The sequence below is a fragment of the Coenobita brevimanus genome, chromosome 12 (assembly GCF_032717465.1).
Source record: "Coenobita brevimanus isolate Jiangsu-jjx chromosome 12, ASM3271746v2, whole genome shotgun sequence".
NCBI lineage: Eukaryota > Metazoa > Arthropoda > Malacostraca > Decapoda > Coenobitidae > Coenobita > Coenobita brevimanus.
In genome coordinates this window covers 4,674,367-4,818,545 of record NC_136965.1, presented here as the reverse complement: position 1 = coordinate 4,818,545, position 144,179 = coordinate 4,674,367, and the positions used below count along the sequence as shown (strand labels likewise).

General features: G+C 39.9%; 3 protein-coding genes across 4 annotated transcripts in view; 1 reads left to right on the top strand and 2 right to left on the bottom strand.

Annotated features, from left to right (window-relative positions):
• Positions 1-16,779: 16,779 nt before the first annotated feature.
• Positions 16,780-28,797, bottom strand: LOC145413302 (bleomycin hydrolase). Of its 2 annotated transcripts, none has more exons than XM_080283032.1 (9): positions 28,771-28,797; positions 25,756-25,910; positions 24,912-25,064; positions 23,551-23,696; positions 22,650-22,734; positions 21,110-21,358; positions 20,147-20,373; positions 19,540-19,660; positions 16,780-18,299 (listed from the first exon to the last, which is right to left on the bottom strand). In XM_080283032.1, exons 2-9 carry the CDS (start codon positions 25,840-25,842, stop codon positions 18,078-18,080), a joined length of 1,290 nt encoding a protein of 429 aa, XP_080139158.1. In that variant the 5' UTR covers positions 25,843-25,910; positions 28,771-28,797; the 3' UTR covers positions 16,780-18,077. The 2 variants fall into 2 exon arrangements, with proteins under 2 accessions (XP_080139158.1, XP_080139156.1); XM_080283030.1 differs by lacking the exon at positions 28,771-28,797 and adding an exon at positions 26,487-26,520.
• Positions 28,798-55,048: 26,251 nt separating this feature from the next.
• On the bottom strand, positions 55,049-121,578 carry spg (dedicator of cytokinesis spg). Its single transcript, XM_080283034.1, has 41 exons — positions 121,506-121,578; positions 119,011-119,097; positions 115,227-115,323; positions 113,763-113,859; positions 113,318-113,481; positions 110,896-110,980; positions 109,939-109,977; positions 109,543-109,691; positions 108,675-108,756; positions 108,017-108,193; positions 107,611-107,728; positions 99,557-99,689; positions 96,106-96,220; positions 95,609-95,768; positions 94,426-94,698; positions 92,749-92,939; positions 91,871-91,971; positions 90,498-90,741; positions 89,410-89,596; positions 87,187-87,332; positions 84,243-84,344; positions 81,346-81,480; positions 76,043-76,321; positions 75,474-75,633; positions 72,830-72,978; positions 72,326-72,411; positions 71,894-71,911; positions 70,838-71,000; positions 69,800-70,042; positions 69,334-69,528; positions 68,700-68,849; positions 67,946-68,104; positions 66,454-66,636; positions 64,751-64,915; positions 63,053-63,136; positions 62,311-62,471; positions 60,835-60,991; positions 58,877-59,016; positions 57,193-57,338; positions 55,920-56,005; positions 55,049-55,393 (listed from the first exon to the last, which is right to left on the bottom strand). Exons 1-41 carry the CDS (start codon positions 121,540-121,542, stop codon positions 55,049-55,051), a joined length of 5,988 nt encoding a protein of 1,995 aa, XP_080139160.1. The 5' UTR covers positions 121,543-121,578.
• A 12,935-nt stretch (positions 121,579-134,513) lies between these two features.
• The window catches only part of sta (stubarista 40S ribosomal protein SA), a 9,961-nt gene continuing 295 nt past the window's right edge, over positions 134,514-144,179 (top strand). The window contains exons 1-6 of the mRNA XM_080283024.1: positions 134,514-134,561; positions 136,381-136,516; positions 140,591-140,796; positions 142,252-142,410; positions 142,991-143,112; positions 143,361-143,601. Of these exons, the coding sequence (XP_080139150.1) occupies positions 136,384-136,516; positions 140,591-140,796; positions 142,252-142,410; positions 142,991-143,112; positions 143,361-143,601 (861 nt within the window). The 5' untranslated portion in view covers positions 134,514-134,561; positions 136,381-136,383. The remainder of the gene's footprint in view (positions 134,562-136,380; positions 136,517-140,590; positions 140,797-142,251; positions 142,411-142,990; positions 143,113-143,360; positions 143,602-144,179) is intronic.

Genomic DNA, 144,179 nt, shown 5'->3' with positions numbered 1-144,179 from the left:
TCGTCACGTTAATATTTTTCTGTGTGGCAGTTACTACACTCTCACACTAAAAAGCTGCAAGTAACACACAAGAAGGGACACTAAGTCTACTTATTTGAATCTGCCCTGTGCCTTCGACCGAATTTTCTCAGATTGAATTCCTTCATTCTTGCATGACCCTTAAACCTTCAATTTCGTCCAAATCGGATCAAGGATCATTTTCTCAATGGTCAAGGAGACTTCTTTGCATCTGTTCATTACCAGTTTGTTTCTGCATAGGGAACATTATTACTGCCTTGTATGTTATATATCTAAACTATTTCGATATTGTAAGTCTATAAATGCGATACTGAGAACGAAGTATAATATGGAAAATAATTAAGTAAAGTACTACGAAGCCTCCTCTACCACCTACAATGCAACCTCAAAACTGTGCTGACTTTGACTTGTGAGCTATCGTACTCAAAATCATATCCCTTCATCCTTAGCTGGCCTGTCCTTCCCCCAAACTTACTCCAAATCACATCAAAACTGTATGAACTATAGAAATTTGCCCCTGCCCTATTTGCCTCAAAAATCGACCTCCTTAATTCGTGCCTCACACCCAAACGTTTCCACAAAATTTGGTCTAAATCGGATAAAAATTAAGTTGACCTTTGCTATACGACCCTGACCTTTGACCTCTTGCTCTAGAGAAATAATAGGTCAGTTCCCTGGCTGACCCTCCATACGTGCATCAAGTTTGGTTCAAATGATTTCAAAGCAGCGGTACTTGTTTTGTTCACACACACACACACACACACACACACACACACACACACACACACACACACACACACACACACACACACACACACACACACACACACACACACACAGCAAATTCCCTAGCAACACCAAAAGTCGTTAAAATCCTATCAAAACTTTTTCTCTGCTGCACACTGATAACACACACACACACACACACACACACACACACACACGAACGCGCGCGCCTAACCAAACCGTACCTCTCAGAGCTTCCATCCCACGCGGGTGTATTGTGTATTTCCATGTATGTATGTATGTATGTATGTATGTACTGTATGCATGTATGAATGAATGTATGTATGTAGGTAGGTAGGTATCGTATGTATGTATGTATGTAGGTAGGTAGGTAGGTAAGTAGGTACATCCCCAGCCCCTCAAAGGTGGTTCACTATGGCGATGCCCCACATGATGCCTTATTTTAGCGAAGGCCCGTATGATCCCGCATCTATCCTGTCTTTCTGTACGATGGAATACTCTTAAAGTTCGTATTTTCAGTGATTCTGATAATTCGTAACACCTCTTCCTTAACGATTTATTCAGCATATTACACACCAACAACCTTCTGTATATTATTTATGGAAACTCGATATTAAGACGATATAAATTACAAGGAAGAGAATATTGAGGTATACAAAATAAACCGTTAAAAAAATGGTGCTACGAAGTGTCTCCGCCAGCAAAAATACAGTCCTTTAGTATCAGTAATATCGAGTGAGATATACCCAGTGATATATCTTAGAAGAGGAGGGGGAAGATGAGGATGATGACCCTCCCCCTTCCCTCACTTGAGTTGTGGACTCTTACGTGCAGTGTCGCAGTTATGCAGTTTGTGATTGCTAGCAGAGGATTTCATTAAATTTAAGACAGCCCAGGAAGAGAGAAGTTAATGTAATTCCTCTTTTCTACCAGACGAAAACTTTTATGGTCTCATAACCAGTCACTTCTATGGTCTTAGTCTCCCCTGTTACGTAGTCTTATAGAGACAGCTTACCTCAGTCAGTGTCAATAAGATTTATTATTTATTCCTGCATCCGAATCCGGATCCATCTCAAATTCGAATAAACTGTACACTGACCCACTGCCCACCTCTCCACCAATTTTCACTGAAACCTGCTAACAGCCTTTTGAGATGTCTTGTACACAAACAGACAAACGGACAAACACGAGTGAATACATAAACGTGCAACTTCACTGACGGGGGTAAATATGCGTCATCAACTTGAAGGGGTTAAGAGCATTACATCACCACACAACTTTCTAAACACAACCATGAAATGTGAATTATTCTTTTGACGGCAGAAGAGTACTGTTTAAGCCCACGATGATGATGGCAGATTATGCACTTTTTCATAAATCAGTGGTCTCTCTCTCTCTCTCTCTCTCTCTCTCTCTGGAGTCGAGGGACAGCAGTTTCCGCTCAGTTCTGAAGGCTCAGGGCACACCTGCCTGTTTCTATGCTCCTGTAGCGCTCCCTCGAGAGGTCCCCTAACCCTCACCCAAGGAAGGACTGGGCACGCACCACTTCCAACATAATTCACCACCTCAATATTGCTGACGCCTTTCAGGGAGGCCCTGACCTCCCTGACCCTGATTACACGCCCTCACCACCATGGCTGCCCCCTGCGATCCAGAGTGTTGTCCCCTCCGACGCCTGCCCTAGAGCATCTCAGCCTGCCCTCCTACGACAGGATGGCATAAGGAGAATTGCATCACTCTGGACCACAGGGACAGCCGAATACTTCACCAACGGGTCAGTCACTGCTGAGGGGTCAGCAGGTGTCGCATTCTTCAGTGCAGGCCGTGTCGAGTCCTGGCTCCGTAGCCTCTGCGTACGAGACGGGGCTTCTCGCTATCCTAGGCACCGTCCAACACACCAGTCAACACCACAACCTAAGGATAGTTATACACACTGACTCGCTCTCGTCTCTGCGTGGCCTACGAGTACGACACTTCACTGACAATGTGAATCTGCTGACTTCAGTCATAGCTGTGGCTGACTCCATCTCACAGAATGGAGAGGAGATTTACCTCCGCTGGCTGCCAGGCCACGTGGGGATCTCAGGTAATAAGCGAACAGACGCAGGTGCTCGCTCAGCAACCACCCTACCTGACATCACTCCCCATCAAGTCCAGCCTCTCTCCCATCAAGCGGAAAGCATGGGACAGCATCTTCAGGCTCAGTCGAACGGAGCATGAGGAGCGAGTTGCAGAGAGTTCACGCTCTGCAACATGGTATGCAACAGCTACCAACGATGAGCCCCTCTCCGCCCCACCTTGCACACCCAACTTGCTCATCGTGCTCCTACGTCTCCTGAGGATGGGTTACCCCTGCTTCTTCTCAAACAGCAGGGAGGAATCCCGAACCCTGCCCCCACTGTCACCAACTCGAGGAGTGGCCTCTAAACTACTATTTGCTGGACTGCCCCGCCACAGTAGCCCTCCATAAGAAGAACGCCCGCCGCCGAGATTGTTGCCCTATCCCCCACCTCAGCCCACTTTGATGCTGTATCCTCTTATCCTCCCCCTCGATAGCCATTCCCCCCCCCCCTTTCTCCTTACTCAGGTTGCATTTCACCCTGACGGGCTATATTCTGCCCGAGTCCATGCTGCTGAACACAGATGGACGAATCTTAACTCTCTCTCTCTCTCTCTCTCTCTCTCTCTCTCTCTCTCTCTCTCTCTCTCTCTCACACACACACACACACACTCTTTAAAAATTTTCGAATGCTGAAGGATACAAAATATTAACTCCACATTCCCTCTTCCCTTTGACGAAATTCAAGCAAGTACTCATAAAAGCCTTTCTATACCGATGACCATGTGAACAGAATGGAGAACGAGAGACTGACTAGAAGAGTGTATGTGAGTGAGGAGGAGGGCGACAGGAGGAGGGGGACGGCAAGGATGATATGGAGAGGTGAAATGCAGAGATATATGAGGGGGAGAGCAAGGATGAGATGGAGGGGTGAAATGGAGAGATATATGAGGGAGGGGTGTGTGGGCTGGAGGAAGGGCAGCTATATGACAGAGGACAGAGTGACGTGGAGGCGATTTGTTTGCTCCCCCCCCTTACAGGATTAATCTGTCTGCTAATAGATAAAATTAGAGACAGTAAGGTGATTTTTTTCTTCTTCTTCTCGCTACCTCCAAACGATTTCATTCAGCTTGGGATGGATGAAGACTTTGGCCTGTATTCTCGCTGGTTAAGGAGGCTCCCTAACACCAAGTCCTTAGCGACTTATTTTTGGATAAGGCTGGTGAATATCCTTTTGTACGTTACGTTTGCTGAGTATGGAGATACTGGAAGGATTTATGTAACACGGAGGAGGTGTAAGAAACAAAATAAATAACTTATGAAGAGGTGTTAGGGAGCTACAAAAAAGGCCTTCATTTACCCTCCCCAGTTCGGAATGTCTATCTTAAACAAAGTAAAACTGGCTGAACATAACAAGGAAAAAGATATATAATCGGACTGATAAGCTCAACACAAAATAAATCGCTGAGGAACATGCACTGCGCAGTTTCCATTGCCCTCAAACTCACCTCCAAACTTCTCGGTCTAACTGCGCGCCGGAAATTCTCAGATAAGCGGGTCATTTTGGTGACGCAGCGACCGCGTGAGAGAGACCCACATAGATTAACCCCAAACTTTTATCTGCTGGTACAAGGAAATGATTAACTCTGTCCTGTTATCAAGATCTTTTTTACAATATCGTCAGCGTTTTTTTTCCTTTTTTTTTTATCGTAGTTTTTCCTTAATCGCGCTGATATGAAAGGCGGAAAATCTAGTCTCGCTTGGACCTTGACCTTCAGTGGCTTATTCTCTCTCTCTCTCTCTCTCTCTCTCTCTCTCTCTCTCTCCTTTTTCACCATCTTTATCCTCTTCTTCTCTCCTTTCCATTTATCAGCTTCTGTGTGTGTGTGTGTGTGTGTGTGTGTGTGTGTGTGTGCGCGCGCGAACAAATAACTCACTCTTCAAATATATCCAAACTTGTGGGATGGTTGAGCGTCAGTCAAGGGAATGACCTATTGCTTCTGGGGACAGCAGGTCAAAGGTCAAGGTCACAAAGCAACGTAAAAGTTTGACACCAAAGTCAGCTTGAGCAGTTTTTGTCCGATTTAGACCAAACTTGGTGGAAGGGTTGAAAGTTCTGTAAGAGAAGAATGAAAAAAATATGTATATTTTTCAAAACAATACCGTAGTCAAAGTTCAAGGTAAAAGATCAAGGTAAAAGTTCGACACTTGTGTCTGTATATGAATGAAATAATTTTCCTCTGATTTTAACCAAACATGGTGGAAGTGTTAAGGATCATCCAAGGTGTTGACTGTTTTAGAACAACAGGTCAAAGGTCATGGCCACACAGAACGGTTAACTTAAAGTTTTATCTGATTTAAACCATACTTTGTGGAAAGGTTCAGAATAAGACAAGGATAATTTTGACAACAATCAGTGAATGGTCAAGGTCACTAGGAAAGGTCAAACGTCAGTCACGTAGCAACGTCAAATCAAACAGTTATGATCCGATTTTTTGGAAACGTAATGAAATGGCTAAGTGTCCACTTGAATGAAGAGATTCGCTCTTGATAGCAATCAGTTGCAAAGGTCAAAGTCACAGCGCAAAGTCAAGTGTTCTGCACTCAGGCCATTTGGTGGGGCATCAATGCTCCTTCCTGTTTATTCTAGTAAACCTCTAGACTTTATTCAGCTTAGGAGAGAACACTTCAACTTGAAGGTGTTAATGAAAATATAATCTAACTCTTCCAGTTCGAAAAGCGTCTTTCATGTTGAATAAAAGGGTGGAGATGGAAACACTACACTCAACATGTAATAATTTCTAGACAGGGAATCAGCCTTCAACATTATCCCGGTTTGCCCCTAAGCGCGCTATCTACACAGGTATAGCCGACAGCTAAAACACACAACATTTACCTTACTAAGGCAAGCTTTATACGACCGGTGCTCTATGACCATGGCCTTATTTTCGTCGGTAAATCATTCTTTTAATATGCATGGTGTGGTGTGGGAGGGTAATCTGTATGGTGCGGTGTGGTGTGGTGTGGGAGGGTGATTTTGTGTGGTGTAGTGTAGAGCAGGAGGAAGATTTTATGTGGTGTGGTATGGTGTGGGAGGGTGATTTTGTGTGGCGTGGTGTGGGAGAGTGATTTTGTGTGTTGTAGGAGGGTGATTTTGCATGGTGTGGTGTGGTGTGGTGTGGGAGGGCGATTTCGTGTGGTGTGATGTGGTGTGAGAGGGTGATTTTGTGTGGTATGGAGTGGGCGGGTGATTTTGTGTGGCGTGGTGTGGTGTGACGTGGAAGAGTGATTAAGTATGGCGTGGATGCACTAAAATCGCCAAAGTCTGAAGAAGTGAAGCATCTCTCGCCCGCAAATTATGGAGAGACATTGACAAAGCCACTCTACAGTAGCTCGTTTCTAAAAATGTATTCTAAGGTGAATGAAATCGTCTGCAAATGGCAAGGAAAAAAAAAAAGTCGATAAAAAGTTAATACTCCTTTTCATATAGCTTGTTAGGGTTTATGATTATGTAAACAAATACACGGAGGTCCATACAGAACGACTCTCCTCCACTCTGGCTATTTCTGGTGTGTTGAGGGGACGGCTCAATCAACTTTATATACCCTGTAATATTTATTCATTTCCTGCTCCCACTGCCACACCCATGCCCACACCAGCAGACACAGCCATCCCCGCAACACAGAAGATTCTCTCCACGTGTTTCTAGAAAAGCGTTGTCTCTGGACCACCCTGCATTTCACGACACTGACATAAGATAAACAGCAACACCAGGCTATCGTTTATCGTCACTCACCTCATTAATTCCAAGAGCATTAGTCATCCAAATATAATTTAGTAACTAACCTTCCTGCTTTGTATTAACACTGAATTCCCACCACAGTGTCCAGATTATCACCTCTCGGAAATTACCATCCCGTCTGGCCTTCCACAATGGCGCGCTTTCCTGTCGGGTATAATCTCGAGTTCCGTACCCATATCATGACAGAAATTTACGCTCTTTATTGAGGAAATGGAAGTGGTTTCATTAGACAAAAATAATGTTTTGCCCGGAAATGTGTGAGGGGGGGGGGGCAGAACCTTTAACCCTTTCAGCCCGAGTACACTGAGGAGTGTATGTGAGTGAGTTGGAGGGAGGAGACACGAGGATGAAGAGGGATGAGGTGAAGGGACACACTGTATGAATGAAGGTGCAAAGGAGTACAATGGAAAGCAAACAGCAACAGACCTGTTGGACTTTTCGTGGCTGTTTGGGGCAAAGAAGTTTGTAACTAACGAAACTATTGTATCAGTTTAGGACAAGGATAGAAAAGCAGGAAGGGTGTGTGTGTGTGTGAGCTGGAGAGAAGGTAGCCTGATGAAGGACAGGGTGAAATAAAGGCGATTCATTTGTAGCCTCTCCTTCCAGGATTACGGTGTATGGCTATAGACATACTATACTGAGACTCTGGAAGTAGATATTGACGAAAACAATAATCAGTATCCCCCAGGAGACAAAGGTAAGGACTACACTCTTTCTGCCTGACCCAAATTTTTGTCCCTTTTCACCTTATTTCGAGTAGCTCAATCGCAGAATAAGACACTACTACAGTTCTATACCCTTTCCATAGCACTACTTCGTGACTAGCATCATATTCTAGTATTAGTCTATTGCTACAACTCAGCAATGAAGATTGAGAAAATTTTAGGCCAAGTTAGAATGAAAGTGGTATGGTTATATTTGTCACTTCCACTGGTCCCATCATATCACCGTGAACTCACCCTTACTCTCTCTCTCTCTCTCTCTCTGCGCCTTCGAGTGAAATGGCGGTTCGTATTGACTTTCTTGTGTATGTTTTACCGATTACTGTTTCGAGTGTACAGTACATCCATCTTATTTAAGCTTATGATTTTGATGCATTTTGTAAACAGATGATGTTTTTTTTAATTATTTACTTGCGATATGGGAAACTTGCTGCCCTTATGTCCCACGTAATTGATGGTGAGAAGGAGACGGGATGATGATGATTATGATGATGATGATGATGACGACGACGACAACGACGACGATAATGATGATGATGATAATGACGACGACAACGACGATGATGATTATGATGATGTCGATGATGATGATGATGACACTGATGATGATACCGTATATTTGCTTCCAAAATAACGCAAACCTGATTAATTTTAACCTATGGCACGTTTTCCGTATACCATATAACTTAACTAACATTAAAACAAAGCATATCTGCGGAATTTCCAACAGGCCCGCACATATACAGTATAAAATCATGGATCAAACGAGGTAGAAAAATGGAGAGAGAGAGAGAGAGAGAGAGAGAGAGAGAGAGAGAGAGAGAGAGATCCGTATTGCAAGCAGGTTGACAGGATCCCGACCTGGATTGATAACTAAGCAAACAGTTCACAGTTTTACTTTTTGCTTATCTGAGTCCCGCCCACCACATTTATCACTGAGAATTAGGGTTAAAACAATAGTGATGATATGATTTTTTTGCATTACACTAATATTTTAAGTAGGCTGCCTTTACGGAAAGCTGATTTATTTGTGTAGCTAGAGTCGTTTTATCTTAACCTGGCAAAGATTTTCGACCTTTTGTAGCTCGTTTGACGTCGCTTAGTGACATTACAATACTAAGGCTCTGCATCCTTTCCACAGCATCCTCTTCGTGATTGGCACCAAATTCTATTATCAATTTGTTGACACAACTAGGTATTTTAGGTGGAGAGATGGCAATTTTAGGCAAAGTTTAAGCAAAAAAGGTTTATTATGAAAGGGCTCATGCTTCACTTGGACATGTTTAAAATATCGCTGTTTATATGAAATATTTTTCCCTTATACACTTGTGTTAATTAATACCACTGGTTGACGAGCCATATGGGCATTATAAGGCAATTCTGTGCTCCAGTTCTTCAGTGGAATGATACCTGGTCGTGTGCAGCCTACCTGCACCTCTTCATTATTATTATTATTATTATTATTATTCATTTGCTGCAGAATAACTTGGTGTGGACTTTTAAAGGTCTCCAGGCAATCTTTTTTTTCACACACCTCAGTGACATTTTTTTTTTTTTTTTTTTTTTTTTTACTAGAGCCAACTGCAAAATTAATCTTAACAGAGTGGAGGTATAAAGAATGGAGCTAAAGTGGAGGTAGAATGAGTGGAGCTACAGTGGAGGTAGAACAAGTAGAGTCAGAGTGGAGGTAGAATGAGTGGAGCTAGAGTGGATGCAGAATGAGTGGAGCTAGAGTGGAGGTGGAATGAGTGGAGCTAGAGTGGAAGTAGAATGAGTGGAGCTAGAGTGGAAGTAGAATGAGTGGAGCTAGAGTGGGAGTAGAATGAGTGGAGCTATAGTAGAAGAGGAATGAGTGGAGCTAGAGTGGAAGTAGAATGAGTGGAGCTAGAATGGAAGTAGAATGAGTGGTGCTAGAGTGGAGTACCGTCGAGATGATACATAGAAGGACGAAAAGACGATAATTCATAAATGGCAACAGATAACTGACTCTCGAAAGATACCAAAATAAATTCAAGGTGCAAAAATCAAACGAGATACGAAACTTGACTATTCATAATCCCCACAGATAATGGAATTCTGAGATAAATAAATTCAGGATGCAGAAACCACCCATGATGATAAAACTGACCAAAGAACACTGAGAAAGCTACGTCCAGATGATAAACCGTCCAATACCGAAAAACAAACCGAATCGAGTTCAAAGAGAGGGTAGGGAGTGCTACTATGGTGTGCGGTCTGGCCGCGGGTCCACCGGGACATTTTCACTACAGCGTGCCGTTAAGATAGGACAGGATAAGTTAGGTTAGGTTAGGTTAGGTTAGGTTAAGCATATGGACTTCGAGCTTAGGTTAGGTTACGATAGTTTAGTTTAGGATAGGATAGGTTAAGTTAGGTTAGGTTAGGTTAGGACAGAACTGGATAGGAAAGGGTAAGAGAGGCTGGGTTTGGTTAAGGTGTCCTGTCCTGTCCTGTCCTATCCTAACCTAACCTATCATATCCTACCCTAACCGCAAGCTATAGTGTAAATGTCCCGGCAGACCGCACACTAAAGTTGCACCGGGGAGAATCAAGCCTGTAGCAACAGGGGGAGCTATGGGGGGGCTTAGCCCCCCAAAAAAATATTAGCCCTCCCCCAGAAGTTTTTCACTTAGAAGCGTATATGATTTGCTTACACACAAACCGGGAAAGTATATGAAAATTCAAGCCAGATATACTACTTATTCATGACACATGATTTAATTCAATAAAGCTACATGTTTAATGACGGTTATCATAATTATTTTCATGATGTAATTCATAATTGCAAAATAAGCTGGTACAGGTTATTGTGTTGAACCTGGTCGTGGTTGAATGAACCGTATCAGCGTAGTGGTTTGCATGTTTATATGGCATGTGCCGCTAGGAAAACGGCGTACAACACAATTTCAAATTCAGACTTATACCTACGAAAACACAGTGAAGCCTACCAACTTGGTAGTCTGGGCCCTGGTATACTATAGTCTGACAGATCGAAACGTAGGGTTTTGGTGGAGTCACCCCCTCCCTGCATTGTTGCCACGTTTCCGAGCTGACCTCTCCATCAGCGATGACCTTGACACTGTTTCCCTCTTGTGATCTCCGTTTTTCTAATACCCCCTATACCCCTGCCACCAACACCCCCTATACCCCTACCCCCAACAACACCCCCATCAACAACACCCGCTATACCTCCACCACCAACACCTCCTATAAATATAGACCCCCACCATCAACACCTGTATAATAATTAGCCGTTGATAATTGCTATACTTTTATTGAGAGCATACATTCTACCCTATTGCTCAAACTCCCTAATCTTACAATCCCATCTGTCTTAATCCTTCCCACTGCCTTCGTTCCTAAATCCCTTAATTGATCTATTTTTAACCTAAGTGTCCCCACACCTTTTAAACCATTTACCTCTCTGTCACTATACTCCACCATATGTATCAACTTGTATTATATTGTGTATAGAACTTTCATACTGTATGCTGTACTACTGTATAATGTATAAGAATACCCACTGTTTAGTGGAAATAAAGTTTTATTATTATTATTATTATTATTATTATTTCTCTCTCTCTCTCTCTCTCTCTCTCTCTCTCTCTCTCTCTCGCTAGATTTTGTTATGTGTCATCCATGGTTTTTTACTTCCATTTTTATGTATGGATTATAATTTTGACTTTATTTCCGCACCACCCTTGAGGTAAAAGTCACGGCGCGTTTTTTTTTATAGAGGTTTCCCCAATAGGCCTAAATCCTGTAGGGGTTGGTGACCTCCCACAGCGTACACACAAACACGTGTCGCGTGAGTGCTGCCACCCCAGAGCTGTTTGATATATTTATTTTAATTATGAAAGGATCGCCTCTTCCCACTTTTATCCCTTCAAATTTTCTTGCAATTATACTTGCTAAATTAATTAGCAATGTTAGAAGTGTTGGGGAAGTAAATAATAATTAGAATATTTTTAGAGCAACACTGCCAAATTTTTATGCCACGTTTCTCTATTATCGTATAATATAGTATGCAGAATAGTTTTATTCTTCCTTGATACATGTCAGCACTTTCATTACAGTTATATTAGTATGAGTTATGTTTATGTATCATTCCTACTACACAAACCACAGGCGTTATACATCGTAGGGTTAGGAAACATGGCAATAGTGTAGGGAGGGGGTGACTCCACCCAAACCCTATGTTACGAGGAGGAACACTATAGATAGTGGGTGCAGCGTAGAGTGTCACTCAACTAACAGTGCGAAACAGTATTTAGTGGGACGAGTGATAAGGTAAGCACGTCTTCTCGAAACCTTGTTAGCAATACCAGTGCCGCTTTGCAAATTGCAAATACTGCCAGAGTTATAATTAGCTTTGAAAAAGGTACGAGTTGAAACTCATGAAAGTTGAAAAAGCTATGAAGCTATGGAAAATATCTTGAAAGCTATGAAATATATTTATCATTAAAATATTTTAACCTGCAGTTTTTTTAACGTTTATTTTGGTACAAAAAAAAACTGGTTTCGGCTGGTTTTAGTGCTTACACTGGTATAATGCAGCATATATTTAGTTCATTACATGTTCATACAATACGTTCTAGAAGAAATATACGTGGAAGGAGGAGTATAAAAAAATGAAGTCCCCCCTACGATGGAGATCCCTTCCCACCCCACATTTCAAGTCCTGGCTACGGGCCTAGGGAGAATATGACAGGTGGGTATTGCTCTTGCAAGCCACATCTCTCCCTCTCGATATTCGTTCCTCTTCTCCTTCACCTCTCCCAGTTTTCCTCCCCCCGACCTCCCCGCCTCTCTTTCTCCCCTCCCCCAATCCCCACATCATTTCCCCTTCTTCCTCCGGCCTCTCTCCCCTACCCTTTCCCCTACCCCACTGCTACTCTCCACCACCACCCTATCCCCCACTCCCTTTCCTTTATCTTGTATTCCTCCAGTTCCTCTCACTGCTTCTCACTTACCCTCACCTCATCTCACTCTTACTCATGTCATTCGTATGTTTCCTTTCTGTCAGTTCTCCTCCTACCTCATGTGGCCCATCATCCGGTACATTTCTTCCCTCAAATTCTTACTCCCTCACTCCTTTCATGGTTCTCTCTCTCTCTCTCTTTCTCTTAGCATTATAATTTTCCATGCGAATTTATCCCCACTCTTTCCCTCCCCTCTCATTTTACTCCCTCCCTCCATCCGCTCATTCTTTCCACATCGCTCGGTCCCCACGTCTCCACTTCTCCACATCACTATGTGTATCCACTTCTACCCTCACTCCCACTCAGTCTGTCTCTACACATTCAATCCCCAAGTACGTGACTCTTCTCTTCCCTTCCCACAGATTTCACTCTCACTCGCTCGTTTCCCATTCACTCACTCATTCTCCACACACACATACACTCTTATCATTTAATAATTCACCTAATTACTGACTCATTCACTCCCCAATCCGTTCATCACTCTATTATTCACTCACTTCCCTCTCATTCATTTCCTGCTCATTCGTTAACTCGCTCCCCACTCACTCACTCATTCCCCAAATACTCATTAATGCACTGACTCATTCTTCACCCATTCACTCACTCCCTACACAGTCAGTAAGTCATTCACTCACTCACTCCCCACTCCCTTACTCACTCATTCACTCACCCACTCATTCATTCACTCACTCCCTAAACACTCATTCACTCTCATTCCCCTATCATCCATTCACTCTCACTGCCCTCTAACTCACCCCTTCTCTCTCACTCACTCTCACTGACCACTCACTCCCAGTCTCACACCATCTGAAAATGTGAGCCAACCTGATCAAAACTGCCTTGGACAGTTTAACAACCCAATCCGCTACTGGTCAATACCATAATCTAAGTAACGTTATCATTAATACTATGATATATGAACATCTTAAGGATGACGTGTTTGCTCTCTACAACTGCCTACTTGCATCAGGCATACACAGCATAAACCAGGCCCTGTCTGCAGTTTCTCGTACCAGTGTGTTGCCTCAGTTTAAGCATTAGGAGAGTTACCTCAACATACAATGATTTTTCATGGGAACACTTTATAGAAGCCTCTCTAATACAGTGTACTGTGCTTCTGGTAATACTCAGGTATTTTGCCAAGTTTTTTCTTGTTCTGGGGCAGTCATAGATCATTTAGGATTGTGTCATGCTCTGGTTACAAGAGCTGAGCCAAAATAAGTTCAAATCTCTCTATGGGCAGGGACTTTTCAGTAAGTGTCTCCCACAGCCTCACCTAGACTGCCCTCTGCCACTTCCTGCAATCTTTCATTTCAGCTCCCAGCAAGTCATGAGCATTAAAAAAAAAAAAAAAAAAAAAAAAGTTCTTTGTCATCAATAATGCAATTACTCTGAGTACTAGGCTAGTACTGAATGGTAAATAAAGCATTTAAATTAAAAATACATATATTTTACCCCTTCAGTACAATGATGTCCCATACTTTTTGATACAACCAGACACTTTATTCAACTTATGGAGACCTCTTATTTTAAAGGGATTATACACAACCTGCATTAACCCTTCCAGTACATTGATATTGCTTATTCTGTTCTTGCTACGCCATATGTTTATTTTTCTTCCGCTAAAAGGAATATTTTTTGTAGTGATGAGGTGAACTGTTCACCTTGAGATACAGAGTCAGTCATCTCACCTATAACAAGGCACTTCTGCTTCTGCCTAAAAATAAATCAGCTATTCTTATTTCTCTCTCTCTCCATTTTTTCTTTGGTTCTCATCATTCCTCTTACTCTCCTTAAGCCATACCTGCATTCACTCCTCCCTCCATCCTTCTCACTTTCAATTTCTGTGTCCCTTTCACACACCTGCTGACTCATATATTTAAAGACCATGGATCATGCTAGAATGTACAGGACTTTTCATCTGATGGCAGCTCTCCATCCACCACAATTATGAGCCATATCCCTTCTCAAATCCCTTTTCTACCTGTACAGGACCTCATCCTAATTCCTTCTTGGTGTACCTCTTGACAATTTTCCCTCCACATTCATAATTGTAATCCCCCTCAGACAGTCATCCTTCCCCTTCCTCCCTAACATGTCCAAATCACCTTAACCTACCAATTCACATCACCTCTCTACTATCTCTTATGCCAAATCTCTCTCGTAACACACTGTTCTCAGTTCTGTCATTTCAGCTACACCCTATTCACTCATCCATCTCAAAACGCTTATTTTAATGTACTCCAATTTGCATGCATCCTTTGCTTTCACCGATCAAGTTTCACTGCCATGCAGTGCAACACTTCTCACACATTTCGTTGAGGGTGTCCCCTCCATGAGCCATTTCACAGCCAGGAGGGGCAGCAGTTCCACAAACTTCTTCCATCTACTTCTCATTTAAGCAATGACACTAGGATTTGGTCCTGATTCAGCATATTTCCCAGACAGCAGAAGTCCTCTGCTCATTCCAAGTAGCTGTCACCTTAAGCAATGTTTTCTGTTCTGTTGTCAACAGCCCAAAACTGTACATACCATAAACTGAAAATTTCAAATTATTTAAACTGAGTCCCCATTTATCATAGTCAGTTTTCAGTAACAGGAAGTAGTCAGGCTGTATCCCCCTATAAAAGCAATAAGCAATGAGATGTAAAGGTAAGTTCTATCATGTTTTGAAAATTAAACATTTTTAGTTGTCTTCAGCTTCACAAAGTCAGGATTGACAATTTGACCCAAAATTTCTCCCTCTTACTCACCTCATTTCACCATACAAACCTGCATCCTCTATCTACGTAGTTCTTCCTCTGCTGCTCATTGTCTTATAGTTGTGTATGCTATACATAATTCATGTATATTCTAATATCTGCTGTTTGATATTTTGTTAATGCTCTATCCCTACAGATATTACTAAACCTGTGCATTTCTTACCGCTCACGAACCTGTGGTTGTGTATGCATCAGTGTGGTGTAGTGTACCTGGGTTGTGTGCTAGGGTCCATCAGATGCCAGCTAGGCACCTTCCTGTATGCCTGGGTAATGGTGTAACTGCTATCATGGAGCACTAGCAGACACTTCTTCATCACACAGGCAGGTGCTGACACACATACACACAACCCTGGGAGTGCAAGGCCTAAGTTTATATGGAACCCTGGCAGCTGAAATTGTTTGAGGAGTCCACCTGATGCTCCGGGCAACAGCTTTCCCTTAATCTTAAGCTATAGATTAATTTCTTAGTTACCTCTTGGGCATATGTGCTGCTTTGGCACACTTATCCTATCTTACATTATTGCTTTGCCAAAAATGGATACTGTATTATCTCATCACCACCATCAAAGGAAGATCTGTGTAATGTTGATGACATCCTTAATTCAACCCACACCACAATGGCTTTAATACTGTACTTTCTCAATATGAGCCAGTGTTCCTGGAAAGATGTGGCTTCAAGGTATGTGAGGGATGCACACTGTACATTTCTTGTTCCAAGTGATGGCAACTGTACTATCTTAGTGACCTAAGTGTACAGGATTCAGTGTCAGCCAATTAACACATGACATTAATTCCCAGAAACATAAATTACATTACTAAATGAGTAACCATTATTTCTAATAACATTAACTGCTGAATCTCTGCTCTTTGTCTGGAAAATTTAGGGAAGAGGGGGTAAAGTGGAGTGGCAAAGATTAATTTTCTTACAGATCGTCAGAACAAAGGAACAAAAAGTGGTGACAAGGGTGAGCCTGCCATAAGTTACCAGTATGTGTTCAGTCCATCTATCCATTTATTGCCCCTTTTTAATGAGAGTAAAGAGACCTGGGGCTTAATCTATTCAGTCCTGACATTTAAGGTATGGTTGACAGTCTCTTGCCACTTAGCAGCATTATGTGAGTAGTTAACTCCAATCGTCTCTCAAATTTAGCCCATAAGGGCCACATCCAGTCAGAGAACCTTAACCCACAAGACCACCAAGCATCCATTTGTTGGTTACAGGAATATGGGTACCGATCAACCTACTAAATGGCATATATGGAACGGACTGACCACAGAAAATGAATTTTAAGACTGACAAGCTTGCTCTTCTTACATGGAATATCTTACATCCATTAATATTCATCCATCCATCCATCAGTCATCCATCTATCTACAGCAAGAAGGATTAATCTCAGAGTGGACAGCCACAAACAAAACAATGTACTTCTCTGTTGCCCTATTCTCTGCCAGTAAGTTCCACTCCCTCCATCTCATACCACTTTCGTTCATATGCCTCTCCAGCCCCATCCCTCAATCTAATCCTCGGCCTCCCCCTCCCTTGAACCCTCCCTCTATCTCACTCACATGCACTGTCCTAAGCAGTATGGAAGGAATGATTACCTAACTATATACAAAGAAACATTTTATTATGAAATTAATTCCATTAGAAATCATTAATATTCACCACTGTTTTCACCTAAAAAAAAAAAAATGGTTTAGTAAAAAAAATAGCCTAATGCAGAACTGTAATATGAAAGCATAGTAGTTATTCAGTTATTAAAAAAATATACCTGTAGATACAGACCTCAAAGCAAGGAAATGCATCTGATTTTGCCGAAACACTCATTAAAGACTGAAGGAAAATACATACACAATATAAAAGTGTTTAAATCCTTAAAAAGAGAAAATATGAGAGTAAAAGAAATATAATTTTTTTATAATCTAACTAATATTATGCTGCATCAATTTAATTTCTTAATACTATATATGCGAAGGAATAAGAATGAATGTGAATAAAAGTTATCTATTGTACTATTGTACTATACAGTACAGTAGTTACATTCATGAAATGTATTACTGTACAAGTAATTTACATTACCATACAGTACAGTATTAGGTTACTTAATGTTAATCTGTAGAAATTATACAATTAACATGTCAGTCTAAATATTGTTGTTATATTTCTGTCATCATCATCAATCACTATACAATGGAATGACTTGCAGTACCGTACATGTTTCTTGCATCATCATCTACGCTGAGCTGGCAGTAATAGATAAAATGCACACTTCCCTTCATTTTCATGCTAGGGTTAATCAAAAGCATATCAAAAACACTTATTTGTCCTTCTGGGAACTCGTACTTAAATCTTTAATACAAGTCCAAACAACACAGTATACAGGTAGTTCTCGTTATAAGTCAGGATGAGTTCAAAGATTCCCATACAACTGGGAATCTAAACTGGAGGAAGATGGGAAATCAGATCTATAGTTTGCAAACAGAAATTTACCAGGCCACTTTTGTGAAATTTATGGTGGACAATTAGGGAAGATTTTGAGGAGTGGATGGATTAATGAAGTGCATAGCTCATAATTATGATGAGCTTATAAAAATCACTCCTGACCTACACAAAATAATTTGGCGGTTGCAAGACTAAAACTCATACACTAATGCATCATCACAGCAGGGGTTAATCCAACAAGGCTGAGGGTGTCTTCTTTTTATTTTTATTTTTTGCCATCTCCTGATATTATTCTGCTTAAGATACATTTTTCATATTAGAGGGGTCAACTATTCTTTTAATAAGCCCTTTCAGTACAAGAGGCCTGTCTGAGGTTGAAAAAAGCTGTCTGGTTGCAAGAATATACCAGAGTAGGACATCCTCACAGCAAAGGAGTAAAAAATATAAATACATAAAGTAAATCAAAATAAAAACAATTGCCTTATAACGAGCACTTACTGTATCAACAACTATTGGTGGTGACATTAAGACTCATGTGCCAGGGCTCCCATGGGGTCCCAGGCCGGAAGAGTGATGGGCTCCTTACTGTACACTGCCATCACATCCTCTGACACGTACTTTTTGTCAACAACGATCTCAAACACAAACTCCTGGAACCATTTTGATGTCATCACCAAGTACCCTTTCTCTCCTCGGTCTTCTCCCCAACTATTCTCCACTCGCCACTTCTCAGCTGTCCCCGAGTCCTGAGGAAGTAATACCAGTAATGAGCATTATCAATGTCATCAACGTTTAATATTATCTCCTCTATCATCATCACCATCAACATTAACATCATCACCTTTATCTCTATCATCATGAACATCCCTGCAATTACCAAATTTCCATCCAACATCTGATCAATTGCTCCATCAGGACTGTAAGGGCTATAGGCTAGGCTACTTAGTCCTGAGTAGCAAGGGTAAGCATTTACTCACCCCTGTGAGCATAAATAACCCATGGACTTACACCTGTAATAGCCACATCTGGCTGAAGTGCCTCAACTCACTAGACTGTCTGTATTAGACATTACTGGTTATATAGTTAACCCCCATGAACCTGGTGATACCCATTTTAGTTTATTTTGATTTCTTCTAGACAAATTGTTTTAACTTAGGAAAGGCCTCTAACTGTGGAGATAAATAAAGGCTACATCCAACTTTTCCCAATGAAAAAAGTCTCCCCATATGTGAATAAAAGTGTCTGAAAGCAACAAGAATTATAGTCACTGGTAAAGACTTTATCATAGTGAAATACACTGGTAATATTACAGGATCAAAGTTATCAAACTAGGTACTGTATCAAATTTCATGTTTGGTTACAATGCTCAAACAGCAGGTGATAGCACAAAATAAAGCATATTAAATCTATCACCATCCTCATCCTCATCCAGACCACCTTTCCCACTCTAGGGCTGGGTGAGGAGTAGCAGTGTCCTGACAGCCAAAGTTTGCCAAAATTAATGGGCCATGCTTCCATTCACTCATCATTTATGCCCACAGTAATCATCATCATCATCATCATTCTGACCTTTTTCTATGTAGGCATGAGGTGAGGATGGACCCAGAAACAAGGAAAGAGTAAGTAGGTACTGTACAAAAGTGCTTGAGTTATCAACAGCATGACCAAGGATATAGGCCACACACTCATTCACACACCATTCAAGCCCCCCAAAATCCTGGTTCTACTTCATAGGCCTAACCATCAGCACATACCAAGGGGGTGGAGGATATTTTTTTTTTTTAATTTCACATTACTTGCCAAAAAGTCAATCTGTTGTTCCCCAATACAAAATTCATCCATCCATCTAGGTTCCCTGTCAAGTCATTAGTGTCATCAACTTTCATACCATCCATTCTTGTCAATTCCCTTGCTTCATGAACTTCCATACCCTCCTTTCTCACACAATCATTTACCATATCCATCCAGAATAACAAGGATACTTACATCAACAGTGACAGCAGTGAAGACCATAGCATGGGTCATAAGAGATTCACCGTAAATGAGTCGGTCAGCCTTACTCAGCCCTACATTCACGTCAACACCAAATGCTGACTTATAATCATGTCTGCAGATAAAAGTAAACACATGATAAAATACAAACTAAAAGACATCTTTCTCTCCAGTAAAATAAAACAGGGTGCTCTCTCTCTCTCTCAAATACATCAATAAATTAATTAATAAATATATGAATAACTTAGATAAATATAAAAACTGAGTAGAGTGCTTTAAGAGTCTTTTCCTATCTGACTATGAAGTATTTGCAGCTGAGTTTCCTCCCTAGGTATAAATAACATGCAACCCACTTTGCAGTGCTTCTCACAGTAAGTGATAGCTAGTCACCTAACACTGCAACTAGCTATCCTAAACTTCCATAAAATATGAACAATGTTCTCACTCTTTTGACTACAGATCACTGCCATCTTCAAATCCTTATGTAGACTGTATGTGATCAACTCCAGCAGTCAGTGATACAAATTAACAACAAAATTAAGTACTGTTAAGCAAATTAGTTATAATAACTCAAAGAACAAATATAATCAGCACAACTTACACATCAATATCCTGGATGCCTAGTTTCCCTGCAAATCTCTTGCCTACTTCACAGCCAAACCACACAGCCTCTCCATTCTTGATGCTCTCAGTGACCAAAGTCATCAATGTTTCCACAGGCTGATTGTTGTAGATGGTTTGCCGGCCACCAACCATGTTCCCTAAACAGTCTACCATGTAGCATTGCCAATAGGTATTGTTTGGCCTAGGGTCATTTACTAAACATACCTGGAATATGAAATGAACAATTAAGTTGTAAATTAGAATAATAATCAATGCTCTTCATAAGGTATAATGAAACATCATCATCATCACCATAACTATTTTTTCCCACCAATGAATGGGGTGAGGTAGGGTCCAGACATGGAAAGAGAAAATATGGAAAAGGGAGAACTACCAAGAGTATACATGCCTAGTGAAATGACCCAAATGTGTATTCACACACCCTTCAAACCAAATCAAATAAACAATGCAATGCTTTCTCTTGAGGAATCCTCATACAGGTACTGAGACGGACCATGATAAAACTTATATTTTCTATGGACTGGAAGTTAAACCGAGTACCAAACACCATCTAAGTACTTCCTAACAACTACTGGAATCTGATGTAGAAGAAAATAAAACTGAGATGTGAAGATTTGTAACACAACATTCAAGCTTCCTGAATCTTGGGTCCAACTCACAGGTCTTTTTTTTTTTTTTTTTTTTTTTAAGGGAACTTTCACTCTCATCTTAAATGTCGGGACCAACTGCTTAGCCCCGGGCTCCTACGCTCCTCATGGGGCAATGTAGGATTGGATGATGGATGGACGGATGGGGGGGAACTTCCTTTTTTTAAAGACACTTCAAATACAGCTGCCAGACATCAATCCATCAACTATCATGTGCATCAAACCCTTGTCATGTGTTCCTCTGTACATAATTCATTCAACTCAATCCCCATTGATATCCACATCTTTCTTACCTTGTCTTCAACATTAAAATAAGGCTTGACATATTCTGAGTAAAATTCTTGTGGTGTAAGAGGTCCAACTTTGTGGTAGGCCTTTGACTTGTCGTAGTACTCCCAGGTGAAGGTCTGAGGAGGGATGCCCAGGCAGATGGCCACAATACGGTATATTTCGCTCATTTGGCGGGAAAGTGTGTCTGCTATGACCGATTCATCCCCATCCTTGTCAATCACCAGGCGAAGCTCACGGGTAAATTCTCGCAGCTGTCAGGGAAAGGGTGGTAATAAATCATCATCATTATTCTGAACTTTTTTCCTATCTAAAGATGGTACTCAGCAAGTTTTCATCATCAGGCACCTTTTCTGTCATTCTTTTTTGTTACTAAATCCACAGAAAGTTATCTAAGATTATGTACTAAATTTTCACTGCCAGCTATAAATCTAATTTGCCAGTCTCCACTAAATTACTGCATCAGCTGTATGACAAATCTTGTGATTACGGGGCGCATCATGAGTGTACACCATGGACTTAACTCATCAAACATGAAAACTTAATAGCTTTATTAATACAGTCAGTCACCCTTTAGTTTTAGATGATTGAAAATACATATACTGTATATATATATATATATAGGAGCCTCAGTGGTACAGTGGCAGAATGTGCATTTCACACACTGGTGAGAGCGGGTTCGCCTCCCGCCAGAGTTGTAAAAGCTTTGGGAAGCGTTCACCAAGACACTTGCTACTTTGGTGGACATAAGGGGTGCTGTGGTTGAACAAGTGTCACATACTAGTATGCTTGCACCCAATCGGCTTAAGGCAGGCCGATTACACTTGGCTCACAGACTACACACGCATCCAAAGCCACTACAACACTACAATCACACTCACAAGCGCTTCTCACCCTACATACAGTTTCTACCAGACAGCCTAAGCCACTGGGTAGAGATACCGTACATTGGCTGTATCGTCCCTGCTTCGGTAGGGATAGGCCGGTCCTGCAGTGGACCTCAACGGGTGATGATGATGATGGTGATTTTATATATATATATATATACTTTTTTTTTTTTTTCCAGTGAATAAGAGGCATGATTCTGGTTCTAGACTGAAAAATTGAAAGCACAAGACTGAAAATTTAAAAGCACAAAACACTCATTTCTCATTTTAAACCAACTTTATAATAATACATTATGAGTAAATGTTGGTGAACAATGTGCATTCACTCACTTGCAACTTAATAATGAAACAACTTTACGAAGAATGGGCTAACTGCATGAAAACTAAGAAAGTTAAGAGATATTTCCCATCTCTATAAAAACAAATAAAATGGAGTATAGTACCTTTCAACCAACAACCAGACAGTACTACCTTAGTTAAATAGAACACATAACAAAATACTGTGTTATGCTGCATTTTTTCTTTCCAGTTATCTGAATATATATATTCTTCCAAGCTATCTCAATTAAAAACCTGTAATTCAGTTCTTTTATTTCTAGGGACAAATATATTCATACTGCAATAAAGTCCAGTTGTACAGAAACAGATTATGTCTTACCTTACTCTGTAAAATTCTATTCATCCTCATACTGTTCTCAGCACTATAGGATTCAGGAAAGCATTTCTTTGGCATCAGACCATACCTAGAAATACAGTAAATTGATCATCATCAGTTTCTAAAACATAAATTAAAAGATAATCATTCTAATAATGTTTCATATGTTTACATGGAGGGAAGAATGATATATACTTTTTTTATCTTATCTGAAACACAGACCATAAAAAGTTTCAGCATCAGCTCCCCCCTCTCTTATCTGAAAACAAGAACTATTAAAAATCCCAGCATCAGCTCTCCCTCTTGTTTCATGAACTGCGAAACCACCTTTCGACAATGCATAATGAGTATTTGCCAATACTAAGACAGGCAAGTTTCAAGGTATCCTTCGACTGAAGGGGTTAAACACACATCTTCATCAACAATACTGACTTGGCAGAAATTATACCCACATCTGATACGAAGCTACTTTCAGGTACTTCTACGCTGCGTAACAAGCCATATGGTTTCTCATAACCCAGGAAAACTTACTACATTCGACGGTAACCAGAGCTAAAAACATTGATGCCTGGTTGTCTTGTGGGCTAAGACATTCCAACCAGATGTGGCCCAATGGGTTTAAACGTTAGGGATAGTTGGGGTTTATTGTTCACATAATGCAAACAATGCCACTCAGGGAAGTGACTGGTCACTCATTCGTTTATATGTCTAGACTGACTAGCCTAGCCCCAGGCCCCTATGCACTTGATGGGGCAGTAAAAGCTTGGACGATTGTTGGATGGGATCCTGCAGAAAGTGCAAAACAAGCCAATCTTGTACATTCAAAATAAACAATATCAACACGCCTCATAATTTCTACCATTAAAGCAACTGACAGCAATGTGAATCTATCCTCACTACTGACCTGGTGACGAGGTTGACAAGCATATCCCACTGTCCACCATCAGGGATTGGGTCATGCAGAAGGAAGGACACTAATCTTCCCTCAACTGCCTCACCCCGTCCCACACACTCAACCATCTTGTTCAGGAAGTAGTTACACCGCTCTATCTGCACAAAAATAAATTACAGTAGTAATACTGCTGGTCAATACTATTACCAGTGCTGTACTTTCATACTCATTAATACTCACTTACTCTAACACACTCTTATGCAGTCTCATATTCTCACTTAATATTTCACTCACACACTACCATTTTTGCTCAGTCACGCTATCACTGTCACTTTCACTCACTCTCTCACCTTCTCACTCAATCTCAAATTCAGCCATTCCTTCAGAATCTCACTCAATTATTTTCTCACATTCATGCATTTCCTCAGTCTTTCAAACTCTCACACTCACTTTCTCCATTTCATTCACTCTCAGTTCTCTCACACTGCAGTATTGATGCTCTCACACTGCCACTCTTTCACACTCTTTCCAACTCTTCCAATCAGTCACTCACTCTGCCCCACTCAGTCCCAAACTATCATTCACACACTCTCCATCACTCTAACCTCAGTTTCTCTCTCTCCTGTGGTCTCATGCTTGAATGCACATTGTTTATATTTCCAGTACAGTATAGAACAAATATGCATGTAAGAGAAGGCATGCTTTATATAATTATATACTGCATAAGTTATCAGCTTTATATATCCACTGCATAAGTTACCAATACATCCAATCCTCAAGGAAGTTTCAATATATTTCAGTTTATATTTACAAATGGTAATATAAACTGTGGAAACTAGCAAATTAGCTTTATAAGTAATAAGAGAATTCTGTAAGGTTCTTTCTAATTTACCATGAGCTTAACTTATTCAGTATGATAACATATTTTATACTGTATTTCATTACTGTTGCTTCCAGACTATTTTATTATATGTATATATTTTTTTTAATGCAAGAAAGAAGGAACCAAAGGCCAGGGGCCTGCAATTACCGTTCCTTCCAAGAAAAAAACAAAAACAATATAAAAGAGAGCCAAATTCAAGATTCGTTCATTTTCAGATGCTTGGACACACTGTGTTTGAAAGACTGGAGATCATAGGAAGCAGGAAATACAGACAGAGGAAGTGAAAAGATTATACAAACTCCACCAGTCCTTTTTGATACAAGTCTCCTGTGAGCTGAATAAAAAAGTTTGCAGATAGTAAGTGCACAAGAGAAAATATACTGTATTATCAATTACAATAGTTAACATTAAAAAGGAGAGTACAGGTACTTTATAACAAAGATATACAATACATGAAGGCTCTTTACATTTATTACACTTGTATCCTTACCTTGTCCCAGAAGAAGAGATATGACTGGGAAAACTCAAACTCCTCAATATTGTACTGCTTGACAAAGGGTAACCGAATAACATTAAGACACGCAAAGATCCAACAACGTCCTGATGATTTCTGATTTGTTACCGGCCGACCTTCACTCTCAACCTAAACAGGAAAATGAATAAATAAAATTAAAAATGAAAGCTCAGAAGCAAAAACATATTCCTAAGGCTCTATGCTTTTTCCATAGCTACTTCTTTGTGACTACGTGTATGGTAATCTTCTAGTGTCAACTCAGCATTCAAATCAAAGAGATGGCAATTTTAGGCCATGCTGGAGTAAAAAATACACTGACATTGCAAGGCGCTGCCAGTGACTACCTTTAGCATCATCTAAATAATACCTGGGTAGTATTCATTCCTGCACATCCCAAGGAATTTTATACAGAAGCTTAACAGCAACACCTCTCCATGAACTAAGTTTATAAAGTCTATCTATCTATCTATAACCTGATGCCCTAATCCCGCAAAGGGTGGCCGCAGACAAAACGCCTTCTAGTCACTCTGTCACCCATCATTTGACTACCCTCCCCCCAGGTCACTCCCCCCTCCCTCATATACCTCTCAACTCCATTCCTCCACCTCATCCTTGGTCTTCCCCTCCCTCTCCCTCCCTCCACCTCACCTACATACACCCTCTTAGTCAGTCTTTCATTCTCCATTCTCTCCACATGTCCAAACCACCTCAGTGTATTTCTATAAAGTACGATCAATTATTATATATAGCAAAATACCTCAAGGAGGATATATTAAGTATTAAAAATACTAGACAACCCACTACATTTTCCATACCGTACCTTATGATTGAATACATGATTTGTTGCTACAACTTTATTCCGACGTACACACATCTCTAGAGGGTCCGTTTTAAAGCAGGCATTCATGGCCAACAATGAGCTGGCTTCATTTTCTACTTGCTTCCTGTATTCATCGATTAGCTCAGGAGTCAGACCTGAAAAAAACCGCAAGAAAAATATGATATATATATACGTACAGTAAGTTGGCATTTTGAACACTCACATAACCTAAAGGAATGGTACAGTCAGGGAGAAAAGTTTCCCTACTACTTCACTGCATCTACTTCATATATGAGGAATCTTCATCTCTTTCTTCCTTGATGTACCATATCAATGGCAATCATCTATGGTCAGAAAAACATACCAAGCTTCATTCACCTCAAGAATATTAGCCAGCAGAAGAAAATACCAAACAGATGAGGTGAAATACATGTACAGTATTAGGGAAACTTTAGTTCCTTGTCATACCTAATACATGAGCAATAATGACTACGGTAGGTATCTTTCATTCAAGTTGATTACTGTCTTTTCAAATATTAACATTTGATACTGCATGTAGTTATGCAAACTATCCACAGAATTAATACATACAAAAAATAATATGTTATGGAGTCTCAAGAACAACTGGTGATGCAAGGACAGGTAGAAAACTGACATTATTCTACACACACACACACACACACACACACACACATACACACACACACACTACTATACTTTTGCATACTTACTCAAACTCATTTTGTAAAAGAAGGCTCAGCAACTGTAAAGAGAAATTCTAATTTAAGTGGATGGTGAATATTTGGTTACATAAAACAAATACCTGTAACATTCTGAAGAACTATGCAATACAGTATCAAACTATTAATCCATTCTGCTTGGGAATGTGTTATATATTCTAGCTACTGCCAGACAATTTTACTCAGCTCGACATAAACTCTTCAAACTACAGATGATGGCTGGGAGAAGTTCAAGGAGTTGCTGCCTCTCCTGCCACTGAGTGGGCTCTCCTTTGTGCTATGGGGTCCTTGTATGCAAAATGTGTTAGGAATGTAATGCTGTACTGTAGTGAGATCTGGGTAGCAAAGGAGGAGGCTATTCATAAGCTCAAACATACAGAGATAAAAATGAACAGATGGATGTGTCGTGCATCCTTGAATGACAGGCCTGGGAATGTTTGGACCGTGAATGAAGAGTTTAGAGGAAAGATGGGGCTTGAATAAATTTGTTATGTGACGAGATGGGGTAGATTGAGACAGAGATAGTTTGGGCATGTGGAGAGGATGAAGGATGACAAATGGCAAATGATGAGAGGACTGACTAGCAACTGCTGAGGGTGGAGGTGCAAGAGGCAGACCAAAACAGACTTAGGATGAATTCATTCAGTGTGACCTCAGGGATACGGAGCTGAACAGAGAGGCTGCTACAGATCGAGCAGAGTGGAGAGCTGCCATTAGGTGACCAACGTCGATGTATGCAAGGATGTTGGAGCCATTACAAACAAAGTGAAATGACTGATCATATTTTTGCCTCTCTTCGTCACTGTCAAAAGGAAATTGGCTATCATTAACTAGAGTAGGGTGTGACAAAATTACCCTGTTAAAGCTTAATACCTCTGCAAAACAGGAACATTGCTATGTGCAGGATGTCTGTACGGTAATTTCAAACCACATATAACTAGTAATGCTGTATACAAAACTCGACTTTTTCACTCAAATGAGTAATGTGATATAGTACATTCTCCATAAAAGTCTCTGCCAAGAGCATATCCAGGGGGGTTTAGTCGTCTGAAAATCTCCCTTGGCAGATTAAATGGATAGCAAGACTAAAACAAGAAGAACATATTCATGTTCAATGGTTAAATAGTCCTGGATACACACTCTTCTACATTATAAGTTTATTACAATATTCCAGTATATGGTGAACACATCTGGTAGGACGTGAAAATAACAGAAATGTTATTATAAAAAAAAGGGGGGGGGGGAGAGGATACAAGTGATAGGCCAATTACATTAAAAACTGACTTACACTTTCAATCAACTTTATCCCATGGGACGATAGCTTCCTTGGTTAATATTTACTTTACCAGTTCCTTTCTTTCAGCATTTTGTTTTACCATCCTGTTTTTATCTTTTGTGGGTTAATTTGACATGGCAGGTTGTCAGAAACATGTGTTTTAATATTAAACTAACCTCATCTAACTAAACCAAAAGGGATTACTGAGTATTCTGGTCGCATTACCGTACTCTACCATGTGCAACAGCAACTGATGCCCATCCCTCACCAAAACACCCCATCCCCTTCAATGCTGGGATTGATGACATTATAGTAATTTAATGATTAAAAACAGGTTTCCAACAACTTGCAACTTCAAATCAAGCCACACAAGACAAAAACATGCTAGTTAAAAGGAGAAAACTGCCAAAAAAAAGAGGCCCATGAAGTAAATACAGTACCGACTTCAACCTTGTCTTTTAAAATCAGTGAAACCTACCAGAGAATCTGGTATTACAGGGTAGGGATAAAATTTAGCAGAAGCCAGACCTTGACATACGAATTCTGAAGTGCTGTATGCTGTATTTATATTGCAATATTTGGAAACATCTTTCTTCTATATATAACACTTCTGTCACAAATGAATACCAGTTATAAAGGTCTATCTATCTATCTATTGCCAGATGCCTTTATCCCACAAGGGGTGGCCACAAACAAATCGCCTCCAAGTCGTCCTGTCCCCCACCATTTCACTGCCCTCCCCCTAGCTCACACACCCCTCTCTCATATACCTCTCCACTCCATCCCTTCAACACATCCTCAGTCTCCCCCTCCCTCTTCCCCCCTCCACCTCACTCTCATACACTCTCCACATTAATCTCTCACTCTCCATCCTCTCCACTGGCCAAACTACCTAAATGTATTTCTCCTAACACTATATCACATCAACATCCACACAACAACGCTCCTTCACTTCCTGTCTCTCCATGTATCTCCACATGCTACTCTCAAATAACTCACTTCCACTGCTCTCGCTCTCGACTTGTGTCCCCCCAACAAGGTCCAAGCTTCCTCTCCATACGTTAGAGTTGGTATCACAATATTGTCATGCAGTAACTTTTTCACTTCACAGTACACGAGTATATATGTATACAGACTATATATGTATACATATATACATACATATATATATATATATATATATATATATATATATATATATATATATATATATACACAGTACCAAGAAATGTTAAGTGATCATGTGTGGCCGGTTACTTCTAAGTAAGAAAACACTGAAATTCTTTATTTTTAAGCACGATGGGGCACCCCCTAATTTTGAAAATGATGTTCGAGCATGACTGCATGATCATTTCCCAGGGTGATGGCAGACAGACATGAAGCACATGAATGGCCTGCCTGCAGCCCAGATCTGACACCCTGTGATTATTTCTGTGGGGGTGGACCATTGAAAAGGTTTACCGTAGTAAACCACAAAACCTGAACAAACTGGAAGAAACAATCACCAATGTGCTCCATGACATTCCAGTGAACATGCTGCAGTACGCAATGGCAAAGGTACCTGTACCAGTTTGTTTCAGAAAGTGTCGTAAATGCTGGAGCATATGCGGAATTTTGAACTCTGAGTTTTCATTTTGCTTTGTGTTTTAAAATGTTAATATTGATGTGTACCAACAATTATTATTAAACCTTACTGAATGCCACTTTATGTAACATTGTTTTAAATAAAATCAGTTATAAAATAAACTTCTTATTTTAATTTAAAAATAGGGAGACATCAGACACCCTGTATATATGTATATAACATATATATTATTTATATTTATATTCAAAGACTGTAGGCCCAAATAGAATAATAACCGAGCATTGTATTCTCTTACAAGATACATGCTTGGCAAATCTCATGAATATGTTCAATTATATTACACCCGTCTCAGCCAATACCCTAAAAACTGAAAGGATGTCAATCACACTCACCACACAAGTGACTGCACAGCCTTATTACTTTTGCGCTTACAGTATATTATAGTTGTGTATAACTGCTTTCAGTCAATACAATGAATACATATATGCAAGAAGGATTGATTTCATAGATAACATCAATACTATATCTAATAAAACAGCAATTTTAACTCTACCGTGTAAACCAATAGTCCTGAGGCGGGGTGACTAGGCGACACGTCAAGTAAATAATGATAAGCTCGTTCTCTCTCAAGTCTATTCAAGAAGTTTTCCTCTTTATATTTAACAGACACGTGTTTTTATAGTTCAATATAATAAAAAACTGAAGCACTGGGGAATATATATTAATTCTGAGTATTGAATAGAAAGAAGCACCTCATCTTAAACATACTTATCGCTAACATACTTACCTAACCTATCCTCTCAGCCCAGTTTTTTGCAAGGGTATTGATTGATTGATTGATTGAAATATTCATTGTTGTAAAAGGCATACAGAGTACGACCTTTGGTCCGGTGATAAAGATAAGATTTTACCACCCAAGCAATATATCCCTTTAACCCCTTTAGCCTGTTTGCTTCGTCAAACGCCCCTTCCAAATCAATGAATGCCCTACAGGCTGATCTAGTACTGCTGAGACACTTCACAAAAGTCACTCGTTGCCCTCCCTTTCAAAAAACCATGTAAGTTAGGAGACAGCTGCACCAATCTTGTACAACATCCTATTGAGAATGACTCTTTCCATCGCTTTACAGAAACAACTAGGCCAGGTATGGGTGGGTCCTGAACTAAGCTATAACTAGGGAAATGTGGTGATGACCACCACAGCCCTTTGGAATCGTCGCTCTTCCAGGATGTGGACAATTCACTGACCGCATTTGACATACTGAACAAATCCAACACGGGAATGTCATATGTGTCAAGGAGAGCATTGATAATGTCAAAAGATACTATCCTGCCTGGAGCGGTCGATTTTCCTTTCTTTATAGCACCAAGTAATTCGTCGTACGTCCAGGGAAGACAGGTGCCATCCCTCATCTGAACATTGACATCAACCAATGAGTTCCTCAAGGGCCTGTGGTGGTCAAGGCTCTCTGTGACTGGCAGGTAGGCTTGACCGTACAAAAGGCACTGGCCCACTGGGTGATCAAAGCTTGTGCTTTGGCACCAGGGTTTGGTACAGAGGTTATGCACTTATTTTTCCCTCTTATCCTGTTCACATGGTGCCACACTCCCTGGAGGGACTTGGTCCTCGCAATATACGTGAGGAAGATATCCCAGTGTCGTTATCTGACCTGACGTAGTGCAGTCAGGTACTGTACGATTGCCACCATGCTATCAAGCACTTCTATGTCACTAGGATTGTTTTGCCAGCGCCTGTGTAAGGTAGCCAGTGTCTTTTGCCATCCCAGTATTGCTGGATCTGTACCAATATAGGTTTACTGGTCTGTGTTAATTTTGTGTAGCTTAAATGGACTGTACTGCTTTGCAAATGTTTCAGTAACAGCAACAAGATCTTCATAGAAAGTATTCATCCATCCATCCATCCATCATCCAGTCTACGTTGCTCCATGAGGAACGTAGGAGCCCGGGGCTAGGCAGTTGGTCCTGACATTTAAGATGAGAGTGACCAGCCTCACTCATCCCTGAGTGGCATTACGTGAGCAATACACCCCAACCATCCCTTGGATATAAACCTTCATCGGCTCAATCCGATTGGAGCACAATAATTACCCACTAAACCACCAGGCGCCAAAATTTGGTTATACGGTTACCACCCAGCGTAGTAAATGGTTTCCTGGTGTACAGGAAACCATTTGGCTTGTCACTCAGCGTAGAGTCACCCCACGGGCAGAAAGAAGAGGAAAGAATGAAGGAATGAAAGACAGAAGAGGGAGTGTAAAGTCACCCTCAGGCAGAAAGACGAGGAAAGAATGAAGGAAAGAAAGACAGAAGAAGATGGAAGAAAAGAAGGATGGAGGAAAGGACAGGGCAGACACGCGAGAGCAGCACTACATTGAGTGAGTGGATGGTGAGCGCCCCCACCTACCACAACCCAAAATGACCCCTGTGTGGTCCGATACCATTTCTGGACAGTGCAGCTGAGTTTAGGTAATTGTACACTTAGAATGACTAATATTGGTGCAGAATGTTCGAGAAGTCGAGAGAGAGAGAGAGAGAGAGAGAGAGAGAGAGAGAGAGAGATGGTCATCTAAGTACCTGAGTACGTGAGTTTCGGCAGGACTTGTTTCAAAGCTGAACAAAACTACATAGTCAAGCATGCCTCCCTGAACATAAGTAGGAACATTATCACCTGTAATGACACGTTATCAACAGAATCAAGAAAATTTCTCCAGTGCACACCATCAACATTTGAGGTTTTAACGCTGCCCAGATCTGTATTCCTGGCATTAAGGTTTCCTAGTAGAATGGTTCTCTCCTCAAAAATGCACGTGGGAAGGGGGTCCGTATGAAAGCAACTTGCATGAACATATATATTCACTATAGGAAAAAGTATACTATAAATATATAAACATACAACTATATATTTCGTTCCATTGTGGATATCTTTTTTTTTTTTCTTCTTTTTAAGGAATGTAACAGGGAGACTAGACTTAACATACACTCCCAACCCCGTGGAACTTCCTTCTTTATCAAGGGTGAAAACACTGTAACCTCTTAGGAGGGGCACATCACGTCCTACCTCCTGTAAGGCAACTAAGTCAGGTTTATGTACTATAACGTAAGAGTATAGGTCAGTAAAGTGTGTCCGTAAGATGTTTTCATTCCAAGTCAGAAAGGTATAAGCAGAGCTAACCATTGGACCGTACTTTCCTTTCTACCCGCCCCATCCTTGCTCCTAATTGCTTTACCACCTCTGCAAGTCCTTTCACCTGTTGTTTGATCCTCCCTTGAACGACCTTTTCAAGCTGAGCACGGAGGGCTGTCCTACTTTCTCCTTTTGCACGAGCTCCCTCCATGTCCCTGTGGCCACCTGTAGGCTCCTCTCCACCGCCATGATCTGGGGGAATGGAAGCCTCAGATGCGATGCACGTTGATGCAGAATCTTCTTTTTCTATTTCAGACTCGACAAAGAATTCCTCCTGTTTCTGCAGACGCAGCTCCACTCGGTGAAGTCTCCGGGATAGATCCCGCAGTGCCGAGTGGAGGTCACTAATGACATCCCGTGGCCTGACGTCGATCTGACTGGAAACACCACCCGGAGGCTGACTTTCCAATGACTGCATGGCAGGGCGTACTGGTGGCTGAGTGTCCACGGGTGCAGTAGTGGGTGTTTTCCCCAGCTATGGGAAGTGCGAGGCCTGTAAACGGGCCTTACAAACATTGGTCGGTGGCGAGGGTGGTGTTGTGTTACGTGGGCTTGAGTTACATTGGGCCGTGGTGCCTGGATTGTCCGTGGTTTGGGGGGACACAAGGACGAATGGGCATTGTGTTCCCCCCCACAGTTGCAGCATTTGGGTTCGAAGTGTTTGCCTCTCTCGATTTTTTCCAGACAGGTGTTACCTTCCTGTATCCCGGCACAAAAGCGACATCTGTATGCTGCACTACACTTCCATGCTAGATGTCCTCACCTTCTGCAGCGGTAGTAGAGGTCAGGCTTAGAGACACAGCGTGCAACTCTCCTTTAGCCAAGTGTCCTGATGAATACTTTCACTGGGACCTCCCCCCCCCCTTTAACAGAGCATTTAACTGTGGTTTCGAATCGCTTCCAACCATTCTTCTCTTCATCCACAGGACATTTTCCGGTGTTTGGAAGTCCTCCACCGCCCAGTAGGCAGGAACATTATGGATAATAACCCTGGTCTGGGGAGGGCTGGTGACAACTTCCAAGACTACGCCATGAAATCCATCACCAGTCAAAAAATCCACAGCATGGCCGGCTCTATCACATACAGATGTGTCTTAACTTCTTTGAAAAGGACCTCAAATTCGGGAAATAGTGACGTTGTAACAGAAATGGCCCACTTGGCTTTTTGTGAGAGGGAAAGCTCGCAATCGGTGGGGAAATTCAGTTTTACTCTGGCTTCACGAGTTTACTTCAGCTCACCACATTCCATGTCATGCTCAGAAGGTGGTGCATCGCCGCCCTCACCAGTGTGCTGGGGTTTGTTGACACGGTCCTGTGTCATTCGTGACACATGGTGCCATGTCACCAGTACTGCCGTCCGTGGTCAGTTCTCGTGTTTGGGGATGTTCCTGCCCTTCCTCGTCATTTTCCGAGGTCAAGAGACTATCACGGGTACCAGTCTGTTCACTGTCCCATGATACTGTAGGTGTGATCAGAGGGGCGAGGTCCACGGCGTGTGCGGTGACGGCTGAGTACAGGCATCTCGGCCCACAAACCCACACCCTGCGGACGCTCGGCATACACTGGAAATATGAATATTTTCAAGGCACAAAGACTTAAGCAACATAAACATATCATCACCCTGACCAATCGCCTCAGAGATAACTATGAAGAAAAAGATTGACAAATATGTGTCATTGCTCGAGATAGTTTCATTGTGGGTTTAAGATTTTAGCTTTGGCGTCTTTTGACGGAGATTCTTATTCCATACCATCTGCAGTTTTAATGAATTGCCTACACTGGTACTTTCTGATGCTCTTGAAAAACAGCAAAAATTACTGCCGTGAAGTTACGAGAGAGAGAGAGAGAGAGAGAGAGAGAGAGAGAGAGAGAGAGAGAGAGAGAGAGAGAGAGAGAGAGAGAGAGAGAGAGAGAGAGAGAGAGAGAGAGAGAGAGAGAGAGAGAGAGAGAGAGAGAGAAGAGAGAGAGAGAGAGAAAGAGAGAGAGAGAGAGAGAGAGAGAGAGAGAGAGAGAGAGAGAGAGAGGGTAATTTTTTAGGATAAGGGACTTGAGAGTGAGTTAATGAGTGACTGACAGTGGCTGCGATTCAGGAGGTGGCGAGCAACTGAGTTGGGTGTGTGGAGGGGAGGGGTAGGTGAGCGGGTGAATGACGTGGGAACAGAGTGAGTGGTGACAGAGTAGGTGAGGGTAAGAGAAGCTGTAAGTGGATACACAAATGTGTTGGGGGAGGACGTAAGTTGGAGTGGGGTGATGAGGAGAGTTTGAGTGGGACCGCGTGAGGAGGGAGGGAGGGAGGGAAGTGAGAGGGAAGGGTATGACTGGAGGTGGAGTGGGAGGTAAAGGTAAAGGTATATAGAGACCTTTAGTGAGAAGGGAGGGAAAGTAGTGAGCGAGAGTGAAGGAAAAGAGTGAGTGGGAAGGGTAGGAGTGGGAGGTAAAGAAGAGATTGGATTTTGTGGAAGATGCTGAGGAAAAATACAGAGAAATACAGGAAAAAGAGAAATACAGAGATCATCATCATCATCATCATCATCATCATCATCATCCGGACCTCCTTTCCCACCCTAGGGCAGGGTGAGGAGTAGCAACATCCAGACAGCCAAAGTCTGCCCACTCCAATGGACCACACTTCCATTCACTCACCATTCAAGCCCCCAGAATTCTGGCTCTGTCTGATACGCCAAAATCATTCGTCACATTATTTACCTTAACATAAACGTATCCGATAGAGTCAATACAGAGACAGTACAGAGAAATAAAGACAAAATACAAAGAAAATACAGGAAAAGGGTCGAGAATCAGCAGGACGGAAGATGATACTATGAACTATGGACTGGCAAGAAGTAGCACAAAGTCGAGGGAGGAGAAACAGTGAAGAGACCATACCTTTCTTACTCTAAATTGGCCTTAAACTGCTATTTCTTCATCTTGAAGGCTGCGCTGTGACAGGAGGTTAACACAAATAGTCATGAGGATGTGCCATGGAAATAATATGGAACCACAGAATTATCTTATTCTGCCGATAAACTACTTGAAAAAAAGCTGCAAAAGGACAAAAATTTGGGCCAGGTTAAGGAAAACAACTATTCTGAGGTGGAGGGGAGATGCAAGGACAGTAATGGAGGAAAAGAGTGAAGGTAGGAAACAGAGAAGGGCTAAGAGGAGGCGAGGGGGTAAGATGAGGAGGAACAGAAGAGGTGAAAAGAATAAAAGTGGGCGAGGATAAAGGGGAGGAGAAGAGGAGAGGAAGGGGTGATGCTTATCATAATGTGCTATACGGAAAGGTTGCATAGCCATATCATCGTCTTAGTCTGCCATTGCGGTACTCGAAATAAGCGGCGAAAGGACGAAAATCTGGGCCAAATAAAAGTATACATTTTACAACAGTTAATATTTCAGATCAAAAGCAAAGGGACTGTATTACGTCGACTCGCCTGCCAGTCACCTTCCTGTACTGTATAGTGCATCCGGCCACTCAGCAAGTCGGCAGAAAAGGTCAACACAGCACATCCGGCGGAGCCCCGAGACAACCTTGACATTTGTTCCTTAGTGATTTATTTGGATATTACTGCTTATCTGTACTATTAAAACATCCTTCTCTCCCTCTCTCTCTCTCTCTCTCTCTCTCTCTCTCTCTCTCTCTCTCTCTCCCTCTCTCTCTGCGCACGTGCGCGTGCGCGTGTGTAAAGTTGCAAGTCATCTTGTCTTGGTCCAAGCTAAGAGGCCAAGTGGGTAGTTTGGTAGATAGGTGGGTGGATGGGCAGGGATTGGTGGGTGAGCTGGGTGGGAAGAGTGGGTAGTGTAGGTGGACGAACGAATGTGGTGCGCGAAGTAGGTGGGTAGGCGGGGTGGGTTGGGCACATGGATGGGGTGTGGGCTTAATATAGTGGGTGAGTGGGTTGGTACATGGGGAAAATAGTTCCACTGGGATTAGGTCTATGGAGTAAATAGGTCCATGTGGGAGAATAGTCCCATGGTGGATATGTCCTTTGGAGAAATGTGTCCAAGTGAAAACATAAGTTCAGTGCGTAGAAAAGGTCCATGGAGTAAATAGGTCCGTGTGAGCAAATAGGTCCATGTGGGATGAACAAACTTACTTCCAGAGAATAAAGACCAATGTGTGGTTTGCACTCCCAGGCAATACTTAGCGATTCAGTGGGGATGGGGTGTGGGGTTTCCTGCCGTGGTTACACATGGGACATTCTCTAAAATGCTGAAAATGTAATACCTGCGATGGGATGAGTGCCAGTGCAACTGTATCACATCCCATGTACGGTGAATATATCCTCAAGTACATCAGTTTAACTCCTGATAGCACCCCGGATTTGTCTTGGTCATCATTCAGGGTAGAGCTGTTACTATGTGTTGATGCTAGAGGAAGGTACCTTCACTTGGCGGAACCAATATAACTGGGCAGTTGAGCTGCCAAGTTATACAAATGTCTCTCGACTCCCTCCCTTTCCCCCAAAGGAGAATGGTGGACTCCAGGAAGGTGACAACTTCAGCCTGCAGTGCACAAAGTTCATATTCAGATGAACGTGGGGTCGCAACTAGTACTACTGTGTTGATCCATGACAACCCACAAGGATTCTGGCTACACCAAGAGTAAATGATCTTGAGCATACATGTCACTATTAAGTTCGTAAGTGACTCAACTGGGCATAAAGATGAGGTGAACTCCCCTGGCTGACAAGCAGATGCAGTACTTTACTGAGGGAAGGAAGCAGCTGGGGTACTCATTTTCCGTCAGACATTTTGGTATTGATATCAGACTCATGCAAGACAAGGAATGTATGTGGGTGGAAAACCCAGAGGTTGAGATACTGAAGAGGAATGATTAACTGCTCATAAGTATGCAGTAAGACAAATGTATGTGTTTATCATCATATTCCTTGGCATAATATCCTCTTTTCTCTGGATACATCCTCAGTCCGAACTCAGATCCTCCTGCTGAAGATTTGTTCCTGAATCTTCAGCATTGGTTCCTTGTGATGGGTGGTGACTCCTGCACTACAACATATTAATTACCACCTCGTCCTAGAAAAGGACCTTGGTTTGATCCTAGCAAGATGTCATCTACTACAAGGTAGTGTCGGTTCCCTGCATGGTGTATGTACTATACTGTACCTATAGGATGGCCCTATAGTAGTTGCTTAACTGTGGTTGATAAGTTTGCTCGGACAAACAGACGGGTTAAGTAACAAAAGTAACAAATCACCACCTGATACCATGACCACAGTTGCCATCATTGTGATGCTCAGAATGAGGTTTTTCATCCACCTGAGAGAGATGTTTTGTGACGATATTTTCATGCCTTACAGTGGGGAACATCTGATCTGATATCCATATATTGCATGAATCTCTGCCTCAAGAGACATTGCTTGTCTGAGCGTCAAGCTTGTCTCTATCATTCCAAGCTGGGAGTACCGACTGACAGACCAAGATGGCTGCTAAAAGATGTGGGGAATCTTGAAATAAAGTCCCTTTGGTAAGGTTTAACACCATATATCCCAGAACTCTCTTCATGGTTGTTAGTGGTTACATGGTTGAATATCAATGATGTGTGGCGACATTCCTCTCTAGCAGCACAATATACAGTATTAATACAGCCGTCCTCATGTTTGAATGGGCTCGCTGGGGTCGAAATTAGCTACAGAACAGTTTAACACTTTCAGCTTGAGTAAAAAAATTTTTGTTGTATTCTTGCTGGTACTAAACGTTTTTATTAAGTTTCAGGGGAGACCTCTGGTAGTGAAAGGGTAAATGAAGGGTAGCACTTTGAATATAATTGTCTTAAGGCAGCGGGAATGAAAAAGAAAATGTCATTGTACTGAAGGGGTCACTTATCCTAAAAGTTTATTTATTACTAGATGCCTTAATCCCATAAGGGGTGGCCACAAATGAATCACCTTAACATCACTCTGTCCTCTGCCACCTATATCCAACTCACATTCCCCTCTCATATACCTTTCCACCCCATCCTTCCGTCTCATTCTCTGTCCCCTACCTACTCCCTCTCTTCACCTTACATACTCTCCATCAGTCTCCACAGGTGTGATCATATAAACAACAGAGCAACTTTTAATGGCACATTTATTTCTTCGTGTATTAAATGTACTATACATAATTCATGTACATATCATATATACAAAATGTAGCTTACACTACCTAAAACTATTATTGTATATATTGTTCATACTGAAAAATATCAATGAGGATCAGAAGGCTTAGAATTAATGCCTATCAACTGCGTGAGGGTCATTAAGGCAAATAATCAGTTTTTTGCTAAGTCTCAATCTTCCCCTAAAATATGGCCTGCAACAGCTGATGTTACATCCAGGACCCCAGGTGTGTTGCTGGGTGAACAGGGACTGGGGGGAAACAAACTTTGTCTACGAGTCTGACTGGCCCAAGAATCAAACTCATGTTTTTCCAGTTATGAGCTGGACATGCTAACCACTGCAGCACCAGCACCCCCATAAGATCATATACGTCCATCGCTGAAATTATCCATGACACCGGATTGGAAAGCAGTTAATTCTGTTTAGGACCCACTGTAAAAATCTTTAGTTTTAATCACGACAGTATGTTTTCAGCCTTAGTCTTACTTATTCAGTATGAGATATGCATGTAAACTGATATGAAGATTTCTTAATTATCTTCATACAATGTATCTATATCTAACCCTCTCATGGTTAGGACAACACTAGCATTTCATTTCAGCTAAAGCCAGACAATTTTATTCAGATGAGAGTTTGTCCTAGGGGCCTGAGAGTGTCAATTTCATCATTAACCTTCTCATGGTTAGGACACCTCTAGTATAATATTCTAGCTAATGCCAGATGAATTTATTCCGATGAGAGTGAGTCCTAGGAACCTAAGAGTGTAATTAATAAGATATAAAGTGAAATGAAGGTGGTACTTTCATTTCAGTGATGCACCTAAACAGCTTATTTACACTGACAAAAATGCAAACTGATATGATGCCAATTATGTGTGCAAAAAATATACAAATGGAAGACATGTAAATATGACAATGCTGGTAATACAATTATAATGATGCAGTACAAACTATTGCTACAGTAATAGCAAGCATAAGGTGCTTCAAATGATTTCAACTATACAATCTTCTTTGAACTACAGTATGTGTTACAATAAATCAATACATACACATAAATTATTAATCCTCTCATGGTTGGGATAACCCTAGTACTGTTTTCCATTCCAGATAGCATCAGACTTTTACCCAGTTGAGAGTGAGTCATTGGAGCCTGAGTGTTCATACTGGTATTATTAACCCTCTCATGGTTGAGACAATTCTAGTATTCTATTACAGTTAATTCCATATGACTTTATTCTACGAAGTCATATTAGTATGAGAGAGTTAATGCACCTGTATTGTTTTGTATGTCAGTAGCAATATTATGAGTAAGCAGGTCATTCAGTTATTCTGCATAAGCAACTCACAAAACAGAAATGCTTGTAACACAACTGACAGAAATATAATAAAAGATAACCAGTTAACACAGTTCTAATAAATACAAATCTCACTAACCGGGTTTAAATATATTACTGTATCATAGGGCATTTAACAATTTCAAATGCTGAAAGGCTAGACTGACCATATGACATTCATAGGACCTTTTCATTGTTCTGTTAATAATGATAAACAGCACAGTAATTCTTCACTTAACATGTTTTTTGCAATAAAGCTGCTCATCAACAAGGGAACAGTTTTCTCGTGGTAAGTCACTGTTCAAAATTTAGTGGTCAGGATGTGCACTAACAGATCAGGGTTGCCATGACTTCCAGGGACATGCACAAATAAGGCTCAAAGGGCACTCAAAGGGGTTGCAGTCACAACTCAATTGCCCCGCCAGTTACAGAATGCTATCACAGACTGATCTATATTTCTCTCTCTCAAACAGTAGTCAGCAAGGAGAGTTGTGCCCTTCTGTTCATCAAAGTCCCTGTCCCCCTAAATGTCTGTGCACACCACTGCCACGAACAATGCAAATTATCTCAAAATATTGTTACCTGGGTACTTCTTTCAGATGCTTATGGACTTTAACAGTTACTACAAACTAATATCATGCACTCAATTACAAACTCATACACATTTTTATATTTCAGGTCTTTGATATTATTCATTATATTTGGAAAGATAATAGTTCTTCCTGGTTTTTACTAGCATTTATCTAGTGTTAAGTAAAGAATTTACTGTACTTATCCTATGATTTAAAAATTCCATACCATGTACTAATAATTACCGTCTATAATTATACTGAGATATGATGAATACTGTATAGTAACAGCACCTGAGTTACTACTTTCTGGCATATTCACCATGTAGATGTACAGCCAATAAAAAAGCATCAAACCTGTAATACAGTGAAACAGAGACTGAGTGATAATGGTGGGTTGAAGAAGACCTGTATATCCCTCCATTTACAAGCTTAATGGATCTAATCGAGTAACTTGAGGGGCACTCAGTGGAACACATCTCTCCGTCAAGGGCAGCATAGATTCCAAACCACTCTTCATAATGGGTTAGGTTTTTTCATCGCTGATTAGGGTTTCATAAAAAATGTTTTCTGGATCCAGAATCCGTAATACGATCCATATCGGTCCCAAAAGTTAACTGACTGTTCCCTGGGACAAAGGCTATCTCCCCACCAAATTTGGTCCAAATCTCTGCTTTAGTTTTTGAGTAATCCTGCTAACAGAATCTGTAATACGATCTGGACCGGTCTCAAAAGTTAATCGATTATTCCCTGGGACATGGGCTATCTACACACCACATCTGATCCAAATCTCTCTTTTAATTTTTGAGTAATCGTGTTAATAGACGAACAAACCAACAAACAAACAAACAGGGGTAAAAACATATTCTCCCTGTTGGAGAGAATTAGGAAATGGAGCCCTATCTAACCCCAGTAAGCATATATAACTTTTCAAGTACTAGGTCCGAGAGAGGCCTATAAATCCTAAGAATTACTCATGTAGTGGTTGTGTTAGTAGCTCTGACAATGGTATAGTGGATTATATTTCTATATGGAGTGGAGGTTGCCTTTACTTAATCAAAGACAACCTGGTCAGTGCCTGATAAATACTGTTCTTAAACTAATGACAAGTGTGCCTTAGAAACTAATTATTTGTCATTCATTATATGCTAACATACTCTAACTGTCCTGACTATAAACTACTGCATGACCAGATTTTATTTTTCATTGCACATACGAAACATAATTTTCTATTATGCTAATAACTGATACATCAGCAGCACCTACAGTCAACTGCATTGTTTATGTAGTACTGTACCACTAATATCAGTATTGTCAAAATACCATGCATATGCATATGTACTGAAACATATCTAATAGTTTATGTTATGCAATAATCAGGGGCAAGTGTGTGACCTTTACCTTATAATGTATCTATTTATATGCATATGTGTTGGGAATATATATATATATATATATATATATATATATATATATATATATATATGTATCATCACTTTCATAAAGAAATTGCCTAAGTCATTTTCAGCGATTTCTTGATTTTTGCCTAAATCAAGTCTTCATCACGTGGCACACCTATTAGTATAGCTGCCTTTGCCAGGTCTAGGGTGTGAGTGGTCTAAAATGTGCCTCAAGTTTCTGCCTAAGTCATTTAAAAGTTAAGAAAATGAGAGGTTTTTCTCGATTTCTCGAAATGTAGAAAAAATGACTTAGGCAGTTTCTTTATGAGGGTGACGACATACACACACACACACACACACACACATATATATTATATATATATATATATATATATATACCTGTAAAAATACACACAACTACACTGATGAGAAGCCTGCACATGGTGGTGTTGCACACCCTAGGTGGAGCAACAGTGACATCCACTTAAGAGTCAAACTTCCTCATATTTCCCTGCACCTCACCATGGGAAGAACTTTGGTTCTTGCCTGCAGTCAATGGGCCTGCTTAACCAGACAAACCAAGGTTAGGCAACAATAATATGCAACTAAAGCGGAAGATGCATATGTGATGTAATATACTGCATAAGAAATGATCAAGAGTGCAATTATGGCAGCACTGGCATGCATGCATGCCTACAAAGAACCACAAGTATACTATATATTTTGTGCCTTTGTCCAATCCCATATCAAACTGTTCTGCATGCTTGGAGGTGTAGTAGTCAAGACACCACTGACGGAGTGACAGCATTCCACAGGGTTCAATCCCCATTAGGTGGATGGAGGTTTTTCAATCATGTAATGCTTCCACTGAGAACAGGCTGGTCACCTAACCTAAATGTACTTTAGCATGGTAGACAGCACTGAACACGTGCATCTTAAACAGTGGTAAAATGGATTAAGGATTTTTTTTTTTTTTATGCATGTCTAATGTCTCAATACTTTTTTGGTGGCTGAACATCAAATTGCAGTACACAAAATAATGGGAGAAAAACATAACACCATTGCAAAACTATTTTCGTATGCAGAACAACAGATGAAGATAAAACTTTAGCTCAGTATCAGAAACACTTGGCTACCTACTGACTAGTGATAGGAAGAATTATTAGCCCCTAAAATTTTACTAAATAAAACATAATTCTACATACTTTGCAATGAATCTGTATAATTTGCTACAGCATCTGAGGCTTCACATACAGTGGTTTTTCTTTATCATAAAACAGTAACTGATGCACACAGCTTTCACTTAATAACAAATCTTGTGCAGAAACCTTAAAAAAAAAAAAAAAAGTACAGCTCTGGTACTCTGACACTGCAACAAATCTGCCTAAACAGAAGCAGACAGAGATCTTTTTTAAATTAATGTAAGACTTCAGCAAAGGAACACAGCATGTAATTTGAAGACTTTTGGTAACCATCATGTTCACATCAGTCAATACCTTAGTCTTCATTTTTCAACAAAAACATCAGGAAGTGATCAAGAAAAACATATGTAATACTGACTCTGCAACCTATTAAATCAAATTAAAACTACTAATTAAGTAGCTGTAAAACACAATTACAGTACAAGTAACGGAATGTCATGCAAACATGAATAGCTCTAACTTCAGTGCTGTACACACATTAGTATGAATACAGTATACAGGATATTCCATAACCTAAATATCTATTTATATCTATTTTATCTTGATTAAGAGGTTATTGAGGCACCTTAGGAGGGAGTCTTGAGCCTTCACACTTCTGTGGGACAGAGACTTTAAGAACTGAATGATTCTTTCTCAACAAGGCAGCTGAGATAAAAGGTGCTGAAAATTTACTGTGGCTATAAAGAAAAGTTTTTGGAGTTGCTTTAGTTTTACACACAGTGGTAAACCCTATTGGGCAGAGGGTAACACGCATACATACTCGCATGCAAGCACGCACACATGCTCGCATACACACACACACACACACACACACACACACACACACACACACACACACACACACACACGAGTTGGCTTGGGATATCTCTCTCCAACTCATACAGCTATTACTTTCAGACCTTTGAGAAGAGTTTAAGATTTTTATACAAGCACAGTGAAGATGCAGCACCTACCTTTATGTATTTATGCATGCCTAGTGTTATAGGGGCTAAGGCTTTCTTCCTAAAGTGTCAGTAGCCTACTACAAGTGAAAAATTATTCTGAAAATATTACAGTACTGTACATTCAGTTCATATAAGTGCAATACAGTGTCTAAAACTCAAGTTACCATATGCAGTTCATTCAAAAACATAATTAGACAAGTGTTTACATTAGTGCTGTTAAATTTGTGATTAATGAATAATACACTGTTTCCCTGCATTACCTTGGTGACAGGAAACAAGACAGAGTTATATCTGGGTCTGGTTCATAGAACACTACTTAAAAAACAGTTAATTCCACCAAATCTTGTGTTGTTATTTCTACTGTGCAGCAAGACTTTAGGAATGTGAGAATTAAATTTAGTGGTACAAAATACATCAATACATTCAAACTGAATTAATTAATGAACCACAAATCAAGTTGGATCTCCGCATGTGTGACTGTTAGGGCTGGGAACTTGTGCAGAAAAGACTCAATTATTTATGGGAACATGAACCTAACAGAACCTTAATCTTATGAAACATTTTAACCCCCCATACCCTACACTGTACTACTGCAACCATCAATATTGACTCACATCTACAATGAAAATATTATGAACATCCAAACATATTATGATAATTAAGCAAAAACAAGGTGGAAACAACATTCATCTTAATGGATGTTTCTGTCCTTATTAAAACACCAAACTTTTGCTCCCTGAAAATATTAACTTCCATATAAAATGTATACACAGTAAAATATAAACATCCAAGCACATTATTAAACACAGAATATAAAAGAGAAAAATGGCAGAATCAGTTTAAGGCACTCCAACTACATGTGGCCCATAACAGTTGAAGTCCAAGGGGTAGCTGGAGTTTATTGCTAACGTAACACTACCCAGGGAGCTAGTGACTGGTCTCCACAACCCTAGCCACAGGTCGCTGTGCTCCTGGACTGGATGATGGATGGACAACAAATTCATTAACTTTTTCTGACCAAATCTGAATGTATGGTAATTCCTCATTCAACACACCTTTATGAAAGATATAATTTCATTCTAATGCCATAATTATTACTGTATTTCTTTTCATTAGCTTAATAAAACCACCGAGCTTCTAATATAAAGCTGTTAATCAACACAGGTACAATTTTCACACTGGTTATTAATATTCACTATTATGTGGTCTGAATGTGAACTGAAAGGTCATTCTTCATACAGCTCACATAAGCATTTGTCCCAAGATATTGCTTACTTCTTTCAAATATTTTATACATTAAGATATACCCCAAAACATCACTAAATACATACTGATACAGTATTTGCTTGCAGCCCTTAATGATTTTTAAATATATCTGAGGGAGTAATCTTTCTTACTGGAACTTAACCTTTATTTAAAATGATCACTTAAAACAATAGTTTCTAGGACCACATCTAAAGTGTTAGGTGGGGAATTATGCAGAACCTCATCCTATGAACATTTTCCAAACAAAAAGATAAAATTACATAAATTGCTCAAATGCACTAAAGCACACTTGTCATTTCAAGACCACCCAGCAGAGATCCAACCATACAAAATTACTGTATTTTCATTTAACCCCTGTGAATCCTATTACATTCTCAATCATTCCTCATATTTCCAGTTGATTTTATTAACCTTCAGCCACACTCTTTTATGTGATGGGGCTAGATATACAGTACCCTTCATTAACTCTCATTAACCCCTTCCACCAGAGAAATCTTTCATAACTCAACCAAAATAATCTTGAGACAGCAAGAATGCACCAATAAAAGACATTACCGAGATTCAGGGGCTCAATTCCCTTGGCAACAAATTTACACTGCAATTGATGATAATAATAATGATAATAATAAAAGGGTCTCTTCTTTCTAAGCTTCAGAAACTGGGTTCTAGGGTCATAATTTCATTGGTTAACCTTCAACCAGTGCCACCTATTTTTTATTTTTGCTCTCTCCAGACAATTTTATTCAGCTTAAGAGAGACTTTGAACTAAATAACAAGTGAGATACATGTAGATTTCATTAACTCTTTCACTACAAAAGGTCTTTCCTACACTGTATCCAATCACGTGATTGGCAGGCAGAATGAAAAGTAAAATACAGCATGCTAGTATTAGTACTAGTTGAAGCCCCACATTCATCTGAAATGTGACCCCAGTGGACTGCAGGCTTAAAGTGTCTTCCTTGGGCTATCCACTATCCTCTTTTGGGGGGACAGGGAGAGCGTTAAGGGACGTTTGTATAACCGGGCAGTTCCATAGCCTACTTATATCAGTGCCACAACATGTAAGTTGTCCCTTCCAATGCCACACCATGCTAGTGATGGGGATAAGAAGGCTTGCTAGCACCTTAGCATTCAAAATGGAGGGATGGCAATTTTAGGCCAAGTTAAAACACACACACACATACACACACATATAAAATAAAAAAATAAAATAAAAAAAGGTATGGTCGAGATGTTCACCATTACAATAACCAAAGCCTCGAAAAGTCACACTCGAACAAAATTGTCTGTAGACAGCAAGAACATGATGAAAATACCTGTACATCCTTGGACTGATGGGGGTAATAAAAGTGGATTATGTAAATTTTTTTCCATAATGCTGAGTTGGCAGTAAATCAAACTCACTTGTAAAGTTGGTCAGTCATGTCAATTGTTTCCACTGGTTTAAATAACAAACTGCAGTAAGTGCAGTTCCATTTTAATATTCAGATTTCACTGTCATGCCTCTAACAAATGGCAGGTAAAACCAACAGAATAAGTCCTTGTAACTGCCTTGTTAACATCCTGACAAATTCGCTGATAAAGTTGATCAGTCACGCCATTTGTTTTTTATGGCTTAAATAATATACTGCAGTACAGATATCCTATTTCAATAATCAGGTTTTTAATATTATGCCTTTAACAAACTGTATGCAAATAATAAATAATCCTGAACAAGTTAAAACCTTTTTAAGATAGTCACAAATAAAGTTGGTTAGACACACTGTTTACATTGGCTAAAATAAAGAACCATGTATATCTCCATTTCACTAATCAGATTCTCATACCATGCCTTTAATAAACTATATGCCTACAGTACTAACAAAATAAATCCTCATTATAAGCTGTGTCTTTGACATTCTCCCTTGCTAATATATCCACAGTAAATTACAGGGGAAAAAAAAAAAAAAAAAAAAAAAAAAAAAAAAAAGACTGGTATGTAAGAACTAGCCAGTTCCCCCAGTTAACAGCTGCAACTGTATTTATTTATTTAAAAAAAAAAAAAAATCCTAAACTTATGAGGGCTGCATGTCTGCTTTTTTTAATACTGCAAGCACATGCAGGCTATCCAAAACACTCCAGATCGAAAAATAAAGATCTTGCATTTGTCAGCTGAATTCTGTTGGCTGGCTTCATCATGTTAAGGTGTAATGGTCTGTAAATAATAATATCGTTACAGTGTATGAGTCAGTTGTTATGTGCAACATGTAAAAAAAAAAAAAAAAAAAAAAAAAAAAAAAAACTACCTCACTGACTGTCCAGGTAATTCAATGATTTGCACAAATATAAAAAGCAAACCCTCTTTATAACAAACCTCAATTTACTTCTTTTCAGCTTTAACAATTCACAAACAACTTCCTCCTTCATCACTAAAGGTTCTGCATATATGGCTGATGTTGCTGACCAACTAAACAACAATTTGGCTTGAGTTATACGGCACAGACAGAGGCAAAATTATGCTTTTAAAGTTTAACAAATACATGGAGGAAAAACTGAACCATCCGAAACACACACAAGAACAGTAGAGAGTTTTCATTGTATTTAGCCAATTGTAAAATTTCTTCAGACAAAATTCAAAAGCTAGTTGTTTCTTTGACTGCACAGTACTGAGTCTACAAGAAATTAAAACACGTGAACACTTAGGATACCGTAATGTACTTAATGAACCAGGGTTGGTATTTAGCGAACCTGTAATAAAAAAATAAGAATATCAACACTGGCTTTAAAAACCCACTGTTCCCTCCAGTTAGTTACACAGAGGGCTTACAATTTAATAATAATAATAATAATAATAATAAAAAGTAGTTGTGAAACTACTGATAAAACAAAACAAAGTTATGAGTCTGAAAATGATCTACAGTTAAGCTTACATAACTATCCACAACACTTATCCTTATATCTAACCACAACATGTTGTAAGTTGTCTTATATCACAAAAATAAAGAACTGAAAAGTATAAAATATGATATAAAGAGAAGTTTGATATTGATACAGTAGATGCTTATCTAATTTCCAATAATGTAGCTTACTATCATATATTTTGATGTAATTCTGTGGTTGCTTGGAAGAGCAATCAGAAAGAATAAAAAATAATGTAAACTTCCGTCATTACTTACTAATTCACAGTAGATAACACACTGCTAGGATCAGCACTAATATGCACAGCACTTATCATAGGTACATGCACTTAAATCAGAAGCCAAGATTTTGATTTTAATTTAATCTTACAAGAAAAGTTTGCAGTAACTCACGGGCAACCTATTGAAGCATTTGGAAATTTTACTGCAAGTCTGGTATATAAGCAAATGATGCACCATTCTGGTAATAAAAATGCCTCATATCGAAAAATGCCAGAAAATTTTTAGTCTATGAAAAAAGTTTCTCATTCCTATAGTATTGCCCAGTATGTTATTTATATGTTACAAATTGCATAAAAAAAAATAATAATAATAATTTTATCTAGGGTGTATGTGCAAGCATATGTGTGTGCATTATGCATTTTTCACTCACAGTCAGTCCACTCTGGCATCTTAACCCTTTCAGTGGCTGAGGTACATTTAAAAATGATGTTCTGTCTTATCACTAAGTGATCTCACTGCATTAAGAGTCAACACCAAATAAGGAATCCTCTCCCAATAACAGCAATAAAATCTTTCTCAATCAACCTTTTGAGGAGTGGAGATGCACTAAGGAAATTTCAATTCAACCCTAGCTGGTTGAACAACTATTAGAAAATCCATATTAGACAGTTTGTGTCAAAATCTAGTGATGTATTCAGGTAACGAAAACCTCTCCAGTGAAAGAGTTCAGGAAGGTAGTGATACCACTGGCACTGCTAAAACATACATGTGCAATGGATGTAAGAGATATATCTCCACACAACCATCATTTCACGAGGAAATTTCAGTAGATCGACTGTGAGAACCTCTCCTCAAAGTTTTGTTAATTTTGAGTGGATTGTATGAATCACATCAACCTCCACCATATACATCACATGCTGGTGTGGCCTAGCTTCCTCATTTGTTTCACAGATCCACTGTCAACAGATAAGCCTTCTCTGCCGGCTAACCCCAACTCATGAGACCAACTCAGCTTTTAATAAAATTTAAGGAGTTTCTCAAACAATACATTTGAACACAGTAAAATTACATCTTGCTTGAGCCGTGCCTGTGTTGATATATACTCCTCATCCCCACTGCACTTGTGGCACTGAAGAAGAGCCTGCAAGTGGTGGCAGTGTAACTCTGGGTGGAGCAGTTGTGGTGTCCACTGGGGAGTCAAACTTCCTATTTCCCTGCACCTTGCCATGAGAAGGACCCTGATCCAACCCTGGGAAGGTGCTGCCTACCACACAGAGGCTACAGTTCCTTTAGCAGTATTAGTACTGTATTGTGCCCGTCATACAGCCCCACAGAAGCAAGTTGCTCACCTGTGGTTCATGGGTCTGCCTGGCCAGACAGATTGGGGTTAAGCTACAAAAACAACTGCACTTGTTAGTGGTCATCGTGCCAATGGCTGTGCTACATTACCTTCCTATCATCTGCCTCATGACTCATGACACTGGGAAAATGAGGTTTTGGCTGCACAAAAACCCATTTAATGTCTGATACTTACTTTCTGAATATACTGTACAATTTAACTCAAACACTGATATCAGTTCTTTCTCAATATCCAGTTTATGCCATGATTATAAAATTAATCAACATTTCTGGGTTGTTCTGCTGGGAATTGGTAAGACATAATTTGATGCTTATGTTCAAAAGTTCAAAAATACAAGAAACAAAAACTTAATCAGTACTGCATACCTTACTAAAACCTAACATAGCCACACAGTAACTGTGGTATAAAGCTAAATCCACAGACAGTAGCATTGCCATTGATTTCTTTTGAGCAGAAGCCAAAATAAAGTTAAACAATACAATGAATATAACACTAATAATTAAATAAGTTGCATGTATACTAATGAATAAATTGTCTCCAGAATCTCACATAATGTACTCTATACTCTATAATCATATGAAGACTACTAATCTTATGGGTAAAGCAGACTGAGAACAAGTCACTCCTTACAGCTCAGTGTTCCTGATACTGTTTATTTCCACTTGGTCATGAACTCAGCTTGTGTATATATCCTGCAATGACTAGACTCCTATGGTTTCTTGCAGTCATAACCCTTTCAGAGATAAGATTTCAGGAAAGCTCAAATAAATTCAGTCCTAAACATAACCATGAAATAACCTAGCTGAATCTGTACAATAATAATGGAATATTCAAACATTATGAAAATGACAATAAACATGAAGAGCTTACCTCCTATTTACTGAAGGAGTATAATGGAAATAATAAATCCCTGTAACTGAAAGGGTTAATGATGAATATACTTATCTGGCCAAATACAAAGCATAAGATAGCAGTATTTTTTCACTATTGTAGAGCATTCGGGTATATAGATCTATATGTATGAATCTTTTGTATTGCAAATAGTAAAGAAGCCAGTGCACATGCAAAAAGCTATCATACATGCATGCCGTATATATATATATATATATATATATAATACTGCACATGAGAAGGATAAAGAATACATGAAAGAAGTTCTAAAGATTCATCCCAAACTCTGTAGTGATGAAACATGTATGAAGATAGTACAGTATAGAACTTTATAACATTACTGGGTTACTCTAAGCTATATACTATATACGATATAATTTGATATGTATGCGAGACTTGAACCATCCTGGTTATTTCACTGCTAAGTGCTGCGATACCTGCATCTTTTATTGTCTAGCTGAATGTTCTGGGGAAAAAAAAAAAATGACCTTATACTTAAAACCTGAATTACAAAAGAAAAAGCACATCCCCCTAAAAAAAAAAAAAAAAAAAAAAAAGACTAAAAGAGAGTGTGTCTCCCTATATCACTGCTGACTGCATTGCAATATATGATGCATGGTAATCAAATCTACTGACTACTGGCATTCGATAAATGACTGAAAATTTTGGGGGTTTGCATTTCCTTTTAGAATGTAAGTTTTAAGCATACAACTATAAATAAGAAGCACGGTACTGTAGGGAATACACCAGATCATGTATAATTTGACAATGCTATATGATTCTTGCAGCAACAGTATACAGAAATTAAAACTTTACATCATGCTAAAATTGTACTGTAAAATGAGATTCAAGCTGACTCATACAGCTATGCACAATACAGGCAGTCCTTATATAAAGTTGTTCAAGGTTGCTTTATTATCACGTTGCTAATGAATTAACATTTTGTCCCCACCGAGTGTTCTTTGTGATTCTTTACAAAATTAATATGAAGTCAAAAATGAGTGTTTTTTTCCCTTTTAACCCCTCAATCATGGACCAGAAGCATGTCTCACTTAAAACACTGTCATTTAAAGTAGCATTTTGCCAGGGATGTCTTAAAATTTACTCTTGTCATCTCCTCAAAACTTTATTCAGCTAAGGGCAGACTTTTTAAACTAGCAGGGTTAGATATAGCTTCAATTAACTCCTTCAGTATGACGGCCCAATCCTAGGTAGCAGAGGCTGGGATTCACAACACTGAGTCACTCCAGATGTACCAATTTGGGAAAACAACACAAGCAGTGGCAGGAAAAAAAAAAAGCAGGGGGAGGGGGGCATGTTAATCTGTTCATTTATATGATGCCTTTATTTACTTTATTTTTGCTGCTATACCAGAACATCTTGTTTATGTTACAAAAACATGCCAGTACTGAAGTGTTTCATGAAAGCTGTATCTAATCCCTCTGGCTCAAAAGCTCATCCTATACTGAATAAAACTGTCTGGATATAGCAAAGAAAAAAACAAAAGACATCCACAAGGTCAATGAGTAAAAGAAACCGAGTGTCAGGACTAAACAAAGCACAGATAAAAACATGAGTTCTCCAGTAAGTCTTCCAAATAATTAAACTTTTAAACTTTTTTTAATTTACTTACCCATTTATCATTATGGTATTATTTTTTGTTAACTTCTTCAACCTGATGATGTAGTTTTCTTTAGTTCTTGCCATCTTCAGACAATTTTATTTAGCTTTAGACAGATGTTTTGAACTGGAGAGGTTTAGACATAGCCTGCATTTACCCTTTCACTACAAGAGGTCTACCCACTGCTGAGCAAAACCATCTGAAGGTAGCAAGATATATCACTAAAACATGTCAGCAAGTTGAAGAGGTTAATTCCACAATATGACAACTAGGAAGCACTTATTAATGTTCCACTGCTAGCTACAAATTTACAGTATCTATCGTATTAAAAAAAAAAAACAAGTACAGTGTATTGTGATATTCTTAAATGCATTGCTGACATACTTAAAGAGGACTTACTGTATTGTAATATATATGAGTAAGAAACTGAATAAATTAGTTGTAATATTAGTTTCCAGTGTAATGATGGAAGTGATTAGGAAAGAAAGCAAGCATTCAAAAAGTAAGATAAATATTATACAGATATATATATAAGACACTGATATACAAGTTAAAAGTTTTGACAGTTTCAGCAGAGGCTACACAGGGAATTGCACCATCATAAGAAATAATACATCAATACTTTACGAGATTATTTTTCAGGTTAGTCTAGAGGAGATTATTTTTCAGGTTAGTCTAGGGAGGAAATCAAGTTCTTTAAGACTCAGCAGCCAAGCAATGGGCCACTATGCTTCTATAAAAATGGGGTAATATATGGCTGGATGATATATGGAAAATATATATACAATTATCAAATACTATGATGCTAGAGGAATTTTCAGTGGGAATACTGATCTACCTGTGCAATTTATTTCCTGACAATTATCATATCAACCAATCCATCTTACATGAACATCCCACACAAATTTTGAGCGCTAATTGTAAAGAATTCATACAGTAGATTATCAACATGCAAAAAACAGTATACTGAGTGTATAACTTCAAAATTGCTCTCATAACCTCTTAAAACAACAATGACAATATCTAATGCATTACTTACAGCAGGTTAACTCAACCACTGTACGATAACAAAGCCAGGTTAAGTTGCAAACTAATAGCTGATGTGCTACTGGACTTTCCAGCAGTGAATTGAAGGGGTAGGTATACTTTTGCCACCTACAAATAACAAAATTATTCTCAAACTTCAAAACTTTTATATATTAAAAATTTGTTCACCGAATATTAAAGAATTTTAACCCTCTCATTGTCAGGACAAAATCAGTATTCTATTCCAACTAACATCAATCGATGTTACTCAGTGAAGAATGAGTCACTGAAGCCTGAGTGTTAATACTATCACTAATAACTCTTCTATGGTCAAGACAAATTGATTATACCAGCTAATACAATTCTATTCACTAAGGAGTGCATCACATGTGCCTGTGTGTAATGACCTAAATAATAATCTCATAGAGTATTGATATACCTGTATAGAATTAGTCTGACAAAACAAAGCTCAAGAAATAATACCCAGTTATATTCACTACTTCATGAGCACAAAAAACACTAAAACACTATACTGCTGTGCAAAGTTTACGAAAGACAAAATACTTTCCTAAAACCACAGAAAAGATTGTGGATATCAGAAAAATTGATCTTAGATTAAAAACTTTACATGACAAGGTTGAGATACATAACTTGAGATAATATACTTATAGAGTATAACAGAAACATAAAAATATATGTAACTCTTGGTATTAAATAAAACTTTTTGTGCTATGTATTAACTTATTCATAAGTATATGAGGAACTTACACTTTACAACAGATATAATTAACTGAAGCAAATATACACAAAAAAGTTTACAGGAATAAACATCAAAATCTGATTCCACCCACACGTGCAGTGAAAACGTGAAACAAACCCAGAAAGGAGGATGACAAGAAAATCACACCAACTGAAACATGCCTTACTGAATGAACATATATAATAGCAGAGGAATTGGAACAGTTGAAGAATTTAGGTGAGGAATAATGAGTTATGAGGGACTGTGAGAACAAATACCGTCAACAAAACTGAAGGGGAACGGGTAAATTAGTTCCTTCAATCCAATGATGCATTTTTTAGTTTGTCTTCATCCTTTCCAGATGATTTATTCAATTCAGGGAGACTTTCAAACTTGAGGGCTATATACAGCTTGCACAAACCCCCTCATCACCAGAGAATTTTCCTGAATAGAATATAATCATATAGAAATTGTGAAAAAAAAAAAAAGTCACCACATTCAAGGAGCTGAAGAGAGAACCAAACCAAGATGAATGAAAGCAACAAGGGATATAATGAATGAAGGTGAGGAAAGGGGAGAACAAGGGCTGGGGGGTTGGGTGAAAGAAGAAATGAACCAGGGTGAGGAAAGGGGTGAATTAGGGTTTGGGAGTAGGGTGATGGAAAAAATGAACTAGGGTGAGGGAAGGAGTGAACTAGGATGAGGGAGAACGGTGATGGAAGGAAGTAATTTATGTGAAGGAGAGGGGTGATGGAAGGATTGAAATAGGGTCAGGAAGAAGGGTGATTGATGAAATGAACAAAGGTGAAGGAGAGGGGTCAGGAAAGCAGTGAACTAGGGTGAGGGATGGAGTGAGGTGAGGAAAGGAGTGAACTAAGGTGAGGGAAGGAGTGAACTAAGGTGATGGAGGAGGGTGAGGGTAGATACGAGGGGGCACAGAGTAGTTCTCATGAAGACTGTGGTGGGAGTCCATGCTAGCATTAGTCGGCGTTGTTGGAGTTAGGTCCTCGGCATCCATGGCAAAGCCCGAGGGTGGTGAGAGGGGCGTGAGGGGGGTGGAGATGGCTTTGGGGGGTATGGGTGGTGGAGGGGGGGTGCGGTGGGTGCGTGGGGAGAGTAGCGGGGGAGTGCCAGGGGTAGAGGCAGGGTAGCCATTAGTCAGGCTGCCACCACTACTGCTGCATTCTTCCACACCTTCACCCAACAGCTGGTCACACCCAAACATTGCGCTCGATGGACACTGTGCAGGATTATATAGGTGAAGCTCAATGTGCAACCAAAGTTAGGTGAAAAGTTTACACTCCATCTGACCTGTACATGTATATATTATTGTACAGTAAAATACAGTATATATAAACATTTTGAACAGTTTCACAGACTACTTCACAGAGAAGTTATGTACAAAAACAGACACTCAAAACACTTAGACACTAGTGACAATCACAGTCCCATCACCTCTCCTAATTCTCTAACCAAGGACTTTGCAAATCAGTCTAGTGAATCTGCAGCAACTAATGCTCATGACTTTATCCGACCACTGATCAGTGTCATCTGTGTCATATGTTTCAAAGTCAAGAGACTGATTCTCAAGGCTTCAAAGTCAAGAGACTGATTTTCAAGGTCACAGAAATAATAGCAGTCAACGGGATTGTTCTTCCCGATAGTAAAATATTGAATAGGCATAAAATTACTGTGAAATATAAAAGGTTGCTGCAAAACTACTCTGCTAAAATATTGTCCCCTACGGAGAAACTTGCAGCACGTACCTTCTTGCCCATCCTCTTAGGCAGCACAGGGGGAGGTACCTCCTCTTCACCACCTAAACTGACTGACCTCATTGGCCGCTCCCCAACTGTCAAGAAAAATACAAGAAATCAGCACACACTGGTTTGAATATGAGGAATGGTAGAGTTTTATTGGTTACATAATGCCACTTAGGGGTTGGCAACAGGTCATTTGGTTAATTTGTCTGGACTAAGTAGCTTAGTCTTGAGTCACTATGCTCTTGATGGCACAAAATGGGATTCAGCAGTAACAGAAAGTACTGACAGCGTACTTGGCTCACAATCAAGAGATCCCAGATTCAGTTGGGAATGGTTTTCTATAGCTACCACAATTGTTCCTTCCCTAGAAATGGAAACTGGGTTCTGGATGTAAAGCAACAGTTGTGTGTCATATTCTCAGGGTACATATGGGTGTTTTCCTTGTCAGTTATGCATCAGTCATCACCAAGACTATAAAACAATCACTGGGGTGTAATTCGCACTCCTAAAGCCTGGGGTCAACTTACAGTATTGTACACCCCAGATATTAAGTACAATGTTACTTCTGGAGCCCTAAGGTATAAGTTATAACTATGGATGCTTCCTAGCAGCAGGATAGGAGAGTCATCCATACATCCATACCAGTACCTACTGTAACTGTTTATGACTAAAGAATCTAGTGTTAACTCAAGCCACACAGAGAGTGTACTGCAGTGAAAAAAAAATACTGCATGCAATAAAACTGGAAAGACCGTGTGATATGTAATGAGAGCCTGGGTGATAACACTATATATACCTGTTCCCAAGACAATAATTGTAAAACTTTACACAAGTAGATGGGAAAGGAAGTCTACAACAAAACTGAGCTCTCAGAGATGTCACTGAATTATTGTCTGTCTGGAAATACATCCATACCTGAGATACTGGTCCCTTGATTGAGGGTGGAGTTTTATCATTGTTGATGAAGTCAATGACCTTAATATAAGAGAGTTTAAACGTGTTGACTCAAAGAACCTTGAAACAAACAGAACTGGCATGCCTGCAAAATTTAGGAATTGGCACTACTTGAGGTCTTATAGAGAGAGGGGCATCGTATTTTGGCAGGTTCCTGAAGGTGTCTTTTTCCTCACAATCAGTCCTACATTCATTCATCTCTATCTAAAATAGTTTCCAATAATTGAAACCATTATTGACCCTGTATGTGATTTGGAGAAACGCTTGTCAATATCCCCATGTTCATACTAATAACTGCTGCTATACATGCAACATGCAGTACCTCTGGGTGGGAGTGGTGGGAGTGACTCTTCAGAGCCATGTGATTGGGAGTCACTCCACGAAGTGTTAAGTGAGTCATGAGTGACTGATCCGCGAGCTGCACGTGGACTTGGAGGCCGAGAATATCGTAACCGCTGACCATCATCACTGCAATTCATATTAAAGTTTCGATTAATTTATATAACACACTACTGATATACCAATACAGTCTCTGATAATGAAACATCTGTAGTAACGGAATACAGACACAATGCATGTATCATCACCCAAATGAAATATGAACAAGTTACCAGTATCTTACTGACGGGGAAGAAGAAAATATCAGAAAACTGTTGAAAGAAAGAGGTGTGTAGTGACAAAGTAGTTAATACATCATCCTGATCTCTTTTCCAACAAAGGATGGGTTAAACTACCTATTAAGGCAGTGGTTCTTAACCTGAGGTGTGTGCATCCCTTGGGGATATGAAACAACATTTTTTAAAGTGCAAAACTTCTTTTCCTGCTTTACATTTATTCCTGATGATACAAATAAATGAATCACACCCACAAACTCTCTATATTTCATAGAATGCAACTAAATGGGAGAATGTTTATGGTCAAAGAATCTCCAAACTCCTCAAATTTTCACTGGTATGCTAAAGAAAATATAAAAGCTTTGGTCTGAGTTTTGTGCCCTTCATATGTGTATATATATATATATATATATATATATAGTGTACAGTATACTCATATCTATAGGATAGCAATGCTGAATGGAATATGAGATGGTCTGCGATGGGGACAATGGCCATAAAAGTCACAGAATTCTCCTGGAAATCTGATGGGGACGGGAATGAGGACAAATATAAGTGAGGCTGTCAGAGAGAAATAAGTGGAAATCTGATAGGGATATGGGATGGGGCAAAAACAGATGAGGCTGTCAGAGGAGAAAGTAGGATGATGGTGAATGGCTAAGTAGAGCAGGAGGAATACACGGTGTTAAGACAAGCATTCTACATGGTGTAATTAGAGGGTTTTCATCATCATCATCTGGACCTCCTTTCCCACCCTACGGTAGGGTGACGAGTAGCAAAGTCCAGACAGCCCAAGTGTGCCCACTCTAATGGGCCACTCTTCCTTTCACTCATCATTCAAGCCCCCGAAATCCTGGCTCTATCTGATATGCCAAAAACATTCACCACATTCTGTAGCTTCACATAAACGTATTCAATAGAGAGGATTTTAAGCCAAATTTTTCTTTAAAATTTTATGTGGGAGGTGGAACAAGACAGAAATAGAACACCCTGTTAAGCTGGGAAATGTAGACTGGACAGTATGGGTGTGGTAATGAGCTGGGGAGGAGGAAAAGTAAAAAATCATGAGAGAGTTTAAGCCTCACACGAATTACATGAGATAAAAACAACATGCATTGGCATTAGCCCCTTAACTCATATGATACTGTATCATTCTTACTTCAATGATGCTGCTTCTAGTGGCTTTTATTCAAGTTCGCAGTGACATTTCAAACTTGCAGGTTCAATATAGCCTTAATAAATCCCTTCACTACTAGGAATTCTTACAAAACAGAACATAATAATCTGGAGGATGAAAGAATCCAATACAATACACTGATATGTCACTGGTTTGGAGGGATTAACTATGAAGTATGTAAAACTGATCACTTAAATACACATTCTCATGCAAACCTGGACTTTAAGGGTGGAACAATCATGTAGTCATTATTTAGAGACTTGGAGAGAGACTTTGGAGATGACCCTCTGCTGTCTGAGATGAACGCCGAGCGTGGTCGAGATTCTCGCTGGACTCCCACACCCGAATCCCATTCCTGAAGTGAAATGATACTGTATATAGTGATGTCATGTGGTGCACTAGGGTTTAAGTTTAACCCCTTCGCCACATGGGTGACTAATCTCGCGCGGTACCATGTACGAGGCTCCCCCTGCTCGTTCCCTGACATTGTTTTTCCAGGGAAAAGCTGCTATCTTGCAAAAATAGCTATGGTGTTTCATATGTTTGAGTATTTGTGTCTATGTGAGTATATGCCTATGTGTGTATGACTGAATCGGCCATTGCTTGCATTTGTAATAAAAATAAATTGAAAGAGATTTTTGAGTAGGTTTATCATAAAAAATACAGTGCGGTAAAATGTTATATAAATACGAAATAATTCAACGTACAGTACTTACTTATTAGAAACGTTGCCTCTGAACTCAATCTAGGCTGACAAATCAATCTCTACTCATCATTTCATGATGGAACACTGCTGAGTCACCATACAAGATACTTTTGCCCCAGTACATGTAAATGTGGGGCAATTTTGTTATTCCCATGGCTAACAAAAAGCTGATAAAAGTGTACACATCACTTTCTGAAACTGGAAACCAAAAATACTACTTACTTTATTGTTCTTCTATGGGTGTTCAGTGAAAAATTTAACTGCCCTATGATTTGTCCACTCACATATGTTCTTCACCACATCAGCATCAAAAATGAGTCTCAAAGAGTCCAACTGTGACACAATTTCAGATTCACCAATTGCTGGGTTCAACCCAAAAAAATCACTCATAAATTCAAGCACATGGTTGGGACGTGAGGCGCCAGCCACCAATGACTTCTTTCTCTTCAGTGTCATCAAATTCATCATTCTCTAGTTCTTCAGAGGATGAGTCACTGATTGGATCGATATCTGAGTCTTGCACCAATGGCTGATACTCCTTGTCATTTAAGGAATCACGAGATTCCTCAAGAATAGTCTGTGAGTCAACCAAATTCACTGTGAAGGGTGCAACAAAACACTCTCCTATGATTCACAGCCAAGACTGATCATGGCAGCAGGCAGTGTTACTCTCCAGCATGCCGGTCATCACGTGTCCTCTTATATATATTGGAACTGACTGAAAAAAAAAAAAGTGGGTGGAGCTTGTTTTATCCTCAGTAACATTTACTAGCCAATATAAATGGCCCTAGCACAATAAATGAACCCCTCTGCTACCTTCTTTGGTTGCAATGAAATAGGATGACACAGGGGCATCAGAGTATGTGCATTCTGGAGGATTATGATGACGTATAAGCATCATCGTGGCAAAGGGGTTAAGGGCTGACTGGCTAACTGTTCACATCATGCCATTTGGATGAGCATCTTGTCACTTCAACCATAAATGTCTGGACTAAGTTGCCGAGCCCCTAGCCTCTATATACTCTTGACAGGGCAAGAGAAGTTTAAATGACACATTGATAGAACAGCTCAGCCAAAATTAACTTCAAGTACTGTACAGATGGCGGCATACTTTAAGCTAATTCACTGGTGTGTGGAAATAACTATGGAAAGAGGAAAAAAAAGGTAACTGCAGTAAAGAATTATGTAACTAGACATCTTTCCAGTACTTCCCTCCCACCTATTTTATAAAAAGGTCAAAGTATAACTATACTCTTTCATTACAACTTGGCCTAAAACTGCTATCTCCCTACCTTGAATGCTGAGTTATAACAATACATTAACATTAGGATATGACACAGGTCACACTGTACTACAGAAAAGATATACAGTAGAGTCTTTTTCTACCACTAAGCTACATGAGACAAGCAGCAAAAGGACAAAAATCTGGGAGAAGTTAAGATGAAAGAACAAAAATTTCCAGCATACTTGAGGTTTGGCATAGAGATCATCATCATGAGACGCAGAGTGGAAGTGAGCGTAGAGTGATGAGGAGTGTGATGAACGTAGTGATGAGTTGCCAGATGTGGAGGAGGAACTGAGACTAACAGCACCTTTGTCGGATGGCAGTGGTGGCAGAGGGGAGCTGAAAAATAGTAAATAAATATAATGGCAAAAACACTAACTCTCATCTTTTCACGGTATAAGGGCTCAAGGATAGACTACCTGAACTCAGTATTTCAGGGATATATGACAAGGCATCCCTCTTCAGGAGAAATACTATAAGAAATGTGAAAATATGTTCCTTTCTCTATTGCTGAACTATGATGTACTGTATCTGGTAGTCACAACAAAACCTGAGCCATTAGTTCTCAAAGCTCTTCGGTTCTTAGGAGTACCCGTGAGTCCTTATGAGTACTCTTTGGAAAAATCCTGGGAGTTATTTTTGAAACCTTGCAGGCACTGACTTTTCACATCTTGGGGTCAAAGTTAGGAGTTGTGGGTAGCTGTCACAAGGATTTAGGAGTTTCTTACAAGAACTAGAACAGACACAATGACTGATCACCAACAACTCTGAATCTGTTGCCTATGCCATTTTCACTCTCACAAACATTTTTATGTGCATGATTTTAGTGCCTGGTGGTTTAGTGGGTAATCACTGCGCTCCAATCAGATTGAGCCGGTGAAGGTTTATATCCAAGGGATGGTTGGGGTTAATTGCTCATGTAATGCCACTCAGGGATGAGTGAGGCTGGTCACTCTCATCTTATATGTCGGGACCAACTGTCTGGCCCTGGGCTCCTATGCTCCTCATGGGGCGATGCAGGATTGGATGATGGATGGATAGATGGATGACTAAACACACACACTCCCACATACATGCATGCACACAAGTAGACAAATTGTAACTGCAGAGATGGAAATGGTATTCAGATAAATATCCGAAGGGAAAATGCAACAATGCAATTCCCGCAACAGTACTGCACACACTGAAACACATTAGGCTAGTTGCAGCAACTGTTCCTCATGTGTGCAATCACAAGTACTGCTTATTCAGAGAGACGGTGCATGAGTGAGGTGAGGCAAGTCTCCTTAGACCTGTAAGGCTGACTTCACAGGACCTCAAGGATTAATTTTGACTTTATTCCACCTTCACCACTATCATCACCACTAAATATGCCATCCCTACCAATCCTCATAAACTACCTGAAAATTTTTATGGCAAATTACATAATAGGCTTAATACCAAAAATGAATGATGAATGACTGCATGTGTGGCCTATTTCATGTGTGCTACTAAATAGTTCTGCAACTAGTACATTCTTTCCTTTTCCTTGTTTTCTGTACTCTACTTCATCTTGCCTGTTGGTGAGGAAATAAAAGAGGCCAGATGATGATTTCTTTATAGATGCACTTCATATACAGTGCACCTGGAGGGGGAAAAAAAAAAAAAAAATTGCTTACTTGATAATTGAACCTGTTCTTCTAAACTCAGTGGCTGGGTCTGAGTCAGCTCTTCTGTGTGTGTGAGGGGGTGGTGGTGTGGACTGGAGTGATGAGGTGGAGCGCTGTGACTGAGGGGTTGAACACATTTTCCGTACTTTGCTTCTTAGACCCTCAAACACCTGGTATGTTAAAAGATGAATTTCAAGTTAACAAACATGAAAACAACAGACAAAATTTATATTATACACTGACAAATATTATATTCATATATACGGTTCACAAGTAAAACTCTGAATTTAAGATACAGCATAGGATTCCTCCCAAGTGAATACAGGCTCTTAATGCTGTTTTTCTTGTTATACTGAGAAAACACATATGCATGCATGTGCACGCACGCACACACACACACACACACACACACACACACACACACACACACACACACACACACACACACAGTCACTTCAACACAGAGATATACTATGGTAGTAGCTTATTACAGGAAGATTGTGATAATATACTGTAATATCAAACCTTCTGTGTAAGGGGTGTTTCCCTCAGTTGAGTAGACTCTGCGGGCATTACACAACAGGTGTCTTAATGTGTCCTAAATGACCTCAAGTCTTAATGTGTCCCAACTGACCTAATGTCTTAATGTGTCCCAACTGACCTCAAGTCTTCAAGTGTCCCAAATGACCTCATGACAGATATCACATACAGTATTTTATACAGCATTAGTAATAGTAGACACTGATCTCACCTCAACAAGTCTTTTATGAAGTGGTTGGTTGGCAGCTGGTGCAATTCTACCATGAAGATCTAGTGCTCCCTCCAAGACCATCATCTGTTGGATTATCATTACGTGGTCAGCTATTTTCAAATTAAAGTGCTAAGGTAACCTGGACATGCAAAATAAGATGGGTTGTATATTTTCAGCGATCCCATACAATACACAGTCTGACTATAATACAGTATGTAACTGTGACCGCTCATCAACTGCCAATGTTCTTATCAATCTTTACAGTGAGTTAGAATAAATGATGCACTAAAGTGTGATGGCAGACAAGTAACAATATGTCATAAAGTGAAATTTCAAATTTAACTGCTGAATACTGTGAAATCTTTTAAACACTGCATTCTTGCCTACCACCAAACTTAGCTTAGGAGTGAGCCCTAGTAGTGAAGATAAAAAGTGCTGTATACTGTATATCCCTCCTAGTTCAAAAATCCCACCTAAACTTACCTGGAGACAACAAGAATATACCACAACAAAAATGATGTCATTACTCTGAAAGGATTAATACATGGGAAAAGTGCTCTATCCCTTTACTTCCTCATGCCAGATAAGCTCTCACAGTATGCAGGAAAATGCAATTTCCTTCCAAAGACTGCCCACCTTTATATCTGAGTGTGGCCAGGCAAAGCAGGGAGTTGCAGTAGCCTCACCACCACCAGTTCACTGCATTGGCAGTTTTCCCCCTACAGTTTATTATCAGCCCAGCCCTCTGTTGAAGCCGAGGGAACCAATGGAACACCGTTGAGTGAGGTTAGAGTACTGTGAGGTTCAGCTGCATGAAGTGAGTGTGTTGTGGATATGAGTGGTGTGATGCTAACTGCAATTCTCTGATGTTTTGTTGGTCAGAATGCCCCAGGTTGGAGTTATATTCTCCTGTAGATTTGATCCCCAAGAGGTGACTTGAGGCTTTCCAATTAAGCAATGCCACCATGGAATGTAGGCTGGTCACCTAACCCTAAATGTAATGGACTAGGGAAGCCTTGCTTCTGGCCTTTGCACCTCAAAGGCAACAAAATGGGACTGGCTGTTACTGTTACTGCATTTTTTATTGTTTGCACCTGTTTGCCAGTGTTGTGGTGTGAAGGGTAGCATGTTTAACTGAGGCACTGAGAAGTAACATCAATTGCACAAGCTGTCTTTCACACCACAACACAGTAACCCCATGCAACTCATTCTGACAATACAGACATACCTTTAACAAACAAAATCCCTTTCACAATGCAGTGAACTTTTCAAGCAAGAAAATTACACCCACATACTGGAACACAATGTCTGTATGTGGTTATAATTCTTTTACACTCCCTCTTCTGTCCTTCTTTCCTTAATTCCTTTCTCTTCCTTCTGCCTATGGGTGACTCTACACCGAGTGACAAGCCAAATGTTTTCCTGTACCTGGTGGTTAAGTGGGTAATTAAGGTGCTCTGGTTGGACTAAGCCTGTGTAGGTTTATATCCAAGGGATGGTTGGGTTTATTGCTCATATTATGTTATGCAGGGATGAGTATGGCTGGTCACTCTCATCTTAAATGTCATGACTATCTTGCCCAGCCCCAGGCTTCTACGCTCCTCGTGGGGCGACAAACGATTGGATGATGGATGGTTGGTTATAATCCTTCCAAAAGTTTGTATACAGTAAAAGTTTGTACTAATACTCATAACTTACCTGGTCAGAGAGGAGAACTTTAAGCCTATTTACATGGTCGGCATTCTCTGGATATACGTTGAGGTAGTCAGGGCCAAAGAAAGCATCTTGGTACTTAGCAATTCCTCCATTGACTGCCGCATCAATAGTTCCTTGTAGCCTCATGGTGAATGGCTGGATGTTGTCCTGAAAGGGTAAGAACAATTACAGCTGATCTGATTTTACATGACGAAACTAGGACACTCCTACAACTTAAATACTAAGTAGTAATTGCATGAAATTCAGTGAGACTTACTTGTGAGATGGGAATGAGTCTCTGTGGTTACAACTGTTCATTAAGAACTGGACCACTCCCATAACCTGAATACCAAGTCATGGTTGTATAAACATGATGAGCTATAATTATGGGGTAGAAATAAATTTTCCTGGTTACTAGTCAAACTGACCTTACAATCTAACAACACCTGACCATCAACTAGCCTGAAAGGGGTTAGGTATCTTTTCCAGTTTAAAACAAACATGCTATACTCCTTGTTTAAAGCATTTTCACTTGAATGTTTCATTATTAACTTGCTGATGAATTAACACCAATTTTTCACTTAAAGTTACACGATTAATTATAGAGCTGTTCTGAAGTCATAAATGAGTGCTTTTTTTTTTTTATGCACTTACCCCTTATCATAACCCAGAAGCGTGCTTCATTTTCAATTGGCTCATTTAAGTAGCATTTCTGCCTGTACATATCAGTGACATCATGTGAGGATTAAATGTATAATACTACTACTACTGAACTGACTGATCAAGTTACATACTAGGTGTGGTGGCACTGATCCAAATTTTCCCACTTATTTTGATCAACTTTACATCAAAAGGGCACAACTGCAGCCTTCCACTCCACTAGTACAACTCCACTCATGCATGTATTCTAGCATACTTCATTTTGAACAGACATCTCATTCCACTCTCTCCACTACATTTTATCACTTTTACATACACTGCTCATTATCCTCTTCCTCACCATTATCATCAACGTCATCATCATCATCACCATCACCACCGCTATCAATATCATCAGCATCAGCATCTCAACCCTAATTACCACTTATAAAATGGGGTGGGGCAAGATCCAGACAAAAATAAAGAGACAGAGGAGAACTAAAAAAACAGCCAGTGATATAGGTCATGTAATCACTCACACATCATTCACTGAGCACGACATTTATTTTCACCATTTCAAAAGCCTCACACAACCATATAATTTACTAACTTCAAGTCTACCATCCTTGAAGATATGCAATGTACATGTACGGCCTTTATCACCACACCAAGTTATGTAAAAATATCACATATAGAATTTGCTCTGTGATGTAAACTCTTATATATCCATAAGGATAAAATAATCTACACAGCGTGCTGACTGGATTACTAGAAAAGTGAGCATAAGGGAGATGGAAGAAGAGAGGAGAAGGAGACTGAAGATGAGGTAGAAGGAAAAGGTGGAGAAGTAAATAAGTAGAGTAGTACTGAGTGGAGGCAAGGCTGCTGGATGGTGGACTGGGTGACATGGACAAAATTTGTACCTAGCCACCCTCTCTTGGATAAGGCATCAAGCTTTGAATTAACAATGAGACAGCCAGATGGTTAACTAGACAGACTAATTATTTGATAGATATAAGTAGATAAATAGATAGAGATCAACAGACACAGATAAACAGGACACTGACCTGAGGATTTGCTTTATAGTGGATTGTAATCTGGCGCAGCTGTCTGTTGTGCTTCTCCACAGTCTCACAGGCATACTGAGGTGGACATAGCTGCTCAATAGTCTGGTCCACAACCTCAAACCACTTCAGGATCCCAGGCAGCTCAAACTCAGTTGTATATGTGATTCTTTCAATCCACAGATTCTGAAGTAGCAGGTATTTACGGCATAAACATGTACTGTGGTAAATTACTGCAATACAGATAGCTAATGATTTATGGAAAGTTGATTTTGCACTAAACATATACGGTACATTTGACATCTTGCTACTGACTCAAAATTTAACTCCACCACTACAAGAGAGATTTCATTTGCTAAAGAATATTTTCTAGTGATACCAATGATGAAAAGAGAAAAATCATCATCTCACCTAAGAGATTCTTCATGAGATGCCTCCAAAGCTGTGCAAAAATTGTCTGGCACCAGTTAGAAGCAAATATAAGAGATGCCATTGTACTCCCTTTGACTGCTATGATAGATCTCACACTCACACTGCACTTACATGTGGTGGCAGCGTGAAGGCTAAACCCTCCAAGATGATCAATGACTGGCTACAAGCATGAAAAATGCTGAATGGCTGAAAGGCACACATATACAGAACATTCTAAGCCAAGATCAAACAGCATTAAATGCCCTTGTGTAAAATTCATAATTTATTTGTCAGCCAGTCCTATACTGTCCCATTAGGTACAGGGCCTGGGGCTAGGCTACTCAGTCCAAACTTTTTTTTTTTTTTTTGGGAAAAAAAAAAAAAAAAAAAAAAAAAAAAAGGGATCTGGTGCTCAACCCTAAGTGGTACTATAAGCAATAAACCTCAACTGTCCTTTGGACTGAGACCCTTATGGACCACATCCAATGAAGTATCTAAATCCATTAGACCACCAAGGATCTATTTGTTGATTACTTTATATGGTTGCCACCTAAAACAGTAAATGGTCTCCTGGGTTAAAGGTAACCATTTGGTTTGTCACCCACTGCAGTGTCACCAAAAAGTAACAATACAACAAATGAGTGAACTGTGGGCACCCCAGACCTGCCAATGCTTTGTATAAAATATATCATACAACATACTGATACCATAAGCATTCAAACGTCCTCAACTACTTTTAAGTATATTTTCTGAATACATTCAAAATTTAACACTATCAAGTGGGTAATTCCAGATAGGTGAAGCAACAACAGACAAGTTTCTTTTCATCTATTTTTCATATATATATTTTTTAATGTTTTGAATATCTTCACTTATATTATTTTATTCTGCTTTTTTACAGTTGAATATGAAATGTTGCATGCACTTCAGAGACTGCCTATTCTGTACACAAATTATAAACAAAACACAATACAGTACTTGTAATAAGGGGATTTTAGGAAAAGAAACACCAAGCCTATGACAACCTTCCCCAAGCTTCCCTGTGAATGAAACCCTGAAAAACAAAATACTGTTGTAAACTTACTTTGAACTCATTATCCTTATCTGCTGGGCCTCTGTGTGTGGGCCTATCATATACAAAGTGCCGGACATGGTTGTTGGAATAATACTTCAGGATGCGTTCATCAACCTCTACTCCATCAAACATTGGGTTGGGCTCAGGCACTGCTTTCACTGCACATATCTGTTAGCAAAAGTAAATAATTATCATCAATATATACAGTTATCCCTCAATGAATACTGTACGTGCATTCCTAAAAACTACTGTGTTGGGTGAAAATCAGTTTAAAGGAGGAATATGTTCAAGCAAGACAGAGTAACTTCCTCAATATTCAAAAATCATATTGAAGGTTGCAAATAAGAACCAATCTATAATCAAAATGCCATTGAAGATGAAAGTGAGTGTCTGCAATCTGAATGATAAGTCCATCAACATTATCAACATCATCCTGACCCTATATTCCCCTCTATGGATGGGGTGCAGTATAATTTAATTCAAAGAAAAATTCAGCCACAAGTAAACAGTCATAGTCCAAACTAAGACTCACAGTCTTACAATCTTAAAACACATAAATTTCTCTTCTCCCAACACTTTCCAGCAGTTATTGGGAAATAATCAGCCGGTTTTAGCACTTGTTTAGCTTCCAGCCCAGAGAATACATAAATACTGTATATGGATTCTTCAAGAGGAAGCATGGCATCCATTTTATGTACAGTATATCTGGATACTACTTAAACTACCTCACCAACTGCTCCCCTCCACAACCTGAATATATTACCTGGATGTACTGGCCATCTGATGACTTAATGGTGTCATCTGGTGGTGTGTTATGAGACAGCATTTTGGCTTGTGGAAACTCTGTCTGGATACGCTGGGTGAAGGCTACAATCTGCTCATACTCCACTCCTCTGTAGATGAACACTTTATTCTGTAAACAAATAAAAATTTAGTGTCCATACTTTTCAGAGGGGTTCTATACTGTTCAATATTACATATCATATTATTTCCTGCTGGGATCTGCTTTTTTGCTATTGTTCTCCCTAACTGCCTGATCAGATGCATTGGAGTTTAACTTTTTAAAGCCAGGGAACAGTTGAACTATTTAAGGGCAGGATGCCTCCCTGAACTGAATAAAATCGTCTGACAGTGGGCATAAATACATCTATGTGTCTCAAATGTTGTTTTATGGCAGTATTAGTTTGTAATGATTAAATATCTTCATCAATTTATATTTCCATCTACCTATGACCTCCAGTCCTTCAAACGGAATGGATCCAGACATCTCAAAGTGTATGAATCTTGATTTTTGTTCTCTTTTGTTTAATTTTGTCTGCAAACAGCAACTTTTTACAGACTTCCAGTCTTTCTTTTTTCTTTTTTTCAAGGAAAGCAAAAACTGGAGATATACTTACCCTAACAAACAAAGGAAGGCCAAGTCCATAAAATCCCACTCTGAAGTATTCATGATCGTAGCGCTTGCCACTCAGGATCTTCTCATAAAATGATGCTTGTCGTCTCAAAACTTCACTCAGTTTCTGGTAGTCAAATAACCAATTACGATACTGTGTTGCCAACTCCTCTAGCAGTGGTATGCCTTCTTCCCAACACTGAAAAGTAAATCATAAAACTAATAATAATGCTGAAATTACAGTTTTACCATCACCATTAAAAAAAAAAAAAAAGGGGGGGGGGGGGGAAGGCAGGGGGGCCCAACAACAACAAGCCCAGTGAAATACGCCAGACACTCATTTGCACATCATTCACGTCCCTGAAATTCTGAAACCATCTCACAGGCCTAATAATTTGTAGCAACATATTTTGGGGGTATATTTCTTTACATGCATTGCACGTACACTTGCCAATATAATGCTGACTTACCTTGCCCTTATCAAAGTTGTCTATAATATTCATGTAGATTAACTCCTTTCGCTGTGTCTCAGTTTGTGCAGGATACAGATGGTCAGCATGTAGCATACGTTGGGTCCATGACAGCTGGTTGGCATGAAGTTGGAGGGTGAAGGCTGCCTCTGTGAAGTTGCCAGCTGGAACATGCAGGTCATGAAGCTTGTAGATATACCGGATGTACATCTCTTGTCGATTTATTTCGTTCTTGTAGAAATTCTGAAACAAAAGACAATACAGCACAATCATTATTTGTTTGTTACCATCACCATCATCATCACAATCCTTTTTTTTCTTTTTCTCATTCAAGCCCCTGGTTAAACATCTGCACATTTTACATTATCAAATTTCAAAACAGGGTAGCAAACCTTGTCATCTGCTTCTTTGTACAGACAGTGCTTCATCCAACAAACTCAATCCCCTAACAGCTCCCTAGCCTCATTATCTTCCATACCATGTTATCTGGCACATTCACTTGTCATATCCATCCACTTTTCTCTTGATCTAACAAGTCTCCCTCCACCATTAACTCATCATATATACCATTTTCACCATCTTGGGGGGGGGGGGCATTTTTACACGGTGGCACTGATACAACAAGGTGGCTCTGCTGCCCGGTTATACAGATATCCCCAGCTCATTCCCTATCTTACAAAAGTGGGATGACTTCAGGTGGGGGGATTACTTCAGCTTGGAGTCTATTGGGTTCATGTTCATGTGAGACTGGGTTGCAACAACTACTACTACCACCACCATCTTATCTATATCCATTCTCTCCATATGACAACACCAACTAAGTACACTTAAATCAGTCCATTCTCAAGAGACCTTACACCACATCTTTAGCATAACACACTGCATTTTACCCAACTTATTCTATGCACTGCACAAACATGCCTTAACAATCCCACTGCCACTGCTCTCACTGCTGACTCCTCACACCCATTCATTAATGACAGCTCTGACACATCAAGCAATCCTCATTTAGGTTTCTGTACAGTATGATAAACCCACCAGGAGATTAACAGTGCAGCTCATCCTCTTGTCACAGTTTTCATCCCCTTGCATAACATTCCTGTAGTCCAGGAGTCTCTCCAGCAATCTTGTCACTGAATTAATGAAGGCTGTACCACTCTCACGCCACACTGGATCATTGGAGCGCACCCTCTCAAGGAGACTGTAAAGGTGGGAATTAACAGAAAATCACATTATCAAACTTTTCTTATCATCATATCACAATGTAAAAGATAAACAGTTATAATATCAAGTTACATCACAGTTTCATCAACTGAAGCTAGAGTGGTAAAAATAATTATGTTACACTGCTCCTACTCTTATTCTGTCAGATTCCACTTAGATAACCAGTAGAGTACAGTACAGTTTTCACTATAAGGGGGCATGTGGAAAGGATGGAGGATGGCAACTATCTGCAGAGGGTCAGAGGTGTGAATGGCGAGAGCTGTGAGAGGCAAATAAAAAAAAAATATATGGGACGAGAACACAGAGTGTGACCTCAGGGAAATGGGACTATACAGAGAAGCTGCTTATGACTGAGCAATATGGAGTGCCACCACTAAGTGATCAAGGCTGATGCATGCATGCATGTTGGAGCCTTCACAAATGGACAAACAAACACAAACTTTTGGATTTAACTACCGACTTTTCCCTCCTATCAGTTCATTATATAAATGGTTTATTTTCCATCATTTAATGAAAAATTTCATTAAGCAGTACTGTCCAGTAAATCAGTCCTGCATGAAACATATCTATCTGGGTAGATATGAATCTATTTTTACATTAATACTATGAATGCCCTAATTTCAGTTATTTTTCAACTACAGTAGTTTTACTCACATATTATAATAATAACTGTTAATGAGAAGGTACTGTCCTGACTGATTCATGTTCAGGAGGCTGTTTACATTTGGGGAATATACCTGTACATTAAACTTCAGCAGAATATTTGCAGCTGAGCAAGTCAGTATGGTGTTATAAGTAGCTTTACACAGATATAAAACTGGTGGTCATACTATAACTTCACAATAAGCATATAAAAATTACGACACTTACACTGCACTCAAATGCTCCCTAAATGTTTATGCATGAAATATAAAGAAATAAATTAGTAAAGCCTGGAATAAGAAAGCATATAAGCAACACACAGAATATATTCAGTATACTGTACGGCATCAGCATATGACAATGATGTTTAAATGAAATCGTACTTTGTCATACGCAAAAAAAAAAAAAAAAAACAGTTGTTAGTACCCTGCTGTACAGTCTGTTCTTATATGATGCCAACACAGGTCCATAAGGTCAGTGTAAACATTATTTTTCTTTCAAGAAATAAATTGTATTTCACATGAATATTACAATAAAACTTGAAAAATCTCATGCAATCTGTGGACAAATAATTAAACCATTATCTGACTAAGTGCAAGACTCGAAAACTCTTATTGCAATTATGTTCTTGTGATGCATTAAACAATACAGTTAACTTACATGGTATTGAAGAGCTGGCGATACTCATTATCTCCTTTATTCTCACTCACTAGAATGTCCAGCTTGTCTATTAACTCAGTCTCCACCTACAAGAAAGTTTGCTTATTATACAATTTTACAGTTGGTGCATAAACAGAGTACAAGTTGATATACAGCAACATTATTACATGTCTACTTTACTTGTACTATAGATAATTTACATACCGTAATACTTGTGAGAAAATCAATGAGAGAGGACCACCAAGCTTTCGTCTGTATTACACAACACCCTGAAGGTGTCAAGAAATATTGATGAAAGCTTGGTGGTCCTTTTTCTCTGATATATCTGCGGGTTATACTACATATTTGTCATCAGGTGCTCATGTGATAACGGCATTCAGATAACTTACACCTGTACTAAGACTGTACAACGGACAACATAAATCCATCTCTTAAAGGGCATTGGGTTATCAGACAGTGTCCATAGTAAACAAAAGACATCGGCTTTTGAACTTTAATCATCACCTGTTTAAAGCTGCCTTTGGCAAGCTGCTCTGCCTGCATCATATCAAAGAAAATGGGCAGTGTGGCCTTACGAAGCTCTGGCTCGGGCACCAGTGTCACCTCCAGGAATGGACCCACCATGCCAGGGATGAAGTGAAGCCGGTGCTCATCTGGATCAGGCAAATAAATAGGAGACTGAATTATAAAAAAAACTCAAATCATCATCATCACTGTCACTGTCATAATCATCACCAGATAAAATAAAACTCAAATCATCAACATCATTCCCATCATTGTCATTATCAGTCATACCCATCAAGGTCATCATCACCATCATTCTGACACTTCTTTCCCACCTTAAGATGAGGTACACCTGAACCCTGAAACACAGAATGCTCAAAAGCATGAGGATCATGAAAATTGTTAAAGAAAAAGATGATGAAAGACATGAGAGGGAAGTAATCAAGATATATTACCTGTTCTGTAGGTCCTGGTTGTAAGTCCCTTTTTCATATTCTTTTTATGAAAACTACAGTATGGTAAATCATAGAAAAACTGTCTGCTAAAGTTTTCTTCAGATGATTTTATTCAGCTCTGAAGAGACTTTCTGAACTGGAGAGATTCGATATGGCCTTCACTATGATAACATTTCAGCTACGTGGGTCCTTCCTAAGTGTAATAAAACTGAAGGTACAAAAAGCTAAAGACTATCTATCTATCTATTGCCAGATGCCTCAATCCCGTTTGGGGTGGCCACAAACAAATCGCCTCCAAGTCGCCCTGTCCCCCGCCATTTCACTCCCCTGCTCCCAACTCACACCCCCCTCTCTCATATACCTCTCCACCCCATCTCTCCATCTCATCCTCGGCCTCCCCCTCCACCTCACTCACATACACTCTCTTCGTCAGTCTTTCACCCTCCATCCTCTCCACATGGCCAAACCACCTCAGTGTGTTCCTCATAACGCTTCCTATCACATCCACATCAACACCACAACGCTCCTTTATATCCTCATCCATCAGCCTGTCTCTCCACGTGACTCCACAGGCTCCTCTTAAATAACTCATTTCCACTGCTCTCACTCATGACTTGTGTCCTTCCAACAACGTCCAAGCTTCACTTCCGTACGTTAGAGTTGGTATCACAATACTGTCATGTAGTAACTTTTTCACTTCCATGCTCACTTCCCTGTTTCTTATCACTGCTTTCAAAGAACCAGCAACCTTTCTTCCCTGCTGTACCCTTTCAAGCACTTCATCCTCCAAACCTCCATCCTTACTCATCACACTACCCAAGTACTTAAACGTACTCACATTTTCCAATTCCTCACCATCCAACCTCGCTGTACATTCACTGACTTCACCTCTCTCAAAGACCATCACTTTACTCTTCCCTACATTCACCTTTAGATTCCGTTTCTTACACACTCTCTCAAACTCATCCACCAAGCCTTGCAGCTCCCCTTCGTCTTCACTCAACAACACGGTATCATCTGCAAACAACAGTACAGGGAGTTTCCAAACACTATCCTCTCTCACCAGGGCCACTCCAACATCCACTACCCTACCTTGTACCTCTTTTATTACCCCATCCATGTACAGATTGAACAACCATGGAGACATGACACATCCCTGTTTCAACCCAACTTTCAAAGAGAAAAATTCACTTAGTTCACCATCCACACGCACTGCAGCCTTCGCACCATCGTACATACTCTTCACAGCATTCAACAACTTCCCATCTACTCCATATATTCTTAACACTTTCCACAATCCTAGTCTATCCACCCTGTCATATGCTTTCTCCAAATCCATGAAAGCCGCATACAACTTCTTTCCCTTCTCTAGAAACTTTTCCACTAAAGATCTGAGAATGAATATCTAATCTACACAACCTCTTCCTTTCCTAAAGCCTCCCTGTTCTTCTCCAACTAATTTCTCTGTTCTTTCTTTAAATCTGTCAATAAGTATCCTACCATACACTTTTCCTATTATACTAAGAAGACAAATGCCCCTATGATTACCACACACTTCTTTTTCCCCTTTTCCTTTGTACAAGGGAATAATTATACCTAAAGACTACGTCACTTAAATGATGAGTTAAAAGCCGCCATGCAGAAAGCTTAATGAAAGACAATACAGTAGTCTAATCCTGATCACAAAAATAATGACCCTCTATCAAAGGAAATTTTTTTTACCTTATCCTTGCTATCATTATGACCCTATATCAAAAGGCATTTTTTTTTTTTTTTTTTTTAACCTTATCCTTGCTATCAATATTTTTTCCTTAATGGGAAATTTCTGGTAATGAAGGGGTTAAAGGCTATACTTAACCCCTTCAGTTTGGAAGCCTGTCTCAAGATGAATACTGTTATATCATCTGGGGGTAGCAAGAATAATATAAACTAAGAAGTCATCATAACAAGAATAATATAAACAGGTCATTGTAGTGAGAATATAATAAACTAAGAGTTCACTGTCGCATAGTTCATCACAGCAAAAACATAGTAAACAAAGAGGTCATCACTGGAAGAATTTTACAAGCTAAGGGGTCATCATGGCAAGAATAAAATAAAGCAAGAGGTCATCACAGCAAGAATAAAATAAACTAAGAGGTCATTGCACCATGAATGTAATAAACTAAAAGGTCATCATAGTTGCTCACCTAATTCCCGCCACATAGAGAGTATCTGGAACCCCATCAGGACCCTCATGTCATTGTAACGTTCCAGAACTTTGTGTCGTTTTTGCTGAGAGAAACGTTCAAGCTGCAAACATGGCTGAGTCAGGAAACCTACTGCCAGATTCAAGTAGCTACTCCACAGCTGAAATATGAGAAATATTGAGACGTTAATGACAATCAGCTCATTGAATCAGCACCACTCACCAGAGTAATTGCCTTCCTCTTTTTCTTCTTACCAGTAGCAGGAGAGACAGATGGGCATTTCATAAACATGACGAATGCACAAAACACACCGGATAAAAAAAAAAAAAAAATGGCAACACAGAACACTGTAGAGTGTCAGTTGTACACACTAGTGACTGTTGGGCAGACAGGGAGATTTGGCTCACTGCTGCTGCCCAGCAGCACGAGAAAGTATCGTACTGCACATCGGGAAAAGATCAAAATTCAAAATTCAAAGTGCAATCGCACCATCCTAAAGTTGAAAAATCGTAAATTGACTGATCGTAACTTGGGAACCGCCTGCATACTCTGTTACACATATTACTTGCCTGGTTATCAAATCGGCCTTGCTTCAGATAGGTAGCGATGAGTGGCTGAGCAATTTCCTGCATGGCTGCCAGTATGGTGTAGTTAGTGACCATACGCATGACAAACCAATCACTAGGGAAGATGGCAGCTCTCACTAGTTCTGCCAGCAGGATGACTGTTGAGTAGAGCAGGTGGCGTAGGTGGTGGCTGCTGGACATCAAGTGTTCCTCCCATAGTCTTGTATAATGTGCTTCTCCCATCAGCTGCAGGATACCCATCAAGCATGCCACAAGACCACCCTACAGAAGACAAGTGTATAGAAAAATTTATACATCATATACAACATCACTGATGACAATACAATATTCACATACCAATACTCAATGGGCTGTATTCTGATTAGCTAAGGAGGTTTTCTATCACCTCTTCCTTTATGATTTATTAAGTTTATTCACCTTAACCTTTTGCTGAACTGAATGAATCTGGGTATTCTATTTGGGCTAAATCCAGATCATTTTATTCAAATGAGGGAACTTATGGTAACCAAAGGATTAAAAGAGACAGTTTTCAATTCTCTGAATGCTACAATGGTCCTCCGCTGAACAAAACCATATTGTGGTAACCTAAGTAAAATCATCATCATCATCTAATCCTGCATTGTCCCAGGAGGAGCATAGGAGTGCGGGGCTAGGCAAGTTGGTCCTGACATTTAAGATGAAGTGGCCAGCCTCACTCATCCCTGAGTGGCATTATGTGAGCAATTAACCCTAGCCACCCCTTCAATATACACCTGTACATGCCCAATCCAATTGGAGCACTTTAATTACCCACTAAGCCACCAGATGCCATAACTTGGTTATATGGTTACCACCCAGCATAGTAAATGGTTTCCTGGTGTAAAGGAAACCATTTGGCTTGTCACTCAGTGTAGAGTCATCCACAGGCAGAAGGAAGAGGAAAGAATGAAGGAAAAAAAGAGAGAAGAGGGAGTGTAAGGTCACCCACAAGCATAAGGAGGGGGAAAGAATGAAGGAAAGAATGAAGGAAGGAAGAGAGGAAAGGGCAGTCACCTGAGAGCAGCACTACATTAAGTGAGTGGATGAAGAGCACCCCCACCTAAAATACAGTATCTTAATGCATTCATGTAAGGCACAAATTAATATTCTCTGGTATGCTTTTTATATATTCTTAAAATTGACATAATTTACTTTATATAAATATCACTGACAGAAATAATACCATACTCTGAGCTGAAATACACTGGTAAGGAAGAGGTGATAGAGGAGCTGTATTCTAATAGCCTTGGGAGGCTTTCCAGCACTTCTTCTATACTAGTTTAAGTTTCCATATAGGCTGTCAATAATCTCTTCTATATTATTTATGCAGTTTATCTTGGACACTAACATAAACAGTACACAAAAGAGTAGTAAGGAACAGTTGGCAAAATAAATCAACAGAGACAAGGTACAAGGGAGCCTCCTTAACCAATGAGAATATGGCCCCGTGTCACCTAAGCTATGAGAATATGACTGTAGGTATGTCATTATTACCATACCTGCCATCAGAGCTGTTACTGAATTCACTCTGAAAACTAAGCACGATCTTATAACCACTTCTTAAATAATTTCAACTTAAAAAAACACAGAAATGTCTTCATATATAAGATATTGGCCTGCCTACTCACTGAATAGTTTATTACATTACTAGAAAACACTGAATTCAGTCTAAATAATTCTGTCAATCTGTGACTGAATGAATTGTAAAATACAGTGACAGTAACTCCCCAAAACACAGTACAGTACTGTATATCTATCATAAATCCAACATCTGCCACAATTAGGAGTAGTTCATTCAAAAGCATCTTTTTCTAAACAGTGGAATATAAAGGTAGATTAACAAACATGAATTAATGATCCTGTTAATACAGCACTTACAATTAAAAGCAGTCATATAAATAGTATTGTCACAGAAAAAGGCACGCTATTAGTAAGCCTATGAATTACAGTCAGTTGTTGTGGCTTAAAGCTCAACTGGACAGGGACAAGAGAAATTCAACCATTCCTACCATTATCTTTTTTCCTTCAAACTTTTTTTTTTTTTTTTTTTAATTAATGTCAGGATTGTCTAAGTTATCAGAATGGGGTACATAATAGGGAAAAGTGTTGTGATGGGGGGCTGAATTACAGTGACGGCTGAGTGATTATTTGCGAGTTGTATGCCAACTGAACAGATACTGGTATTAAAAATAATAATAATAATAAAATAATAATAATAATAATAACAACAACAACAACAACAATATTAGTAATAATAAAATAAAGAAAAAATGTAATGAATACCTTCTAGGTTTGATGTCACAGCGCTGTGAAAGGTTCAAATGGAGGAAATTTTACCCACATACTGTACCAAAAATGTATTTAATTAAAAGATACAACTGTTTTGTCCCACCTTGGACCTAAAGAAGCTTTAAGTCTGGCCAAAACTGTTGTAATTTTAAATTAAACTTACCAATTTCAATTTTGTATCATATTTTTCCACCTGAACACATCACAGGGCTGGCAACATGAACTTGTGACAGTGTGAGAAATGGGACATATTCACATACTGCCATCAATATACCTATACTGTGTAGATGGTTGGATATACAAATGTCTTTCAACTCCCTTCCCGTCTGAACTGACAATGGTGGGCTGCAATGAATATGGTGAATTGCACTTACAGATAACACAAGTCAGGAACCAATATTTTCATAGACAGACAGATAGGCAGACAAGCAGACAGTCATAAAAGTATAGATAAAAAGATAGACAGAGAAACAGATGGGTACAGACAGATATAGACAGACTGAGAAGTAGATTTACAGAGACAGACAAACATACACACAAGCAGACAGAATGAGACATTTAGAAAAACATATCATGAAAGATAGATTAACAAGTATCTGGGGTAATAAGAAAGAAAAAAAAAAAAAAATTGCTTTTCTGGATGAAACTCTTATTCTGTTCTGTATAAGCCATCTGAGCACTGTAATATATAGAACAAGCTGGCTGCTTTACCAAAAATATCTGCCAACATATCTTACACGAACCTATACAATTCTTACCCAATCCAACTTCAAGACCCACATAATATATCTTAACCCCCTGAACAGAAGGATATTATCTAATTTATTCTTGCTATTTCCAGATTATCTTATATGTGGGGAAGCCTCCAGGTAGAGATGCAGTTAATGTAGGCTGCAATTAACTCTACCAATTCAAAGAGTCTATTCCATGCTGAATATAATGCAACTGTCTAGAAATACCAAGAACAAAATGGAAAGGATATCCTCAGGCTGAAGGGGTAGTCCCATTTGCACTGTTCTCACTCTTGATATTTTAAATTCATGCCAAATACAGCCTCACACTAGTAACTTGAAGTGGCCTCTAACACATTTATGTAGTCTTCTTGCCACCTTCATATGCAGTCCTCCATTTCATATCAAGGCCTTCATAGTACCACCTACCTTTTTTCTTTAAGCCACTCTACTATCCACGCTTTTAAATATTTACATCTCATTTCATCTCACACTACAACGATATATGCAACCTTTTCCAGTACAATAAGCCTTCTCCATTCATCAGCATATCATACTGAGCCACTTCTCTCAACAACCATTACTTACTCTTATTTACAATTCATTTTAAACCTCAACTTTCACAGACATTCACAAAACACTGAATCATTCTGTAAAGATCCCAGTTCACTGCTGATATGCAGCAGAGCATTAAATATAAAGTACATCACTTCTGAGAGGTCAAAAGTGATGTATTTTTTTTATACATCACTTATCAAACAGACAAAAGACAACAGCACAGAAATCAGTATGCAATTAATGGAGCAAATGACAGTTACTTTGAAGAAGGTGCATTCACATACTCAGAAGATAATGTTATATAAGGGAATGCAGACAGGCAAAGGAAATTCCATATGTTGAGTATCTACTGTCCCAATAGTGCATTCATGCAATATTTTAGAAATTCTATTATTAATCAAAATATCTACAAACTCATTACTTTGCCTTATGCATGCTTAGAGCAACATGAGCAAAAATTATATAGCTCTGAATATTGCAGTGCTTGTGTCTTCTACTTCTAAACAAAGGAAACACTGCACCCATCATGAGTAAAGCCTCAACCCCTTCACTACATCTTTATGTTACCTCACAACTATAGTAGACTTTTCAAACAGAACTTGTTAATGGATTTTATTTTACCTTTTCAGCTTGAGAAATCTCCCTGACTCTGAACACAATCACATGATATTAACATAAATAAAATTAACATGGCAATCATAGTAAAGGGGCTGATAATTATTCTTGCAAAAAGTTTATGGAGGATGACAAAGAAAATTTCAAATCCTCAGTCCAAAGGCTTGACTCAAAGGTTGAAAGTGTTCATTACATCAAGTTCTCAGACAGTACACAACAGATGATGAACAGTGTATTAAACAACAGCCTTAAAACTCTGGTAAAGTAAAGGCAAGTACACTCATCAACCATATTTTTTGTTTACCCTCAATTTCTACCCTTGCCTTGAGGAAAGGGCTGCATATCTAACAGGGATCTGTTTCTCACTGTTATGATGACACAGTAATATGGAGCTTTTTTTGGACTGTGTGAGAAACAGTTCCCAACTATACCATTACTTGTGTAGTTTAAGGCTGCGTCCACACCAAAATGCTTGCTGACACGGGTGGGAGTTTTTCGTCACTGCAACCCACAGAAGTTCTCGCCTGTACCCACCTGCATTCAGTATAGGTCCACTTGTATGGGTTATGTGGATACAAAACTCCCACCTGTGACAGCAAGCCTCTGATGTGGATGTGGCCTTAAATAAACCTGCAAACAACCAACAACTATGTTCAATGTAAAACCATGGCTATGACTTCCCTTCAGCCATGGGGATGGGGTAGAGGGTGAGCAGAAACTATGGATCAGGTCTCAAGCATACATAATACAGAAATATGAGTATGGTTAGACTATTTAACCCCTTCAACTTGAGGACATAACTTCTACTTTGTTCTTGCTATTGTAAGATCATTGTACTCAGATCAGGAAAACATGATATGGGAAGGGGTTGCTAGAGATTATATTTAACTCCTTCAGTGTAAAAAATTCTCTCCTGAGCTGAGTAAAATCATGTCAATAGCAATAAAACCAAACCTGTCATCATAGTGAAGTGGTTAACATGAGTAGTGAGGCGGTACACAAGTGAACAAAGAGCACAGTATTAAGACAGCCTTAAACCCCATTCCTGCAACTGGACACAGGTTGGGTAAATACCAGTGCATCCTCGTGCATGGAGGAGGCGCAGAGGCTTCCCAGTGTCATTGCTGTGTGAGTGGGCACACACTGAGTGGAGAATGCTGCCAGGAGCTGTGCAAACCCCATCACATCCGCTATTAAAGTGCTTGTTTCCTACAGAAAGTCATACACAATAAATACTCTAATAATACCAAGTCTAATATTACTGTACTGATTTCATACAGTACTATTGTACAACGAAACAAAGCATTAAAAAAAAAAATTATGAATACGAATTTTTAATACAAGAATTATTACTGTGCAGTAGAGCATTTTTTTCATGCTTGACATAAAAATACACAAACCTTGTTTTTAACCCCTCTCTTGCCAAACATGTGGAAATAATTTGTGTTGTACTCCCCAGGGCAGCCTCATAACCATTTTTTCTACTTTCAATAAAATGATTTTTCTTTTCCTTCTAGATCTAATGAGCATTTTTTAACTCTCCCCACCCATGGGGAAGAGTTCTCCCCATAGCTCCAGAATAGTAAGCACGCAGTGGGAGTACACAGACTGGCAGTGGGAGGGGATGGTGGGCTGGGAGCAAGCACAAGGATGACATCCTGCCATAGCGATATCCCATACAATGCTGACAGTCCAAATGCTTGGGATGGTTGAGAAGGGTTGTGTACACATGTCAATGACCACTGTTTCCATCCAAAATTGTTACACTAATTTTTGCGTAGCGTACTAAACTGATGCTGGCGACACTTGTGTCATGCACCTTCTGGTGCCTGTGGCAAGAAAGGGGTTAAAGAAGTGCTATGCAGGTCAACCTCATTTTATGATCAACCATTGTGCAATCATTCAGTACTATAATCTTAACATTTTAGCACCCTTTTTTTGATATATGATCCCCATTTTGACTTATAAGTTCACCTATAAAACACAATTTATCAATATACAATTCCCAATTTCACTTATTATAATTGCTACTATCCCTACATTCAATATAGAAGTGATCATTATCCGACTGATTTTCCATGAACATAACTTGACCATAAAACAAGGTTGACCTATACTGTAATTTAAAATATTATATAGGGCATTTATGTAAAAATAAGGGAAGAAAGGATTTCTGCATGAAAAGGAAAAAAAAAAAAATCCTTGAACAGAGAAATTTTAGCCACCCTACAGAAGAAGGCTCAAGCCCACTTGTAACCAATGCTAAGTACAGTACTATAAGGCTGCAGGCAACTGCTATAGTTTACTGGATAAAAGCACACACTACTGATCAAAGGGTCACATAATCAATTCATCCCATCCAAGGGCCACTGGTTTACACATGAAGAGCTTCCAGTTGCAAAGAACCAATTCTTCAACAAAGGTCCCCTCAAGTACAGCAACACCTTACTCTTCACCAAGAGGAATGTGCATGGCATAAAAATCACATCTTTGCTTTTGTATCTCTGAAAATCCACAGATTATTGCAAAGGGCAATGAATAATTCTATAGCACAGCAAGAGAATGTGAAGCAAACTGTAAAGACTTATGCAACAGTCAGAAGTTTGAAATATAACACTGTCCTGGGAATCCCTTCCAGCTATGCGGGGCCCAAAGGTTATACAAGTCAGTTTTTAATCTTCTTGCTGCTGTCAGCTTTTTTTTTTAGTTGAATAATACTGTGTAATGTTCATAAAGCTTTTCAAAATTGTATTTCACAGCCAATGGTGGAAATAACTACAGTGAAGCCATAGTAAACTTCTTCAATCCAATGACATATTTTTAAATTTAATTCCTGTTAACACCAAACAATTTTATCTAAATCAAGACTGACCTCTATTGGTCATGTGGCTGCTGAATGCTATATCTAACTCCTCCATTCTGAAAAGTCTCATTATGGCTGAATAAAACCATCTGGCAGTAGCAAGAAAAAAATCTGACATACATCACTGGACTGATGGATGGGCAGTCCGACAGGATACGATGGATGCCAAGTGACGAACCAAGTTGATAAATTTACCTTCCACGATTTTGGTCATGTTGCAATCATGTTACTTTCATAGTTAAGAAAATGGTAATAAGGTCATTTCACATGGCACTAATTTCTATAGAGATGACCAAATCTCTTCATCATGTATTAAGTCAGTGTTTATAACTGCTGATATTCTGTTAGTCCTCACCCATGAAACTGTCAGTAGGTAAATTAAACATCTGGTGATGGCGTGTTTGAATTCTGCACTCAGACCACCAACTTATTCATCAAACACCAAATCATATGCTCTGCATTCACATGCATGATACATTCTGCATTATCTTTTGCTTCACATTCATCACAATACCATACTCTGGTTTACTGGTACTCACCAACTTCACTATGTTACCAATATTTATACCAAATAATCTCAAATAACAGTTGAAATAATACATGAATGGATATTAATTACACTTGTAAAATGTAGTTAAATACCCCAGTCAGGCAACTTCTCATAGATACTTAATCTTTTGACTGGCACACTTCCACTACAGTACTATGCAAAGTCATCCTGCATTAGTCAGGATGATATGTCTCGGTGAAAAAATACCAATGAACAGGTTATACAGTACATCAAGTTCATATCTGCACTCTGAAACCAGTGATGTAAATAGTGTACCGTAAGAGACAGATACATTCAAGGACCCAAGTTTATCAAATTCTCACCTCCTCTACCTCTCACTTTCATTTGTTGACTAATATTCCTAACTTGAAACAGGTTTTATAAATTAATATACCCATAAGTGATTCTCCTTTATATGATGTGTCTGTGGGGAAGTAACAGACACTCCTTTGTATTAAGTAGATGCAGTGGAACAGTAGGTGAACTTGTGTATCAGATGGTACAATCAATGAAATTACTATACAGTACCTCAATCATGTGACAAAATACTGTACTTACTGAACTTGGTGCTGATCTTTCTAGTGTCAGGATAACTTGAACGAGTACATCGAACAACTTCACCATTATCATTTCAACATCCTGATGCAGAGTTGCTGGTAGCTAGAGAGGGAAAATACAAAGTATATTAAATATAAATCTTCAAACATATGAGTTACAATCTAGGAAAAATAATCATAACTGATAGATCACAAATGCTGATATGCTGGATACACACTGTGCTGGAACTATATACAATGTATATATATACATAGATATACAGTGTATGTATATATATATATATATATATATATACTGTATATATATCTCATCTCATCGCATCAGCCATCTGTGTGTCCACCGTAGGACTGGCCTATCCCGACCGAAGTGGGGATGATACAGCCAATGTATCTCTACCAAGTGGCTTAGGCTGTCTAGCAGAGACTGCATGTAGGGTGAGAAGTGCTTGTAAGTGTAATTGTAGTTGAAGTGGCTTTGGATGTGTGTGTTGTCTGTGAACCAAGTGTAATCGGCCGGCGCAAGCCAACTGGGTGCAAGCATTCTTTATAGTATACGACACTGGTTCAACCACAGCACCCCTTGTGTCCGCCAATGCAGTATGTGGCCTGAAAAACGCTCCCAAAGTTTATTACCCTGGCGGGGCGCGAACCCTCGTTCTTCAGTGTACGAAAATGCACACTTTATCACTGTACCACAGAGGCCCCATATATCTATCTATCTATATATATTATACACAGTAAAACCTCTTTAAGTAGGAATAATAAAGGCTGAGGCCATTCCGATTTCACTGGAATTCCGACTTATGGAAAGTGTGAGGACTCCAAACTATCCAGAAAAAAAATCATTTACCATGTTTGCGGAGGGTGTAATCTAAGCATAAGGAGGGCCTTTTGGTAGGATGCAGAGGTGTTGGGGGGCACGCAATCACTTCTGTGCAACAATCTGGAGCCATGGAAGCCATGCTGGTAACAAATAAAAGTACTGTACAGTACATGGAGTCATTACAGGAGCATGCGCGAGAGAGTACCAACGCGAGTGGTGGCAGATGCTTGACTGATGATCACGGGCCCTCACAGGCTAAAACATGATAAACCTAGTGCATCATGCCAAGACTGGGTTTCCATTAGACAACATTTTACAACTTACGGGAGTTTTTTCCAGGATTTTTATAAAAATTTTTTAGAAAAATTTAAATTACAGTAAAATCTCGATATAACGGACTTAAACAGACCGGAATTCATTTTTATCAGAATCGAGGAGCTACCGGACTAAATTCTTATATATTGGAAAAAATCTGATAAAGCCAGAAGCAGTCCGGACTGCCTGACCACTTCAGCTATGCTCATCACAATAAGGTAAATGAAAGACATGTTTATCAGTGTACAGTACAGTATTATTATATATATTATACCATCTGATTATTGTAGTGAAGGTATAATACAGTACAGTACTGCAATGGTAATGAAAACAGTTCAAAAACCATTGGTGTGACCTGGACTAATGTCTGTAATATCTGAAAAAGTCCAGGTTAGCAGGAGGAAGTCCAGATGTCACTTTTATCAGAATGGCTTGGGCCCCAAATACTCCGTTATACTAAGGTCTTAATGTATTTTCATCAACGAATATCATATGCCATGCTGACTTAAGCATAATCCCAACTAAAAGAGTTCCAACCTATGGAGGTTTTACTGTATGTATTTAAATACTTATTTACAGTGTATTCATTCATTCATTCATTATCCAGTCCTGTGGTGCCCCATGAGGAGTGCAGGAGCTCGGGACTATGCAAGTTGGTCCTGGCATTTAACTCTTTCATGCAAGGACTCCAATGGAGTCATTAAATACCATCCTGTACAAAGCACCATGATGCACATCATGTCAAACAAAGGAGAACACAAGTTTCCCGCCGGTGTGTCATATTTTGGTATTCTTTTTTACCCGATTCGTGTCATGGTGCGCTTTACAGGTTGTTAAACAATCTAACGACTCAAACCACCTGCACCTGAGAGGGTTAAGATGATAGTGACCAGTCTCATTCATCCCTGAGTGGAATTACATAAGCAATAAACCCCAACCACCCCTTGGATATAAACCTGCCCAAGCTCAATCCGACTGCAGCGCTTTAATTATCCACTAAACCACCAGGTACCATAATTTGGTTATATGGTTACCACCAAGCGTAGTAAATGGTTTCACAGTGTACAGGAAACCATTTGGCTTGTCACTCAGTGTAGAGCCACCTACAGACAAAAGGAAGAGCAAAGGGTGAAGGAAAAAAAAACAGAAGTGTGAGTGTAAAGTCACCCGTAGGCAGAAAGAAGAGGAAAGAATGAAGGAAAGAAAGACAGAAGAAGAAGGAAGGAAGAGAGGAAAGGGAAGACACCCAACGCAGCACTACAACGAGTGAAAGGATGGTGAGCGTCCCAACATACCACACAAAAATAAAATAAAATAAAGCTTCTTTAATGGTACTACAACCCCAATCCTCCAAGCTTTCTGGCATATTTCATTCCCAAATTTCATTCCAGGGCTACACTAAATTTAATCACTTCTGCATATTCTGCCATCCCATTCCTCAACCTCTTCACTGCATTTTTCACTTATGCCACTGTCCCATTCTTGGATACCACATTCCTTTCTGTGTCCCACCAAAACCAATAATGTTTACCAGTACTACTGTTCCACTGTCATTATGCCCATTCATCGGCCGTATCATCATTTCAATCTGATGATGTATTTACTCTTTTCTTGCTACCATCCAACAAAATTACTGTATTTAGCTAAGACCAGTCCACTTGTAGTGAAAAGGCTAATGAAGACTATGTTCAACTTTTCTCCAAAGCTGATTAAACATGTCTGGTGGCAACAATAACATAGTCATCAGATTGGAGTGATTATAACATGCATATTACATTAAAATACCCTGAAATGCTTGATATCATACCTTGTTGTGAGGGTGCTTTTTTGTATGCTTGTGAGTAAGAATGATGATATCTGATAGCAGCTCTCCACATAGCACCAGCTCCAGCCGGCTGTCCAGATGCTGACGTAGATGGGTACATATTGTCTCCAGTAACAAAGCTCTACCCTCTGTGGAAAACAGAGAGGACTGTATTATTACCTCGGGGTAGGAACGTGCAGACAAGCTCCAATTTTTTGTGAATACTGTACTTGTGAAGGATGTGTTCATGATGAGAAAGTCTGACCTTTCTGTACTGTTGCTGCCTACCCTCTGTTATGTGGGATGCTGGCTAATTATATAAGATTGCAAGTACTCTTATAAGGGAACAAAGAAATTAGGGAATTACTTAAATCCTTCTGTGTTCAATTTCAATAACAGGACGATGGTAATAAAACAGCTTAATTTTGCTGCTGTGAAATATGCAAATAGAAGAAATAACTGTATACCTATATATGGTAAAAGTATTCATTGTAAAAGTGTTAGCTTAATGAGTACCGTGAACCGGGGTGACTTCGTACGATTTTGAAGGTTATTTCATCCTGACACAATTTATTTTGGCCAAAATACTGATGTTAAGTATTACACACGTACGTGAGCCAATAACCTGTAAGTATCTAACAGCCAGATAATCTCAGTACCTCCATCTAGACGTAGTAAAATATTTTATAGGTGTCCGAGGTCACCCCGGACTGGGGAGACTTCGGACTGCCTTGGGGTGACCCTGGACACTCATTAGAAATGCACTGAAATGGGCCCCTAGTAGCTCAGCTGAATGTTTGGACAGTTCTGGGGGGTCTTCGGACACTGCGCGACTTTTAAAAAAATTGCTGAAAAAAATACAAAAAAATACAGAAAAATTACAAGTAAATAGTAGTGATATATAGCAAAAATAGATGAAAAAATAAATTTTCCATTGACTTACAACCCCAGTTTAGTTGATTATACATATACATTATAGGGAGTACATTCTCACGCTATGCGCAGGTTAAAGGCACGATTGTGACTGACTGACCGGACGGTTTAAAGCGTGCCGGCTATTTAAATGCCTAATTAAAGGGAACTTGGAATGGAGGAACAGAAGATAGGGAAGGAAAGAGCTAAAGAGTGAAGGAGCTTGGGAAGGAATGAGAGAAGGAGCTTGGGAAGGAGAAACAGGAGTTAGGAATGAGGAACAAGAGGAGGGAGTGGAGACGAACTATAAGGATATCATACCGGTACCGTACCATATGGTAACTTAAATAATATGTGTTCTCACATCATATTTCTTAGCAGCAAAAACAAAGATAAGCATGCAGACTGTGTACATTGTACAAAATATGTTTTATTACATATAAAAAAAGCAAATTAGATATGCTGTCTGACCTCAACCCTTTAAATATCCATTGTCCGAAGTTACCCCTTTAAATCCCAAAAATGCGTACACATTCACTCATGTCATGTTTACATACATTTAAAATGCAGATTTTAACCCTTTCTCTGTTCCAATCTTCAAGTTAGACGTTAAAGTAAACCTCTAAATGTGTATAAGCGTGCGGTTTGTTATGATTCGTTCACACCAGACCAAGTTTTCCCGTATTCATTTTTTCACCAAAAAATAGCATTGTCTTTTTTACAATATATTCACCAGTGGAACATAATATTTTAAAAAGATAATTATACATAACATTTTACAAAACCTATGCAACATTATCCCTTTTAAATATATACGATATCTTTCTTCGTTTAGCAGCTGCGTAGCATTTAATCTTTTTATGCAAATTTCGTCCGAAACCACCCCGTGTCCGAATTCACCCCGGCTCACGGTATTTATTTCAGTTCCTCCAATTGTTCAAATGAAAGAAAAATACCCATATACGGAAAAGCTATTTGTTCAGAAGATAAAACAGCTTTGGCCCAACTTATGGAGGGTCCAAGTCAAGTCAAAACTGCTCTACTTTCTGAGTAAACACCTTATTAAGCACAACTTACACATAGCATTCAATAATTCTTTGGTCACTGAGTCTTGATTTCACAATGCCATGAAGTGCTCAAATGAACAAAATTATGGGAATTGTACCCTCTTAACCATCTATCATGTGGCAGCATTAGGGTCACATGGAGTGGACACTGGAAGTGGTATATTTGTAGGGAGTGACGTGTACGAGGCAGTGTATGGTATAATAGTATAAACCAATAATGATAAAAAAACAACTGGACAACACTCACCATCATCATCAAATATTGAAGAGTTAACTGCATTTTTCATAGCCTTGAGCTTGGCTCTGGTTAAGTTCCTGGTGCTTTCCACTGGTGTGGCATTGAAGAGGTTACTAAGGTGGTTGGCCACTTCCCTTGCACTCAGTACACGGCACAGCTGGTCACAGGTTCCCTGCAAGTGCTCCAACAACCTTACCTGTATATAACCAATTAAAATTACCACCACTTCATATATATATATATATATATATATATATATATATATATATATATATATATACAGTATATCCATCCATCCGTCATCCAATCCAACGTCGCACCATAAGGAGCGTAGGAGCCCAGGGCTAGGCAAGTAGGTCCTGACGTTTAAGATGAGGGTGACCAGCCTCACTCATCCCTGAGTGGTATTACTTGAGCAATAAACCCCAACCATCCCTTGGATATAAACCTACTCTGGCTCAATCAGACTGGAGTGCCTTAATTAACCACTAAACCACCAGGCGCCTTAAAATGGCTATATGGTTACCACCCAGCATAGTAAATGGCTTCCTGGTGTACAGGAAACCATTTGGCTTGTCGCTTAGAGTCACTCATAGGCAGAAAGAATAGGAAAGAATGAAAGAGAGAAAGACTGAAGAGGGAGTGTAAAGTCACTCGTAGGCAGAAGGAAGAGGAAAGAATGAGGGAAAGAAAGACAGAAATGGAAGGAAGGAAGAAAGAGAGGAAACAGAAGACACCAAAAGCAGCACTACACCGAGTGAGTGAATGGTGGGTGCCCCCACCTAATGTTACAGAATGCCCTTAACCCTTGAACTACTATCATGTAAGCTTCAGTTTCTTCTTGTTATTTTCAGACAAATTTATTTAAAAAAAAAAAAAATCTCTGGTTCTGAAGGAATTAACAATGACTATGCACAACCCAGTTAGAAAGTCTCTCCTGAACTAAACAAAAATGTTTAGCGGTAGAACAAATATAATGTAAAAGTCTGTCACTGGACTGATGGAGTTAACTACGGTATTTTCTATGCAAAAATGTTGGCAGCAGCATTCACAACAGGAGGACAGACATTATATTGCAATTAAAACAGTGAGAGTACCTGTGATGTTTCAATGTTCTCTAGGTGGTTCATCAACATGTGAGCAAATGATTCAAAGAGTGCATCCACATCCAGTCTAAATGAGTCTTCATTCTGTCCACCCGTTGCCCTTGCAAACAACAGCCTTGACTGGATGATAAACTTGAAGATGTACTCAAGGGAACAAAAGCTTCTTAAAATAGGTTCCTGTTTCTCTGTCAGAGGGCAGTGGTCAGACATATGCTTCACACAACTTATGAGGCCTCTGTAATGTAAGACAGTGGCTAATTAACAAATACAATACACTCTTACATAATTAACAAACATAATATCAAAATCCATTAACACTATAAATAATGGGAGAAAAATATACAAAAAGAATCTCATGCACTATACATAATTTTTTTGCATAAAAACACATAACCTAACTTATGTACTTATGACTATCAACTTACAATTGTTGAAGATGGTAGGTTTAAGGCTATAACCCTCTACAGGTGAGCCCTAGGAATGTACAGACATTGCTATAACTCTGCCAAGTACCACCTCATGGCCTTGCATGATCAGAGGTAGTGTACTTACAATTATGAACTGACAATACTTGAAGGGTACACAATTAAAATATATATATATATATATATAAATTAATATAGGAAAATCTCACATGCTCAACAGCCGGCACAATTCCATTAAGGATTTGAAAGGGGAAACCACGTGATTATTTAAACGGCAACTGCAAGAAAACTCGTACAAAACAACTCTTATCTTATATCAATTTATTATCATCATTCTCAACTTTTCTCCACATTCGCATGGGACAGGCAGACTTAGAGCAACGCTATCTGATCTCTTGGGGATATTTATCAGGCAACAAAGAAGGCCACTGGTACAATCTCCCTCCCTACTGTTTCACAGGATGTACAAGATTGATTGTGACACAAATGTTAGGCAGTGAGATCACCAAATCTCTAGTTTAAATTAAAGAAGATGCTGGGGGCTATTCTCCCAAGAGTTTCCATTCTAGTAACTTTCTATGAAGCTAGATGTAAACTGTGCTTAGTATTTGTTCTCGTTTGTCCTCCTGGGTAAGCCTGAATAGGTGATAGGCACTCACTGACCCTTAGAAGACCAAGGTCACGAATTATCCCCTCATACTCGATAAAAATAATCCATATATTAGCTGCTATAACAAGTGGGACCACATATCATAAGCTCAAAATATAAACTATACTCCAGTGTATTCAAAGTATAGACTTCTAAGGACAAGGATGAATCACAACACACAGAAATATACAATCCTTTCCCATACTTTCCATTTTAAAACATTTCAATAATCAAACATCATAACTGTATCTGTTCTCATGTATTAACTATACAAAATATGCACTCCTTACTTGTACACTAAAGCAGCAGCAAAGTGTCCAGTGATATAAGCATCCATAACTGGCTTGAAATGCTCAAATTTGCTGTCCTCTAGAAGGCTAAAGATGAAAACCTACAAAAAGAAATGCTAACATTAAATGGGTAATTACAAAATATCACACACAATATTATATTCATAAAATAATCTACTCATTTATCATCACCATCACTATTATTAACACTTAATTTCTATCTCCTGTGATAACAGACTTCAAACATAATTATATGAGCTGCTTTCTAGTACAATATTAAAAACCTTCGAGTACAATTCCATCATCATCATCATCATCACCATCATGACCTCTTTTTCCCTGTCTAGGGTAGAGTGAGGTAGGGTCCCGAATGCAAGGAATGAGAAAGCATAATAGAGGGAGAATATCAAAAGTGTGGCCGGTGAAATGGGCCATACAATAATTCATTTCAGTATACTGTAAAGACACTGCCTTCCCTTTAGATCTGGTGGTCAAACAGTTCCAAAAGTAGTCTATTATCCTAGAGAATGTGAAAGTGATCCAAGGCTGAATCAAGGAACAGTCTGATGTTCTGAATTTTATTAAAGCAGGCTTTGTTGGTCTTCCACAGGACCCACCAGCACGTAACCTTTAAAATGAAACAGTCCTAACATGTATGCAATATAGAGAATGGATATCAGCACCCATTTAGGGACATCAAGATGTGTGAAACATGTGAGGACTACTGGTCTTCAGGGAACAGACTATCAAGCCTACACCTAGAGGTCAACACACACACACACACACACACACACACACACACACACACACACACACACACAAAGAACAATTACACACACACACACACACACACACACAAAGAACAATTAAGATCTTACCAATGCCTGGAAGACGTGACCTGAATACTGAGTGGAGTTTCCATCATTAGTAGAGAACATGGCAAACAGAGCATCTAAAACATCCTGTAGGAACTTGACTGTCTCAGCTCCATCAACTCGAGTTAATCTTGATAAAGTTTCACCAATGCCATCTGGGGCTGAACGCCACCTCAGCAAGGACAAAAGATCAACTGAAAACAAAATAATTAAAATGTAGCAAATAAGTCATCATCTTAATTATCAATATTATCTTCCTCACTACTTTTTCATACCTTAGGATGGGGTCAGCAAAGGAGAAGGAAGCATTTAAAAAAAATAAATAATCATTCATTCATCATCCAATCCTACATTGCCCCATGAGGAGCGTAGGAGCCCGGGGCTAGGCAGTTGGTCCCAACATTTAAGATGAGAGTGACCAGCCTCACTCATCCCTGAGTGGCATTACATAAGCAATCAACCCCAACCACCCCTTGGATATAAACCTTCATCGGCTCAATCTGATTGGAGCGCAATAATTACCCACTAAACCAACAGGCGCCAAAATTTGGTTATATGGTTACCACCCGGCGTAGTAAATGGTTTCCTGGTGCACAGGAAACCATTTGGCTTGTCACTCAGTGTAGAGTCACCCACAGGTTGAAGGAAGTGGAAAGAATGAAGGAAAGAAAGGCAGAAGAGGGAGTGTAAAGTCACTCGTAGGCAGAAGGACAAGGAAAGAATGAAGGAAAGAAAGACAGAAGAGAATGGAAGGAAAGAAGGATGGAGATGATAATAATAATAATATTAATTTTTTAAAAATCAATTGTTCATCATCATACAGTCCCTTTCTATGCACCTAAGGATTGGGTAAGGTAGAATCTAGAAACAAGAAAGAGGAAAGCACAAAAGTGGGAAAACTTACAAACCCATGGCCAGTAAAATGGGCCAAACACTCATTCACACATCATTCAAGTTCCCTGGAATGATGGCTCCAACTCAGTATTCTTATCCCATCTTATCTCCCACTAATTAAAGGGGTGTAAAGGACCCTGCATTACAAAAGAGGAAACCATCTGAGCACGAGAATTGTCACAAGAGTACTCGGTGAAGTGGGTAATATCTTCACTCTTAATTCAGGTCATCTACAAGCTACATTATAATATGCTTTCACATCTATGAAGTACCCATGTTACAATTCACAAGCTCTAACTCTTGACTAAATATAACTTGATATCCTAATCTTTAAAGACAAGCTGAGGAAAAAGTACAGATTAATCATTCACTCAGATGTTGGCTTTCTTACGTAGTCTTTATTTGCTTGCTCCTTTCAGAGGATTTTATTCAGCTATGGGGAAACTTTTCATACAGGTGAAGTGAAATAATGCCTCTACCAATACCTAAATAATTACTCACTGCAACAAGTCTCGGTCGTATGCTACCAGTTCCATGCTCAGTTTCACTCATATTTCCTAAGTAAATTCCAAAAACACTTGTGTTTAAAGTTTTATTAATACCTATAAAGATGATCTGCTGGTTCTAATGTATGGCACCAAATGTATGTCAGAAGTGATATTTTGGACTGAAGCACCAACATAAGATGACGAATTAATGTATGTCATCATTTTGAGGGAGATAATTTGAAATATCTAAGCAACTGTTCATTATAATGCATATCAAAGAAATGCGCAAAGAACTCACCATTCTGAGTGAGTTTGGTGGAGCAGAGTAGAGTATCAACAATAATGCATTCCTTGGGTGACCGCTGAAAAGGTAAAGAGCATACAAAATCTATGGCCTGACAGGAGAGTGATGGCATGGCTAGATACTCTGAGGGATTTGCCAGGCGAGACCGCTCATCACACTTGTACACACACAATTCATGGGAGCCATCTCGAAGTGTTGTTCCACCTTCATCCTCCATCAGCCGGATAAACGAAAATCCAAACAGCTTCTTCTCATTCTTCTCACGTGCTGAAATATTTCATAAATTGAAAAAATATACTGATATACAAAGGGTGAGAACAATAATGTGGAGCACAAGTAATAAACTACAATACTGTATACCAAAAGGCATTTGAAATACTTCAGACGATATGCTTAGTCTGACAAAAAATATTGACATTATTTATTACATACAACTATATTACTGAATTACATGGTATAATCTGTGACTTTTATTACTGGTATTTGTACTCTGAATAAAAAGAAAAAGGGGTTTCCATAAACATTTTTCTCTCACAGTGAGGATGAGAAAAAACACTCAAGTTATGGCACCATAAACATTTAAAAACTAAAACCACAAACAAATACTTTATGCAGGAAAACACATCTCAGGTCAGCTACACACTGAGGCACAAAATGTCTGCATACTCCACGTATGACAAAGAAAGTAGAATGCTCCCCTCCCACCCCATATGGTTTCTACTTTCCCTAGGCATTCTTTTTGGCTTCATTAGGCCTGCTAATTCCCAAGCAGTATATGAAGCTCTTACTATGAGCAAAACCTCAGGAATTGTTTGTGCTCTCTGCCATATGGTGAAGGTACTACAGATCAATACTGTATTTCTAGCATTAACACACCAACCTTCCATACTGATTATAAGCTAGGCAGTCTCACTCAAGACTAGTGTGATACTATCCAGCGAGAATGTTTTATGAAATGAGGGGAGGTTTTGTGCACGATCAATAAAGAGTGCTTTAACAAAATAAAAAAAAATTCTAACTGTCCCCTGCCCAAGCCTTGGATCAAATGCATGTGTGTTTTTTAACAACAGACAAGTTTCCTCACCACCTGACCACTGCAAGCTGTCATGATGCCACTTTTTAAGGAAGTCAAGATTACCACAATAAAGGGGGGTACAAATCCAAATAATGTACTAACTTGAGCAATGCCTATACTCCAGCCTGAGGTGGGCCCCTGAGAACTGGTCGATGGGTATGGCCACCTTCAGACGTTCATTCCAGCGTGGGGAGTTGTTGTGATACATGATCATTGATGCATACTCTGCCACTCCATCGTGCCCCATCCCACCATATATACACTACAAGAAACAGAAGTTAGGTGGTACTGGTCTCCGAGGCCACATTGATCCCTTCAATCAGAGGATGGCTTTTAATTTATTCTACCTGATATTATATGATTTTTTTGGCTGAGGAGAAAGCCCACTAACTGAATGGGTTAGAAATATTCTCAACTGACCCGTAAGTTCTTTTTTTTTTTTTTTTTTTGAAAGCTGACTACCGCCAAACAATTTTATTCAGTTTGAAAGAGAACTCTGACTGAAGGAGGTTAATAATAATACAGTATATGCCAAAAATGATAAAATTTGGCAGACAACAGAACTCTGTTTGGTGAATTGTAAATAATTTGCTTCTTACCTCCAATGGGTTACCTTCTGCATCTAGAGCCAACACAGTCACTTCAATGTTCTTACCAACTGACTTGCCACCTCTCTCAAATTCTCCACTGTTTAATGTTAGGTACAAGTCATTTCTGTTGGGGGGTGATACAGGCAGTATTAGGACACAGAGGTAATACATGCAATAACCTAACTATCTATCTATCTATTGCCAGACGCCTCAATCCCGTTTGGGGTGGCCACAAACAAATCGCCTCCAAGTCGCCCTGTCCCCCGCCATTTCACTCCCCTGCTCCCAACTCACACCCCCCTCTCTCATATACCTTTCCACCCCATCCCTCCATCTCATCCTCGGCCTCCCCCTCCCTCTTCCCCCCTCCACCTCACTCACATACACTCTCTTCGTCAGTCTTTCACCCTCCATCCTCTCCACATGGCCAAACCACCTCAGTGTGTTCCTCATAACGCTTCCTATCACATCCACATCAACACCACAACGCTCCTTTATATCCTCATTCGTCAGCCTGTCTCTCCACGTGACTCCACAGGCTCCTCTTAAATAACTCATTTCCACTGCTCTCACTCTTGACTTGTGTCCTTCCAACAATGTCCAAGCTTCACTTCCGTACGTTAGAGTTGGTATCACAATACTGTCATGTAGTAACTTTTTCACTTCCATGCTCACTTCCCTGTTTCTTATCACTGCTTTCAAAGAACCAGCAACCTTTCTTCCCTGCTGTACCCTTTCAAGCACTTCACCCTCCAAACCTCCATCCTTACTCATCACACTACCCAAGTACTTAAACGTACTCACATTTTCCAATTCCTCACCATCCAACCTCGCCGTACATTCACTGACTTCACCTCTCTCAAAGACCATCACTTTACTCTTCCCTACATTCCATTTCTTACACACTCTCTCAAACTCATCCACCAACCCTTGCAGCTCCCCTTCGTCTTCACTCAACAACACAGTATCATCTGCAAACAACAGTACAGGGAGTTTCCAAACACTATCCTCTCTCACCAGGGCCACTCCAACATCCACTACCCTACCTTGTACCTCTTTTATTACCCCATCCATGTACAGATTGAACAACCATGGAGACATGACACATCCCTGTTTCAAACCAACTTTCAAAGAGAAAAATTCACTTAGTTCACCATCCACACGCACTGCAGCCTTCGCACCATCGTATATACTCTTCACAGCATTCAACAACTTCCCATCTACTCCATATATTCTTAACACTTTCCACAATCCTTGTCTATACACCCTGTCATATGCTTTCTCCAAATCCATGAAAGCCGCATACAACTTCTTTCCCTTCTCTAGAAACTTTTCCACTACAGATCTAAGAATGAATATCTGATCTACACAACCTCTTCCCTTCCTAAAGCCTACCTGTTCTTCTCCAACTAATTTCTCTGTTCTTTCTCTAACTCTGTCTATAAGTATCCTACCATACACTTTTCCTATTATACTAAGAAGACAAATGCCCCTATGATTACCACACACTTCTTTTTCCCCTTTTCCTTTGTACAAGGGAATAATTATACCTGACTTCCAATCCTCCGGGACTCTACCTTCCTCCCAGGCCAATCTGCACATCTTCCACATCCATTCTACTACTATCTCTCCCCCATGCTTCAGCATTTCACCACACACTCCATCAATTCCTGGGGCTTTCCCCGATTTAACTTTCTTCATTGCTTCCACAACTTCTATCCTACTGATTTCTTCCTGTCTTCTCACCTCCCTCCTTCTCCCAGCCATTCCCCAGCCACTTATACTCGCATTACTTCCATCCTCTACGTTCAACAATTCCTTAAAGTGTTCTCTCCATCTGCTCATTTTTTCTCCCTTCTCCACTAGCAATCTACCATTTTTATCTTTCACTCCCCTGCTAATTTCACTTCCACCCTGTCTTACTCTTTTCACCTCTCTCCAGAACATTTTCTTACAGTCCCTCCACTTTACACTCAAATTTCTTCCAAATTCCTCATCCACTCTCTTCTTACTCTCTCTTACTAATCTTTTCACCTCTCTCTTTCTTTCCACATATAACTCTCTCTTCCACCTCTCAACTTCTTCCACGCCCCTATTTCTCATCCATTCATTGTATGCTTTCTTCTTTTGTGCCACAGCCTGTTTCACCTCTTCAGTCCACCACGCTGTTCCTTGCACCCCCCTCCGTCTTCTCTTCCTTCCACACACCACATCACATGCTGCACATATTTCTTCTGTAAATATCTTACACACACCTTCCACGTCTCCCATCTGCTCCAATTCATATTTGCCCAATCGTTCCTCCACTTCTCTCTTATACTCTGCCTTTTTCTCATCCTCTTGTAACCTTTCCACTCTCCTTGCAACTACTCCTTCCTCTCGTCTTTCCCTTCTTCTATTCCTCCATCTTACTTGCATTCTAATTCTGGCCACCACCAAGTAGTGGTCAGAAAGTCCACTCCCCCAACCTCTATACACTCTTGCATCCTTTACACATCTTCGCATCCTTTCATCCACACACACATAATCAATCATTGCCTTCCCCCAACCTCTATACACTCTTGCATCCTTTACACATCTTCGCATCCTTTCATCCACACACACATAATCAATCATTGCCTTCCTTTCATTCAGTTCACCACCCACCCTTCTCATCACTCGCCATGTATACCTGTGGATCATTTTATGCCTGAAGAGGGTACAGGCCATCACCAACCCCCTCCCAGCACAAATGTCCACTAACGCACTCCCATTCTCATCTATCTCAGCAGGCACACCCCACTCACCAACTACTCCATCCACCTTCACATTCCCAACTTTACCATTCATATCACCAATCAAAAACACCCTCTCGTTCCTTCCAAACTTTTCCATGCACACTTCTACATTTGTCCAGAACTCTTCTCTCACTCTTCTAGCACGATCTTGCGTTGGTGCATACACACACACAATCGCCCACATTTGTATTCCAACTTTCAACTTTACCCACACAATCGCCCACATTTGTATTCCAACTTTCAACTTTACCCACACAATCCTTGACCCAACTGATCCATACTGTCTTATGCTCCTCTTCCATCTTTTACTCACAACTATACATACTCCTTCCTTTGCCCTCTCATTCTCACCGACTGCAATAACCATTCTGTTCAATATTTCAAGATAGCATTATGCACACATTCTAACAACGTTTTGCTTGCTATAAACTTAATGACAAACCAATGGCTGAATAATAATGGCAACTACTAGAACTTCTTCCACAATGACATTAGAAGAATTCTGAACCAAGCTGTTGCTTTATTATACACACATAAGTATTAATAGTTAATGATGAAGTGTCCAGCCAGTTAAAAGATATAAATGGAGTGTATATATATATATATACATATAAAGATTTTTATGCTATAAGTCCTGAAATTAAATGAATGAATGCACTTCAACCTACGGCCAACCTACCTACCTTACATCTCCTGGCATTATGACATCAGAGAAACCAAGCTTTTTAGTAGCACAAACATTCTTGAGCAATAGGGGATTTTCTTTGGTGGCTTGTTCCAACTCCCCATGTATCACCTTCACACTCCCTTCCAAACCTGTCGCAAAGAAGATCATCATCACCAGAATTATCATCATCATCCTGCCCCTTTTCCTACCTAAGGATGGGATGAGGTAGAATCCAGATAAAAGGAGAGTATAAAGGTGGGAGAATTAGCAATATCATGTCCAGCAAAACAGGCCAAGCACTCATTCACTCATAATTTATGGCTCTAGAATCCTGGCTCCATCTCACATGCCAAACCATCTGCACTTCTTTTTTTTTTTAAGATACACTTCAGATACAATTTTCATATAGTTATTCTGTCAACTGTCTAGTTAATAAAGAGCTGCCAAATCCATGTCATGTGTTCCACCTTATAAAATCCATCAAAACCAATGCAATGCCCTTTCAAGTTTCTTATCACATCAATTTCCAACAAAAAGAAACATATCTTGATAACCCCTCCACAACAATGATGTTTTTTCAAATTTATTTCTAGGTTTCAATCAGCTTTAGAAGGGCATTTTGAGCTGGAGGTATTAAATAAGGCCTATACGAGGTGCTATCCAAACTTTTCTGGACTGGGATCACGAATGCCTAAATGGGTTGTAGTGACGCAAAGAGCCTCTATGTGGCAGCACTAATATGCATTATGAGTCAGTGCGGCATGCAGGGCAGAGGTAGGCAGATATGGGGATTAGTGATGTTCGTTTGTTTGCTGTCATGCATGTGTAATCAGGTGATTTTCGAGACGGATATAAAAAAGGAACAGCGAATTTGCATCAAAATTTGTGCGAATCTCAGGAAAAATGCAACAGAGGCCCTGGCAATGATTCAGCAAGTGTTTGGTGAGCAATCTCTTGGTTGGACACAGGTTGTTTTAGTGGCACGCACAGTTCAAGGAAGGCTGAACATCAGTTGACGACAACGACCACACAGAGAGGGCCTCAACCAGCACAACTCCTCAAAATGTAAAAATTCAGCAGCTTGTCCGTGAGGATCAACATCAGAGAATTTACAATGCTTGTGAGAGATGGGAACTGGTAATGGGACATGTCAGAGGATTCTCACTGAATAACTGGGCATGCACCGCATCACAGCCAAATTTGTCTCCAGGCTCCTGACAGGTGACCAAATACAGCAACGCGTCAATGTCTGCACTGAGCTTCTTGGACTCGTCTCAGAAAATGAAACCTTCTTGTCCAGGGTCATGACTGCCAATGAGAGCTGGCAACAATCATCCCAGTGGAAAAGTCCAACCTCACCAAGAACTAAAAAGATCAGACAGGTGAAAAGCAATGTCAGAGCATGATAATCGTTTTCTTTGACATCAAGGGGATTGTGCACAAAGAATTCGCCCCAGCTGGTAGAACTGTCAATTCCAATTTCTACTGTGATGTTCTGTGGCGACTGCGTGAAGATGTGAGAGGGTGACACTCTGACCTTTGGCGAGACAACAACTGGCTGATTCACCATGACAATGCCCCAGCTCACAGTGCACTCAACACCCTGCAGTTTTTGGCCGAGAACAACATGGCAATCGTCCCCCACCCTCCTTACTCGCCGGATTTAGTCCCCGGTGACTTCTTTCTGTTCCCGAAAATGATGATGAAGCTGAAAGGGCTTCATTATGATACCACTGAGGACATCAAGAAGGAATCACAGGCAGTGCTTGACACTCTCATCAAAATGGACTTCCAGGGAGCGTTCCAGCAATGGGAGAGGCACTGGGACCGGTGTATCAATGCGCAAGGGAACTACTTCAAGTGTGATGGTGGCCAATAGGAGCTATAGTGAGTTTTCACTCTTATATGGCATTAGTCTGGAAAATTTTGGATAGCACCTCGTACTAACCTTTTACACCAAGTGGTCCTCCCAAAGCTGAATAAAATCTTTCAAAGGTTGCTATTTTCCAACAATTTTATTTAGCTTATGACAGATCAACTTGGTGACTAGGCAATAGCAAGAACAGAATATAAAGGGCATTTTTGTACGGAAGAAGTTGGGGTAAGTTTCTTATGTTCACCTGCATACAGTGCAGCCTTTTTATACAAAGCCCCGTTAGGTGATAAATCGCTACAGTGATAATTAAGGTTATACCCTGTATCGGAACGTTAAAAATTAACTGCATTTTCACTACAATGATTCGACAGCCACCTCCGAGAATCTCGCGTGGATGCGGTGATGCATTTATCTATCTATCTATTGCCAGACGCCATAATCCCGTAAGGGGTGGTCATCTGACTTTGAGTTATTTGTTTTATGGGGAGGGGCACTAACCCTCAACCAACCCACTTGTTGACACGTAGGGAGCATGTATGGTCTGGTTTTATGGTTACCACCCAGCGTTGTAAATGGTTTCTTGGCTTACATGAAACCATTTGGCTTGTTACTCAATGTAAAGCCACCTGTAAGGGAAAGAAAAGCAATAAGAAGTGACAGGAAAGATGGGAGAAATAGGAAGGGAGGAAGGCAGGTACAGACAAAGAATGGTAAAGGCTAAGGAACAAGTAGGCAGCACTATATCAAGTGAGTGGATGATGGTCACCATCACCTACTACATGCAAACCAAAATAGCCACCCAGTGTTTACATTTGCTGTGATCGTTGCCTTTCATTTTAGTCTGTGCATGAAAGGCCACTGAAACACAGCAGTTATTGCCAGATAACAATGCAAATGCTAAACAAATAGTGTAGTGTAAAATACTAAGTGAAGTTATACTTTTTTGTGTGTGAAATACTGAAACTTGTGACTTGGAAATCGTGTCATCCCCATTTTGGGCCTCTACTCTTGCATGAAAGACCAGGGGAACACTATTGTTATCACCAAGTAACAGTGCAAGTGCTTAACAAATATTGCAGTGAGCAATATTATGAGCAGCAACAGTTTTTTGTGTGTGCTATACTGAAACTTGACTTGGAACTCATGTCAATGTTAAGTAACCATCATCCTCTTTTTGGGCCACTACTCTTGCATGAAAGACCACTGAAACACTTGTTATTGCCAAATAACTGTGCAAGTGCAAACAAATAGTGCAGCGTGCAATATTAAATGGAGTGATACAGGTGGGGGTGCTCACCATCCACTCACTTGATGTAGTGCTGCTCTTGGGTGTCTGCCCTTTCCACTCTTCTTTCTCTCTTTCCTTGCTTCTTCTTCTATCTTGCCTTCCTTCATTCTTTCCTCCTCCTTCTGCCTATGGGTGACTTTACACTGAGTGACAAGCCAACACCAGGAAACCTTATACTATGCTGGGTGGTAACCATATAACCAAATTATGGCACCTGGTGGTTTAGTGGGTAATTAAGACACTCCAATCAGATTAAGCCTGTGCAGGTTTATATCCAATGGGTGGCTGGGACTTTTTGCTCACGTAATGTCACTCAGGGATGAGTGAGGCTGATCACTCTCATCTTAAATGTCAGGATCAACTTGCCTAGCTCCGGGCTCCTACGCTACTCATGGGGCAACACAGGATTGGATGATGGATGTATGGATACTTTTTGTGCATGTGAAATACTAGATTAACTGGAGTCGATAAGTTGGATTTGGAGGATGGTATACGTTTATTGATATCTGGTCGACAGGACGGAATGCATTATCAGGGAGTAGGATTGTTGCTGGGTTGTAAGGCAAATAAGGCTTTATGTGAGTGGGATCCTGTAGATGAGCGATTGTTATACGCACGGTTTAAATCAAATCATGGCAACATCAGTCTGTTTGTGTGTTATGCACCTACTAATGATGCACTTGATGAAAGGAAAGACACATTTTATGAAAAGTTGCAAGAAGGAGTAGGAAGGGTACCTAAACATGATGTTTTGATCTGCATTGGAGACTTTAATGCAGTAATGGGCTGTTCAAATGAGGGATTTGAGGCATGTATGGGTAAGATGGGAGTTGGTAGTAGGATAAGTGAAAACGGAGTGAGGTTTGGAAGCTTCTGTCTAGCAAATGACTTAGTCATCGGGGGCACACTCTTTCAGCATTGCAATATACACAAGACAACTTGGGTGTCGCCGTGTGGAAAATATAAAAATCAGATTGATCACATCGCTATCAGTAGGAGGCATAGAAGTTCTCTGCTAGATGTTCATGTTAAACGGGGAGCGGATATTGGTAGTGACCATCAACTCAGCATTGCAAAAATAAGGTTTAAACTTAAAAATCAGAAGAAGGAAAAATCTGGTGCTGGTAGATACGCTATTGTTAAGCTTAGAAGGGAAGGAGACGAAAAGGAGGAATTCAGATTAGAATGCAGAAATAGGTTTTTGGTGTTGGAAACGTTGGAAGAGGGGGAGAGAAGTGTAGATGAGATGTGGGAGGATGTGAACAAAGTTTTGCATGAGACTGCTGAATGTACGATTGGAAGGAGACATAGATTCAGGAGAAAGAAATGGATATCAGAGGAAACGTGGGATATGATAAAAAAGAGAGGTGAGGCTAAATTGAAGAGTGAGATGCAATGCGTTGATGAACGAGAGATTGAATTAGCAAGAGCTGCGTACTGGAGTTTGAATTCAGAAGTAAGAAGGTTAGCTAGGAGAGATAAAAGAAGATGTGTGGATGAAAAGGTTGCAGAGACTGAAATCTTAATAAACAAAAATGATGGACAGAGTCAAAGAATAGCATATGAATCGATTAGAGAACTGAGTGGTAATGCAGGTAAACGCAAGGAAATACCAGTTAGAGACAGGGAAGGAAATTTATTGACCAAAGATGGAGATATTAAAAACAGATGGAAAGAGCATTTTGAGACAGTTCTTAATAGACCAATACCACCAGAAGAGGATATACCGTCTGCTCAGGAAGATTTAAATATAGAAACAGGAGAGTTGAGGCTTACAGAAGTGGAGAAAGCAGTAAAACAGTTAAAGAATAATAAGGCACCAGGGGAGGATGGTTTATTTCTGGAAATGTTTAAAGTGGAGGGGGATAGATTAATAATGATCTTGACCAAGCTATTCAATAAGATATGGGTGACGGGGTTACTACCATCAGTTTGGAAGAATGGTGTAATTGTTAAAGTTCCGGAGAAGGGAGACCTGAGTGAATGTGGTAATTGGAGGGGAATCTCTTTGTCACCAATAGCTTTGAAAGTTTTCAGTAGAGTGTTGTTAAATAGGTTGGAGCCGGTGGTTGAGGGTATTCTGAGGGATGAACAGGCTGGTTTTAGAAAGGGACGTGGTTGCAATGATCAGATCTTTATAGTTAGGCATTTGATGCAGCAAGTTAATGAAATGAGAGTACCGTTAAGTCTTTGTTTTGTTGATTTTGAAAAGGCTTTTGATAGTGTTTCGAGAGAGACTATGGGGAAGATCATGAGACATTATGGAATACCAGAGGAGTTTGTGAGGGTCATGATGAACATGCATGAGGACACATTTTGTAAAGTGATGGTTGATGGTTGTCTGAGTGATTCGTTTGAAGTCAAGTCCGGAGTAATTCAAGGTGGTGTTCTATCGCCTTTACTATTTATATTGGTCATTGATTACATTATGAAACGCGTTGGAACAGAAACCGGTGCAGGTATACTTTGGAGAGAGAACAGGAAACTTTTGGATTTAGATTATGCAGATGATATAGTTTTGATTTGTGATGGGCCAGAAGAGATGCAGAGAGTGTTGGACTGTTTGGTGGGTGAAGGTCGCAAGGTGGGTTTGGTTATTAATTGTGGAAAAACTGAAATAATCAATATGAATATGGAAAATGCGCAGGAATGTGTAATTGGAGGTATGGTTGTAAAGCAAGTTGATAGGTTTAAATATTTAGGTACTTATTTAGCCAAGGATGGTTCTTTGAACTTTGAATTCGAGGAAAGGTTAAAGAAAGCTAATCAGGCAATGGGAATGCTTAAAAATATTTGGAATAATAACAATTTCTCTGTGCACACAAAAATCAAACGTTATAAGGTAATGGTTAGGAGTATCTTAATTTATGGACATGAGTCTTGGTACAGCACAGTGACTATGGAAAATAAATTCTTGGTGTTTGAAAATAAAGCACTTAGAAGAATATTAGGAGTTAAGTGGTGGGAAAGGATACCAAATAGTAGAATTAGAGAAATAACGGGAGTGCAGCCGATCGATGAATATGTTAGATTCTCACGATGGAAGTGGCTAGGACATGTGTATAGGAGACAGGGAATAGTACGAGGTACACCAGGGTGGGTGGCACTTGGTAGGAGAGGTAGAGGAAGGCCAAAAGAGACGTGGGTGAGGACAATGAGACGGGAAGCTGGAGATGAGTGTTGGGGAGATCTTGAGGAGTTAGCACAAGATAGGATGTGGTGGTGTGAGTTCATCGAGGCCCTATGCATCCCCGAGGGTGCCACAGGAAATGATTGAATTGAAATTGAAATACTGAAGCTTGTGACCTGGAAACTGAGTCAAATTTATGTAACCATCATCCCCCTTTTAGGCCTCTACCCTGCTGACTGAGCCAAGATGCCCGCCCAGTGATTGTGATCGTTGCCTTTTGCTTTATTTTGTGTGTGAAAGGCCTCTGAAACACCATTTCTCTCGCCAAATAACAGCACAAGTACTTAATAAAGTGCAGTGTGTGTGTCATTAAGTAAAGTGATACCATATCTTTTTTGTGGAGTGGTTGTCCAGGCCCTCCAACTGTCCCCCATCCCGGGGCATGGGACCCTTGATGACTACTCGTACCGGTATAGGACAAAGTGTTGGCAGGTGGCAAAGGTTTTTCTTTAGGTCATTTTAGGCTTCGCGGTCGAGGTCACCCTCCCTAACCCCATTGAACCCATGTTATATCGACCTCATTATGCGATAAATCGCTATGCAATAACTCTTCACTTGACACAACCCTATTACATAACAAGGCTGCACTGTATTTCCACTAGCACATCTGATGAATGAACATTACAGGATCTATTATACAGAACTGCAAAAGATGAAACAGAAATCTGTATACAGGTATCTCAAAAACTTCATTAAACCTCTAAGTGGCCAGCAGCTTACACAAATTAAGTTCTAAAAAACCACGTTAGACTAGACTGTGTATGTACACATTTCCTGTCTGATCTTACCACTGGTTGAAAAGAAATAATATTCTTGGTTTCACTCCAAATCAAGATCTGCAGCTAGCTGTTCAAGTATTTTTTTTTTTTAAGCTGCATGAGTATAAGTGTCATAACAAACTGTTCCTTGCGCAGTTAATCAAAGTTTCAAACTAACTACTGTACCACCTTCAGTTCTTTACAGTGAACAACAGATCTTTGACTATCATCAGGAACTGTTTCTTGTGTAGTTGATCAAAGCTTTGGACTATGACCTTAAGTTTTTAACACTGGACAATAGATCTTCCATCAGTGTGAAACCCTGGATATGACTCCACTCCAGTCACTGACAGAGGCAGGAAGTAAGCAGAAACCATAGCTCATAAGGGTACACAAAACATAGTAAGCAATACATACTGCAGTAGGACCTTGAATTCAGAGATTATCATCAATCTGTTGGCACTTTCATGCTTTATGTTTTAATAATATGGCCTTGAGTCCCATCATACTTCATCATGCAACTCACTGAAGTCTATAAACAGTCCTCTTTATCAGGCAGGACTGTTTCTTAAAACAACTGACAAATCAGCTTTAAAGGTAAAAATAGTATTTACCAAGCTGACAAATCAGCTTTAAAGGCACAAATAATACTTACCAGGCTGACAAATCAGTTTTAAAGGTACAAATATTACCAGGCAATATTTCTTTAATAATGTAGACTTAATAGAAATCACACACACACACACACACACACACACACACACACACACACACACACACACACACACTCACACACATACACACACACACACACACACACACACACTCACACTCACACACATACACACACACACACACACACACACACACACACACACACAAAGGGCAAGTTATAATGAAGGCCTATTGTACAATTACTTTTCTCTTAAAATAATCAACTTCAAACACTTGTTCTTACCATAACTAGCATTATTGGACAATATTGAATACTTATTGGACTGCTTCTTGAGAATAAGTTCAGGCAACTGCCAAAAGTCTTTTTCATCTGATGAGAAGAGCTTTGCAGTCAGCTCCACCTGCAAAAGAGTGATTACAAGTCTTATTGTTAAGTGAGCTATACCTGTACAGTATGTACCACATTCACTTGGAACTGAAAAGAAATCTCACAACCCTTTTGGCCTAGATAATGTCTGAGTGTTGTCAGACTACAGAACTGATTGACTAGTAGCCAAGGAGGCTCATTCCTACTTTATGACCAAGACTCATCAAATTTTATGTAACCATAGATTAGTAATTAATTCAAGTTGTAGGAGAGGACCAGTTTGATCACATCAAAAATACCACAAAAATAAACAACAACCTACCTCTCCTTCACCACCCTGCAGCACAGATAATGATAACCTAAACAGGGCCACACCATATGGCCGTCTGTAGTTATGGGATGAGGATTTCTTAACTGACTCTGAGAACAGCATTCGGCCAACTCGTATTACATGGGCAACAATATACAAATCTGATGTCAGATCTCCACTTCCAAGATCCTGAAAGGGTAAAATTACCAAGTTATTTGCTAACACAGTTTGGCTACAAACACCCAAAATACTAGGGTATATTATCTTTTGAATTTCCTGTTAACAGTAGTTACTATACATAATTACAGTACTACAGAATAATAATGACACATATCCTCTTACTTGTAAATGTACTGTAAACACAGGTAAGTAATTTACAATAATTATTAGTGTCCCATAATAGGTAAAACTGCTGACAATACTATGCCAGCACAGTCGTGTCTTTTTTTCCTTCCTTCCCATAACCTTCTATTTGTGTTCTTCATTAGCACCTTCCACTGCCATACCCGGTAGGGAAGTGTCAATGAACTTCTTATCATGATAACACTTACAAAAGTGGCTATCAAGTTGTACTGTTCTTTATCAGTAAGAAGCATAAGAGATAAAAGAAGCATAAAAGATCTAAGTCAATTCAAGAAGCAAGTAAGACAGAACCTCAGAGAGAACTTACTGTAAATATAGTGCAGTTGGTTTGGACTTTCTCTACATAGTTGGAAAATCCTTCCTTTGAGAGCTTGACTAGAAATCTTTCACTGCAAATGAATAAATGATGTTAGAATCTTAAAGAAAAAAAAAAGTACATTAGCTGGTAATATCTACCAAAACACAGCAAAAATACCTGCCACTTTTAGCATGTAATTAATTATATTTATTAGTAACTTCCTGCTCCAATCGGATTGAGCCGGTGAAGGTTTATATCTGAGGGGTGGTTGGGGTTTATTGCTCATGTAATGCCACTCAGGGATGAGTGAGGCTGGTCACTCTCATCTTAAATGCCAGGACCAACTTTCCTAGCCCCGGGCTCCTACGTTTCTCATGGGGCAACGTACAATTGGATGATGGATGGATGGATAGTAACTTCCATGGTGCAATGCATTACAATTCTTTAGGTCACTGAATAAAACATGGATATGCACTATACTCCAATACTGCACTACTCTAAATAAAAAAATATATATATTCCTAAAAGTTTCCAAAGCTTTTACTGTTTCAGTTAAACTATGTGATGACATCTATTTCATGTATATTTATTTATCTATATAACCTACGGTACTGTCTGACACTCAATTCTCTTAACTTTTCTCTCATTTTTCAGTAAATCACCAGAGAAATGAATATCCTGTATACAGAATGGTGATGATGCAGTTTTTTTTGCCACACATTTTCCTCTGGAAGGCTAAAGCAATGCCCCTATTTGGATGACCCTTGTGCAGTATCAGACAACTGACCCCTCAGGCAATTGTATGTACTCAAACCCACTACACCATGGCAGCTATTATTAATGTTTATTATATCAGTATAAATCATCAATCCCTCACCTGATATACTTCCCCTTCCCTGCATCATACAAAGAAAAGAACAGTTCCACATCCTCCCCCAGATGGTAAGAGAAGTGTCCCATGCAGAAGAACAAATGATGACTGGGGACTTTTCTTCTCTCCTTCTTTTTTGCTAATGTCCCAAGGCCCTGAAAAAAACACACATGTACTCCAACAACTCAGCATAGTAAAGGAAAAACAGTAAAAGAATGAAGACCAATCCAGCTACCTTCTGTAAAGTGAGTGTGGTAGGATAAATCATCTTCAACACAGTATAAAAGCAAACCCTCTCGACTGTCAAAAATACACTCAACCTACCATCTTTTATCATACATTTTTACTTACAATATAGGGATGGCTAATGTTTAAATACATCATAAAGGTATACTGGATTACCTGGGAGTGTGCTTGTGATGCTTCTGCACTTTGGGCATGCTGAAAAACAAATTACCATGTACTGTATTAGTTTTATATATGCAGTACATAAACATTACAGGATATGGGTATTCTACTCACTGTGGCAACAATTGCAGACCAAGAAAAATTTTTTCAACACAAATCTACAGTAAACTTCTAGTCCCTTGCAAACACATACTGATAAACTATCACAAGTCCTCATATTATTGGTATCATACAACGTAGGACCTACTGGAACCTCTCATCTTCTGATCTGGTCCAACATTACTGAAATATGTCAGAAGTATCTGATGCTTCTCCACTGTTTTTAAACTTACAGGTTTAATTAATTACACTGATCTGCATGGATGATTCTACTAGAGAAGCTAAGCTATTTCATTCCCTCAATCAGATGATATATTTTCTATTTATTTCTGCTACACCCAGACAATCTTATTCATCTCTGAAGAGACTTCTTTAACTAGGGAAGAGAGATACAGCCTTGATTCATCCCTTCTGTATCAGGTGGTTCTCCTTTTGCTAAATAAAATAATCTGGTAAGAGGGTGCATAAAAAAAACAACATACCTGTACTGAACAGTTATCAACATAACAAAGCAACTTTAAAGGGTAATTTTTCTGCAAATTACCACAGACTATTTTTAGAAATAAAAAAAAAACTTATAGCAAGGGCTCTCTGTATATTAGCTGCTGTGGTTGTGGCCTCTGGCTCATCCTGATACAAACCCAGTGGACTGCAGGATGAAATTACCCTTCTCCTGCAGTCCACCATTCTCTTTTCATGGGATAGAGAAGGGGATGAGGGACATTCATATAACCTGGCAGCAGAGCCACCCAGTTATATCTGTGCAACCATGGAAAGGCATTCCTCTCTATTTGTATGATAGCAAAAAAATTAATTCTCTAAAAGTGAAAATAACTACGATAAAGAGCATACCACTTGATACAGCTCAACTACACTGACAGCATCAGGATCCACCATTTCTCCATCCACCCGAGGCACCAGATCCAGCCCAAGTTTCCTGAGTTAGGAATGTAAAAAATTGATTTGAACCAAATCATCTTCTTGTACTATGATGAACCCCTTCAATCTGGTGATGTACCATACTTCTTATTTCACTTTTCCTACATCTAATTATTATTTGTTTAACTCTGAAAACTTCTTTCATACTGAAGACGTTAATGAAGGCACCATCTAACTCCTGCAGTTCAAAAAGTATCTCTTAGGCTGAATAAAAATACCTTAAAGCAGTAAAAATAATAAACAGTACATCACTAGACTGAAGGGATTAAACATTGTCACAACATTGACACCATCATCATCATCATCAAGTTAACCTAATTTTTCCCTGTTTCACAACTGCAAGTATGATCCACAAATAGGAGGAGGACAACACAAAATGTAGTAAGTACAGTACCCTCACGTCCAACACGCGTTAGTCCAGCACGATTCGGGTCCAGCACGGAGAGCAATTAATTAGTATTATTTAATACGATTTAATTACTGCAACACGAGTGTGTTAGCATAACACGCACAGAGCTCCGAGAAGTGGGTGAAATCCGCAGAGTTCACTCTAGCACGATCACCCCCGGTCCAACACGGTCATACTGGACATTCCCATGATGATGATAGCCAATGAAAAACTTCTGATCAAGTAGCCTTCCCCGCCTGCTATCGCGACGTGATCGTGATGCCGCCCAATTAAAAACGCTTCTGGTGTCACGTGATGTTTTGTTTACATTTCTCCCGCCACAGAGCCACTCAGTCGCATAATTGCATTGGAAGGTGCTTTTTTCTTGCTGCATATTCTGCCCTTGTTACTGCATTTTACCCTGCTCACGATGCCTAGGAAGCCTTCTGAGAACCCCAAGAAGCGTCGGCACCTCCCTCAGGCCACCAAGCTAGAAAGCATCGAGAGGAAGAAGAAAGGGGAGAGGAAAGTTAATAAAAAACTTAAGACAAGATCCTGGCAGCCGAAGGCTATCACACGGCACTTCATACCAAGTTTGCCGAGGATACGATGGTAAATCGGAACGGTAACGTGGTAAAATTGCCGACGATACCACGGGCATTTGGAATTCATCTGGATGGATTCCTGCCGAGCATACGACGGAGAAAACAGTGTGACCAAAACCCAGGCGACTCGACAGAGAATGTATTGTACTACAGCATTGAACATTTAGCCTGACACTGAATACATATTAATATTTTGAATAAATATCAATCATTTTGAAACCCTTCTCATCGGCGTGCGTACCAGTTTATAAACAAAGTTGCTTCTCCTTATTCTCTACCGAGTCAGCGACAGCGATCACTTTCCACAGTCACGAGACAGGGCTCTGACAACAGTGTGAGAAGCATGCACTTTGCCGAGGATTACAGGGCTAGGACAGGCAGAAGCAGGACCTTCCATGGCTGTGGACGAAGATAGTGATTCTGAGTGTGATTTCGAAGGATTTATGAGGGAGGTTTGATTTCGAAGGATTTATGAGGGAGGTTGAGGAGGAGCAACAGCCATTACCCATTAATGACACCAGCAGCCATCCTCCGGGGACCCAGTAGGACTAACTACAGCCTTGGATACCACCTTCCATTCCCAGCAGGCCCACCAACACTATCCTAAAAGGTTAGTTATCATTCACAGCACAGTACCATTTATTATAATTACAATAGTACCAATATATGTATAGGTATATGGTAGGTATTTCGGGTGACTTTTCCAAGGGTTGCTGACATAATTCATTTTTCCCCATAAGCTCTATTGTTAGTCCAACACGTTTTTGGTCCAACACGTGACCCATGCATGACAATATTACCGTGCTGGACGCGAGGGTACTGTATACAACTTTGTGAATATGGTAGTAAAAGTAATAAAAGTTAAAAAAAAAAAAATGAATATGACAAATTAATAACTCTTCAACTTCTCATGGACAGCTCTAGTATCAATGGGTCTAAGCCTAATACATCTAAATAAAATTCCAGTACAACAAGTTGACTACGCAACACTATACTTCTTCACACCGCCTATCTAAATGCTTCTTCTATCCCTTTTTTCAGTGGTTGCAATGACAAAGCTATGCTGCATCCCATTCTTGAGGGGAGCTCATCTTAAGGAGGTTCATCATACTATCTTTTTTGTTATCATAACTGAAGACAATCAGTCTTAAGGTACATAATACTGTATTCTGGAGAAGACAATCAGGTCATGAAAAACCAAGATGAAGTAACAACATGAAATCAGCCCATTATGATGGCACATAAAACACACTCTTCTACCATATGATAAACAAACTCCTTTACTCCACATTCTAGACATCTTATTGTATTTACAAAATTTCATCAAGAGGTATACACAAACCTGTTTCCCCAGTCGATCTTGCGAGTGATCTTGAGCTTGTACTGTGTGATTTGATCGAAAGTCAAGGTACCTGTGATGAGCTGCTTTCTCCAGTCGGCCACATCCATCATGGCCTTGCGGACTGCATCCCATAGCTCCGGGTCCCCATAGGGTGTCCCAAGTTGCTATAAAGGAGGGAATTATATGAACGCATAATACAAGTCAACTATAAATTGCAATCCCTGTTATACCTGTCACATCTTACCTGAATATTGCACAAAGGTAGGTCCCCTACTCTCATTTTTTATTTTGTTTTCTATTTCAATGTGTCACAATACTAGGATCCTGTTAATAATCTCCCCTGTCTCTTCCACCTTACTGCTCAGTGCATCTATTCACCGTGGCTCAGCTCAATGCACCTATTCACTGTAGCTCAGACCTTGTCACACCAAGTGTTAATACTCACCACATAGAGATTCCTCCATATTTGGTTCCATTCCCGCAGCACACAGGCTGCCTCTTGTACTACTGGATCCTCAACTGGTGTCACAGTCTCGTACAACCTGTAATCATACAAAAATTACTTTCCGTACATTCTTCCCATTTATCAAACAACTCAAACGTTATTAGCAATTTTGTACTACAGCAAGCAGTCATCTATACAATGGCTACAGCAATGTTTTGCATTTTCTGCTTTTTTTGTTTTTTAGGTTCAAGACTTATTTCACATAAATACCTGTATATTACTGGTAGACCTTCATAGTAAATACAATAGGCAATAATATTCTGGTCAGATAAGCTAAATCATTTTAAGCATCTTATGCTTTGGGGGAAGAAAAATGAAAGGATATTTATTTAAATGGTGCAGGAGTGGGACGCCTTCTCACAGTGACACTGATTTAATCGGCCAGCTCAAGACCTTGGTTATACAAATGTCCCTATCCCCCAAAAGGAGAAGTGTGGACTGTAGAAGGACAGCAGCTTCTGTCTGCTGACTGCTGGGCTCACATTCCAAAGAGCCTGGGGTTGCAAATACTATAACTACTACTATCTGGTACAATACTGAAAAACAGGGCAAACAGGCTATTACCTTCTCAAGGTACAGCATATATATATACAGTATATACAACCACTGACAATATGGTGGATGTCTACAGCACTGTACTTGAGTAGCATGTAATGGTCTCAACTACTGGGAGAGATCAAACTGTTCTGACTCAAAATAAACCCTCAATGAACAGGGACAGAACCATACACATTCATATACTATATCAAGGTGGGTAAAATTCTCCCTTTTGAACAATTCACAGTACAGTACTGTGATATTAAGACACAAAGCAATAACATATAATACAACATAATGTCTGACAGTTTCAACCTGGACTTTACCTCTGCAGTTGTGGTGTCACTTCTCTCTGGGAATATTACATGCAAAATTAGTATGCAGTAGTATGACAAGTTTCTATCAAAATAGTTCATTCATTTTAGCTCACTGGAGACAGCAGCTAAGTCTAAGATGCATTGTCAAAGTCTTATAGACTCAATAAGGGATTATGAACACAAATTCTCATAAGAAAGCAAACAACACAGAAACTTTCCGTGACATAATAGGAAAATAAATATCATGCAATGAAAAAGAGTGGCTACAATGGTGTACAGAGAGACCTCATTACATGTTGCTGGTTTGACACTCATACTTTCTAGGTCTATGGTAATTTACAGAAAAACTGCCTATTATGTATAAGTTTCATTGCTGCTAGTAACAATAAATCCGACTTGCTAGTTCCCCCTATTTACAGCAGATACCAGACATACTGAGAAAATTATAGTACAGTATTTTAGAACACATTAGCAGATTTATAATGAGGACTGTCTGTATGGAGGATTTTACCTTAAGTACTAATAAAACAGAGTGGGGTATTTTACTAACCCTTCATTGTCGATTTTAAACGGCTTAAGATGGATGAATTGAGCAGGAAATATTCCCTTAACATTTCTATTGCGTGTGGAAAATCCTCTGTACCAACCTGAAAATATTATGACATTAAAATCTCTGATGAACATAGGGAGATCAAGGGTGGGCCATTGTGTTGTGTAGTGATGTAGTGTACAGTACTGGCTCCATTCCTCTGGTATATACAATTTCTTCGATGCTTGATGATCTAGGAAGTAAAGGCATTCCAGTCAAATGTGATAAGTAGGAGTCTACTTCTGAGGGATAGCTGGAGTTCCTTGCTTATGCACTACTGCTCAAAGATGAACAGCTGGTCATTCTCACCCTAAATGTCTGGACTGCACTGCCATGCACCAGGCCTCTATGCTCTGGATGTGACAATATTCGATTGGATGATGGATGGATATCCCGCAATATATTTTTCTTCCTACAGTATTCTTGCTGCAAAAATAGAATTTCATACTAGCTGGGAAGAACTTCCATTAGTGTGGGGTATATCAACGTTACATCTGCCCCCCACCCCCTTTGGTATTTAAAAAAAATCTTGATCAGAAAAACTTGTCCAAAAATACAGTAGCAGGATACCAGTATGCTGGAAAATATCATCACTGGATTGAAGTGGTTGATTTCCTCTTCTCTAACAGTGCTATTATTCTGTAACTAATCCCTTCCCTATGATGTAATAATTCAATGTGGCAGGTTGGGGTTCCCACTATCCACCCACTTTATGTACACTTACTTTCAGGTGACTCTACAACGGGTGACAAACCTGTATTGTACTGAAAAGTACAATATAGTAATGTAGTCTGCAGTGTAAGCTGTACATGATGGTAAATACAAAAATTCCTATTTTTCTATTTTAACGTCAATTTTAACCCATGCTTACATAAAGACTGCCTAAATGTGAGATATTTCTTATGCACAGTTTCAATTACAAGAATCAAGTTAAACGCTTTCCATTCCTCTTGATGCAAAGCTGTGTCCTAAGTGTTTTTGCACAACTGTTCTCTGAATGCAAAATCTCAAAAAACAAAAGGAAAAACAGCCAGGCAAGCACAGAAAGGGTCAGATGGGTTCAAGAGGGTCAGAATGGAATTGTTAATAGACTATTCAAATGGAGCTATCTGTACAGACTGCTGGTGTAACTATATATATATGTGTGTGTGTGTGTGTGTGTGTGTGTGTGTGTGTGTGTGTGTGAAAATTTATATAAATGAAGTCTTTTTAAATAACTCTGTACAAAATACAGTATATATATACATCTTCATATATATAACCATAACATCTGAAAATTAAACTTAGACTATAGTATTTACAAAAATGAATTACAACACACTAGTCAGACAGTTCTGTACTCTGTACAGTACAGTACCTGTACTTGTACGGTACTGTACAGTAATATTCGTCTACCTTTACTTGGTGGACATTTTCATCCCTTTGCTGGTTGTTTCCAGTAGCTCAGTGGCAGAACAGGGCAATACAATATCTTGACTTTACATCCTTTATATAAAATTTCTTTAGCACCGTCTTCTAATGTTAACCCCTCCGATCCGAATAAGTACTTTTAACTTTATTCATGCTACCTTCATACATTTGCCTACTCATCTTAGGAGAAACTTTCAAACTAGAGGTATTACAAATCAGAGACTTTTACTTGATAACCTAATTAGTGTGGAAAGGAAAGCAAATCAGATGACGTGGGATAACAGGAATATCACAAGAAAGCAGTGTATGAAGAATGTTGAAGGAAAAAAGTGGTGGTGAACAGTGGGGATATTAAAGACACCTGGAGTAAGCATTATAACCGGTTGTTGAATGAAGAGTTTGACTGGGCCAGGGAAGGTTTGGAGCCAGCAAATCTAGTGTTTGGCCCTTGGACTTTGATTGATACTGCTACTGTGAGCAGGGCAATAGGCAGGATGCAGGTGAGGAAGGCAGCAGGTGTGTCTGGGTTCACTGTTGAAATGTTGAAAGCCTTAGGAGATAAAGGAGTGCGATTAGTCACTAACTTGATAAATACGATTATATATGAGTGTGTTGTCCCAGATGAGTGGCTGAAAAGTGTAACTGTAAATCTGTACAAGGGGAAGGGTGATGTCCTTGAAAGAGTAAATTACCGTATACAGGCATAAAGCTTCTGGACCAAATAATGACAGTAATGGAGAGTTTTCTGAAGGTATGATTAGAGAAAGACTGAATATTGATGAGATGCAGCTTGGGTTTATGCCAGGCAAAGGGACCACTGATGCCATATTCATTGTTCGACAGCTTCAAGAAAAATATATAGGAAAAAAAAGGGATCTGCACTTTGTTACCGTTGATTTGAAGGCCTTTGGCATAGTCCCTTGGAAGGTAGTGATGTGGGCCATGAGAAAGCTTGGGATCAATAAGTGGTAGGTCAGGGTGGTTATGGCAATGTATGTGGCTGCTCGCATCAGGGCAAGGGTGAATCAAGATTTGAGTGATAAGTTTTCTTAGAATGTTGGTGTGCATCAGGGGTCAGTCTTGAGCCCCTTATTGTTTATCATGGTACTTGACATGCTCACACGTGGCTTCAGAAATGGACTCCCATGGGAGATGTATGCTGATGATTTGGTGTTGATTGCAGAGAAAGAATGAGAGGCGGAGGAAAGACTTTGGAAGTGGGGAGATGGTATGGGGCACAATGGCTTAAGAGTAAATGCAGATAAAACAAAAGTGATGGTATCCAGGGCTGGTGGCAGTACTGTCAAGGAAGAGGGAGCGTGGCCACGTGCAATTTGCCACAAGGGCGTGGGAAGTAATTCAATCTTGTGCAATGTTTGTAATAGGTGGGTGCATAAGAGATGTTGTGGTATTAGATGCAGACTGCAAAATAATGCTGATTTCATGTGTGCGGTGTGTCAGGGAGAGCATGTGGAGACTGTCAGGCGAGAAAGGATTGATCTTGTTGATGAGTCTCTCAAGTGTGTGGAAGAGTTGTGTTGCGGTATTTGGGAGACATGTTATGTGCTGCAGGTTAGGCTGGAGCTACCTCTGGGGCTAGAGTGAGGGGTGGTTGGAAGAAGTTCAGGGAGCTGTTGCCTCTTCCTCCGTGCTAAGGGATCTTTGCATGTGGTATGGGTTAGGAGTGTAATACTGTATGGTAGTGAGACCTGGGCAGTAAAGGAAGAGGATATTTGCAGGCTCAAACACACAGAAATGACAATGATTAGGTAGATGTGCAGTGCATCCCTGAGTGTGGCGCCTGTGGGGAGCTAGGTTTATGACTGATGAGTTGAGAGGTAGGATGGGACTGGAGTGTATTAGCGCTGTAATGAGGAAAGGTAGACTGAGATGGTCTCGGCATGTGGTGAGCATGGGGGATGATAATTGGGAGCAAATGTGAGAAGTCTAAATGTTGGGGGTAGGGTTGCAAGAGGTACACCGAAAAAGACCTCGGAGGAAATCATTGAGCATAACCTCAGGGATAAGGGACAGAATAGGGAAGCTGCCAGAGATCGAGCAGCATGGACAGCCACCATTAGGTGACAAAGGCTGATGCATGATTAGATACAGCCTTAATCAACTCCTGTATTATAACAGGGTCCCCCTGACTTGTTTTAAATCTTTTATTTGGCAGCTAAGAGATACAAAATATAGTATGTCACCAGAGCTGAAGGGGTTAATTTCTTGCTACAGCTCAAGAGTCAAGATAGAGATGACAATTACAGACCAGGTAAAACTTAACAAAGCAAAGCAACAACTCTTGTATCACACTGTACCTTGCTATAACACTTACCCGCACACTCCTCTAGCACCTGCACTGTCTCCCCAACATCAAGGTGTAGTGCTTGTGGGATTTCTTCATGATCAAAGTTGTAGATTACTGAAATATGTTACCAGTATTTTAGTATTCTTTATTAGATATAAAACAATTTTTTCTGTTAGCTGAAATAGTCTAGCTGTTCTTTCCAGAAAAAAGTGGTAATAATACTGAAAATGTAGATTACCCATATTTTTCTTTGGTTAACACTGTAATAAAAAGCTACTCTACAATTTTGTTTATTTACAGAAAAAATAATATTCTGTACATTCAGTCTGAAGGAGCCATAAAAGTCAGCTTCCAGCTACTCCCAAGACTACTACTAACTCAGTGGGGCAACAGAAACAACCTGACACACACAAAACTGAGGAGAGAGGTGCACTTACTATGTTATTCTTATCCATTTATTTATTTAAAAATAAAAAAAAGTACAGTACTGAAAAAAAAATATATACTGTATATATACCGGTATATATCTATGAGTATAGGTTTTAAGTATGGTATCACATCCAAGCATAAGTCTGTGTTCTACTGTTCAGCTAGCCTGTTAACTGGTAAACTACCGTATTCCCCTTGTCCCACCTTAATGGAGCAGTCTAGAACAAATGTTGCTGATGGGAAAAGCTATTAGCAAGACCCACGGAGTGGGATGGCCAACTAGGTGCCCCCAAAACTCCCTATGAATGAATGGAAAAAACTTCTTTTACTGCAAAATACCCATGTTTTATGATTTGTGATCAGTTGCTGCATGTCTTGCTACTCTGGATCTATACTCTGTACATGGAAGGTTGCTCAGGGCTGACCTCATTAAGGTGTGGAAAATCTTCAATGGACTGTCACCTATCCAGTCTTCTGACATCTATGAGCCTCAACCTGCCACTAGAACCCAAGGACATCCCCTCAGGATCTTGTAATCTCATGTAGACTGTAAGATGCATGGTAGATTCTTCTCGGCCAGAGTAATAGGTGTCTGGAACAGCTTTCCCTCAGCAGTTGTGCCATCCCATACTTTGTCCCATTTAAAAAAAAAAAAAAATCTGAACATCTGGGCAGCAGACTGTACAAAGTTTAACCTTGACTAAACACGTTGTTTTCTGACAGCGTTGTCTAACTCTCAGTAACTACATTTTACAAATATATAACATGAATTGTATAATGGCTTTACATCACACTTTCCTGCAACTGTCTCGTTACAGTACTTTTTCTTTCTGTTTATTAATATTATACTGTTGGCATGTTGACATTTTGGGGTTCCTTCTGAAATGGAACCCACCCAGCAACCAGCAAGACCTTGGGAGATTACCAAAGCCAAACCTCCTCATATTTTCCTGCACTCACCACAGGAAGGATAATGGTCTGACCCTTGTGTGACGCTGTCTACCACAAGGGGGTGCCAGATCCCTACACAGTATACTGGTATGTATTGTATTGCACCTGTAGGAGGATCCCACACAAGCAGTTGGTTACCTGTGATTGCTGGATCTGCTTAGCCAAACAGACCTGGGCTTACCGGTATGCAACATCAACAACCAAAGCCAGAGGAGGGTGCCAAATCTCCTGGAGTCCCTTTGGACTGTTCCTAATATGATATGCCAATACCAGTACAATTTATTGCTGATATTAGTTTTTTTTTTTTTTTTTTATAGCAATCCACTAGCTACTGATATATACGGTACTTCTTGTTACCAATCATATATGAAAATTATTTAAATTATACAGATAATGCCCAAGGTATGGCATGTACACATAACCAGAACTTAACAGCCTGCCAATGAGTACATATACTATTTACTTAGAGAAATGCAATATTCTATGTTGTAAAACCCTTTATCAAACGTTGTGTAAGTTTTATTTTATAAGTTCTGAATGTCTTTGTGCCTAAACATTAATTAATTCTCCTTGGACTGCTTTCAATAAATATTTGCTTAAATTTTTTGAGTACGGTACGGTACCTTGACAACTGGTAACTCAACATGTGCCTATCTCTGTAAAGCTCTATGGCACTCATATGTCTCAAGCCTTGTCGAAGGTGGCTTGGGCATGAAATCCTTGACAGTCTGTGGGAGACTCAAACCTTGTTTTATCTCAACAACCCGTGACTTTTTTTTTTTTTTTTTTTTCACTGAACCAAGACTGATACAAACCCCAAATTAAGCCTCAAGTTTCACTGTAGTATATGGACATAAGACTGATGAAGGGAGGAGTGGTGACCATGATCACTCAGTTCTTTAATTAGATCTTTGTTAGCCAAGTAGGCATACAAATGTAAATTCAGCATCATTACTCATTAAAACTCTTACATTTCCTGAACCAAACAGTAACGAAGAGTTAGTTGCAAAATTCTTGGAAAGCTGCGTTTCATAACTAGGAAAATACCCTATGACATTTCGCCAAAGAGTTGATTGAGAGTGACAAAGTTGACAGCAGAGGAGTACAGCCTCAATAAAGTAGCTTAGTAGTACAGTACTCACCCACGCCAAATTTCTGGTTTTTTGTTGGTGTCCACATATTCAAGTTCCCATGGAAATGGTGAACAGTTTGATCACTTCAGTTTATCTCTGGAAAATAGTCTACACCATATCATCATGACAACAGAGTTGAGACACACATATTGACTATTTACTTTTGTAGTTGGTGCTAGGAGTTACTAGATGGCAGTAGTGTACAAGTGGCAGCAGGGGCGTTCCCTTCATAGCTTGGGCGCCAACTTTAAACTATAATCTATTCACAAATAGGATAAATATCCAAGGAAACCAAGTATAATGAAATTTTAAGTACAGTCATGGACACAAGTAGACCGATAGTTCAACTGCGTCTACTTCGATTATATCCGTCACATTCTTCTCTGACGCATCCATCAGAGAATAATTAATGCTCAGTAGTCTAACAAGCATTTTTCAGCTTAGGGATATTAACCAGCAGAGAAAAGCGAGATGTAAAGGAGGTAAAAGATTAGGCAAATCTTTGCTCCCAACAGTACATGCGTGAAAAGGGACAGACAGGGATAGCCTGAGAACTCTTATCAGAGAGGAAGCTAAAGAAATGGAGGAGAGGAATAAAACGAAGACGTCAATAATATTTAGAGGCCTCGAGGTACAATCCACTGACGCTGTAAATACTGCTTTTGATCCCATAACCAGACTCATTCTGGGATCTCAGGTGACTCTGTCAGACGTAACATGCATTAACAGGGACAAAAAGTTGTACCGTGCTAAGATACTGGATGACGACGTGAGGAAAGACCTGCTAGATAATGCGAGGGAGCTACATAACACCCAGTTTAGCCACATCGATCTATATAAATAGAGACCTGACATAAACCAAGGAATGGAACTGCGTGCCAGGCGTGCACAGCGTAGCACTGTCAGTGGAGGAGCGCCAGGGGACCCACCGATACCGGCCCAGCTAGCCCCCATGCTGCTGGAGATGCCATGGTTATACCCAGGACATCCCGAACCCAGCTCACCCCTTTAGACACTCAGCTAGGTTGCTGCAACCCACTCACAAGATAATACACCCACGAGAAATTTAAACCATTAACCTCGCAGTCCTCCCAGGCAACAGTGAGAGTTTACAATTTGAAATTCGGGTTCTGCAGTGTAAATAGTATAATTAATAATTTCCATATCATCACTGATTTTCTATCAGACAATGGTATAGATACTTTTGGAGTCGCTGAAACCTGGCTGCTGCCTAAAATCCCCGATTCATTTGTTCAGATTAATAACTTTAACCTCTCACGTACCGACACCAAAGGCAATACCCGTAAGCACGGAGTATGTATATATAAGGAGTAGAATAAGTTATGTAGGTATCAACACCAACTGTGATAATGTCTGTGCCATCCATTTAATTACAATTAACCTGTACGTAATAGTAATATATCGTCCTCCTTCTAACAGTGATGCTGATAACCAAGCATTACTAAATTTCTTACTAGACTTCTGTCCATCCAAAGAGGTAGGCTACTAATTGTTGGGGACTTTAACTTACCCCTTATCAACTGGAAATCAAGCACAGCACTGGCTATGAAATATCCTCCCCTCCATCAGTCATTCCTGGACTGTTTTGCATGTCTGGGTCTGCACCAGTGGGTAACTATGCCCACATATTTAAGCTCAGACACCACTCTAGATCTTGTCTTCACATCCGAGAATGATAGAGTAGGAGAAATTAAGGTAGAGAGTCCCCTGCCCAGCTGTGGACACTGCCCGGTCCTAATACAATATTATTTTCAGGCTGCTGTTGTGACAGATAGCTATTTGCACACCAAGCGCTCCCGGCATAAAGCCAAATACAACAAAATAAATAATCATCTGCGTGAAATAGACTGGCATTTTGAATTCCAAAGCCTGTCAATTGATGCCATGTATGACAGATTGCAGTCCATCCTTAGCCCACTAATTGACCGGTATGTGCCGAATATGCCTAGCACACCTTCCTCATCTCCCAGATCACCTCCCAAGGCCTTAAAAAACCATCGCAGGAAAGCCTGGGAAACATACAAACACTCCAGGAATGTTTAAGGAAGACTATCTACTGAGGCTTCCCGAGCTCTATCACACTACGACTCTCTCAACGACAGCTTTCGTAACTACTTTACACACATGCAAATCAATCACGAAATGTCACTGATTAGAAAACTACAGGTCTCCTCAAAACCATTTCACCAGTACATTAGAAATAAGAAAGTAGGTGCACCCTCAGTAGGCCCCATAAGATTGGACAATGGTGTGTTAACATCAGACTGTACTCAGATGGCAGAAACTTTTGCTACACATTTTTGTACAGTTTACTCAACTCATGCTCCTTACGCTCCCTTCCCTCACCAAACTTTTGAGGGTATCCTCGACACAGTGACCCTATCCTTGCAAGAAGTGAGAAATAGGCTCGCAGCACTGGACCCGAACACCAGTACGGGACCTGATGGCCTCCACGTACCCAGTCTTCTGAAATATTGCCCAGCCTTAGCCTTACCCTTGTTTTTGATATTTCAGAAGTCTGTCACCATTGGTAAATTGCCACATGATTGGAAAAAATCCATTATCATTCCTATATTCAAGAAAGGCTCTCGACACAAACCTCTTAACTATAGGCCTATTAGCCTAACCTCTGTCTGCTGCAAAACCCTGGAAAGATTTATTACAGAGGCATTATACAACTACCTTGACATTAATGGAGTGCTGTCAAATGAGCAGTATGGATTCAGACAGGGTAGAACTGTAGATGACCAACTGTTACTCGTGTATAATGATGTTACGGCGTGAGTGGATGCTGGGTATGTTGTGAATGTTGTCGTTTGACTTTAGCAAAGCCTTTGACAGCGTCAACCATTCGATACTCACTGACAAGCTGAGGCTACTTGGGGTCAGTGGTTCCTTGCTAACTTGGATCTCTGACTTCCTGTCCGGCCGCACCATGCAAGTGTCTGTGTCCGGCTGCGCCAGTTCCTCAAGGAATGTTCTCAGTGGTGTTCCCCAGGGATCTGTTCTAGGCCCCTTGCTCTTTCTGGTATATATAAACTTTCTACCCTCATACATACGCTCCAAATGTAAATTCTTTGCTGACGACATGAAGATTTACCTCAAGTTGCGCCAAAACACTTGTTCCACATTAGCTGCAGATATAAGTACATGCCAGAAGGACATTGATATGGTCTACAGTGTCGCTGAGTCCTGGGGTTTACGTTTCAATCTTGACAAGTGTACAGTTCTGATGTCAGAAAGGACCAGTAGACTGGAATTCTATTGGCGCACTTCAGTATTATCACATGAACAACACCAGCCTCTCCGTAGAAACTACACACAAAGACTTGGGTAGCTTAGTTGACAGTTCACTGAAATTTCATTCGCACATTAGAAATACTGTAAAAAAAGGCAGCAGGCCTGTCAAATAATTTATTAAAGTCCACCCTCTGTCGAGACCGAGATTTTATGTTGACTTTATTCAAATCCCACATCAGACCCATCATGGAGTTTGGCTCCACTGTATGGAACACAGGCTACCACGGAGATCAGAGGCTCCTGGAGTCTGTACAGCGCAGATGGACTAAGCAAATCAATGGCCTGTCCGAACTCAGTTATGCTGACCGTCTGAAAAACCTGGGCCTGTATTCTGTAAAAGGGAGACTGATCAGAGCTGACCTCATTAAATGCTGGAAAATCTTCCATCCCCAGTCCCCAATTGCACCGCCTGAGCTTTTTTCTCTTCCTTCATTAACTCACACCAGGGGCCATAGATTCAAGGTGGCCAAGCCCCGCACTTCAGCCGAGTGTAGACGCAGGTTTTTCAGCATCAGATGTATAGACCTCTGGAACTCTCTTTCAGATGATGCTGTTAGCGCTGACTCAGTTGCATCATTTAAAAAGTCCCCCCACTCACAACTAGGTCACATCCTGTTCGACTATATTGAATAACTACGATTCTTAATTCGAAGTCCTTCAAGTAGTGCAACTACCGTGCATATGGCACAAAACTCAGCCTCTAATCAATAGTCTATTCTGATGATGATGTATATAGGAAAAGGGGCTGGCGTGCCAGCAGGTATGGGCTGCCCTACTTCTCGAAAAGCAGATTCCTACCGAGCCATACTGTTAATTGTAATAGGGTAGCCAACCAGGTGAGTGTGAGTAAACCTTCGAAGCGTCCGCTGATTTCCATAACACCTGTCACTCAGCGGTGTTTTGCCTCTTACACTTCGGATAGCCTCTTTATGCTGAGGGAAAATATGCCCATATTAAGCAAGTATAAGTAACATACAAGGGATTAAGGTGAATGATGCATATTAAATCGCTAATGAAGCAGCAGCACACAGCTCTGATGAGGTATTATTTAGTCTGTCTAATATCTGCGTTTCTTCTTTTCGTTTTCATATCGATCTTTCTGGATCATAAACTTTGTATCTGGTGGATGAATACGACAGTTGGACTTTTTTACACTAATTCTAATAAAGGGGTCCATCTGGTCCCGAAATGTGTGTAGGCTATTAGTGAGTGCCGAGAAGGAAAGTGTACGGTATCGTTACAAGCATCATTGTGCTCCTATCTGTCCTCGAGGTATGAACTATAAGGGCAGCAGTGTAATCTAGGTTTCACAGGGAGGGTGTGGTTTCAGCCCTACACTGGGTCCCTCAGTCTCCAGTAGGGTTTTCGTCAAAAGCTGCTTGGGCTGGGAGCAAGAAAGGGACTCTGCCTTATGTGTCTACCCTATAGCACAATAGCCTCAACTCAGTGCAGCTCTAGCTGATCACAGGTTTCTCTTTCTAAATTACTCTCTGTTGCTCCTGACCCAAGAGGACATTGGAGGTCAGAGACAAGACTCGGTCAGGTAGAATCGGATTAGCGTCCAGCTTGCTGAATGGTTGAGATCGCAGTGTCAGGAGGCAGGCTGGCGTGAAGCAGGATGTATTAGGAAAATGACTAAGAGGGCAGGATAATGTAGAAAAGGTAGGACAGGTGTGAGCGAGACTGGCAGGGGATGGATGATGCGAAGCAAGTAAGGCAGATGTATGAGGAACTGGGAAGGCAGGCTGGCGTAGGATTGGAAAGATAGGTAAGAGAAAGATTACTGATGTGACTTTCGTTTATTTACTACCATATAGCTAACAAAAAGGCAAAAGAGTGCCAAACTGATTACCAAAACTGAGTCAACTCGAAAACTATTAAAGTGACGGTCGACGGAGGAGTTACGATCATTATACTGGAAAGCTTATGAAAATATAATAGGTGCTACTTAAGTGATTTTCTTAAAACTCTCCAACGCACTGCTGAAAAGATCCCAGACGCGCTGAAGTGAGCACCCCTCCTTCCCACAACCACCACCGGAAAAAAAAGAAAAAAAAAAAGGCAAACTTGGAATTTGGCATGAGAGTCCAAAGCCCTCGAAATGATTGTTTGCAGATTCTGAAATAAGATGGATCATTTCAAAGTATGTATTTAATATCAGGCAAGTGGGAGGGAACAGTTCTTTTAACCTAAATAAAATAATACTAGCAAGCTTGCCCGCTCGAACACATTTCAATGTTCAGGGGTGGTCACCTATAACTTAACTCAGCCACAGGATAACTCACAGGTTTCAGGAGGCTGTAATTTGTCTCAGTAAACAATATAAACACCAATTTTATCAGATCCACCATCTAAACTATAATCCAGTCTTGATCTGAAAGGAGGGGAGAAGAAGGCTTAAATTATTATCTGTTACATTCAGGAGGGTCTCTAAGGCAGATGTGCTTTTATTTATTATTATTATTTTTTTGTCTCAATCGTCCCCAGGCTATGACACACAACCGTCGAATTTGCAACCCAACTCACTAATGTAGCTCTAAGTACAAACAAGCAGGGATATTGAAGATCTTGCCCAGTGGTCTTGGAATCGAACCAGGGACTTCTCGGCTGCAGGTCGAGTATGCTTCCAGTCAAACCACTGCCACCGCCTCATGGAGGAATGTAAAGATGGTGTGGAGGGAGAAATGGTGTGGAAGGAGGGATGGAGAGGTGTGGAGGGAGAGGAAGGAAAGGAGAGAAAGTTGTGGAAGGAAGGAAGAAATAAGAGGGATGGACAGGCATGGATTATGAGGCAGGGAAGTGTGAGGAAGTACGACTCCCAATTTTTGGCCTACCAATGATCATTTACAATAAAAAAAATTATCTAAATATATGCAATAAATGTGGAATATAAATGGTATCACAGAATCATTTCAATGAAATTGTGGTTTTGGTAATGAATTATGAGGAATTTGGCAATGAGTCAGCATGGATTCAGTCATCATCATCATCATCATCATCATCATCCAAACTCCTTTACCACATCAGGGGGAGGCGAGGTAGGGGATTCAAACTTATCCCCTTTCCAAAAGTGCTGTATCCGGCCCTGATGGAGAGAAGTTGTGGATAGTGGAAAGGTATGAAAGAAGGGATGGAAAAAAGGTGTGGAGGGAAGAGAGGCATGGGAGGAGGGACGGATAGAATGTATGGAGCATGGGATAAAAGTGAGGTGTGGAGGGTAGGATGGAAGAAGGGGTATGGGGAGGAATGAAGGAAAGGTATAGGTAGGTATGGAGGGAAAGATGAAGTGGATGGATGGATGGATGGGATAAAAGTGCACGGATGGATGGAGGGAATGTATGGAGGGATGAATGGAACTAAGAAACTGAGGAAAGGAAGGAAGACAAGTGTGCAAGAATGGACAGAGGGAATGTGCAGAGGGAGAGAGGGAGGGATGTAAAATTTTGAGGAAAAAAATGAAGTTAAGTGTAGAAGGATGGATGAAGGGAATGTGTAGATGGAGGGAGGCAAGATATGGAGGAAAGGGAGGAGAGAAAGTTTGGAAGGACGGAGAGACTATGTGGAGTGAGGGATGGAGTCCAAGTATGGAGGAAGGGAAGAATATTAGGTAAGGAGGGGGGGAAAACATGAAGGGAAAACTGTAGTTATGACCTGTACATATTTTAGTTGCGATTTGATGAAGGGAAGGTGAAACCCATTTGACTATAGTTCTTTCACCTTAAGGTGGCTTAAATTTTCGTCCTTTTGCAGTTTATGTCATGTATCGCAGTGGCAGAAAAAGTTAATGCTAGGTAGCCACATCCATTCCATAGAACTTCTTCATGACTAGCACCATATTCTACTGTTAATCTGTGGCTACAACTCGGTATTCAAGACTGAGAGATGGTAATTTTAGGCTAAGTGAAAGTACAAAGAATACTATGTTAATTAGCTTAAAAAGTAGATTACGTAAAAAATTGTAAAAAGAATTTTTAAATGAAGTTAAAATGAAGAGAACAAAGTTAATTACTTTAGCAAATAAATAACAGAAAAAATGTACTCATCCCTTCAGCACCGTGACGTGTTCCTGTTTTATTCTTGTTCCTCCAGACGAATTTATTACGTTTTGGAGACCATTTGTAAAGAAGGGGATAAGAACGGTCTCCATTAATTCCTTCACATCCTGATTTCTCTCCCTAAGCTGAATAAAATCGTCTGAAGGGAAAAAGAATGGTATAAAAACTAAGACATCGCATTTACTGTATGTTCTTCTACTATTAAGTTCATTTGCAGTTTTTCTCAGATTTACAAATTCATTCGTATAGAAAAATTTGTGTTACTTTGGAAGAACGTCCTTAGCATTAACTGATGACAAGTGAGTTTGTTTTACCCCCACGATGTTCCCTAATCCCTTGACAAGTAACCAGTGAGGCATATCCCATCTCATAACAAAGGTTCATCGACTTTCATGCGATCATAGTGTTCAATTTGTAGCACAGTTCCATCACGTGAAAACAAGCGGTACCAGTAACGAAAGAGACTCGTTCCTACCTGATAACTCTGGCTGATGAAATTTTGTACACTAAGACCTGATATTCAAATTGTGGGAGTGGCCCAGTTCCCTCAGATGAAAATAAACCCTTGATAAGTGTAACCCTTGTACATATTCGCAATCATTAAGTCGTGGGAGGGATAAAAGCCAAAGCAGGAAATGCCAAATATAAGAGGAAATTAATCAGACCACATGTACGGCATCCCATACCTTGCAACACGATTGACTAGGAGAGTACATGAGAGTGAGATGGTCCAGTTCCGTCAGATGAAAACAAACTCACGATAACTGAAGCTACATATCCGGTGTTAGTAAGTCGCGGGAATGATAAAAGCTAAAACAGGAAACTACCAAATATAAGAAATGAATCAAAGCACATATAGGGCTTCCCACCTAACCTAAGGCTAGATTTTTGTCATTTTACTGCTTATTTCACGCAGTTCAGTGGGGAAATAAGACGATACTGTGGCTCACTCTCCTAAAAAGTGTTACGAGTCTTCTATGCCACTTAGAATACAGCCCTTATGTATCGTGTATAATACAAACAAGACAACATAATACATATCTATAGTATAATGTGTAGCGTGATGTGGCCCTGTAGTGCGCGCAGTCAGGCTTACCGTTGCCAAAGGAATCATTGTTAATTTCCTGTGCCCTAGAGATTCAGAGAGGTGTGTCGGGATGGAGTGTATGTGGGTGTGGGTGTGGGTGTGGGTGGGGGGGATTCATAGGAAAAGCCATATAGAGATGCAGAGGGTGTGTTGGGGTAGAGTGTGTGATGGGGTGGAGTGTGTGTGAGGGGTGTTTTTGGGTGGAGTGTGTGTGTGTGTGTGTGTGTGTGTGTGAGTGTGTGTGTGTGTGTGTGTGTGTGTGTGTGTGTGGGTGGGTGGGTGGGTGGGTGGTTGGGCGTGGGTGGGTGGGGGTGGGGATGTGGAGAGACTCATAGGAATGCAACATAGAGACGCAGCGTGCTGGGGTAAAGTGTGTGATGGGGTGGAGTGTTTGTATGAGGGGTGTGTTTGGGTGGAGTGTGTGCGGGTGTGGGTGTGGAGAGACTCATAGGAAAGCAAAATAGAGACGCAGTGTGCTGGGGTAGAGAGCGTGATGGGGTGAAGGGTGCAGGGAAGTGTGATAAGGTGGAGTGTAAGTGAGGGGTGTGTTTGGGTAGAGTGTGTGTGTGGGTGTGGATGGGGTGGGGGTGGCAGGATTTATAGGAAAGCTACACAGAGACGCAGAGGGTGTGCCGAGGTGGAGTGTGTGGGGTGTGTTGGGTGAAGTGTGGGGTGTGTTGGGGTGGAGTATGTGTGGGAGTGTTGAGGTGGTGTGTGTGTGGTGGAGGGTGGCGGGGGGGAGACTCATGAAAGCCACAAAGAGATGTAGAGGGTGTGTTGAGGTGGAGAGTGTGGGGTGTGTGTTGGGGCGGAGTGTGCGAGGGAAGGTGCTGGGATAGAGTGTTGTGTGTGTGTGTGTGTGTGTGTGTGAAAGGTAGAGTATGTGTGGGACTGCGATGGGATGGAGTGCGTGTGCGTGAGAGTGGGGGTGGGGGGGACTCATAGAAAAGCCACATAAAGACTAAGAGAGTGTGTTTGGGTGGAGTGTGAGGTGATAGTATGTCGTGGATAGAGTGTGTATGGATGCTGAGCTGGTATAGCGTGAAGGGAGTATATTAGGTTAGAGTCGTGGACTGGTGTGTCGTTTGTAGCCTAGGGTCTGTGGGGGTGAGTAGGGGAACCTCACAGGAACGAAACATAGGTTGAGATGAAGGTGTGTGTTGGGGTAGAATCTGTGGGGATGGTGTGTCAGGGTGGAGTGTGAGGAGTGTGCTGCGGTAAAGTGTGGGAGAGTGAGCTGGGGTACAGTATATGCCGAGGGCCGGGGGAGATCACTGAAAAAAAAAAAAAGGTAAAAAAAAAAACATTAAAGCGTTGTATGCAAAATAAATCGCTCAGAAAGAGGTGTTACGAATCCTCTTATGCCACCCAGAATACGGCCCTCAGACGGGAGCAGAGATGCAAGGGCGTAGAGAGTGAAACTGGGGGCAGTGGCGGAAGGTCATAGTGAACGACTTTTTTCTTTTTTTTTTCCTCTTTTTTTAAACTGATATCTGGCACAGTTAGCCCTCTCATGATCGGATCCACTTTAGTATTCAGCTAAAGCCAGACTATTATATTAAACTGATTGGGTGTCATAGAAGGCTGAGAGTTGGTGATATCATTATAAACCCTCGCATGGTCGGAACAACTCTAGTATTCTACTTCAGCTAACACCAGACTACTTTATTCGGCTGAGAATGTGTACTTGAAGCCTAGATTGGGTTAGAGAGTACTTGAAACCAAAGCCTGGTTTAGATCAGAGCACCACTCAACCACTCAGTACTCCTCAGTTTCCTGTATAGTTTCGGGCTAGGTAGTCGTAGATGACACACGTATCACCGACAAGTGTTCCTCTTGTAGGGTAGACACACAACACAACACACATTACGAAGCACTGCACAGCACATGCCACACTAAGACGCAGACGCAACGTCAACGGTGTTGGGAATCTATGAGACGACTCCAGAAGGGTAGTTACTTACCTGTGATCCACATGTCTACTTGTCAGGCAGACCGGGTTCAAGCAACATCATCAGCAACTAGAAGAATTAACCACTTCATTCTAGTCGCGTAAGGTGTGTTTTGGTCTTGCAATACGACCAGACACTTATATTTAGCTTAAGGGAGATCTTTCGAACTGGAGGGATTTCATCAACCCATCACAGTTCGGGGCTATCATAAGTTCAGTAAAATCGTCTGGTAGTAGTATGACTGATTTCAAAAATACGTCATTGAACTGACTGTGTTAATACTGTCACTTCACCACTAGCTCTCTCATGGTCGGAACAAGTCTAGTATTGTGTTCCAGCTAATGCCAAAGTATTTCATTCAGCTAAGAGGATGTCATAGGAGACTGAGTTAATACTGTCGTCGTCAACCCAAAAGTTTGGAACACCTAGATTTATATTGAGGCTAAAGCTGGATTATCTTATTTTTTCAGACAGTCCGCGATAAGAGTCTGATAAGTTAATACAGGCATATACTCGAACATGACCCTTAGATACTTGTTGGTATAAGACTTCGTAACATTATTTTACTCAGCGACTTACTTGGCATTGCACGCCTTAATATTCTCATGGCCATTATTTACCTCTTACTGACATGGACATAGTTTCCAACAGTAACATACATGAGAGTATTAAAGTGTAATAAGTAGAATAAATCGCTAGGGAAGAGATGTTCCGAAATATCCTAAGCCAGGGAAAACATGACGAATATTCTGGTTATTGCTGTGGCCCCATATTCATCTGAACCCGAACCCAATGACTGTAGGCTGATGCTGCCCTCCTCTTACAGTCCACCACCCACCAATCTGGAACAGGGAGGGGGGTACTGGTTATATTAGCGCCGCCACATGAAAGCATATCTAATACAGACAGATAAGACATTCCGTTTTGCAATCTACAACTCTAGTGATCCATTAGTGGCCTGGGATGACAAGTCGTGGAGGTGGAGTAAAGAAAGACAGTGGCTTAAGAATGAGAGTGAATGGATGAGTCTTGTCATTGATGTTCTCATTATATATATATATATATATATATATATATATATATATATATATATATATATATATATATATATATATATATATATATATATATATATATATATATATATATATATATATATATATATATATATATATATATATATATATATATATATATATATATATATATATATATATATATTCACTCTGTTATGGATGGTCCATATACCCTATTTATTGGTGGGAATATAATGATGCTGACGATACGAGAGTAACTCGTCTTGTAAGTATAGGCTACACAGGAAGATGAGTTATTACAAGAGGACATGGACACCGCATATGACTGGATCATAGATAACAATGCGAAATTTAATGACAACATATTCAAACTGCTAAGATATGGCAATAGAAATAATTTAAGAGCACCAAAAATTGCCAGAACTACTGAGCCCAAGAGCAGTCTCAAAGACCTAATAGACAGTGAGTGATAAATCACACATAAAGAAAATTACAGACCCGGGGAGGAAGCTAACAGGATGGGTCCTGCTGACCTTAACCATTTGAAGAAGTCTGGTAACCTACTTCCCAGGCTTCAGTGTTGCTAGCATTTGTGAATTCCGTCTGACTTTGGTGAATTGGAGGAGTTCGAGACTGCACAGCGAACCTTAACTAGAACAATACCCTCAGTTGGAAAACTTGGAGGTAATAACTTCTGAGAACGTCAAAAGCACCTCAACCTTCACTCTCTCGAAAGTTGAAGGAAACGTTATTTAATCATATACAGATGAAGGATCCTTAAAACACACACACACACACACACACACACACACACGTATAACCATGGCATTCAAGTGAGCCACAGTCTCAGGGGAAGATCCTGCCACAACAAAGGATCGAAAACAAATTGCCAAAGCATAAGAACCTTGCAGACCAACAGTTTCACCATAAGATGGCCCAGGATGTTCAACAGCGTTTTTACATATCCCGGAAACATGTCAGCCTGCACTGGGGATTATGTGGAAGCCTTCAAGTTGAAGTCGGATGCCTTCCATCAGAAAGACACACCATCACTTCCTGCATAGTACACCTGGTCTCACTCAAAAAAGCTGGAGCACAGGTTGCCACTATACTGCATATGTGGGAACATGATGGATGCAGCAGGACTACATGTAGTTGAGGCTATGTGACCGAGATCTGCACAAGGTATCACAAGATGATAATCAATGATGTATCATTTGCCTGTCTGATATATACTTACTTTTGAATGAAATGCCCACAGTTTTACGTTTTGAATGTATGTGTCTTTGTAGTTGGCCATAAATCATATTATTAGGGTAAATTTTCTCTATGCAAAATTACTCAAATGTAAACTTATGATTGTGTTCCAAGTTTGCTTAGTTTCCCATTTCACGTGCTCTATGAAAGAGCTATTAGCGATTTTGCTTTTTGTTTTGGTGTAAGTGAGTATAAATTATTGTGACCCACAGAAATACTTGCTGCTATTTTTCACATGTGGAAATAGAATTTTCAATAAATTGGGTTTAGGTCTCAACACAGGAAATTTATTATTCCTAAACGCAACCGCCAGCACTCCTTCTTCATGAGAACGCTCTGGGGAGCGGATAGCCGCAGTGAGTGTTGAGATTAACTGCGTTTATTGGATTGACGGTGAAGTTGCAGATTTTTCGGTGATGGGATTTCATTTTTTGGCGATCAGGCTATTTTTTCAAGCGAAGAAAATTAGAAGTATGCTTGGTACAGCTAATGATGGACGACGATAAAATTGGTTATCCTGTGTGGCTGCGGTGGACTGGATGTAAACATTACTAGGCGGTTCAGGTTTTCCGACAATATCTCGTGATAGGAGTTCGGGTAAATCAGATGGTATCTGAACACGGTTTTGGTATGATCGTCTTAGTTACTCAGCAGCCATGAAAATTTTGGTTTGATAAAAGATGGAAAATTGTGAAGGTGCCACCATAGACGAGTGATTCACTGCATACCGCACAGCAAACCTAATTCCAATAAAAAAAATAGTTATTTAACGATACTGGAATTATTTTTCATTGATTTTACCCCTTAGGAATGGTATGCCCAGTTTAAACGTACAGGTTTCACATTTGTAGGTTACGGTAGTGCATTTTCTTGCAATATATAGAAATAGAAATGGGGCTGTTTGCAAGTTGCATTGGTTTGGAATGGGATGAAGAAAGGGTAAGCCTGAAACTGCAGACAAAAATGATTAATTTATGTAAATTCAGCTTCCACGAACTTAATGAACATGTGTGAAAGTATAGGAGAGCTCCCACGCATTTATAATATACTTTGGGTGAAGTTTTAGTTCAAGGGCATCAGGATCTTGCTAATCACTGCCTTTTCTTCTTTTTTTTATAAATACAATCTCTAATATTTTGAGTATTGTAGCTGCAACTTTTTCCCATGTGCTAGTTGATTACCTCAATCTGTATGCGTGCTCATACCTCACTTCTCATTTGCCATAGATACTATAGACAAATGGATGTTATGTGCTTAAACAAAAGAGCATTGCACCTCTTGTCTTTCAGACAAGTAATTGTTTCATATACTGTATTAACCATTTTGAAAAATCAATGGAATCAAACCCAGCGCACCTATCAGTCTATAGCCAGATGCTATAATTCCATAAGGGATGGTCTTTTTTGTTTGAGTTAGTGGTTTTACGAGGAGGGGCACTAACCTTCCACCAACCCACTTGTTGACACGTAAGGAATATGTGGGTTGGTTATATGGTTACCACCCAGTGTTGTAAATTGTTTCCTGGTTAATAGAAAATCATTAGGTTTGTCACTCAGTGTACCTAAAGCCACTTGAAAAGGAAAGAAGAGAAATAAAAAGTGTCAGGAAAGAGGAGAGAAATACGAAGAGAGGATCGCGGACACAGAAAAAGAATGATAAAAGATGAAGGAAGAAGTAGGCAGCACTACATCGTCACCAAGTGAGTGGATGATGGTTGCCACCACCTACCACTCCTAACCTAATCCAATCAAATCATAAGTATCCTCTCCTAATCAAACCTAACTTCCTGATGTATCCCCCTCAGGGGCCATGGGACAATGCTTCATAATATGAAAGTGGAAATCCCAGAATAGGTTAACCCCATGAATCCTGATGGCATACTTTTTGGTTCTTTGTGCTTCTTCCAGGCAGTTTTACTTAGCTTGGGAAAGGGTTTAAGGCTGTATCTAATCTCAGTATTCAGATAGCCTAAGTTGAATGCATTTGTCAGGAAGTGGTAAGAATAAAATTAGATTTCCCCGGGTTGAGTGTTTTAGGCCATCAATATTCCACTTAAAATAACAACCCAATGACTTATATATCGACCATTGTGCATTACTTTCTGTGTCAAGTGATACCGTTACACAATATACATATACAGTATTCTGTTTTATTAATTTGTGCGTTACATTGCAGATCATGTCGGGTGGCCTGAATGTTATGAGTCTTGAGGAGAATGATGTGATAAGGTTTCTGGCAGCTGCAACACATTTGGGTGCCAACAATGTCAACTTCCAGATGGAGCAGTACGTCTTCAAGAGGCGTCAGGATGGTAAGGCCCTCGTTTTATACCTTTATTTTGTTCAGTTAAACCATTTTACAAATGTTTCGTAGAAATTGTACACTGTATGGATTGCAGTATAACTTATTACAGTGAATCATGTGGTGGTGACTATCATCCAGTCAGTTGATGGAATGCTGCCCACTTCGTTCTTCACCTTTACCACTCTTTTTCTGTGTCTACCCCTCACTTCCTATTTTTCCCATCTTTCCCTTCACATTTTATTACTCTTCTTTCCTTTTCAAGGTGGCTTTACTTTGAGGGACAAGCCAGATGGTTCCCTGTAAGCCAGGAAGCCATTTACAATACTGGATGGTAATCATATAACCAACCCATACGTGTTCCCTATGTGTCAGTAAGTGGATTGGCAGAGTATTAGTGCCCCTCCCTGTAAAACAGCTGACTCATAGACAAATGACCACCCCTTACAGGATTGTGGTGTCTGGCTGTAGATAGATTCATCACTCTTCCAATCAGTGATTCAGTGTGGGTGAATTATTGAAACATTTAATGAATTCAGATGTAAAGCGAGGAGTTGTTGATCTGTCTGAACTTATATTCACGTGTGTATACTGTTTAGACTAATATCTTTCAGATATACTTAACTGGTAGTTATATCGGAAGGTGCAAATTTTTTGTGTAATATCTTTCAGATATACTTAACTGGTAGTTATATCGGAAGGTGCAAATTTTTATGCATTTTTTATAGTGTGGTTGAATTACTGGTTTACGCTCAGTATTGTTGTTGCATGTTTTTTGCTTATAAATTTTTATGGTGCTGGTAGAAGTCTTGAACTGCACTCACTGGCTAGGGAGTCTTAGTTTATATCTTCTGCCCATACTGTTAACCCGTGGATTGCGCAATTACCCTTTTTTTTTTTTTCCCACCCCATGGTGCACAAAATATGCTTTTTTTTTTTTTTTTTTTTTTTTTTTTTTTGTAAGCTTGAAGATAAATATCCAGGGCATCATCTGGTAAAAAGGAAAAATCTCTCCATCTTGCGTAGGGCCATGCATAAGTATACGTAGGGGAGTAGTTAAAAAATGAATAAAAAAACATTTTTTTTTATAAACTTGAAGATAAACATCCAGGGCATCTTCTGGTGAAAAAAAAAAATTCTCTCTCTCTCTCTCTCTCTCTCTCTCTCTCTCTCTCTCTCTCTCTTTCTCTTTCTCTCTGTCTTTGCCTAGTGCCATGCATACATTTGGGTAGAGGTGGAGTAGTTAGTGGTGATGCACGACCAGCACAGACTGAGCTGGGGGCTCACAACGTGACGCTACCCAGTCTGAGCTGGGGCTTGCAATCCACGGGTTAAGGGATTGGTTTGAGATGATGCCAGTGGTAGTATAACTTGAAGAACTTCCATCAGGTGAACAAGGCTGACGCATGTAAGCAAGCATGTACAAAGTCCTTCAAAACAGTGCAGTCTAATGAACAGCTCTCTTGCTTTTCAGTTTCTGTTCTCTTTCCTTCTTTTCTCATATCTTTTTCTGTCAATCTGCCTCTTCCCACTGTATTTCCAGATATGACGTAGCAACTGCCTCACTTTTTGTGTCAGTAAACTTTGAGCCAGCATTTTGAAAGGCTCACAAAAACTTTACTGTTTGCACTACTACTGAGAGCACCAGTTTATGGGAGAAAGTACTCACAGTAAACTTAAAGGTATCTGGCATACTTCAGCCAAGCCCTGCGCTGATTAAAGCAAAACGCCGGATATCACGTTGTACCTCCCATTGGCTCAATATTCGGCATCGAGCCGGATATTGTGTTACAGTCTGTATCGAACCTCTATCCGAAAATCTTTCCCATGAGTAAATGATGAAAATGAAGTATAAAATTTAAAAAAATAATGGTACAGTACAGTAAAAGTCCAATTATTCAGCGGCGCTGATTATTCGGATGATCCAATATTTTGGCAGTTTTGAGAAATTCAGGTAATCGCATTTCCGAAATCTTTGAATGTTTGTCAGATATTCCGAATCATCTTGGAAGTCCAGGAAGTGTTATCTGTGACTTGTAGGCCTACTCTGTGTGTCATTGCACTTGTATATGATCACTAATTTCTTTATTTTACAGATCCAGATACACTCTTGATTACAGTATTGTACAGTATCTTATAGTACAGTAACCCCCCCCCCCATTAGCAAGGGTTACATTCCAGACCCCCTCGTTAATTCTTGACGGTAAATGAACTACTGATACTGTAATGCATTACCCATAAATAAACTTTTTTGTTAAATTTTCCCGTTGTTTTAGCTGTTCGGCTGTGACAACTCTGGTTAGATTCATCAGCATGATGGCGGAAGTGATTGTCCTATGTGTTAAACTAAAATTAACTCTGCCTAATAATTTACCCAACCCTAACCTAAACTACAGTTGGGAAATTGGGAAATGAAATCCATCTTTGAGTACGTAGAGTAAGTTTCTTCCATTGCACCAGAAACAATCGTAGGTATGGCTTAACGGCTTAAACCCTCAATGGCCGTGGGTTCAGAAATTTTCATGCACCTCTGGCTGGCCCCAGAACAGTTTTTAAGAGCTTTAAGTTCAATGTATTTTTCTTTAAGTTGTGAAGAGCATCGTTTGGTGCACCTAGCAGTGAGTTTTTTAGCTTCCTAAACCCATCCTGTGAATCACCATGATTCACAGAATATTTGATAAAATTATGGTGTATGTTCCATGTGGGCAAAAACATTTTTGAGGTTAAGCGACCGCCTGACTGCTTGGGATGGTAGCGTCGAGTCTTGCAAATATACCAAAGACTTTTGTTCCGTTCCCATAATTGTTCACAGTTTTTTTATACCTCGCACTAACTCGATGGCACTGACACCGGTACTGGAAAAGGTTGTTCAACGCTGGGAGTTATTGAGGGGTTAATGGAATACATTACTGTTTGCATCAATACACTCACGTATAAATACAAAAACTAAAAAAAAGTATGAGCGCTAAATGTTTGTTTAACTTTCAGCAGAAGGACCTCCCCTATTCATTTCATATTCCTCCAGTTTATTTTCTGTAACATTCTGATTATTATTATTATTACTATTATTATTTTTTTAAAAGGAAGAACTCTCTTATTAGTGAAGTTGTTACTTATGAGTTCAGCTGTTATGGGATTTTACTGTATACAGTACTCTCTTCAAACACATTTTTAATAATATAAGCAGTGATGACAGTGTTCACCAATACATACAAGGTACTGAGTGGGTAGGTAATATTCCGTATCATCTCAGCAGTCCAGGAAGTGTTGTCTGTGACGTATAGGCTTGCTGTGTCACTACACTTATGTTTTTTCACTAATTTCTATATTTTTCAGATTCAGGTATAGTACTGTACTGATCATAGTGTTGTACAGTATCATACAGTATACAGAACTCTCTCCACACACATTTGTAATAATATAAGTAGTGATGACACTTCACCAGTATATATACAGTACTGTGTGGTTAGGTTTTTGGATTATTCAGTAAATCTGATTACTCAGCATCGGCTTGGTCCCGTAGATACCAAATAATTGGACTTTTCCTGTAATGCAATAATACAATGCCAGTTGGCTACCATTTATGAGGTGGTTGTTACACCTCGATGCCGGATATCGCACAGAACAACCGGTTACGTCCCATTTCGGCACTGGATGTTGCATAATTTCGCCTGATATTGTGTTGGGCTGGATATTTCGATGATGACAGTTGAGAGTTTGCTGTACTTGTCATCTTAAGTGAGGATTAAGAGGAAGATTGAGGAGGATTGAAGAATATATGAACAGCATTTCAGCAAATGGGAAGGTGGGTGTGGATACAATCAATGCCCACATGTTTAGTTTCCTAACTCTGAGGTTAGAGGTGTGTGGGTGGGATGTTCTTATGTAGGACTGTAATCTCTTGGAAACCCCTGGCTTGAGTTAAATGTAAGTTTGCTTACTTAAAATCTTTAGCAGAGTGGCACGGCATTGCACATGAGAAGTATGTCATAAACTTTTTGTTGATTACCGTATATAATTATTTGCTGTCCTTGGGTGGGAAAGGAGGTCTGGATGATGATGATGATGATGTACTTGTTGACAGGTGTCTATATTATTCACCTGAAGAAGACATATGAGAAGATTCTGCTGGCTGCCCGTGCCATTGCCGCCATTGAGAACCCAGCTGATGTGTATGTGATCTCCTCCCGTCCCATGGGGCAGAGAGCTGTGCTGAAGTTTGCCAGGTACACAGGAGCTACTCCCATTGCTGGCCGCTTCACTCCAGGAGCTTTTACTAACCAGATCCAGGTAAGGTACTGTCACCAGATTTGCTATGCATTTAAGGAGTTACAAACATAAATCCTGCTTCCCATCATTGTGATACATGATGGTGGCTTTCAAATTTCTATATGTGATCTTTGTAGCTCAGTGTACTTTTGGAAGTGTTGTGTAAAGGCTGTAATTGTTCAGAGAAAAGATGGAGGTATACTAATGTGAACAAAGCGAGATGAACATCCGTAAAGTGTTATGTAAAAGCTTTGCATTTGTTCAGAGAAAAGGTAGAGTTATATTAATTTTCACAAACAAGGCAAGATCATCGTCCTTGCATTTTGGCTGTGTATCCAGATTCTGGCAGCTGGCATTATCATAATAAATAATTACAGTAATTTGTATTTATAATGAGGTATGTATGAGGAACATGTGGGTTTATTGGGTGGGAAATTGTAGGTAATGGATAAAATGGAAGACCTGTATGAGTGAAGTGTGGATGTTGTAGATGGAAAAATGCAAATAGGATGGCTACCATTGAGCCTGGGAGGTACAGTAACATCATAATTTTGAAGTACGGTCACTACACAGTGATACACACTTGAGCAGGAAACGCAACCACAAGTAATACCGTAGTCACAGTCCAGGCTGAGACCTAGTTACAAATCTTAGTAAACATCATATTCCTTGTCTCAACGGCTTCCAACAACTATCACAAAGTAATCAGCTGGTTTTGGTACTTGGTTTAGCTTCCAGATCATAGAAAACATCAGCTGTCCTATGCCTGACACTGGTACAGTATGAAGATCCTTATGGGGGAGCATGGCATCATGTAAATGTATGTATAAAAAATACTTTGAAGTGATTATATATATATTCAAACAATGCACAGATACAGTGACAGAAAGCCATGGGAAGTGAGATTGAATACATTGTTGGAACAGGACAACTGCTTGTGGTATGAGATTTGAATGATATGCTAGGGAGCTTCAGTGAGGAGGAAAGTTAATTTACAGTGTGGGAACAACAGGACTTGGGAGTGTTTCTTAATTATAGCTGCCTATCTCATGTTAACGGTTTTGAAGGATAGGCATCTGAGGCAAGGCTACTAAAACTCCAGTGAGTTAACAGATTGATGACCAGCTCACGTGGTGGCGTGGCATTACAGGATCGATAAGCTTCCAGTCACCTCTTGGAGATCAAACCTGCAGTACTGTATGTGCGTGGTTAGACGGTTGCTATTGAGTGGGGTCTTAAATTTACACCAGTGCTGTTATTGTTTTGATCCAAGGCTAATCTGGATGTGAACCCAGTCCACTTAGAGTCAAAGTTGCCCTTTGCCTACAATTGCACATTCTCTTTTGAGAATAGGGAAGGTTAAGGGATGTTTGTTTATAATGCAAGCAGTGGAGCTGCCTGGGTATACCGGTATCGGTGTAGTGGTGTGTTTTTATTTATGGGATATGTTCAGATGCCTTATTTTCATTTTGACAGGCTGCATTCCGAGAGCCACGCCTCTTGGTAGTGACAGACCCAGCCTCTGACCACCAGCCCATCACTGAGGCTTCCTATGTCAACATCCCAGTTATTGGTTTCTGCAACACTGATTCTCCACTGCGCTATGTTGATATTGCCATCCCATGCAACAACAAGGTATTGACCATTGGTCTGTATTATAGTAAGTTCTTGTGTGTCAGAGACGTGTTTCAGAGTATCACAGCTTTTTCCACGTGGTTGATGTAAATTAAAGGAAAGTGGCTTTTTCCATACAATTGGTGTAAATTATGCAAATGTGTCATATCATCTTAATAGTCAGAAGTCGAACATGAATGTGCAGTTTTTTTTTTGCACATAAAAAGTACATAAAAGGAAACATTATGGTAATTAAGACTCACTGAAAATTACTGGATTAGGTAATTTAAGGTTATTATTGATTGGATTGTTATGATAGCAAGCAGCTCTTGCATTATAAATTATAGGTTAACCCCCTTTACTGCTCTGACATTTATTCAGTCAATCTCCAGATTGTTTTATGCAGGCAAGGAAAAATCCCTCATAGTGCAGCAAAAGGGTTAAACTAAATTGGGTTTAGAATTAACACATATGATGATTTTAATGACAAGGGACGTAATGCTGATTAATGTGAATGATCGTCTTTTCTGATTAATTTTATGATCTACCTTCATTTGCAGTATAATAAATGTTATTGATAGGGTTCACCTTTGAATTTTAGAGTCCCCATTCTGTTGGCCTGATCTGGTGGATGTTGGCTCGTGAAGTCCTGCGTCTCCGTGGGACAATTTCCCGCAACCTTCCTTGGGAGACTGATACAATGCCAGATCTCTTCTTCTACCGGTATGTATGATAGTGTACACTAACATATAATTTATGACCTGACAAAAGCACCATTATTAAGCCATCTAACTTGATAGTTGGTAGAATAACTCTGGTGGGTGGATAAGCCATCAAAAAAGAAAAGTACTGTATGGGGTGGAGGCATGATTGCAGGGACTTCATTGACTGTGAATGCCCTTAAATTTTGTTTAAGGGATTAACTATTAATGTTATGTAGAATGTTATTTTAAAAATATGCTTTATTGCAGTGATCCCGAAGAGCAGGAGAAGGAAGAAGCAGCCAAAGCGGAGGCTGCCAAGGCTGAAGCTGAAGCTGCCAAGGCTGAGGTTCCTGCTGCTGACAACTGGGGTGGTGCTGAAGTGCCCGAAGCTGATGCCACTGCTGCTCCACCTGTGGCAGCTCCTGCTGCACCTGTGGCTGCTGCTCCTGCTAGTGGGACTCCTGCTGCTGCTGCTGCTGCTGCACCTGTTGAAGAATGGGGCCATGCTGTAAGTGACTAGATGATGATGATGATTTAAATACTTTGCTGCTGTTGGGTTGGACCATTCATCCTGTCGAGGGGAGGAATGGTGAATTTTTTATTACTGAGATGTAGCTGTGTTATAGAAGGTAACAACCAATCCCATAAAACCCCCCCTCAAGATGTAGGGGTCCAAGGTTAGGTTACTGTAGTCTAGGACAGTTGCCTCACATGTATTATCGTAATTAGCATAGACAACATTAATGTACTAGACAAATAATAAGCCTTGTGGGGAAAAGTATGATCAGACAAGACTTAATTGAAGGCACAAGAATCCATGGAATGTTGAAAATAGTGATAGGCAAACACAAAATTGCAATTTGACATGAATAAGGGCAGATGGGGGGGGGGGAACTGTCCAACATACTGTTATGGTGTTAGCACACAGGCAAGCACAAGGAGACCCTCTTGGTGACATCACCCTTCATGGCCAGTGCACGTTCACATTGACTGTGGCACCTCACAACTTCCCATTTTTTCCTTCAGTTTGCTAGAAAATTCTTTTATGCCTCCCCCTTCTTCCCCATGAGAAGGGCAAGAATTTTT

Excerpts from the sequence above, each read along its gene's own strand:
- LOC145413302 (XM_080283030.1), bottom strand. Across the intron at positions 21,359-22,649 it reads ATAGAATTTTACAGAGTAAG|CTGCGAGAATTTACCCGTGA; the intron begins GTAAGACATAAT and ends TTTCCCTGACAG. Across the intron at positions 19,661-20,146 it reads GGCATCCAGGATATTGATGT|ACATGATTATAAGTCAGCAT; the intron begins GTAAGTTGTGCT and ends TTTTATCTGCAG.
- spg (XM_080283034.1), bottom strand. The coding sequence starts at position 121,542 with ATGTGGACACCAACAAAAAACCAGAAATTTGGCGTGG. Across the intron at positions 96,221-99,556 it reads ATAATGCCAGGAGATGTAAG|AAATGACTTGTACCTAACAT; the intron begins GTAGGTAGGTTG and ends ACCCCCCAACAG. Across the intron at positions 69,529-69,799 it reads ACAACTTTGATAAGGGCAAG|TGTTGGGAAGAAGGCATACC; the intron begins GTAAGTCAGCAT and ends TTTACTTTTCAG.